Genomic DNA, 135,409 nt, shown 5'->3' with positions numbered 1-135,409 from the left:
TCCCTCCCCCCACCCAGTCTCTGCTCCCTACCACTCCCTCCCTCTCCCTCCCCCCACCCAGTCTCTGCTCCCTACCACTCCCTCCCTCTCCCTCCCCCCCACCCAGTCTCTGCTCCCTACCACTCCCTCCCTCTCCCTCCCCCCCACCCAGTCTCTGCTCCCTACCACTCCCTCCCTCCCTCCCCCCACCCAGTCTCTGCTCCCTACCACTCCCTCCCTCTCCCTCCCCCCCACCCAGTCTCTGCTCCCTACCACTCCCTCCCTCTCCCTCCCCCCCACCCAGTCTCTGCTCCCTACCACTCCCTCCCTCTCCCTCCCCCCACCCAGTCTCTGCTCCCTACCACTCCCTCCCTCTCCCACCCCCACCCAGTCTCTGCTCCCTACCACTCCCTCCCTCTCCCTCCCCCCACCCAGTCTCTGCTCCCTACCACTCCCTCCCTCTCCCACTCCTCACCCAGTCTCTGCTCCCTACCACTCCCTCCCTCTCCCTCCCCCCCACCCAGTCTCTGCTCCCTCCCTCTCCCTCCCCGGCCGGCCGCAGCGATTGTCTGTGCGGAGCTGCCGGTGCCGCTGCCGGTGCAGTGCGGACGGACGGACGGGGTTTTGCGCAGCCTGGCTGCGGTTGTTGTGCCGCAGAGCCGCTCCCAGCCCCTGCGCTCGCTCCGCACCTGCACTGCGGAGGCCGCCTGCAGCGAAGCCCGTCCGGAGAAGGCCGCCGGCGGCAGGAGATCTTCCTGCATCCGTCCTCCGAGGAGCCCACCGACCAGAGCGGCAGCGGGGAGGGTGCCTGATAGTTACTGACACACTCGCCGGTTCACACCATCTCTCTCTCACACACACTGTGGAACAGACTTACATAGGCACACACCACCAACTAGACACTGTAACTCACTAACACACACGCACAGTACCTCACTTTAACACATATGATCTCTCTCTCTCTCTCACACACACACACACACACACAATACAGAAGTGGCGCACTTTTACCCGAACACTATTAGATAGATGCACTCGTGAACGCACATCACACTCGGTGCTCACGAGGACACACTTGCACGGGAGATCACCAAACACACACACATCCCATAATGCTCACTCTCTCCCGGAACGCTTGCACACTCGATCACCTGCTCCTTGCACTGCACACTAGTGTTCTTGCACACTCATGGAAGTCCCCCTCGCATTGGTATCCCTCAGACCTTTCCAAGCCATGTACCTGTCTAAATGTCTTTCAGGCGTTGGAATCGGACCCATCTCGACCACTCTAATATATTTCCCTGTACCATGAGAATTTCAGCTAATTCGCCTCTCTACAATCTGACCCCCTCACCTCCCTGTTTCACTTCATCCACCAGGCGATTGATATTCAATGGTTAGGGGAAGGAAACCCCACCCAGCACCTGGGAACTCTGTTCCTCTGGGACTGAAGGGGCAACCATGTTGTGGAGGCTGTTCTGCCCATCTGGTCTATGCTAGCTCATTGAGAAATCCCACTAATTTCCTAGTCAGGAAAGGAAGGATGTGGAAGCTTTAGAGAGCGAGCAGAGGAGATCCACTGGGACGAAAAAGCATGTCTTATAAGGATAGGTTGAGTGAGCTGGGGCTTCTCTCTTTGGAGCGAAGGAGGCTGAGAGCTGGATTGATAAGATGATAAGGGGTATAGATCGAGTGGAGAGCCAGAGACTTTCCCAGAGTGTAAATAGATGACAGGAGGGCCATGATTTCAGGAAAGTATAGGGGAACAAGAGAGGCAGGTTTGTATACAGAGAGTGGCAGCTGTGTGGAACACACTGCAAGTGTACATCAGGGGCATTGAATAGATGGGCACATACAGTAGAGAATGGTGGGCTGAGTGGGAGGGAAAGGTTGGACTGATCTTGAGTAGGTTAAAAGGTCGGCACAACATCGTGGGCCGAATGGCCTGTACTGTTCTGTCTTCCTGTACCTCCTCCGCCCCTCCCATTCTCCCCCTTCCCTATAAACATCATGGGGGCAACTCACAGCAGCCGATTAACCTACCAATGAACCCCACGTGGCTTCCTTTTTGGGGAGGTGGGAAGAAACGGGGGCACACAGGGTGACAGGGAGAATGTGTAAGGCGCACACAGGCAGGAGGTCACAATCAGATCCAGATCCCCAGAGGTTTAGGCCAGCGGCCCTACCCCACTGTGCCATTGAGCCAACCCCTCCTTCTCCATCTTAACATTAACTATAGATCTATATTATCTAACCTCCCAGACGAAAAGTTAATCAATTAAATTAATTGTTTATTAATTATAGACTATTTATTATTAACATACTATTAATTATAAATGAATGACTCCATAGTGATCAGAATACTCAGTCCCATTTGACAGCATTCGTCTGGGCTGGCAGAACAGACTCGATGGGCCAAATAGCCTAATTCTGCTCGATGGTCTAAACCTTCCCGATCCACGTCCCTGTCCAAATGTCTTTCCAGCGTTGTAATTGGACCTGCCTCAGCCACGCTAACATATTTCCCCATACCCTGGATTTTTCAGCTGTCATCTCTCCGCCTACATATCTGACCACAGAAAAATACACGTCTGACCTAGTTACTCTTAAAAAACAAATCTAATCAGAGCAGCTCCATTCTTTAATGTATGCACATATTTCCAGTACTGTCTAGCCCAATTTGTGCACCCCTTAAACTGGAGAATAGACCATATCTAAGCGGTCAACTTGTCTCCATTTCCAACACTGGCCTATTTTGTATCCTCCTTATTCTCCACAACAGATCACACCTACATGCTCAATATACAACCATTCCCTACCCAGAATTTCCAGGGATCCTCGCCGACCTTCGTCCACCACCTATACACCACAATACAGCGATCATAGCTCTATCATACCGGTGAAGGGTCACAGCCTGAAACGTCACCTGTTTACTCCCCTCCATAGATGCTGCCTGACCTGCTGAGTTCCTCCAGCATTTTGTGTGTGTTGTACAGGACCTGCAGTTTCTGCAGAATCTCTTGTGTGTATAATATATTCCCACTATATAACCATTCCCCAGCCGTAACATTTTCCGTTGGCTAGTCATAGGGAGCACCAGGGTGACTATGTGGTGAGACTACTCTATACAGACTCACAGTCACAGTGTGCCACAGCTTGGAAAGAGGCCATTTGGCCCAACTCATCACTGCTGTCCCATTTACTTGCACTTGGTTTTTATCCTTCCAAACCATTCCTGTCCAGGTTCAAGGAAAGCTTCTACCCCACTGTTAACGGAACAGTCCCCTGGTACAGTAAGATGGGCTCGTCACTTCACAATCTGCCCCGTGGTGGCCTTTGTACGTTACTGTCTGCCTGCATTTCACACCCTCTGTAACTAGAGCACTCTATTCCGCATTCTGTCATTGCTTTGCCTTCTTCTACCTCAACGTAACGTCGGGATCTGTCTGGACAGTATGTAGGACAAGTTTTCAATTGTCCCTCAGCACGTGTGACAATAGTAAACAAACGTGTTAATTATCCACGTACCCGTCCTTTAAATGCTAGAATTATAACTTCAGGTTCAGATTTATAAATTTATTTATCACATGTACATCAAAACACAGAGAGAAATGTTCCATTTGACCAGCTCCCACCTGTTCTTATTCCATAAACCCACCATCCTCTGTGTGAAAAAATGTCCCCTTTAACTCTTTCCCCTCTTATCTCTGCCTCACCCGTGCTTTAGACCCGATAACAGTGCGATCGAAACCGTCCTTGAACCACTATTAGCTGAGTTTTAGACCCCCCCCCCATCCTGGGGGAGAAAGACTGTGGCCTTATCTATTAGGGTTTTATAAACCCCTCAACCTCCTTTGCGCCGGGGAAACAGACGCAGCCTCTCCAGTCGCGGTAAGATCCTCGTGAATCTCGGAACAACCCATGCTGTTTAATTCCCCTGAATGGCACACACGCCGCTGTGCGCCTTCCATAACCATTCCACGTCCTGTACCCCTACATGTGGCGTGTTTAGCTCACAGCTCATGTTAACGCTGGAATACGCTGATGTCACGGCCAAGGAATGCTCACCAATGCCTCTAACTAGCTCGAGAGACTAAAGGAATTTGACCCTCGCCAATCTTTATCAATGCACCACAGAACGGATCCATCCGGATCCCTCACGGCTTGCTACGACAACTGCTCTGCCCGTGACCACGAGGAACCGCAGAGTTGCGGACACAGCTCAGCGCACCGCTGAAACCAGACTCCCCATTGTGAACTCTCGCTTCACTTCCCGCTCCCTCAGTAGTAACGCAGCCAGCATTATCAAAGACCCCACCTCCCCACGCCCCAACCCACGAGCATCCTCTCTTCTCCCTCCTCCCATCGGGCAGAAGGTACAAAAGCCTGAAAGAACGCACCACCCGGCTTAAGGACACTGTTATCAGACTCTTGTATGATCAGATGGACTCCTGGCCTCAAAATGTACCTTGTTATAATCCTCCACTTTATGGTTTACCTGCACTGCACTTTTCTGTAGCTGCAACACTTTACTCTGCACCCTGTTATTGTTTTACCTTGTTCTCTCAGTGCGCTGATCTGTATAAAGAAAATGCAAGACAAGCCTTTCACTGTTTCCCGGTATATGTGATCATTATAACCCAAACCAAAGGTAAGGCACAATATCTCGGAATGACTGCAGTTCCTGCTATTTGACTCTCTGCCAACACCACGCTGCATGATTAAACTCTTGTGTGGTGCAGCGTGTAGAAACACCACCTCACGGCTCCGGAGACGCGGGTTCGATCCAGGTCTCCGCCGCTGAACTTTACGCGCCCCCTGGGCTCTGCACCCCGAGAAAAGGAGATGTGATTACTTGGGTGGGCGGGAGGGGGGAGCGGTGTTGATGGGAATGTGGTGGCGGTGGGGAATAACCCCGCAGGTGAATGGTGAATTAGCGAAAGTTGATCAGGGTCAAATGGGATCGTCTCTTTGGAGCTGGCATGTGTACAATGGGCTGAACGATCTCCTCCTGAGCTGTTCTCTTTAACTGGAGACTATGATATTTGCCCAATTATATAAATTATTTTCTCCCCCCACCCACTTCCTCCTACTCGCTCTCCTCTCCTTTAGTCCTTCTTTCTCCCTATCTCATTTTCTCTATCCTTTCATCCCTTCTCCAATTCTGTCTCCCTCTCTTTCCCCTCTCTCCACCTCCCACTCTACCTCTCCCCTTCTTCTTCTCCCATCTTCCCTCTCCACCCCCCCCCCCGCTTTCTGTCACTCTCTCCTCTTCTCCCAAACTCACATTCTCTCTCTCTTCCATACTCCACCTCTCTCCTTTTCCCCTCTGTCTCCTCTTCATCCCCTCTCTTCTCCATTCTTCCCCTCTCCCTCTATCCCTCCCTCTCCCCTCTTTCCCCCTCTCATCCTCTCTCCATCTTCTCCCCTCCTTCCCCCTCTTCCCCTTCCTTCCTCCCCCTCTCGTTCCCTCCCTCTCCCTCCGTCTCGCTGTTCCCGCGTGAGCACTGCAGGAGAGATTGTGGGCAATTCCTCCGCACAGGTCCTCACACATTTTCCCAAAGAACGAGAAACACCGCGACTCTCCCTCGGGGGCTTTACCTGGTGCGATATTTCATAGCTCAGTAGGGGAGGGAAATAGCGAGAGCACGAGTGGGAATTCGCCGTGGAAGTCCACAGCGCTGTTTTGTCCCCCACACTTCAAAATTAAACCATTTTCAAGAAAAAAAAGATTTGCAACTTACTCTCAGTCTTGCTTACAGAATGTCCGGACATCTTGGCCGTGTGTGTGTGTTTCTCTCTCTTCTTCCGATTCTCTCTCTCTCTCTCTCTCTCTATCTGTCTTTCCTGGATCTCCCAGTTAACTTAAATGCCGCACCGCTCCGCTGACAGACTACAGGCTCCAGGAAACGAGAACGACTCAATCTGGAGAAGCCCGATAACACACACACGCGCGCACACGCACACGCACACGCACACACACACAGCGCTGTCACTGATGGGAACGCCCTCGATTGATTAGTGAAGATCGTGTAGCGGTTCTCAGCGGGACAGGGTCGTCCCCTGCGGTGAGTGAGACTTCCCACACTCCGCACACACAGCGCAGAGCGGGGTGCGCGGAGCAACGGGGACCCGCTTGTACCTGCACGCAGCTGATTTGTAAAACAACCACACGTCGCGACTGCGTTTACTACTGGGCGGTTTACACTGCATAATGTGGAATCTCAGAAAAGGCTGACACTTGCTCTGTGTCTGACCCCGGGAGTGTGAGATGGGATCGTGTAGTACTCTGAGTCTGAGCGTGCGATGGGACAGTGTGGAGGGAGATTCGCGCTACGTCTAACCCCGGGAGTGTGCATTGGGATAGTGTATAGAGAGCTTCATTCTGTCTCTCACCCAAGACCGTGACATAGGATGATGTAGGGGGAAATTCACTCGGTGTCTGACCCCGGGAGTGTGTAATGGATCAGTGTGGAGGGAGCTTCACTCTGTGTCTGACCCCGGAGTGTGTGATGGGACGGTGTGGAGGGAGCTTCACTCTGTGTCTGACCCTGGAGTGTGTGATGGGACGGTGTGGAGGGGATTCACTCTGTGTCTGACCCCGGGACTGTGCGATGGGACGGTGTGGAGGGAGCGTAACTCTGTGTCTGATTGTGTGATGGAACGGTGCGGAGGGAGCTTAACTCAGTGTCTGACCCCAGGGTGTCTGGAGAGACCGAGGAAGTACTCTATTGCGGGAAAGTAGCGGAGAGAGATTCGCACGGCGGGTGGGGCGGTGAGGAGGGAGCGCCAGTATATTACACTGACTCCTTCAGACTGCAGTGAACTCCGTCCTCCACCAGCAGATGGCGCTGTTGTACCGTCTCCGGTTTCCTGTGACTGTCTCCGGTTCTTCAGATACAGTATTCGGGGACAGCAAGATCCCACAGCCAGCCACTCACATCACCTTTGGTAAGTGGTAAACACCCGCTGGGTCTTTTGCTTGGACCCAAAAGGGCTTTTGGAGATATTTAGGGAAAGATAGGGTGTTTGAGAGTATGAGGGGAGAGGGATGGGGAAAGGAGAGAGTGTGATAAAGTGTGAATGGAGAGGGCGGGGCTTGAGAGTAGAGAGCGAAGAGAAATAAAGGGAAAGGTGGGAGAGGGAAGAGAATGGGATAGTCGGGAGTGAGGGAAAGGGAGGGGGAAGAGAATGGGTAGACAGTGGGATAGAAAAGTGGGGAGGAAGGGGAAGACAGGGAGGGAAGAGAAAGGGATGGGAGGAAGAGAGTGGGGAAAGGAGCAGTGAGTGAGGGAAAGGGAGGGAGAGTGGGGAGAAAGGGGAGGGGAAGAGATGGAGGGAGAGGGGAGATGAAGAGGGAGATAAGAGAGGGTAGGAGAGGAGGAGAGAGGGTAGGAGAGGTGGAGAGAGGGAGAGAGGAGATAGAGGGAGAGAGAAGAGGGAGGGTGGGAGAGAGGGAGGGAAGAGAGGAGAGATGTGACTGTGGAGAGGATAAGGTGAGAGAGGGAGTGGGAGGGAGAGGGTGGGAGAGAAGGAGGAGAGAGAGGAGATATGTGACAGTGAGGAGGATAGGGTGCAAGAGGGCGAAGGCTTGAAGAGAGGGCAATGAAGGGGGAGGGGGGAGGTGGGCCAGTTGGGAGATGAGGGAGAAAAAGAGAGAAAGCAGAGAGAGGGAAAGAGAACGAGTCAGAGCAGAGACAGCGTCCCATTGGTGTGAGGGAGCAACAACTCGTAGACACAGCCTTGCTTCAAGCTCATTCCTGGGATCCGAGTGCCTCTGGGTATCCCAGCTTCTCTCCCCTAGCTCCTGCTGGCCAGCCTGACCTGTTTTCTTGCCCGCGATCCCTACTCTGGGGGGAGAGCAGAGTCCCGTCCAGAAGGGAGAGACCTGAGACAGGACAGGGAAGACTAGGTGTTGGCATCAGGGTAACAGCTGTGTGGGACCCTGGTTCTCCTAATCCAGGGTGACAGATAGATAGAACCCTGACTCTCCTAATCCAGGGTGACAGATAGATAGAACCCTGACTTTCCTCATCCAGAGTGACAGATAGATAGAACCCTGGCTCTCCTAAACCAGAGTGACAGATAGATAGAACCCTGGCTCTCCTCATCCAGAGTGACAGATAGATAGAACCCTGACTCTCCTCATCCAGGGTGACAGATAGATAGAACCCTGACTCTCCTAATCCAGAGTGACAGATAGATAGAACCCTGGCTCTCCTCATCCAGAGTGACAGATAGATAAAACCCTGGCTCTCCTCATCCAGGGTGACAGATAGATAGAACCCTGACTCTCCTAATCCAGGGTGACAGATAGATAGAACCCTGGCTCTCCTCATCCAGGGTGACAGATAGATAGAACCCTGACTCTCCTCATCCAGGGTGACAGATAGATAGAACCCTGACTCTCCTAATCCAGAGTGACAGATAGATAGAACCCTGACTCTCCTCATCCAGGGTGACAGATAGATAGAACCCTGGCTCTCCTCATCCAGGGTGACAGATAGATAGAACCCTGGCTCTCCTAAATTTGTTTCTGTAGCACTGAATTGGGCCTTGTCATTGACCACCCGGTCTAACAGACACAATCAGAAGAAGACACGTCAGCATCTTTCTTCGGAAGTTGAGAAGGTTCGCCTTGTCATTGAACGCTCTAACAAACTTCTACAGATGTGCTGCTGAGAATGTCCTGACTCTCTGCACCACGGTCTGGTAGGCAATTCAAAAGTGCAGGAAAGTAACCAGCCGCAGAGAGTAATGGACTGAGCCCAATACATCACAGAACATCCTTCGACACCATTAATGGTATCTACAGGAGGTGCTGCTTCTGTAAGGCGGCGCCCATCACCAAAGATCCCCACCATCCAGGGCCATGCACTCTTCTCACAGGTCCCATTGGGCAGGAGATACAGAAGCCTGAACTCCCACAACACCAGCTTCAGGAACAGTTACTTTCTTTCAGCCAGTTGGTTCCTGAGCCAACCAGCACAACCCCAGTCACTGCCTATCCCAGCATGTGAAGACAGACTCCGGCAGACTGAGCGGGCGTGACCAATGGAAGGTCCAACGGTCAAGAAGGCGGTCTCTGCAAGCGTCGTGGAACGCGTGGAGCGGGACAAGACACAGAAGGCGTCCTGGTCGTCCACTGCGCCTAGTCCCATCTCCAGCCGTCTAGACTCCGTCTTGCCGCTGGATCCAGATGGGAATTGGGAAGAGAGAGTGAGGCAGACGCTGCGCAACTCTCCCTCACTTAAATCCAAATCACGCACTAGTCTCGACACATCAGTGGTCTGGAGGTCCTCATCGACGTCAATGATGGACGAACGTGGAATCATTGCCTCTGTAGAGCAGCACCGGGACGAGTCCTGAACAGCCCGTGAGCCGATTGGTCACGACCTCAGTACACTGACCACGTTACGCTAAAAGTTATTGACATTTATTTTGTTTTAATTGTGTTTCCTTATAAAATACCTTCTAATTTGTGCTTCTTGTGAATGTCGGGTCTCTGATACCGTGTGCCTGGGACGCTGCACCTGTGCACACACGGACTTGAGCGTCTGACAATGAACTTCAGTTCGACATTGGTGTTAACGCTTCCCCTCTCTCCCCCGTATCCTTGGGTCACGGGGCTATACTGCACAGGAGACCGGGTAAAGGGTCTCCAGCCAAGATATCGACTGTTGATTTCCCTCCACAGACGCCGGCTGGTCTGCTGGGTTGCTCCAGCGTCTCGTGTCTGGCTCCGGGATCAATGCTCACTGGAACACAGCACCCGAACATGGAACGATACTTGCTCCGCGAGAAACATCGCAGAAACCAAACTCCTCCCCCCCACCACCCCCGTGCGCTCCGTCTACAGCTCCCACTGTCTCAGTAGTAAAGCAGCCAGCGTAATCAAAGGCCCCACCCACCCCAGACGTTTCCTCGTCTTCCGTTTCCTACCAGCCAGAAGATACAAAAGCTTGAAAGCACGCCCCTCCCGGCTGAAGAATAGATTCCGCCTTGCTCTAGAACAGACCCCCAGTACAATGAAAAGTACTCTCGACCTCGATCTTCCTCAGTATGACCCTGTAACCTGCACTGCACTTTCTCAGTAATTGTTACACTTTATTCTGCATTCTGTTATTGTTCCCTTGCACTACCTCGATGGGCTGGTGTAATGAAATGAACCGTATAGTGGCGCTCGAAAAGAAAGTTTTTCACTGGACATCAGCACGTGTGAGGTTAATGAACCAATCCAATTTCGAATTTCCAAATCTGCAGTTTTTTTTATTTCTCTGTTTTGATATAATTACACTCCCATTCTAGGAACTGGTCTAAAAGAACCTTCTCCGAACTTCTCCCAGCATGCTAACACAATTCCTTCAATAAGGAGACCAAGACTGTACACACTAGGGTCACAGAAAGAGATCCATCAGCCGAACTCGTCCACGTCGAGTGTACCTGACAAAAACTGCATAAACACCGGTACAGTACTCTGTATGTCAGGTACTCTGTGTCAGGCGCACTGTGCGTCGGGTACTCTGTGTGTCGGGCACTCTGTGTGTCGGGCACTCTGTGTGTCGGGTACTCACTGTGTGTCGGGCACTCTCTGTCAGGTACTATGTGTCGGGTACATTGTGTGTCGGGTACTCACTGTGTCGGGTACTCTATGTTGGGTACTCTGTGTCAGATACTCTGCGTGTCGGGTACTCTGTGTGTCGGGTACTCTGCGTGTCGGGTACTCTCTGTCAGGTACTATGTGTCGGGTGCTCTATGTTGGGTACTCTGTGTCAGATAGTCTGTGTGTCGGGTACATTGTGTATTGGGTACTCTGCGTGTCGGGTACGCTGCGTGTTGGGTACTCTGTGTGTCAGGTACATTGTGCGTCGGGTACTCACTGTGTCGGGTGCTCTGCGTGTCGGGTACTCACTGTGTCGGGTGCTCTGCGTGTCGGGTACTCACTGTGTCGGGTACTGTGTGTCGGGCTCTCTCTGTCAGGTACTATGTGTCGGGTGCTCCATGTTGGGTACTCTGTGTCAGATACTCTGTGTGTCGGGTACGCTGCGTGTCGGGTATGCTGCGTGTCTGATACTCTGCATGTTGGGTACACTCAGACTCCCAGACTCCATGTACATATGGCACACGCTCCCTTCCAGCCCACAGAAGCGACAAGCGGCTGAGAGATCTACGTCCAGTCTGGTGGGTGTGGCTGCTGGATATAGTTTACACTGCCAGGAAACAGGCCCTTCAGCCCAACTGATCCATACTGACCAAAATGCCCATCCGAGCCGGTCCGATTTGCCTGCATTGGGTCGATATCGCTCCTATCCATGCACCTGTCTTTTGAATGTTGTTCATGTAGAGTATCCGTCTCGGCCACTGCCTCTGGCAGCTCTTTCCACATATGAACCACCTTCTGGGTGAAGAATGTTGCCCCTTTTAATCTGTACCCTCTGACCTTTAACCTGTGCCCTCGAGCTTCGGACTCCCTTACCCTGGGGATAAAGTCTGTGACCATCCACCTTATCTTTGCCCCTCATGGTTTTATAAACCTCTATAAGGTCACCCCTCGGCCCCGTTCACTCCAGGAAAAACAGTCCCAGCCTAGTCAGCCTCTCCTGATAACTCAATCCCTCCAATCCTGATAACATCCTCGTGAATCTTCCCTGCACCCTCTCCAGCTTCATGACGCCAGTCCATAATCCTTTCCATCCGTCTACCTGTCCAAGTGTCTCATAAATGTTGGAACTGTACCCGCACTCCCCTCGCTTTTCCCAATAGGACTTTAGGATGATGTAGGGATGGCTCCTAGCCTGGCAGCTTGTTCCACTCCTCAATCCCCGCCAAGCGCTCCCCCTGGAACGCAGAGGAGCCGAGCACGGAGGCAGGCCATTCGACCCGTCATGGTGCTGCCTGTGCGTCGTCCCTCTCTGTCTGTTCATGAACCTATCTGTCAGGCTCCAAAACTTTCTCAGACTCTGAGCCCCTTGGGTTTTTCACACAGAGAGTCGTGAGGTGCTGCCAAAGGCGGGTACCTTTAAGAAGCTTTTAGATAGGCACATGGATGGAAGGAAAATGACAGGTTGTGCGGGAGAGAAGGGTTAGATTGGTCATGGAGTCGGCACAAAACTACTGGCTGAAGGGTCTCTACAGTTCTATGTTCTAAGCATCTTTACCATTTCTGCCTCCATCACTCCTCTCTGTGTGAAAAAAACACTTCTGAAACCCACGCGCTCGGGACGAGGGTACCAGAGACTTCGGGACCCAAAACCACAAGGTTCAGTAACAGTTATTGCCCCTCGAAAAATCTGGCTCTTGAACCAGAGGGGATAACTTCACTCACCCCATCACTGAACTGTTCCCACAACCTATGGGCTCACTTTCAAGGACTCTTCGTCTCACAGTTCTCGATTGTTTTTTTTTGTCTTTTGCATTTGCAGTTTGCTGTCCTTTGCACATTGGCTGTCTGCCCAGTTGGCTGTGGCCTTTCATCAATTCTGTTGTTCCCTGGATTTGCTGTGAATGCCCACAAGGAAACAAATCTCAGGGTTATAAATGGGGAGATATATACACACACATACCCTGATGGACCTCTTCCTCACTCTCTCCAAAGCCCGCACAGCCTTCCTGAAATGCCAGCGGTACTCAAGCATGGCCTGTCCAAAGTTTCACCCAATCCACTTGCCTGCAGCAGTTCCATCTCCCTCCTCATCGCCAGTGCATCAAGCGTTGTGAGAGTTCATGCCTCCACCAGATCCCCCGGCAACCAATTCCAGACCCCATGTGATGTCTCTGTGATGTCTCAGATTCGGTAAATCTCCTCCCTCTCCCGTTGAAACTGTGCCAGTTAGTTTTGCTCACCGCCACTGTGTAAAAAAACAGGATGCCCTGCATATCTCCCCCCCCCCCCCACCAACCCCCTTTAAATTTTTGTCCTCTATTAATCAATACTTCCACCCTGGGATAAAGATTCTCGTTGCCTACCCAATCTATCCTGTTAGCTTCCTCTCCCCCTTTCTCCTCTCTCCACAGAAACAGGCCCTTCTGTCCACTTACTCCATGCTGACCCTCTGACACCAATGACATTTCATTCCCCATACACCCCCCACCCCCATCTGACTGAGGAGTAGAGGTTGAGGGATCCTGACAGAGGTTTATAAAGTAAGGAGAGGCACGGACAGAGTAGACAGCCAGTATATTTTACCCAGGGTTGAGTTGTCTAATACTGTACCAAACAGAATCTATTGGGACGGGGGAGGAGGAGGAGGAGCGGGAGAAGGGGAGAAAGGCAGAGGGGAAAGGGGAGGAGGAGGGAGAGGAGGAGTGAAAGAGGGGAAAGTGGGGAAAGCGGAGGAGGAGGCAGAGGGAGAATGCGAATTGCTCCTCAGAACTGGACCACAAGAGGTGACGTGTACTTTCCTGTTTTGTGTCTCAGTAATTATAACCTTGTCTCCATAATCTTCCAAAACTGTAATCAGTCTGTTTCTTTTACAAGAGACTGTCTGGCTTGTTGGTGCCTTCACTTACATTGGCAGGTTCCAACTCTGGCAAACACTTTCAGGGGAAGCGAGGGATCCCTGCTGATTTGGCCACAGGGTTTCACAATTGTCCACAGAGGACAGAAGTTTGTGATCAATGGGACTGATTCCTCCCAAAGTCTGAGACCAGGGGCGTTCCACAGGGTTCTGTACTGGGACCTCTGCTGTTTTTATTAAATGACTTGAATGAGGTGGTGTCTGGTTGGGTTAGTAAGGTCGCAGACAGGACAAAGATTACTGGTGCTGGTCAGTCAGTCAGTGGGTGCCGTCCCGAATCCGGGGTTGGCGGCTATGCACCTCCATCTTCCTCGATCTTGCGCTCTTTTTCTGGCCTCAATGTAACTCACCCCAGTCCATTGCCTCACATTATCGTACCAAGTGGTTCGCTGCCTTCCTCTTTCCCTCTTTCCTTCTATCATTCCTTCCAATAACAATTTCTGCAGTCCACCACCTCTTAACAAGTGCCCGGCATATTCCAGCTTCCTTTTCTGCACATTCTTCAGCAACTCCTTTTCTCTCCTCGCTCTCTTCAACTCTTCCATATTACTGACCTTCATCACCCATCTAATTTCCTGCATTCTCCTTGCTGGTCAGTTACAGCTTTATAAAGCTTAGGTTGAGCATTGTTTACAGATCTGGTTGTCCCTTTATAGGAGAGGATGCAGAAGAGGTCACCAGGATGCTGGCTGGATTAGAGAGCGTGAGTTAGGAGGGACTGGACAAACGTGGGTTGTTTTCTCTGGAGCAGCGGAGGCTGAGGGGAGACCTGAAGAAAGTTTGACTATTTATGACAAGCTCAGATACAGTAGAAACAATGACTTCCTCGGGATGGAAATGGCCAATGCTAGAAAGCGTGCACTTAACATGAGGAGGGGAGCGTTCAAAAGAGATATGAGAGTAACACACACAAAACTCAGCAGGCTAGGCAGCATCTACAGAAAGGGGTAAGCAGTTGGTGTTTTGGGCTGAGACCCTTCACCAGGACTGGGAATAAATAGGAGAAGTGAGACTAAAAAGCATGTCAGGACTTCAGCATGCATGGTGAGTTGACGGTCCCTGTTCCAGTACTGTACTGTACTGGAATCTATGTTGCACAAGTAACCGTGAAGACACTATTGTTTTAATCCCTCAGCTCACCAGAGTGTGTGAGATTCACCGGGACAAGGGAGTGCAGATCTGTAATGTTCTGTCAACCCAGAGCAAAACTTCAAAACACCAAGAACTCCATGCACAAGAGGTGCACAATCTCCATATTCCTGGGTCAGACCCACACCAGGAACGCCGCGCACAGTTCCCGTCTCACATTTGAGAGCATTTTTGTAGAATGTTATTCATAATTAATGAAAAACTTGGAAACTATTAGCCAATCCCCATTTATTTGGTTAAATACAAGTGCATCACTTATTATAAATCATAAAACATTTAAGATTATTTTGTTAATTCACTATTACAGGAATTAAACATTGGGTACAGCAATTTAAAATGTGATAGAGATCAGTACAAAGTTTCTGCAAATCCCTGTCCTCACCACCATATATAACCTGTCCTCCCACATTCAATCCCAGCCACGTCAAACCATCAGCGCTGTTACAGTGGGCACACTGCAATTACACTCTTCCACCACTTGGGGGTGTTTTGGAAGGCAGAGTGGATGAGACAGGTTATAACAAGAGTTGACGAGTAACAGTACATAGATAGACAAAGGCACACCAATTTTCACGTTTATGCCATCACCATTTTTACTGAGGGACTATGCTTGCTGTTATTGATGGGCTAAGCCTGCTGTTAGCGGGAGAATTTGCTGGTGCTCCTTTAGGTGCCCCAGCCTGTTTAAATTGGTGCAAGACTACTTGCTACAGGCCACAAACAGTTGAAATTGACTCTGTAGACATCAGAAAGCTGATACATCTAGTAGTTTCTGTAGATATACATCATATAAGGCATTGTACGCAGTAGATTATAGCAAAGTTGACCGTCTCCACGGTACTGTACCAAAGACTAGAGTGGACTCTGGACTGTTGTAACATACAACAGATCTGTCGCCTGCTTTCTCTCATACATACACACACACACACACACACACACACAGAGTCACTCACTCTCTCACATACACTCTCATACACACACTCCCTCACTCTCTCTCTCACACACACTCTCTCACACACACACTCACTCTCTCACACTCACACACACACACACTCTCACACTCTCTCTCTCTCACACACTTTCTCACACACACACCCTCTCACACACACTTTCTCACACACTCTCACACACACACTCACACTCTCTCACACACTCTTTCTCACACACACTCTCTCACACTCTCTCACACACACACACTCACACACTAACACCTCTCTCAGATACATAGCTTACTTTTATTTCCTCTCTCATAGTCTGGACTCTGCTCTTGTGCTCTCTGTCCCTGACTCCCTCATCGTCTCACTCTTTCTCTTCACACACACGTACGCTGACCATCAAGCAGGTTGGGACCCCCCACCACACTGACACAAACAAATGCGCGTGCAATAAAGAAACAACATTCACAGTTCTAGTCCACTAGAAAAGGGAGGAGGACAGTGCATGAGGCTAACAACCCCATCCCATAAAATCCCAGAGCTAACCACCCAGAATCACCAACCAAAGACCCAGGGGCTTCATCCCTGTGAGAGGAAGGACCATGACTAGAAGTCATGTGGTGAAAGCCATGGGGACGATCAACCTTCTGCCATCCGGACCACCGCCTCTGGGACACGGAATGTAAAAGCCCCAGGGAGCCCGGCCAGAGACCACCTGCTGATGCAACTTTGAAGCTGACCCCAAGAAGCTGGATTGCACTTGGGGACAACCTCAAAGACTGGCCCAGGACAGAGGACCGTGCTGAGCTGCCGTCAGCGGCCTGAGCCCCAGAAGGGGTGATGAGCCGAACCAACTAACTACTACTTCACAGTGCTGTACGGAGAGAAACACCACCAACCTTAACAACATCAGGAGAGACAAGCTGAAACAGATTTACAGTCTTTAATCACGATTATTAAAATAAGAAATGTCCACAGTGCAAATAGGAAATTGTACAGACAGCTTCTAAACAGTGATTACAACACACGCGTGCAGGGACACTACACACCAGGGCAGTCCCGTGCAACACAGGGTCACACATTTCTGCCCACCCCTAGGAAGACTGATTAGATACTTTGACAGGCACGGCACTTGGGAGCTGAACTGATTTTAAACAGATAACACACACAGAACGTGTACACACTGGGAAAGTGCTTCTGGTCCTCTCTGTGGGAGATACAGGGTGGCTCTAACACTCAGTTGCGTCTCCTGTGAGGACAGAAATTCAAAAATTAGATGCGTGGCTTAGGGTCCAGTGGCATAGTGTCACCATAACCTCTCCCTCAAGAGAGTTGGCCATTGACTTCAGGAATGGGGACAGTGCACACGTTCCCGTCTGTAACAACGGTGCTGGGATCAAGAGGGACAAGGGCTTCGAGTCCCTAGGTGTTACCAATAGGCCCAACCATGTGGAAGAACGCTCACCAATTACATTTCCTCAGTGGATGAAGGAAATAGGCACTTCCCCATTGACCCTCACCAATTTTTACAGAAGCACCACAGGAAACATCCCATCTGGGTACATCATGGCTTGATATGTGACCGCAAGGAACTGTAGAGAGTTCGGAAACCAGCTTCCCCTCCATGGACTCTGTTTAGACCTCTCGGTAAGGCAACCAAAGACCCCAACCAACCCCGGACATTCTCTCTTCTCCCCACTTCCATCGGGCAGAAGATAGCGCATACCACCAGGACAGCTTCAACCCGGCTGTTATAGGATTGATTGAGACACAGTCTTGACCTCACAATCTATCTTGCACCTTATTGTCTGCCTGCATTGCACTCTGTCTGTAACTGCGACACTTTATTCCACATTCAGCTTTCCTCTCTACTACCTCGACGTACTGAATAATCTGTCTGGATGGCACACAGACGAAAGGGCTTCACTGTAGCTCAGCCCGTGTGCCAACAATAAACAGATTATGAGTAGACGTCACTGGGTAGCCGAGACTCTTGCTGACAGACAAACCCATCCATGTGCCAGTGTCCAGGGCTGGCAAGGGCCCAATGGTACCCAAGCATGGCGTACCCTCTCTCCCATCTCCAGCCTGCAGGACACTCCCACCCCCTCGCCCAGTGGTACCCAAGTACGGCGTACCCTCTGTCTGATCCCCTGTCTACAGCACACCCCCACCCCCTTGCCCAATGGTACCCAAGCACAGCGTACCCTCTGTCTGATCCCCTGTCTACAGGACACCCCCACCCCCTCGCCCAGAGTTACCCAAGCACGGCGTACCCTCTGTCTGATCCCCTGTCTACAGGACACCCCCACCCCCTCGCCCAGAGTTACCCAAGCACAGCGTACCCTCTGTCTGATCCCCTGTCTACAGGACACCCCCACCCCCTCGCCCAGAGTTACCCAAGCACAGCGTACCCTCTGTCTGATCCCCTGTCTATAGCACACCCCCACCCCCTTGCCCAGTGGTACCCAAGCACAGCGTACCCTCTGTCTGATCCCCTGTCTATAGCACACCCCCACCCCCTTGCCCAATGGTACCCAAGCACAGCGTACCCTCTGTCTGATCCCCTGTCTACAGGACACCCCCACCCCCTCGCCCAGAGTTACCCAAGCACAGCGTACCCTCTGTCTGATCCCCTGTCTATAGCACACCCCCACCCCCTTGCCCAGTGGTACCCAAGCACAGCGTACCCTCTGTCTGATCCCCTGTCTATAGCACACCCCCACCCCCTTGCCCAATGGTACCCAAGCACAGCGTACCCTCTCTCAGATCCCCTGTCTACAGGACACTCCCACCCCCTCACCCAGTGGTACCCAAGCACGGCGTACCTTCTCTCAGATCCCCTGTCTACAGGACACCCCCACCCCCTTGCCCAATGGTACCCAAGCACAGCGTACCCTCTGTCTGATCCCCTGTCTACAGCACACCCCCACCCCCTCGCCCAGAGTTACCCAAGCACGGCGTACCCTCTGTCTGATCCCCTGTCTACAGGACACCCCCACCCCCTCGCCCAGAGTTACCCAAGCACGGCGTACCCTCTGTCTGATCCCCTGTCTACAGGACACCCCCACCCCCTCGCCCAATGGTACCCAAGCACAGCGTACCCTCTGTCTGATCCCCTGTCTACAGGACACCCCCACCCCCTCGCCCAGAGTTACCCAAGCACAGCGTACCCTCTGTCTGATCCCCTGTCTACAGGACACCCCCACCCCCTCGCCCAATGGTACCCAAGCACAGCGTACCCTCTGTCTGATCCCCTGTCTACAGCACACCCCCACCCCCTCGCCCAGAGTTACCCAAGCACGGCGTACCCTCTGTCTGATTCCCTGTCTACAGCACACCCCCACCCCCTTGCCCAATGGTACCCAAGCACAGCGTACCCTCTCTCAGATCCCCTGTCTACAGGACACTCCCACCCCCTCACCCAGTGGTACCCAAGCACGGCGTACCTTCTCTCAGATCCCCTGTCTACAGGACACCCCCACCCCCTTGCCCAATGGTACCCAAGCACAGCGTACCCTCTGTCTGATCCCCTGTCTACAGCACACCCCCACCCCCTCGCCCAGAGTTACCCAAGCACGGCGTACCCTCTGTCTGATCCCCTGTCTACAGGACACCCCCACCCCCTCGCCCAGAGTTACCCAAGCACGGCGTACCCTCTGTCTGATCCCCTGTCTACAGGACACCCCCACCCCCTCGCCCAATGGTACCCAAGCACAGCGTACCCTCTGTCTGATCCCCTGTCTACAGGACACCCCCACCCCCTCGCCCAATGGTACCCAAGCACAGCGTACCCTCTCTCAGATCCCCTGTCTACAGGACACTCCCACCCCCTCACCCAGAGTTACCCAAGCACGGCGTACCCTCTGTCTGATCCCCTGTCTACAGGACACCCCCACCCCCTTGCCCAATGGTACCCAAGCACAGCGTACCCTCTCTCAGATCCCCTGTCTACAGGACACTCCCACCCCCTCACCCAGAGTTACCCAAGCACGGCGTACCCTCTGTCTGATCCCCTGTCTACAGCACACCCCCACCCCCTTGCCCAATGGTACCCAAGCATGGCGTACCCTCTCTCAGATCCCCTGTCTACAGGACACCCCCACCCCCTCGCCCAGAGTTACCCAAGCACGGCGTACCCTCTGTCTGATCCCCTGTCTACAGGACACCCCCACCCCCTCGCCCAGAGTTACCCAAGCACGGCGTACCCTCTGTCTGATCCCCTGTCTACAGGACACCCCCACCCCCTCGCCCAGAGTTACCCAAGCACGGCATACCCTCTGTCTGATCCCCTGTCTACAGGACACCCCCACCCCCTCGCCCAGAGTTACCCAAGCACGGCGTACCCTCTGTCTGATCCCCTGTCTACAGCACACCCCCACCCCCTCGCCCAGAGTTACCCAAGCACGGCGTACCCTCTGTCTGATCCCCTGTCTACAGGACACTCCCACCCCCTCACCCAGAGTTACCCAAGCACGGCGTACCCTCTGTCTGATCCCCTGTCTACAGCACACCCCCACCCCCTCGCCCAGAGTTACCCAAGCACGGCGTACCCTCTGTCTGATCCCCTGTCTACAGCACACCCCCACCCCCTCGCCCAGAGTTACCCAAGCACAGCGTACCCTCTCTCAGATCCCCTGTCTACAGGACACTCCCACCCCCTCACCCAGTGGTACCCAAGCACGGCGTACCCTCTGTCTGATCCCCTGTCTACAGGACACCCCCACCCCCTTGCCCAGAGTTACCCAAGCACGGCGTACCCTCTGTCTGATCCCCTGTCTACAGGACACCCCCACCCCCTCGCCCAGTGCAGCCCCCTACCTGACTGAAGGAGGTGCTGTGCCGTTGGAACTCCACTGTTTGAGCGGCTCCTGGAGAGAGGCAGTGGGGTGGGGGGGCACAGATGGTGTGAGGTTGGCAGGGGAGGGGGGCAGGGAGGAGAGGGAACACGGAGGGAGGGAGGGCAGGGGAGGAGAGTTGGGGGAGACAATGTGAGTTACTATCCCGGGCACGATAATACTTGGAACACAGGACAGGACAGTACACCACAGAAACAGACCCTACACACACACACACACACAGAAACACACACACATACACACAGAAACACACACACAAAAACACAAAAACACACACACATACACACAGAAACACATACACATACACACAGAAACACACACACAAAAACACACACACATACACACAGAAACACACACACAAAAACACACACACATACACACAGAAACACATACACATATACACACACAAAAACACACACACATACACACAAAAACACACAGAAACACACACACACACAGAAACACACACACATACACACAAAAACACACAGAAACACACACACAGAAACACATACACATACACACAGAAACACATACACATACACACAGAAACACACACACAAAAACACAAAAACACACACACATACACACAGAAACACATACACATATACACACACAAAAACACACACACATACACACAAAAACACACAGAAACACACACACACACACACACAGAAACACACACACATACACACAAAAACACACAGAAACACACACACAGAAACACACACACATACACACACACAAAAACACACACACATACACACACACAAAAACACACAGAAACACACACACATACACACACACAAAAACACACACACATACACACACACAAAAACACACACACATACACACACACAAAAACACAAAAACACACACACATACACACAGAAACACATACACATATACACACACAAAAACACACACACATACACACAAAAACACACAGAAACACACACACACACACACACAGAAACACACACACATACACACAAAAACACACAGAAACACACACACACACACACACACACAGAAACACACACACATACACACAAAAACACACAGAAACACACACACATACACACACACAAAAACACACACACATACACACACACAAAAACACACACACATACACACAAAAACACACAGAAACACACACACACACACACACAGAAACACACACACATACACACAAAAACACACATAAACTCACACAGAGACACACATACACACACACAGAAACACACACAGAAACTCACACAGAGACACACACAGTAGACACACACACAAACACGCACATACACACACAGAGAAACACTCGTACACACACACATATACAGAAACACATAAGCACACATAAACTCACACACACAGAAACACACATAAATACACAAAAACACGCACAAACACAGAGAAACACATAAACACAAAAACACAGACGGAGAAAAAAACACACTCGTACACACACACAGAGAAACAGACATAAACACACAAAAACACACACAACACAGAGAAACACACAAACACACACACCACGCAGAGAGAAACAAACACACACTCGTGCACACACAGAGAAACACACATAAACACACACACTGGGGGCAAGGAGTCTCTCACACAGATAAACACACTTACCTTTTCTTCTGGTTGAACTTGCATCTACACTTGCCAGCTATATAACAAAGATAAAATTGTTATCAGATCAAGATAACATGTCAGGGGCAAAGTTAACTGAGCAAACTCAACTCAGTCTAAATCACTGCAGTGTTTCAAAGAAGAAAAACACTCCCTCCATACTGTCCCATCACACACTCCCGGTGTCAGACACAGAGTGAAGCTCCCTCCACACCGTCCCATCACACACTCCCGGGGTCAGACACAGAGTGAAGCTCCCTCCACACCGTCCCATCACACACTCCCGGGGTCAGACACAGAGTGAAGCTCCCACCACACCGTCCCATCACACACTCCCGGTGTCAGACACAGAGTGAAGCTCCCTCCACACCGTCCCATCACACACTCCCGGTGTCAGACACAGAGTGAAGCTCCCTCCACACCGTCCCATCACACACTCCCGGGGTCAGACACAGAGTGAAGCTCCCTCCACACCGTCCCATCACACACTCCCGGGGTCAGACACAGAGTGAAGCTCCCTCCACACCGTCCCATCATACACTCCCGGTGTCAGACACAGAGTGAAGCTCCCTCCACACCGTCCCATCACACACTCCCGGGGTCAGACACAGAGTGAAGCTCCCTCCACACCGTCCCATCACACACTCCCGGGGTCAGACACAGAGTGAAGCTCCCTCCACACCGTCCCATCACACACTCCCGGGGTCAGACACAGAGTGAAGCTCCCTCCACACCGTCCCATCACACACTCCCGGGGTCAGACACAGAGTGAAGCTCCCTCCACACCGTCCCATCACACACTCCCGGGGTCAGACACAGAGTGAAGCTCCCTCCACACCGTCCCATCACACACTCCCGGTGTCAGACACAGAGTGAAGCTCCCTCCACACCGTCCCATCACACACTCCCGGTGTCAGACACAGAGTGAAGCTCCCTCCACACCGTCCCATCACACACTCCCGGTGTCAGACACAGAGTGAAGCTCCCTCCACACCGTCCCATCACACACTGCCGGTGTCTGACAGTGAGTGAAGCTCCTGCCCCACCGTCCCATTACACACTCACCGGGTCATACAGAGTGAAGCTCCCACCACACCGTCCCATCACACACTCCCGGTGTCAGACACAGAGTGAAGCTCCCTCCACACCGTCCCATCACACACTCCCGGTGTCAGACACAGAGTGAAGCTCCCTCCACACCGTCCCATCACACACTCCCGGTGTCAGACACAGAGTGAAGCTCCCTCCACACCGTCCCATCACACACTCCCGGGGTCAGACACAGAGTGAAGCTCCCTCCACACCGTCCCATCACACACTCCCGGTGTCAGACACAGAGTGAAGCTCCCTCCATACTGTCCCATCACACACTCCCGGGGTCAGACACAGAGTGAAGCTCCCTCCACACCATCCTATAACACAATCCCGGGGTCAGGCACAGAGTGAAGCCCCCTCCCCTCCATCCCATCACTCGCTCCCAGGGTTAGAACAGACTGAAGCTCCCCCGACACCATCCCATCACACACTCCCGGGGTCAGACACAGAGTGAAGTTCCCCCCACACCGTCCCATCACACACTTCTGACATTGTTGGGGTAACCCTCTCCATCTGTGACACCCTCCTGCCCCTACAACCTCCCTGTCTCTGTGAATATTCCTGCCCCTACACCCCTCCCTGTCTCTGTGAACATTCCTGCCCCTACACCCCTCCCTGTCTCTGTGAACATTCCTGCCCCTACACCCCTCCGTCTGTGAATATTCCTGCCCCTACACCCCTCCCCGACTCTGTGAATATTCCTGCCCCTACATCCCTCCTTCTCTCTGTGAATATTCCTGCCCCTACACCCCTCCCTGTCTCTGTGAACATTCCTGCCCCTACACCCCTCCCTGTCTCTGTGAATATTCCTGCCCCTACACCCCTCCCTGTCTCTGTGAACATTCCTGCCCCTACATCCCTCCCTGTCTCTGTGAACATTCCTGCCCCTACACCCCTCCCTGTCTCTGTGAACATTCCTGCCCCTACATCCCTCCCTGTCTCTGTGAACATTCCTGCCCCTACACCCCTCCCTGTCTCTGTACACATTCCTGCCCCTACACCCCCCCAGTCTCTGTGAACATTCCTGCCCCTACACCCCTCCCTGTCTCTGTGAACATTCCTGCCCCTACATCCCTCCCTGTCTCTGTGAACATTCCTGCCCCTACACCCCTCCCTGTCTCTGTGAATATTCCTGCCCCTACACCCCTCCCTGTCTCTGTACACATTCCTGCCCCTACACCCCTCCCTGTCTCTGTGAATATTCCTGCCCCTGCACCTCTCCCTGTCTCTGTGAACATTCCTGCCCCTACACCCCTCCCTGTCTCTGTGAACATTCCTGCCCCTACACCCCTCCCTGTCTCTGTGAATATTCCTGCCCCTACACTCCTCCCTGACTCTGTGAATATTCCTGCCCCTACACCTCTCCCCGACTCTGTGAATATTCCTGCCCCTACACCCCTCCCTGTCTGTGAATATTCCTGCCCCTACACCCCCCCAGTCTCTGTGAATATTCCTGCCCCTACACCCCTTCCTGTCTCTGTGAATATTCCTGCCCCTACACCCCTCCCTGTCTCTGTGAATATTCCTGCCCCTGCACCTCTCCCTGTCTCTGTGAACATTCCTGCCCCTACACCCATCCCTGTCTGTGAACATTCCTGCCCCTACACCCCTCCCTGACTCTGTGAATATTCCTGCCCCTACAGCCCTCCCTGTCTCTGTGAATATTCCTGCCCCTACACCCCTCCCTGTCTGTGAATATTCCTGCCCCTACACCCCCCCAGTCTCTGTGAATATTCCTGCCCCTACACCCCTTCCTGTCTCTGTGAATATTCCTGCCCCTACACCCCTCACTGTCTCTGTGAATATTCCTGCCCCTACACCCCTCCCCGGCTCTGTGAATATTCCTGCCCCTACACCCCTCCCTGTCTCTGTGAATATTCCTGCCCCTACACCCCTCCCTATCTCTGTACACATTCCTGCCCCTACACCCCTCCCTGTCTCTGTGAATATTCCTGCCCCTACACCCCTCCCTGTCTCTGTACACATTCCTGCCCCTACACCCCTCCCTGTCTCTGTGAATATTCCTGCCCCTACACCCCTCCCCGACTCTGTGAATATTCCTGCCCCTACAGCCCTCCCTGTCTCTGTGAATATTCCTGCCCGTACACCCCTCCCTGTCTCTGTGAATATTCCTGCCCGTACACCCCCTTTTCATCTGTAACCCGCTCTGATCCCTTCACCCTTCTGCCCCTCTGTGATCATTCCATCCCCTAACCCCCTCATCATGTCTGTATGCCCTGAGCCCCGGCCCGCAGCTGTCTGAGCCTGCCATAAGGCGAGGCCTTCACCATTGTTTCACATCAGATGTGAACAAGGAGTTATTGTTGAGGAGGCTCGTCTCGGAGAAAACAGACGCTCCGGAATTTACAACTGATTGTGTTTCACCCATGTCTGTTTCTGTGTGACAGTGACGAAGGGTGTCAGGATCTCTGCAGTGAGGGGTGTGGGGTGGGGAGGAAGATTGCGGATGAGGTGAAGAAAGGCTGGGACCGTGAATAAGGAGGATAAGATAGGCCTGCTCCAGTTACAGGGTCGAGTGAAAGTCTCTTTCCCCCCAGCCCAGCGACATACTCCCCCCCCACCCCCAAGGCAAAGCCTGCCAGGGAACGCACTGGCCAGCAGGTTAGTGCGCAAGAGGGCTGGGCATGTGCAGACCCCCGCTCCAGCCTGCCCCTCCGACCCTAGGGGGATGGCCCCAACCGTTCCAGCGGCCTTACCCAGCAGTATGACGATGCCGATGGCGCAGAGCACAGCGGCGGCCACCAGCCCGATCACCCGCAGCTGGTAGTAATCTGTGGGTGCAGAGCGAAAAGTCAGCGGCAACAGTGACATTCACCCCTCCTCTCCGTCCTGGGGTGGGAGGAAGGGCCCCACGGGCGGGGGGGGGGGAGAGGGGGGAGGGGAGGGGAGGGGAGAGGGGAGGAGGGAGAGCAGGAAGAGGGGGGATGGGGAGAAGGTGGGTGGGGGTGGGGGAAGGTGGGAAAGGGCAGAGGGGAAGGAGGGAGAGGGTGAAGGGAGGGGGGAAGGAGAGGGGGAAGGAGGGAGGGGGGAAGAAGGGATTGGAGAGGGGGTAAAAGGGGGGCTGGGGGTTAGAGGGGGAGTGAAAGGGATGCAGAGCCAGGGGGAAGCGGGGAGGGGAAGTTGTGAGATGAGAACCCCCCCCATCACCCCATCCATGACTGCAACGTCACCACCCCTCCCACGGTGTATGGCCCGCCGATCCCTTCCCCCACACCCAGCCCACTCGCCTCGAGTTTGATCCGACCCACCCACAGCCCATTCCCACAGAGACGGAGACTCACCGTAAGTGAAGCGATCATCGTTGTGCAAGGGGTCTGCAGAGGCAATGGAAGAGGTCAGTACATGTTCAACCTGACCCACCCCCACTGACACTGGGTTGCCCCAATCCCCCCCCTTCTCAGTCCACCTCTCCCCCCTTCCTTTGCCTCACCCCCTCGGACCCTCCCTCCCCCCCCCACCCCATGCGAGGAGGACAGCCCACATCCCTTGGGGGCAGCCCACACTCCAAAATCGACGTGGACTCCGGTTGTCCATGGGACCAGGGTGTATTCCCGGCAGATGAGTATTCCGGTCGGGACGCACGGGAGTAACTCACCTAATTCCGTGGCGTGCACTCCAAGGGTGGCTGAGGATGGAAACGAAGAGCGTTAAACAGACCCAGAATGCTGGAGGACAAGTGTGAGAACCTCGGCTCCCACCACTCCTACCAACACCCTCGGACTCCAGAACACAGCTCCACACAGTGACCAACGTTCCCAAATCTTTCACCGTAACACCGGGGTAGAGAACCAGTGTGGATGGGTCTGTAACACCAGTGTAAGGTACCAATGGGGACGGGTCCGTCACTGTATAACACTGGGGTACGGTACCGGTGTGTCCGGACTGTCACTGTATAACACCAGTGTAAGGTACCAGTGGGGACGGGTCCGTCACTGTATAACACTGGGGTACGGTACCGGTGTGTCCGGACTGTCACTGTATAACACCAGTGTAAGGTACCAGTGGGGACGGGTCCGTCACTGTATAACACCGGGGTACGGTACCGGTGGGGATGGGTCCGTCACTGTATAACACCGGGGTACGGTACCAGTGGGGATAGGTTTGTCACTGTATAACACTGGGGTACAGTACCGGTAGGGACGGGTCTGTCATTGTATAACACTGGGGTACAGTACCAGTGGGGATGGGTTTGTCACTGTGTAACACTGGGGTACAGTACCGGTAGGGACGGGTCTGTCACTGTATAGCACTGGGGTACAGTACCAGTGGGGATGGGTCTGTCACTGTATAACACTGGGGTACAATACCAGTGGGGATGGGTTTGTCACTGTATAGCACCGGGGTACAGTACCGATGGGGATGTGTCTGTCACTATACAACACTGGGGTACAGTACCGGTGGGGACAGGTCTGTCACTGTAACACCAGGGCACAGTACTGGTGGGGATGGGTCTGTCTATGTAACTCTGTGATACTGTCTCAAACCCGTGGGAATATACCGGAGCTCATGGTGTTTCATGTTCCCTGTTTGCCACTATCACTCTTTGGGAAGATTTGTGATATTTCTACCATTCTGTGCTTCGGAGCCTTGAACCAAAGCAAGGTTTACCCCAGAGCTGGCGGGTGTCCGAGCCACAGTCTGTCGACAGACAGGATTTCACAGCCTGCCCGCAGGCCGGGATCCTCCCCCGACTGTCTGCTGATGCTCTGTGGCATCCAGTTGCTGTTTCTCATGCTCGTCCTTGGCCAGCATTCAAGGTCAAAACCCGAGCTTAGCTCTGTTTCTGAATGTTTCCCTCCCTCTCTCCTGGATCAGTCCTTCTCCGCAACCACCCTATAAATCTTTGTCAGTCCATTACGTAATCCTTCTTGTATCTGATTTTGGTGTGAGAAACCTTTTCCTTGGGTCCCTTTTAAATCATCGAGCCCTCACCTGAGGCCGGTCCATCACTGGCGGAACCCTTCCCACCAACGAGCACACTTACAAAACGCGCTGTTGTAGGAGAGTAGTATCCATCATGGAAGACCACCCCCCAGGCCTCTCTTCACACTACTCCCATCAGGCAGGAGCTACAAAAGCCTTAGGTCCCACCCCACCAGATACATGAACAGTTATTACCATAATACAACCATCAGGTTCCTAAACCGGCTGGTTAACTTCAATCAGTGCTACTCTGAACTGTTCTACAACTTACACGCACTTTGAAGGACTTTACAACTTCGGTTCCCAGTATCATTGTCTATTTCCAGTCTGCCTTTTGCACATTGGTTGTTCACAGTCTTTGTTTTTGGACAGCTTTTCGTAAGATTCTACTGCATTAATTCCTGCTTCTTCTGAGGACAGATTTACCTTGATCTTTGGCTCCCTACCAGAGGAGACAAGACTGACGACCTATCCTATCTACTCCTCTTATCAGTAAGCCTCTCAGGCTCCTTCGCTCCAGGGAAAGCGTATCCGATCTCTCCCCATAACTAGAGTCCTCCAGTCCGGGCAGCATCCGGTGGGAGTCTTCCCTCACTCCCTGCATTGCGATCGCATTCTTGGCAGGAAAGTGGTTGGTTGTGTTGTAACAATGACAATATCTACTGCGAGGTAATGTTGCAGCTTTATAAAACTGTGGACAGACCCACCCAGAGTATTGTGTGCAGTTCTGGTCACCTCATTATAGGAAGGGTTTGGGAACTTTAGAGGGAGTGCAGAGGAGAGTTACCAGGATGCTGCCTGGATTTGAGAGCGTGCCTTATGAGGATAGGTTGAGGGAGTAAGGCCTTTTCTCACTGAGGGGTGAGAGATGACTTCATAAGGGTGTACACGATGATGAGAGGCATCAATTGAGTAAACAGCCAGAAAATTTGTTTTCCCCAAGGTGGGAATGGCTAATAAAGAGGGGCATAATTTTAAGGTGATTGTAAGGAAGTACAAGGAAATGTCAGAAGGAAGTTGTTTTTAAATTCTACACAGAGAGCGGTGGGTGTGTGGATCACACTACCAGGGGTGCTGGCAGAGGCCGATACGTTAGGGACGTTTCGGAGACTTTCAGATAAGCACATGGGTGGAAGAGAACTGGAAGTCTATGTGCGAGGGAAGTGCTACATTAATCTTAGAGTGGGTTAAAAGGTCAGTATGACACAGAGAGCCAAGGGACTGTGCTGTCTGTTCTGCATTCTGAATGGACATAGATAGACGATGCAAACCTATTCTCATTGTGGTTCGGGTTTGGTTCCAACCTGTCCCCTTCATCAAAGAGTGCTGAAGAGATTTCCAACGACACTGCCAGGGACTGAGCTACGGAGAGGTTGGGACTTTATTCACTGAAGTGCGACCTGAGGGCTGATCTTACAGAGGAATGTGAAATCATGAGGGGCAGGGACAGGTTGAGTGCATAGCCCATTAACTTCCAGAGGGCACAGGTTTAAGGTGGGAAGGGAGTCATTTAGTAGGAATCTGATGGAGCAACTCTTTCACCCAGAGGATGGCCTGTAGGTGGAATGAGTTGGCAGAGGAACTAGTTGAAGCAGGTATGTTAATAACATTGAAAAGACTTGGATTGGAAAAGTTTATAGAGATAAGAGTCAAACATGGCAACTGGGGTGAGCTTCAATGGGTATCATTATTGCCATGGACGAGGTGGACCAGGGACCCGTTTCCTTGTTATATCACTCCTCCACTCTGACCCACTTCCCCACTCCCCCTCCACACTGTCCCATCACACACTCCCCCTTCACACCATCCCATCACACACTCCCCCTCCACACCGTCCCATCACACACTCCCCCTCCACACTGTCCCATCACACACTCCCCCTCCACACCGTCCCATCACACACTCCCCCTCCACACCGTCCCATCACACACTTCCGGAGTGAGACACAGAGTGAATCTCCCTCCACACCGTCCCATCACACACTCCCCCTCCACACCATCCCATCACACACTCCCCCTCCACACCATCCCATCACACACTTCCGGAGTGAGACACAGAGTGAACTTCCCTCCACACCAACCCCTCACACACTCGCCCTCCACACCGTCCCATCACACACTCCCCCTCCACACCATCCCATCACACACTCGCCCTCCACACCGTCCCATCACACACTCCCCCTCCACACCGTCCCATCACACACTCCCCCTCCACACCGTCCCATCACACACTCCCCCTCCACACCATCCCATCACACACTCGCCCTCCACACCGTCCCATCACACACTCGCCCTCCACACCATCCCATCACACACTCGCCCTCCACACCGTCCCATCACACACTCCCCCTCCACACCGTCCCATCACACACTCCCCCTCCACACCATCCCATCACACACTCGCCCTCCACACCGTCCCATCACACACTCCCCGTCCACACCGTCCCATCACACACTCCCCGTCCACACCGTCCCATCACACACTCCCCCTCCACACCATCCCATCACACACTCCCCCTCCACACCATCCCATCACACACTCCCCCTCCACACTGTCCCATCACACACTCCCCCTCCACACCGTCACATCACACACTCCCCCTTCACACCATCCCATCACACACTCCCCCTCCACACCATCCCATCACACACTTCCGGAGTGAGACACAGAGTGAATCTCCCTCCACACCGTCCCATCACACACTCGCCCTCCACACCGTCCCATCACACACTCCCGTTCCACACCGTCCCATCACACACTCCCAGAGTGAACTTCCCTCCACACCATCCCATCACACACTCCCCCTTCACACCATTCCATCACACACTCCCCCTCCACACTGTCCCATCACACACTCCCAGAGTGAACTCCCTTCCACACCATCTCATCACACAGTCCCGGGGTCAGACACAGAGTGAAGTTCCCTCCACACCGTCTCATCACACACTCCCAGGATCAGACACAGAGTGAAGCTCCCTCCACACTGTCCCATCACACACTCCCAGGGTCTGACACAGAGTGAAACTCACTCACACTGTCCCATCAGACACTCCTGAGGTCAGACACAGAGTGAGGCTCCCTCCACACTGTCCCATCACACACTCCTGGAGTCAGACACAGAGTGAAACTCCCTCCACGCTGTCCCATCACACACTCCCGGGGTCAGACACAGAGTGAAGCTCCCTCCACACCATCCCATCACACACTCCCAGGGTCTGACACAGAGTGAAACTCACTCACACTGTCCCATCAGACACTCCTGAGGTCAGACACAGAGTGAGGCTCCCTCCACACTGTCCCATCACACACTCCTGGAGTCAGACACAGACGGATGTGTTCACATACTCTCCTTCACCTGCTCTCTCATCAACTCCTGGTTCAACTGTTGAAGACATCTGTGCTCCTGACCTCGAAACCTCTTGCAGAGAAAACCAAATCCACACGCTCTCTGTTACTCACAGGCTACAATTAACTGTCTGCTCTTTTACAATTGCAACTGTGAAGTCCAAAATTACACAGTGGTTCAAATTGAACGGAAGGTAAATTCTTTCTCAATGAACAAACAGTTTTGTCTGGTCTCCTTCAATCTCGGGTTCAGAGTCTCTGCTGAGCATCGAAGCCCGATGGCCAGTCAGAAGCCGGTGGCTGAAATCAGACTGGAGGTCTGGATGCCTGTCCTGGGGCTAGAGAACTGGCCACATCAGTGGGGGGGGGGGGGGGGCGTGGGGGGAAGGTTCTTGTCTGTTATGTTTTGTTTTCTTGAGTTCTGCTGAACACTTTTGTGGGCACAGTACGTTGGCACTGGAATGCAGTAACACTTGCAAGCTACCCACCCCAGTACATCCTCATGTTGTGTTGGTTATGAATGCAGGCAACATGGTGCTTTGCAAGCTTCCATGTACGTGTGACAAATAACTCAATCTCAATCTCTCAATTCACAGACTGAACATAATTTGGGAGAAGTATGGCTCTGGGAGTGGGACACAGAAAAGAAAGGCAAGGATCAGGGCAAGCGCAAGGCAGATGCAGATTGACGGACTTTTCACTGTTAGATGCCCTACCTTTTATCTTCCACTGGACAAGAGTCCCACAGACCCACAATCAACGAAATTCCACCTGTCCATCGCCTTCTTCCACGTCCCTACTCTCCAGGGGCTGGACGTAACAATCTCTCCCCCACCCCCACAAGTCAATCCCTCCCAGAACCTCGGATCACTTCCCGATCTCTCCACCCTGAGGAAGGTTGGGTAATCTTCCTCATGCCCTTGGATTAAAGATGCGGGGGTGGGGCGGGGAAGGAGGAGCTGGGATTGGGGAGGGGAGGAAGAGCTGGGATTGGGGAGGGGCGGAGGAGCTGGGATTGGGGAGGGGAGGAGGAGCTGGATTTGGGGAGGGGAGGAGGAGCTGGGATGGGGGAAGGAGAAACTGGGATGGGGGAAGGAGAAACTGGGATTGGGGTGGAGGAGGAGCTGGGATGGGGAAGGAGGAGCTGGGATTGGGGGAAGGAGGAGCTCAGATTGGGGGGGAAGGAGGAGCTCAGATTGGGGGGGAAGGAGGAGCTCAGATTGGGGGGGAAGGAGGAGCTGGGCTTGTGGAGAAGGAGGAGCTGCGATTGGAGGGGATGAGTAGCTGGGAATGGGTGGAAGGAGGAGCTGGGATTGGGGGAAAGAGGAGCTGGGATTGAGGGGAAGGAGGAGCTGGGATTGCGGGGAAGGAGGAGCTGGGATTGGGGGGAAGGAGGAGCTGGGTTTGCGGGGAAGGAGGAGCTGGGATTGGGTGGAAGGAGGAGCTGGGATTGGGGTAAGGAGGAGATGGGATTGGGGGGATGAGTAGATGGGATTGGGGGAGGAGTAGATGGGATTGGGGGAGGAGTAGATGGGATTGGGGCGTAAAGAGGAGCTGGGATTGGGGCGTAAAGAGGAGCTGGGATTGGGGCGGAAGGAGGAGCTGGGATTGGGGGAAGGAGGAGATGAGATTGGGGGAGGAGTAGATGGGACTGGGGAGGAGTAGATGGGATTGGGGCATAAGGAGGAGGATCTGGGATTGGGGGGGAGAGGAGGAAAGACAAGAATTTCTGTGTGACACTTTAAAGGAAGTTTGGTTCCTCCCTGTGGATGTAAAACTCGGTACGGGGGAGGAGGTGACTGCACTGGAGAGGATGCAGAGGAGATTCCCCAGGACAAGGAGACGGGAGAGGCCGGGTTTGCTCTCGGTGGTGTGGAGAGGGCTGAGGGGGACAAAACCATGAGAGGCATAGACGAGGGCAGACAGATGCAACGTTTACCCAGGAGCAGCTTGGTATGGTGACCGTTCTGTTGGTGTGATGGAAACAAGACTGCAGAGAGGTGTGGACACAGCTCAGCACAGCACATCACAGAAACCTCCGTCCTCACTCTCAGTGCCTCGGTACAGCAGCCAGCATCATCAAAGACCCCACCCACCCCGGACATTCTCTCTTCTCTCCCCTCCCATCAGACAGAAAATACAAACGCCTGAAAGCACATCCCACCAGGCTCAAACCCAGTTCCTACTCCGCTGTTATACGACCATTAAACGGTTCCCAAGTACGATAAATTGGACTCTTGACCTCACAATCTACCTCGTTATGATCTTGCACCTTATCATTTTCCTGCACTGCACTTTCTCTGTAACTGTGACACTTTATTCTGCATTCTGTGGACTCTCTAATCCTCCCATCGCCTTGGTAAGGCAGCCCAGACGTTCTCTCTTCTCCCCTCTCCCGTCGGCTATGCAGGCACAAACCACCAGTCTCAAGGACAGATTCTACCCCGTACATGGAAGTGGGTGGCACAATTATAATGTTTAGAAGAGACTTGGGACAGGTGCATGGATAAGAAAGGCTTAGCGGGACATAAACCAAATATCAGCAAATGGGACCGGCTCAGGTAGGGACGTACTAGTTGGGCCAAAGAGCCTCTTTACGTGCAATCCAGCTCGAATGCTGGACGAACCTTTGCAGGGAACAGACATAGCTTCGACCCCACTGCCCCCTCTCCCCACCTCCAGTATTTCCCATTCCCCAAACTCCACCCACCCCTCAGCTCTCTCACGTCAATGGGCACAGGTTCTGGTTTTAAACCAGAAAAGTGATGACCGTAATGGGACAGGTGTGCACAGCAAGATCCCACCACCCAACGTCAGTGTGAGTGATGGCAGGTGGGGAGGGAGGATGTTGAAGTTCCTCCCTGCCTTGGAAGGGGGTTCTGGATGGGGCGCCCCCTCCTTCCCTGCCTGCCTCCTCTCTGTCTGTACGACACTGGTGCTGTGCCTCAGCTGCCAAGTCCCCGAGCTCCGAAATCTCCCGACTTCACAACCTCCGTCATAACCTCCACCCACTCTCCCTACACAGAACAAACCGTGACATGGGATCAGAACAAGGCCGTTCAGCCCATCTAGCCTGCTCCACCATTCCACCTGATATATATTATCCATCTCAACCCCATTCTCCTGACTGCCCTGAACTGATCAAGAACCTATCAAACCCTGGCTCAAATACACCCAATGACTTGGCCTTCTCATCCGTCTGCAGCGACAAATTCCACAGCCTCTCTAAACCAATCGAGTCACTGAGGCCCCAAGAGGCAGTCCGCATTTCCCCAACTTAACGCCGCAGGCCATTCTACCCAGAAAGTGCATACTAGACCTCGGACCAGCCCCACAGTGCAGATCTTGTCTTTGACCTTTCCTCCTGTACAAGGTGAACAGCCCCATAAAGCCTATGGTGGGTTGTACATTTATCAGGAGCACTTCCTCGCCGTGGAAGAGATCGCCTGACTTCCTTAGGGGCCTCATTAAATCGTAAAAGGCATCAGGTGCACTCAGTGTTTCTTTTGACCATAAAACCAGGGCCCAGAGCCAAGTGTTTTTCAACAAGTCCCAAGGTCAACATTCCTCAGAGCACTAACGTCTGCCGAGCCCAGCCCAGCCTGACAACCGGCCTCCAGGTGCTGGGTCAGGGTGTCCCAGGACTGTTGCGGGAGCGGGGGGGAGGGAGGTTCTAGGGTTAGAGAGGGACAGGTGTAGTTTAGGGCCTGGATGGCCAAAGAGAGGTTTGGGGGGGGGGGGTCACAGAGAGTATGTCGGGACCAGAGGGTGTCACAGAGGCGGAGAGGGGTGAAAGGGCCGGTGGGGGTCACAGAGATGAGGGTGGGGGAGGGAGTGAGAGACAGGAACGGAGGGGGGGGCAAGATGGGGGCGGGGGGGGAGACGGGGAAACGTGATGTTTGCGGAGGGAGTGAGGGGGAAGAGAGTCGCTCACATCAACAGACAAACAGCGCAAAGGAAGAAGGATAAAGTCGGTCTCTCACCAGCCACGAGAACCACGATGCCGGCCGGCGCTCCCAACATGGTGTCCTGCGTCCAACAAGGAGAGGTATCACCGAGACGGAAACTTTCCCCCTCCGACCGTGACCCGGCTCAGGTCACTCACCGCCCTCGCCCTCCCAACACCCCCAGATCCAGCAAAGTTTCGCAACTTTCCCCGCGCCCTCCCACCCTCCAAAACTCTCACCGCATCGCCCCCACCCCAACAAAAACACATTCTAGGAGTGAATTGAATTGTAAGAAGCGCCTAATCCTACTCCCAAGAGGCAGCGATCGGGCGAGTACTGTGGTGGCTTGTAAACTTAAAATATTCCAGGCATTTTCCATTGGGAAAACACACAGACACGCACGCACACGCACCCTCTCTCACACTCACACTCAATCACACTCATTGTAGCACCGATCCGGTTAATAGTTACTCTGAAATCCCTCGGAAATGGGATTATGAACTAATTTTCACATTTCACTGTTCTACACACCCGAAAAATATTCAAAACAGTCCACGGATCCCCCCCCAAAAAACAGGACGTAAAGAAAATGGTTCCCTTATAAAATATAGGCCCCAGACGGGAAAAACAAGACGCAAAAAATCAGACTCGATTCCAGATGTAGGCGCAACAGGGTTTAAAACTTACGAAAATATGTTTGCTCCGGCCAACGCGGGAGGGGGAAGCAGCAAGATTTTAAACTCGCAGGAAGAGAGGGAGAGGACAGAGTGATCAACAGTTCTGCTCGACAAACGCTCTCACCCACACCCAAAGCGGAGAGGCGGGGACGAGGGACAGAGAGAGAGAGAGAGAGAGAGGGAGGGAGGGAGGGAGGGAGGGAGATTAACCCTTTGTATGTACAACGTTAGCAACGCCTTCATTCCAGCTACGCTGCCATCCTCTCGAACGGAGGGATTTCCGCAGTTCCCCTCGCTTTTCACCGCTGGATGTGGTTTTGGATAAATTATAACATTGGCAGTGGGGAAGGCCACTTGGCCCATTAAATTTGTCCTGCTGTGCAAGAGGAGAGGGAACCCAGCGCCGATATACTTGCTGTCCCGCAGCGCGGCGCTCCCCCCTCGCCAGCCCCTCCCGCTGAGGAGTGCGCTCTCCTCCGCCCTTCCCACAGCGCGGGGCTCCCTCTTTACCGCCCCTCCCACAGGATTCAAAAGCAAAGCACATCTGTAGTTTCCAGGGTCCGCGGATATCCAGTTCTCACCCTCTTCCCTGACTTCCTTCACCTGTTGAAATGAATACTCCGAATGACAAGATTTATGTTGTGATCTCTACACCCCTCGCCGCCTCCTTTTCATCGCAAATCCGACTCCATTCTCCGGAATACCACCGGAATTAGAAAGCACATAACAGATCCCCGGGAGTGGGTTACAGGCCAGGATCTCATCCAGCGGTTCAGGGGGTTTATATATAGAGTAACAGATCCTCAGGAGTGGGTAGGTTACAGGATGGGATTTAATTCAGCGGGTCAGAGTTAAGTATAGAATATCAGATCGTCGAGAGTGAGTTACAGGCCGGGATCTAATCCAGGGGTTCGGTGGGGGGCCAGTTATATACAGAATGACAAGTGTCTGAGAGTGGGTTACAGGCTGGGATCTAATCCAGGGGTTCGGGGTGGGGGGGGTTATATACAGAATGACAAGTGTCTGAGAGTGGGTTACAGGCTGGGATCTAATCCAGGGGTTCGGGGTGGGAGGGGGTTATATACAGAATGACAAGTGTCTGAGAGTGGGTTACTGGCCGGGATCTAATGCAGGGGTTCGGGGGGGGGGGTTATATATAGAATAACAGATCCCTGGGAGTGGGTTACAGACTGGGATTTAATCCAGGGGTTGGCGGGGGAGGGGTTCTATACAGAATGACAGGTGCCTGGGATTGGGTTACAGACTGGGATTTAATCCAGGGGTTGGCGGGGGAGGGGTTATATACAGAATGACAGGTGCCTGGGATTGGGTTACAGGCTGGGATTTAATCCAGGGGTTGGCGGGGGAGGGGTTCTATACAGAATGACAGGTGCCTGGGATTGGGTTACAGGCTGGGATTTAATCCAGGGGTTGGCGGGGGAGGGGTTATATACAGAATGACAGGTGCCTGGGATTGGGTTACAGGCTGGGATTTAATCCAGGGGTTGGCGGGGGAGGGGTTCTATACAGAATGACAGGTGCCTGGGATTGGGTTACAGGCTGGGATTTAATCCAGGGGTTGGCGGGGGAGGGGTTCTATACAGAATGACAGGTGCCTGGGATTGGGTTACAGGCTGGGATTTAATCCAGGGGTTGGCGGGGGAGGGGTTATATACAGAATGACAGGTGCCTGGGATTGGGTTACAGGCTGGGATTTAATCCAGGGGTTGGCGGGGGAGGGGTTCTATACAGAATGACAGGTGCCTGGGATTGGGTTACAGGCTGGGATTTAATCCAGGGGTTGGCGGGGGAGGGGTTCTATACAGAATGACAGGTGCCTGGGATTGGGTTACAGGCTGGGATTTAATCCAGGGGTTGGAGGGGGAGGGGTTCTATACAGAATGACAGGTGCCTGGGATTGGGTTACAGGCTGGGATTTAATCCAGGGGTTGGCGGGGGAGGGGTTATATACAGAATGACAGGTGCCTGGGATTGGGTTACAGGCTGGGATTTAATCCAGGGGTTGGCGGGGGAGGGGTTCTATACAGAATGACAGGTGCCTGGGATTGGGTTACAGGCTGGGATTTAATCCAGGGGTTGGCGGGGGAGGGGTTCTATACAGAATGACAGGTGCCTGGGATTGGGTTACAGGCTGGGATTTAATCCAGGGGTTGGAGGGGGAGGGGTTCTATACAGAATGACAGGTGCCTGGGATTGGGTTACAGGCTGGGATTATATATAGAATAACAGGTGCCTGGAATGGGTTACAGGCCGGGATCTCATGCAAGGGTCTAAAGTTTATATGTAGAATAACAGATCTCCGAGGTGGTCTAATCCAGGTGTTGGGGTGTGGCGGGGGTGGGGGCATTATATATAGAATAACAGATTCCCCGAGGAGAGTTACAGGCCGGGTTTACTTTCAGTATTTAACGTCCGTCTAAAGCTGTGTCACTGTAATTGAAGATTGTTTAATTATCAGTTACACTTGCCAGGTACGAGATGCCTCTAACATTTGATGTCCTTACTAATCAAGAGCTGATAAACATACCCATTGACTCTGCCCGCGTGTTCAGTGTCCTGGAGCATTGGGAGAATCACTGAGGATACGGTGAGGAAGAGAGATTGATTGTGAAGACACTCGTTAATTTAGTATTTATTGAGATACGGCGCCTAATGACGGGACAATTTACAATGACCTACTAACACCCGTAGGGAACCTACACATTCTGGGAGGTGGGGGGGGGGGGACGTACATCGGAGGAATTGAACTCTGAACTCGGGCGCCCGAGCTGTAATAGCGCCGCTCCAACCGCTGTGCTACAGGGGCGCCCCAAACAACATTAGCAATGCTAACAGTTCAGTCTACACTCCGCTGAGCTGTAGTAGTGGGCAGCTTTCCCCTTCCCCTTCCCTTTCCTGCTTCCATCGCCGGTTTCCCAGGCCGGCTGTACGGGCGGCGGGTAGGAACAGGGAGACAGACCTATCAAGGAGCCGACACTGCGTCCCCTTGTTGGACCCCCATCTGCCCCTTGTATCCGACAGAGGGGAACCCGGAAAACATTACAATATAGTATTGTGAATAATACAGAGAACAGCAGTGGGGAGGCAGTGTATCACAGGGAACGTGTGTGTAACCTTCAGAATCACGGGCATGTCGTGAAATTTGCTGTTTGGTGGCAGCAGTACAGCGCAATACTTAAAGAACGACTGTACTTTGTAATTTTAAATTGATCGATTCAGGTTTATTTAACACCTAAGAGTGAAATGCGTCACTTGCGTTTACATCCAGCACAGCCCCGGATATTCTGCGAATGTGTTGTAACACAGTCTGATGTCAACACATCACGTCCACCCTCATCGTTCACTGAACAGATTTAGTCAAGACACCCGGAGCGGAATCAGAGATCGGAAAGATGAAAGTGGAGGAGCCGAATTGGGGCCATTTGACCTCTAACTCAGCTCCGCCATTCCATCATGACTGATTTATTAACCCTCTCAACCCATCCTCTGTAACATTTGGCACCCTTACTCATCAAAAACTTAACCTCCGTTTTAAATGTACCCACTGAGTCGGCCTCCACAGCCGTCTGTGGCACTAAACTACAAGACCCGACAAAGGGTTATCGGGGTCTCTCTTTCACCCATCAGGAACGCTGCATTCACACGGGCCTTTAGCATTATCACAGATTCCCGCCGCCCCCCCCCCCACCCCCAGACCGTTCAACAATCTCTTTGACGCCCCCTTCCCCACCACCATTAAGCGGGAGACTCCGTAGCGTTAGGACAAGGACCAGGGGACCGCCGAACTCCCTGGTTCGCCCAGGTCTCCGCACGTGTGGAGCGCCACAAGCGTTATACTACGTATTCACTTTTTAAAGTTGTGCCGTAAATTTTGGACAGGGAGGGCAAGTGGTTTGAAAGCGGGGTTAAAGAGGTCACCTTTGTCAAACTGGAAAACCCAGCCCCGAACAGAGGGGGTGAGGTACGACACCACCCATCAGTTTACGTTACAGTCCTAACCTCTCTCCCTCAGCGTCTCCACAACAGTTCGTATCCTCCATTCATGTAGAGAAAAGACTAATGACCCTCTCATTACCTCTGCGACTCTTACCGACCCTCATTTGATTGCTTTTACTTTAAACAACTCAGAGTTTACAAGCCGGAAAGCCACCCGTCATGGATCAGAGCTGAAGAAGGCTCTCGGATGAGTGGTGAAACGCCGGCGAGACAGCACAGAAAGTCCAGTGGCCTTGATTTACTACTGCTTAATCACAATGACCTGGCTGACTGAGAACTTTCATAGACGTACACCTTATTATTTCTTAATTTATTTGTGCACAGTGTGGGGATTACATGTACTGTGCAGTGTGTGGGGGGTACATGTACTGTGCAGTGTGGGGATTACATGTACTGTGCAGTGTGTGGGGGGTACATGTACTGTGCAGTGTGGGGATTACATGTACTGTGCAGTGTGGGGGGTACATGTACTGTGCAGTGTGTGGGGGGTACATGTACTGTGCAGTGTGGGGATTACATGTACTGTGCAGTGTGTGGGGGGTACATGTACTGTGCAGTGTGGGGATTACATGTACTGTGCAGTGTGGGGGGTACATGTACTGTGCAGTGTGTGGGGGGTACATGTACTGTGCAGTGTGGGGATTACATGTACTGTGCAGTGTGGGGGTACACGTACTGTGCAGTGTGGGGGGTACATGTACTGTGCAGTGTGGGGGGTACATGTACTGTGCAGTGTGTGGGGTTACATGTACTGTGCAGTGTGGGGGGTACATGTACTGTGCAGTGTGGGGATTACATGTACTGTGCAGTGTGGGGGTTACATGTACTGTGCAGTGTGGGGGTACACGTACTGTGCTGTGTGGGGTTACATGTACTGTGCAGTGTGGGGATTACATGTACTGTGCAGTGTGGGGGTTACATGTACTGTGCAGTGTGGGGGTACACGTACTGTGCTGTGTGGGGGGTACATGTACTGTGCAGTGTGGGGGTTACATGTACTGTGCAGTGTGTGGGGTTACATGTACTGTGCAGTGTGGGGGTTACATGTACTGTGCAGTGTGGGGGTACACGTACTGTGCTGTGTGGGGGTACACGTACTGTGCTGTGTGGGGGTTACATGTACTGTGCAGTGTGGGGATTACATGTACTGTGCAGTGTGGGGGTTACATGTACTGTGCAGTGTGGGGGGTACATGTACTGTGCAGTGTGGGGGTACACGTACTGTGCTGTGTGGGGGTACATGTACTGTGCAGTGTGGGGGTACATGTACTGTGCTGTGTGGGGGTACACGTACTGTGCAGTGTGGGGGTACACGTACTGTGCAGTGTGGGGGTACATGTACTGTGCTGTGTGGGGGTACACGTACTGTGCAGTGTGGGGGTTACATGTACTGTGCAGTGTGGGGGTACATGTACTGTGCTGTGTGGGGGTACACGTACTGTGCAGTGTGGGGGTACACGTACTGTGCAGTGTGGGGGTACATGTACTGTGCTGTGTGGGGGTACACGTACTGTGCTGTGTGGGGGTACACGTACTGTGCAGTGTGGGGGTACACGTACTGTGCAGTGTGGGGGTACACGTACTGTGCTGTGTGGGGGTACATGTACTGTGCAGTGTGGGGATTACATGTACTGAGCTGTGTGGGGGTACACGTACTGTGCAGTGTGGGGGTACACGTACTGTGCTGTGTGGGGGTACACGTACTGTGCAGTGTGGGGGTACACGTACTGTGCTGTGTGGGGGTACACGTACTGTGCAGTGTGGGGGTACATGTACTGTGCAGTGTGGGGGTACATGTACTGTGCTGTGTGGGGGTACACGTACTGTGCAGTGTGGGGGTACACGTACTGTGCAGTGTGGGGGTACATGTACTGTGCTGTGTGGGGGTACATGTACTGTGCAGTGTGGGGGTACATGTACTGTGCTGTGTGGGGTACACGTACTGTGCAGTGTGGGGGTACATGTACTGTGCTGTGTGGGGGTACATGTACTGTGCAGTGTGGGGGTTACACGTACTGAGCTGTGTGGGGGTTACACGTACTGTGCAGTGTGGGGGTTACATGTACTGTGCAGTGTGGGGGTACATGTACTGTGCTGTGTGGGGGTACATGTACTGTGCTGTGTGGGGGTTACATGTACTGTGCTGTGTGGGAGTTTCATTTGTCAGTATACATGTCTACAGTCCAATGACAACAAACTTCAACTTGATCTGAAAACAGATTCACCACCCTCTGGCTAAAGAAATTTCACGTCTCCGTTGCAAAGGGACATCTTTGTATTCGGAGAAATTCTGCCCCACTATTAGAAACATCTTCTCCACATACACTCCATCTCGGTGGGCGGGTGAATGGATGGATGAATGGAGCAAAAAGAGGGAAGGTATCACATGGATAGGTAGATACGGATAGGTAGTAGTCATGGGTTCAGAAATCTGACAGCGGAGGGGAAGCACAGCTGTTCCTGAATCATTGGGTGTGGGTCTTCAGCCTCCTGCACCTCTTCTCTGATGGCAGTAATGGAGGCCAGATGCCTCCTACTTGAGGAAGCATGCCTTGAAGATGTCCGTGATGATGGGGAGGGTTGTGTCCACTGTGGAGCCTGTGAGTCTACGACCCTCTGCAGCCTCACGTGTTCCTGAGCATTGGAGCCTCCATTCTGGGCAGTGATGCAACCAGTCAGAGTGGTCTGCACCGTACATCTGTAGAAAATTTACTAGAGTCTTTGGTGACATACCAAATCTCCTCCTACTCTTCATGTGCAGCCTCTGGCATCCCCCACATGTGTATTTTCAGTAGTGTTGTTCACATACTTATTATTGGGTGTAGGGGACCTGCATATTCATTACTGGGAGTGGCATTGCCCACGTGTTTTTCCTTGGGAGTGGTGAATGGGATTGAATGCGGGACAGTCAGCAGCGAACATCTCCAGTCTGACCTTGACATGAGGAACGTCACCAATGATACAGCTGAAGATGTTGGGGCCCAGGACACCGCCACAAGGATCTCCTCTAGTGACGTTCTGGGACTGCGATGACTGACCATACCACCCCACCCCCAATCTTTGTGCGAGGGCCAACTCCAACTCACTGACCACTGACCATTGGCCTCAACTCTGCGAGGGCTCCGTGATGCCACACTCGATCACACACTGCCCCAATGCTGGGGGCAGTCTCTGCCCTCTCCTCTGGAGCCTGGCTCTCTGGTCCGTGTTGACACCAAGGCTGTGACGGGCTCTGGAGGAGAAGGGGCTAATGAGACTCAGACCAGGATTGGAACACGGACAGAGATCTAGTGAAAAGTTTGTCTTTTACTATTCATACAGATCATATCATCACACAATACACTGGGGTGGGACAAGATAAAACAGTGACAGAATGCAGGACAGTGTTATAGTGGCAGAGAAAGTGTAGTGCAGGTCATCAATAAGGAGCAAGATGACAATGAGGTAGATTTAAGGTCTTGAATCATACAGTGTATTTTATTGAATAATCTGGGGTAGAAACTGTCGTTGAGCCTGGGGTACGTGATTTCAGGCACCCTGATGGAGGAATTGGGTGGGGGGTGGGGGGTCTTTGATCAGATTGGCTGCTTTACCAAGGGGGTTGAGTCACGCTCTCAAGTGCAGACAGCCCACGGCAGGGAGGATGGTTTCCGACACGGGCTGAGCTGCGGCCACAGCTCTGCAGTTTCTTTTGGTTATGGGTGGAGCAGCTGCCGCGGCAAGCCGTAATGCATCCGGGCGGAATGTTTTATGTGGGGCAGGGGCTCGCAGAATTTATTCAGCCTCCTGCGGAAGTGGAGGTGTTGTGAGCCCCCTTGGCTGTGGTGCCTACGTAATATTGAGGAGCAGGTTAGAGGCGAGGAGGTGCCTTGTATCAGCAGAGTCACAGACACATTCACACGTGATTGGACACTCCTGGGCCATTCGCCACATTCCCACACGGATCCCAGCTGGAGTGGAACCATTTGGAAAGAGGACAGGCCATCCACCAACACCGGGTACGGGAAAACCTCAGCAGGTCGGCTGGGAAATAGCGAGCCCCAGTCACTGGAGGAACATCGACGGGGAGATGGGGAGGGAGGGGATCACAGACAGGGGAGCAGCCAGGAGGGAGGGGATCACTGAGGGGGGGACGTAGGGGAGTGAGAGGATCACTGAGGAGGGACGTAGGGGAGTGAGGGGATCACTGAGGAGGGACGTAGGGGAGTGAGGGGATCACTGAGGAGGGAGTGGTGAGGAGGGAGGGGATCACTGAGGGGATATGTAGGGGAGGGAAGGGAATAACAAGGGGCATAGGGGGAAGGAGGGAATCACAGATTGGGAGGGGATGGGGGAGATAGAGGAGGGGTTTAGAGGTGGGGGGAATTATAGAGGTGGGAAGGTTCACCCCACACCACTGAGTGACCGCCCCCCCCCCCCACCAGTGATCAGAGAGTCTGGGGTCACAGGGAATAAATATATCCCAGTAAACGGTCCCATTCTAAGAAACACCGTGGCAGGAACTAAACAAGATGTTCCCTCCCAACAGCACCACACACAGACAAACAGTTTAATACTAAAATCTCTTCTTTTTAAACAATGACATTTTTTAAAAATCAGACTGAGAAATATACAGTTCACAGACAGTGCAATTCCCAGTGAATTACTGAGGTCTCGTTCAGAGACAAGACAGTAACATGTGCAAATAAAATCATCACCTAATTCATATCAGACACTTGTGCACGAGAAATACTAATGAATAAATGTGCTGCAATAGTTATAGAGAAAGCTGTGCAAAAAAAATCTTCTCCATAATTAATTCCAAACCTGTGGATTTTGGGTGCTGGATAAAAAAACTAGCCTGTGCGTGACTACAAAGAGTCGCGTGTGACGGTGTGTACAGACTAGTCTGTCTCTGTCACACTCACACCCATCAAAGATCCCCATCAGCAGGAGGTAGAGAACTACCACATCCAGGAACAGCTCCTTCCCTTCAACCATTCAGTTCCTCGGTGTAGTGACCACCTCATACTACAAAGGATATTCGTTCTAATTGTGTCCTTGTAAAAACTGTGTATAATGTACGTTTATGATTACCTTGTGGATGTTGTGTCTCTGACACTCTGATGCTGCTGCAAGGGTTTCATTGCACCTGTACGAACGTGGGCTTGTACGCTTGACATTTCAAACTGTTGAACGGTCAGCACCCCAAAACATCCACGATGTTCCTCCCCCTCAAGATGCTACCTGACCAGCCGAGCATTTTCAGCACTGTATCGTGTTATAATTCTGATTAGTTTAATACTTTAGGTTGTACCCATTACCAGAAGAATTGGTTCTCCCCCCCCAAAACACACACAACCCCTCACTAGGGGACAGATCATATATACACACTAGGAGACAGGTCACACACACACACACAATCACTAGGGTATGCGTCTCTCTCTCACACCCACCCACACCCATCTCTGAGTGACAAACCGCTCGTGCTCTCTCTCTCACACACACACACCCCCCATCTCTGAGGGACAAGTCTGTCTGTGTATCTCTCTCTCTCTCACACACACACACACACACACACACTGCCCCCCCCCCATCACTGGGGGGAATCGGTCTCTCTCTCAGACACACCCCCATCACTGGAGTCGGGTCAGTCACACACACACCCCCTCACTGGGGAATGGGTCCCTCAGACACAAGATTACACAGTCACGGCTGGGGGGCAGGTCACGTACACACACTGGCCCACAATGAGGAGGGATCACACACAGAGATGGGGATGGGAGGCATGCAGATATTCTAACTGCGAGAGACATTCCACCTCCCCGCAAAGCGCACACACCCATCACTGGGGTTGGGTCAGTATCATACACACATCACTGGAGGGGTCACTCTTTCTCACACACACACACCCCCCCCCATCATTCACAATCTCACACACATATACAGACACACACAGATGCCAAGGTCACTGACGCAGTGTGTGACAGCTCGAATCAATCCGGTGGGTTAATTATCTCATGTCGGTTGCCTGAGGCCGAAGGCATGTTCCAAATAGGAATCAGAAGGGGAGTGGACGGAGCAGGGTGAATGGCGAGGACAGGCTGAACCGCCTGTACTGTTGTACATCGACACTACACCCAGCGTCAGGCTATCCAGGGACTCCCCAGCCTGGTGCAACTCTGGTTCCAGGCCCAAGGGCGAACAGGGACGGCAGCCAGGCCTCACCTGGAGCTGTGCGTGCAACGCCAGTCACTGTGTCACAGGAGGTGTGCGGAGGCTCTGGAGAAGGTGTGGGAACGGCAACCAGGATCCTGCCTGGATGACCTGTTAGAAAGGGCTGGACAAACCTGGATTGGCTCTGAGGAGTCCTGCTCGAGGTTTATAACATTATAGGAGGCAAAGGTAGAGTGGATAGCCAGCATCTTTACCTTGGGGCTGATCTTGGGGGAGGGGGAACGCTTGGAGGAGAGGTGAGGGACTGGATTTACAGTGATGAAGTGCAGCCAGGGGTGTCGGTGGAGGCAGATACCAAGGGGGTGTTTGAGAGTTCTTGGACACATGAATGCACAGAGAATGGAGGGATATGCATGTCGCATAGGCAGAAGGAATTAGTTTCGTTAGGCAGTTAATTGCCAGTTTAAATAGTACAGCATAACTGTGCGCTGAAGGGCCTGATCTTGTTCCCGTGCAAAACCGTTTCACATTTTTTGCTTTACAGAGATTTCCTTCGCAAGTAGTTTGGATCTGAGCTGTAGTTTATGGGGGTGACTGTGTTCCCAGCGGCAGCCAGAATCAAGGTTCCAGTTAAACACACTGTTAAACATCATTTGTCCCAACTCCAGTAATATGAGGCGGGGGGGGTGGATTAACCCCCTCCTTCCTATTATGTTAAACTAGGCAGGAGGTCAGTGGATAAGACAGCAAATTTGTTAACTGGTTAAACGTACATTTGTGAGTATGAAATTATGTTTTGTATAAGAAGTTAAAGATATGGATTTCTGATTTAGTAAGCAGTGTGCCTCCTACAAATAGATACACCCCTTTGCCACATTGTTACTTCAGAAATCACTGTCTCCAAGTAAGGAGGAAAATCTGTGGCTCCCTCCTACGTCCCGAACAGGCCAGGATTTCACACACAGTTTGAACTATCCCGGGACTAAAATAAAACATGGGTGCAGGATCGAGAAATGGCAAGCAAAGTTATTCTGGGATCAAATGGGTCAACACTGGAAGCCTCTACTCAAGACTATCCCATGGACGACAAGGCGAAGGAACGCTCCCATTCATGATGTTCCCAAATCCCTCTGCTGCACGGTTGGAAGAATTTACAAAATACCATCTAGCCTCATCCCAACTCCCAAGAGCAACCATCAGGAAACAGCTTACCTAGTCGTTTATTAAAACCAGAAAGACCGTCATCACTCCTACCCCCATCCTAACAATGACAATACCCTCACCATGCAGGACACAGATGTCAGGAGATTTTCAAAAAATTGGAGCCCCATTAACCAACACAAAACTTCCAACACCAACCCAAAATATTTCGGAAAGTCGTGACATTCAGTGGGATTGGCAGAGGAGGTCTTTTTTGTAAATTTCAGACCAGATTCCAAGTAACCCTGAACACAAGGGATGATTTAGAATATAGAAAAGCTTGTTTGATTCAATATACAAAACATATAAATACAAACTTTGTATAGCTCAGGAGATGATATTCATAGTGAAAGATCATAATTCCAATAATTAACAATAAAGTCTTTAATTCATCGAGTATATCCCTCTTAGTTCACCGTACATCTGTAAATGTAAGATAATAAAAGTCAATACTCACAATAGACACTGTACAGACTGTCACCACACAGAACTATCCACCAAAATCTGCTTCCTTGGGTTCATAATCGATTATTAATTTACTCCATTTCACTGGGTTCAGTCCCCAGAAACATTTCCTAATGCTCAAACTTTGAACTAACCTTTGTTCCCTGCCTTGGCAGTGAGTGATGGGACTGTGTGGAGGGAGCTTCACTCTGTGTCTGACACGGGAGTGTGTGATGGGACGGTGTGGAGGGAGCTTCACTCTGTGTCTGACCCCGGGAGTGTGTGATGGGACAATGTGAGGGGAGCTTCACTCTGTGTCTGACCCCGGGAGTGTGTGATGGGACAATGTGAGGGGAGCTTCACTCTGTGTCTGACCCCGGGAGTGTGTGATGGGATGGTGTGGAGGGAGCTTCACTCTGTGTCTGTCCCTGGGAGTGTGTGATGGGACAGTGTGGAGGGAGCTTCACTCTGTGTCTGTCCCTGGGAGTGTGTGATGGGACTGTGTGGAGGGAGCTTCACAGTGTGTCTGACCCCGGGAGTGTGTGACGGGACAGAGGGGAGGGAGCTTCACTCTGTGTCTGACCCCGGGAGTGTGTGATGGTACAGTGTGGAGGGAGCTTCACTCTGTGTCTGACCCCGGGAGTGTGTGATGGGACAGTGTGGAGGGAGCTTCACTCCGTGTCTGACCCTGAGAGTGTGTGATGGGACAGTGTGGAGGGAGCTTCACTCTGCGTCTGACCCCGGGAGTGTGTGATGGGACAGTGTGGAGGGAGCTTCACTCTGTGTCTGACCCCGGGAGTGTGTGATGGGATGGTGCGGAGGGAGTTTCACTCTGTTTGGGAGTATCCACTACCCCGTGGCTCATACCTTCATTGCCCGATACACCCACGACTGGTACTCCGTCACCCTGCAGTAGACGCCAGGTTTAGTTGCCATCGCACAGCCCGTTCCCCAGCTGACAACGCCACTTAGGCGCCATCGGGATCTGTTTGAGAGGGTATCCTGACAGACCAGGGGTCCTCCGCTGTCACCCTGGGGATACAGACCATGGTCAAAGTGTTTGTGTATGTACCTGCACATCAGTGTCTGCGTCCACCTTCAGTAAGGGTGTGTTTGTGTGTATCTGTGTAAGTCTGGGTCTGTACAAGTGTGTAAGTATATTTGTGAGTGTGTGTGTGTGCGTGTGCGTGTGCGTGTGCGTGTGCGTGTGGGAAGGGGAAGAACCTGCCACTCCGTGAGCATCTGCGTGCCTCTGCTTGTCTGTCCGTGTGCACCCCTCCCCGGAGAGGCCGGGACCCCACTCACCTGGCAAGCGTCGACACCGCCCTCACTGTAGCCAGCGCAGAACATCTTGGGAGTGATCTGCCCGTTGTAGAACTCCGGACTGTTACACTGGGCGTTGCTGACGATGGGCACCTCCGCTTCCCGGAGCTCGTCCGACTGATGGCCTGTTCCCAAACACCAGACTGTCACTGTCACGGGAATACATCACACAAAATCTGGCCCACACATCTTCGGCTGTGCCCTCTTCACCGGGGGCACATCCCTCCCCACCATCCAGGCCACGCCATCTTCTCAAAGCTCCCATTGGGCAGGAGGTACAGTGACCTGAAGTCCCACACCACCGGATTCCCTTTAACCATTTGGCTCCTGAACCAACCAGTACAACCCTAATCGCTCCCTCACTACAGCAACACCAGGACCATTTTGTCCACAATAGACTCTTTCTAGTTTTTGTACTCATTGGGTCCTTTCTTGTGAAAGGAGCCTATAATTTACATTGTTATTGTGAATGTTGTAGATGGACAGCGCAGAGCATTCTGACCAGCTGCGACACTGCCCGATCTGAAGGCTCCGATCCAGGATCTCAAGAGGCCACAGAGGGCTGTGGGCCCAGGCAGAGAACAACCCTCCCCAGCAACGAGAACTTCAAGAGTTGCTGCCTTAAGGCGATGGCATCCATCGTCAAGGAGCCTCGCCCTTGGGGACCTGCCCTCTTCTCGTTACTACCGTCAGGGAGGAGACACAGAATACCCACACTCAACGTTTTAGGGACAGCTTCTTCCCCTCCGCCATCAGATTTCTGAGTGGTCCGTGAGTCCTCGAGCACTACCTGCACAATTGTGTTTTGTAACGTGCAGGAATTAGTGATGCACGGAACTGTACTGCTGCCATAAAAAAACATATTCCATCAGTGCTGGGACCGCAGCTGTTTACAATATACATTAATGATTTAGATGAGGGAATTAAAAGTATCATTAGCAAATTTGCCAATGACACAAAGCTGGGTGGCAGTGTGAAATGTGAGGAGGTTGTTATGAGAATGCAGGGTGACTTGGACAGGCTGGGTGATTGGGCAGATGCATGGCAGATGCAGTTTAATGTGGATAAATGTAGGTCATCCACTTTGGTGGTAAGAACAGGAAGGCAGATTATTATCTAAATGGAGTCAAGTTAGGAAAAGGGGAAGTACAGCAAGATCTAAGTGTTCTTGTACATCAGTCACTGAAAGCAAGCATGCAAGTACAGCAGGCAGTGAAGAAAGCTAATGGAATGCTGGCCTTCATAACAAGGGGAATTGAGTATAAGAGCAAAGAGGTCCTTCTGCAGTTGTACAGGGCCCTGGTGAGACCACACCTGGAGTACTGTGTGCAGTTTTGGTCTCCAAGTTTGAGGAAGGACATTCTTGCTATTGAGGGAGTGCAGCGTAGGTTCACAAGGTTAATTCCCGGGATGGCGGGACTGTCATACGTTGAAAGATTGGAGCGACTGGGCTTGTATACTCTGGAATTTAGAAGGCTGAGAGGGGATCTTATTGAAACATATAAGATTATTAAGGGATTGGACACGCTGCAGGCAGGAAGCATGTTCCCGCTGATGGGTGAGTCCAGAACCAGAGGCCACAGCTTAAGAATAAGGGGTAGGCCATTTAGAACGGAGTTGAGGAAAAACTTTTTCACCCAGAGAGTGGTGGATATATGGAATGCTCTGCCCCAGAAGGCAGTGGAGGCCAAGTCTCTGGATGCTTTCAAGAAAGAGATGGATAGAGCTCTTAAAGATAATGGAATCAAAGGTTATGGGGATAAGGCAGGAACTGGATACTGATAGTGGATGATCAGTCATGATCACAGTGAATGGCGGTGCTGGCTCGAAGGGCTGAATGGCCTACTCCTGCACCTATTGTCTATTGTCAGATAGGCCAGTAATAACAACCCCGATTCAGATTTGAATGTTGTGTCTCCGGCGCTGCGTGCCTGCGATGCTGCTGTAAGGAAGGTTTTCATTGCACCTCGAGTGTGTGATAATAGCCTTGACTTTGACCTTCGCTTGCACTTCCAAGAGGGTGAGAACACGGATAGTCTATCAAAATGTGTGGCCTCTGAAGGCAGAGTCAACTTTTAATTTTGGTAAGGAAGGCGCTCGGCAAGCTGGCCTTCATCAGCTCAGCTCAAGAGTCAGGAAGTCACGTTGGAGATCTATAAAACTCTGGACAGGCTGCACTTGGAGTATTGCGTGTAGTTCTGTTTGCCCTAGTACAGGAACGCTGTGCAGGCTTTGGAGAAGCTGCAGAAGAGGTTCACCTGGATTAGAGGGCATGAGTTTGCCCAAACCTGGGCTGCTTTCTTTAGAACAGTGTGGTGCATGGCCAAGTGGTTAGGGCGTTGGGCTCACGATCTGAAGGTCGTGGGTTCGAGTCTCGGCCAGGGCAGCGTGTTGTGTCTTTGAGCAAGGCACTTGACCACACACTGCTCCAATCCACCCAGCTGAAAATGGGTACTGGCAAATGCTGGAGGTTAACCTCACGATAGACTGGCGTCCTATCCGGGGGGAAGTCTCGTACTCTCAGTCGCTTCACGCCACGGAAACCGGCATCAGCACCGGCCTGATGGGCCACAAGGCTCGGGACAGACTTTAACTTTTTCTTTAGAACAGCAACTGCTGAGCAGGGGTGCGGGGGGGGGGGCGGGCGGGGGGGAACCTGACAAACGTTCATGAGTTAAGGTTATAGTTAGGGTCTGTCATCTCCCCCCAACCCCCCTGGTGGAAATGGCAAACATCAGATAAATCTTTGGATATGTGAGGTGTGATAGAGAGGTTGGGGGGGGGGGGTGGACAATAGGGCAGAAGATGATATAAAACCACTCAACTTTAGATCAGAGTGTATTCGTTCAAGGACGAATGCCCCACCCCCATCCTGGGCTGATAATAAATGGAGCTTTTTCCAAAAGGGAGTCCCTGGGCACACTGTGAATTTTTTCTCCCACACCAACTTGCTGGGATGTCCCAAACACACTCTCAGACAAAGCAGTGGCGTGGTCTCACCCCGCCACAGATATTCCCTCCTCTTTCTCTCCCTCCACCTTCTCCACCATTCCGCACTTCCTCACTTTTCCCTGTTCTTCCCTGGTTCTGGTGAAGAGTCCCAGACCGTAAAACACAATCTGCTCCCGCCTCTCCAGGTGCTGACTGACCGGCTGACTGTTTGCAGAATTGTACAATTCTATCAAATCTCATTGAGGTGTGGACAGAGTAGATTAAGGGACATAGGGCATTCAGCATAGATACAGGACCTTCTGCACACAGCATCATGCCAAACCAATAAAGCTGGTGACACCTAATCCCTCTACCACCACGCGGTCCATATCCCTCCATTCCCTACAGATTCATGTCTCTAAGAGCCTCAAACACCTCTTTCATATCTGCCTTTACCACCACACCTGGCAGCACATTCCCGTAAAAAAAAAACACCCCACATATCTCCTTTGAACTTCTACTACTACTGCTACATCGACTCAGGCCTAGGGGGCCGGCGTCGGGCACGATGACGGACTCTCCACTTCTCCCTCTCCCTCATCAGTGTGTTCAGTTCATCTACATTAGCCGCACTGCTGTCTTCCAGGAGCGTGTTGACCATAGTCTTGGGAGGGCGCCCAGGGTTCATCCTCCCATGCTTGGGCTCCCATATGATGACTAGGCTGGCAGGTAGCTCGGGGTGGTGTAGACAGTTCCCCGCTAGTTGCAGTCTTCTCACCTCGATTTTAGTGGAGAGCATCAGTAGGTTATTATAGAGCTTGACGTTCGTCATGTGCTGTTGCCAACTCACGCCAAGAGCCATCCGGAGCATTCGTGTATAGCAACCATCCAGAGACTTTCACATTGTCTTGGTGAGTGTCCACGTCTCGCATCCGTACGTGAGAATGGACTCTATGACTGCTATGAACCCCCCCCCCACCTAAAATGCCTGAAAACCCACTCAGCATATTACTAACAGCTTCTTCCTCTCAGCCATCAGGTTTTAGAATGGCCCATGAACTCTACCTAGCACAAAAGGTGAATCACTATGTATTTATTTCTGTAACTTGTAGCAATTTTATGTTTTACACTGTACAACAAATTTCACATGTCAGGGGTAATAAAAGTGATTCTGATTCTGCCCTTCAGTATTAAATATTCCTAACTTGGCAAAAAGATACCATCTGCCTACTCCACGTCTCTCACAATCTCATCCATTTCCATCAGATCTCCCCTCAGCCTCCACTGCTCCAGAGAAAACATCCCAAGTTTGTCCAACCTCCGTTTACAGTTCATGCTCTCTAATCCAGGAAACATCCTGGTGAACCTCCTCTGCACCCTTTCCAAAGCCTCCACATCCTTCCTGTAACGGGGCAACCAGAACTGAATCCATTACTCCAGATGTGGCCTAGCCAGAGTTTGCAACATAACTTCCTGGCTCTTAACCCTTTCTAGGATGAGAGGCCACGACTTCAGGATTGAAGAACGTCCTTTTAGAACTGAGATGCGGAGAAATTACTTTAGTCAGAGGGTGGTAAATCTGTGGAATTTGTTGCCACAAGTGGCTGTGGAGGCCAAGTCATTGGGTGTATTTAAGCAGAGATAGATAGGTTCTTGATTAGCCAGGGCATCAAAGGGTATGGGGTGAAAGCAGGGGAGTGGGGATGACTGGAAGAATTGGATCACCCCTTGATTGAATGGCAGAACAGACTCATTGGGCTGAATGGCCTACTTCTCCTATATCTTATGGAGTAATAAAGCCACGCCTTCTTTACAATGCCATTACCTTATGTGGCGTCGTTCACGGAACTGTGGACGTGAACCCCAAGATCCCTCTACACGTCAACTGTTAACTGTCTACTCCCCCCTTGCATTTGACCTACAAAATTGCAACACCTCATACTTACCTGGATCAAACTGCATCTGCCATTCCTCTGCCCAGATCTAAACTGCTCTATACCTTACCACATCCCCCATGTGTTATATCCACAACATCACCGACTTGTGTGTCACTAACCCACCTACTCACCTTTTCCTCCAAGTAATATGCCCTGAGGGAGTTTGGTTATGTTGCCAAATCTCCTCTTCAGTCCCACAGGACAGAGGCAGACTCTTCAGCCCAACAAGCTGTGCTGGCCCTCAACCCCACACTCACACTGATCCCGTTTGAGACCCCCAGACTCCCACCAGGGACAGCCCGAGCGGCCAATTAACCCACCTCCCTCCACCGCACCTGAGAAAGTCAATCACATTGACCCACTCACCATAATATTCAGTGTTACCCCATCCAGTGACAGTACACAGAGTGCCTTCAACGAGACCTTGTCCAAGAGCTGGAAGGCAAACTGGCTGGATGTGATCTAGAGAAAGAAACGAGCGCCTCACCATCAGCAAAAGGTCAATGTGGAGCACGTAGATAAACTAACACTAAAGGCTCTACAAGGAAGATGCCCCAGAGCATGGGGCATTACACACGCCAAATTCAGCAGGGGTCACGTCAGACCTGACCCTCAACACTTTTCACCAATGCACCATAGAAATCCGGATGCGTCACAGTTAGTACAGCAACTGCTCTGCCCATAAACGCAGAGAGTTGTGCATGCAGCTCAGCACTTGACAGGAACCAGTCTCCCCTCCATACACTGTCTACACATCTCGCTGTCTCACCCACCCCAGATATCCGCTCTTCTCCCCCTCCCAACAGGCAGAACGTAGAACAGTACAGCACAGTACAGGCCCTTCAGTCCACAATATTGTGCCAACCCGTTAACCTACTCGGGAATCAATCTGACCCTGCCCTCCTGCACAGTTCTCCATTTTTCTTTCATTGTGCTCATCCAAGAGTCTCTTAAATGTCCCGAATGTATCTGACTCTAGCACCGCCCCTGGCAGGACGCTTCAAGTATCCACCACCATGTGATAGGGTGCCTTAGACGTTTGCAGAGTACCATAGTAATTTTATGTATTGCATTCTACTGCCGCCGTAAAAAAAATAAAACATATTTCGTGACATGTGATGATAAAGCTGATTCTGATATGGGCTGAGAGTGGGAAGGGGACAGGGAGAGGGGAATCATGGTTGGGGAAAATTTGGAAGGGAGAGGGGAGGGAGTGGGAAGCACCAGAGAGACGTTCTGTAATGATCAATAAACCGATTGCTTGGAGTCAAGCGACCTTGCCTGGTGTCTCAGGTCTGGATGTTTCCGTGCCTGCACCAGCTCCCACCCTGGCACTCGTCTGCCAACTGTCCCACATCCTTCCTGCCATTCCCAAATCCCTTTGCTCCTGCCACCTTTACAAACTCGCTCTCTGCTCCACATTTTCAAACACAGTACTGTGCAGAAGTCTTGGGCGCCCTAGCCACAGGCATGTGCCTAAAACTTCCACACAATACTATTCCAACAGCACAATTACAGCTTCTATCCCACTGATCTCGAACAACAAGATGGACTTGTGACCTCACGATCGAACTCACTGACCCTCACACCTTACTGTCTGCCTGCACTGCACTTCTCCTGTACCTGGGAACACCACCACTTGGACATCCCCCTCCATGTCACTCGCCATCCTGCCGTTCCCTCACTGTCGCTGGGCCAAAATCATGGAATCCCCTGCCGAACAGCACTGTGGGTGTACCTACACCTCAGCGACTGCAGCGGTTCAAAAAGGCAGCTCATCACCACCTCCTCAAGGGCAGCTAGGGGTGGGCAACAAATGGTGGCTTAGCTGACAACGCCCACATCCCATGAATGAATAAATTTTTAAAAATATGCAACACCATAGCCTGCATTCTGTTCTCCTGTGCCCTCCCTCGAAGTGCTGACATATCGAATTATCTGTCTGGGTGGCACACAAACAAAATGCTGGAGGAACTCAGCAGGCCAGGCGTGTAGGGACCGGAACGGGGCACAGGGACGGGGAGGCGTGTAGGGACCGGAGCGGGGCACAGGGACGGGGAGGCGTGTAGGGACCGGAGCGGGGCACAGGGACGGGGAGGCGTGTAGGGACCAGAGCGGGGCACAGCGACGGGGAGGCGTGTAGGGACCGGAGCGGGGCACAGCGACGGGGAGGCGTGTAGGGACCGGAGCGGGGCACAGCGACGGGGAGGCGTGTAGGGACCGGAGCGGGGCACAGCGACGGGGAGGCGTGTAGGGACCGGAGCGGGGCACAGCGACGGGGAGGCGTGTAGGGACCGGAGCGGGGCACAGCGACGGGGAGGCGTGTAGGGACCGGAGCGGGGCACAGCGACGGGGAGGCGTGTAGGGACCGGAGCGGGGCACAGCGACGGGGAGGCGTGTAGGGACCGGAGCGGGGCACAGCGACGGGGAGGCGTGTAGGGACCGGAGCGGGGCACAGCGACGGGGAGGTTTTGGGACCAGAAGGGGGCACAGAGACGGGTAAGGGTGTGGGGACCAGAAGGGGGCACAGAGACAGGGAGGGGTCAACAACGAGGGAGACCCTCTGCAGTTCACGCTCCCTACCCGAGAAGTTGAGAGATCTTCTCAGACGCAAGACGGCGATGTCGTTGCTGTTGTCCTCCGAGTTGTAGTCGATAAAAGGCTGGTAGCCTGCATGGTAGATGACCGTCTGCACTGGTGTCTGGATGTCTGGTGACAGCCGGCTGACTGACCCACTCAGCACCGCCCAGCGGTTGGCAAAACGGTTCTTCCTGAAAGGGTGTGAGCGGTGGGTGCGGGGGGGGGAGGTGTTTACAGGATAAACAACAGCGATCAGTCCATCCCACGTTACCACCCGACACCCCACCATCCCAAGTCTGCACCCCGAACAAAACGGCTGGCACCCACTGGGAGGGGCTGGAAGGGTCTGCGATTGGCAAAACCATCAATCAGTGGTTGACGGTGGTTGGACAGGAGCAGGCAAGGTGAGGGTGGTGGGGGTGAGGGCGGTGGGAAGGAGGGGTACGAGAGAATGAGGGAAGCGTTGAAGTGCAGGATCCAGAGCTGGTTCCAGGGTAGGTAGGGGAGTGGGGTGGAGGGGCAATGGGAGGTTTGTGCAGATTGCCCCAGGAATTGGGATTCATTTGAGGTTTGTGGGTGGGGAAACCAGGGAAGATTAAGCTGTAAATAGTCAAGTTTGTGAGGACGGGATAGAGGCATCTGGATAAGCTGAATGGCAGCTGTACCCCCTACCACAGGAAGGAGAGGCGGTGGAGGGGAAAGGGAGGGAGAAGACGCGGCTGACTCACTGGGGGAAACAGTGGGCGGCGGTAACCACCCAGTCATCGGCGATCAACGACCCCCCGCAGAGGGGGGAGCCGTCAAACAGGAGGGCAACCTGCCACGGCCAGCGGCCGAGCTCAGCCAGTCGACCACCCACGATCCGGTCCGCCTGCAGCTTCCGACGGCCACAGTCTGCAGGAGACAGGGACAGACAGACAGAGATCAGAGAGAGTATCATGTGCATGTGCCTGCGCATGTGCGATCCGTCGCCCGGAGTCTGTGTACAGGAGTGAGCAGCGAGCGCCAGTGAGTGGTGTGCACGTGTGTCAGTGTTTGGGAGTGAGCAGTGTGCACGTGTGTCGGTGTTTGGGAGTGAGCAGCGAGCGCCAGTGAGCAGTGTGCACGTGTGTCGGTGTTTGGGAGTGAGCAGTGTGCACGTGTGTCGGTGTTTGGGAGTGAGCAGCGAGCGCCAGTGAGCAGTGTGCGCATGTGTCGGTGTTTGGGAGTGAGCAGTGAGAACCAGTGAGCAGTGTGCACGTGTGTCGGTGTTTGTGAGTGAGCAGCGAGCGCCAGTGAGCAGTGTGCGCGTGTGTCGGTGTTTGGGAGTGAGCAGCGAGCGCCAGTGAGCAGTGTGCGCGTGTGTCGGTGTTTGGGAGTGAGCAGCGAGCGCCAGTGAGCAGTGTGCACGTGTGTCGGTGTTTGGGAGTGAGCAGCGAGCAGTGGGCACGTGTGTCGGTGTTTCGGAGTGAGCAGTGAGAACCAGTGAGCAGTGTGCGCATGTGTCGGTGTTTGGGAGTGAGCAGCGAGCGCCAGTGAGCAGTGTGCACGTGTGTCGGTGTTTGGGAGTGAGCAGCGAGCGCCAGTGAGCAGTGTGCACGTGTGTCGGTGTTTGGGAGTGAGCAGTGTGCACGTGTGTCGGTGTTTGGGTGTGAGCAGCGAGTGCCAGTGAGTGGTGTGCACGTGTGTCGGTGTTTGGGAGTGAGCAGTGTGCACGTGTGTCGGTGTTTGAGAGTGAGCAGCGAGCGCCAGTGAGCAGTGTGCGCGTGTGTCGGTGTTTGTGAGTGAGCAGCGAGCGCCAGTGAGCAGTGTGCGCGTGTGTCGGTGTTTGGGAGTGAGCAGCGAGCGCCAGTGAGCAGTGTGCACGTGTGTCGGTGCTTGGGAGTGAGCAGCGAGCAGTGGGCACGTGTGTCGGTGTTTCGGAGTGAGCAGTGAGAACCAGTGAGCAGTGTGCGCGTGTGTCGGTGTTTGGGAGTGAGCAGCGAGCGCCAGTGAGCAGTGTGCACGTGTGTCGGTGTTTGGGAGTGAGCAGCGAACGCCAGTGAGCAGTGTGCACGTGTGTCGGTGTTTGGGAGTGCGCAGCGAGCGCCAGTGAGCAGTGTGCACGTGTGTCGGTGTTTGGGAGTGAGCAGTGTGCGCGTGTGTCGGTGTTTGGGTGTGAGCAGCGAGCGCCAGTGAGTGGTGTGCACGTGTGTCGGTGTTTGGGAGTGAGCAGTGTGCACGTGTGTCGGTGTTTGGGAGTGAGCAGCGAGCGCCAGTGAGCAGTGTGCACGTGTGTCGGTGTTTGGGAGTGAGCAGCGAACGCCAGTGAGCAGTGTGCACGTGTGTCGGTGTTTGGGAGTGCGCAGCGAGCGCCAGTGAGCAGTGTGCACGTGTGTCGGTGTTTGGGAGTGAGCAGTGTGCGCGTGTGTCGGTGTTTGGGTGTGAGCAGCGAGCGCCAGTGAGTGGTGTGCACGTGTGTCGGTGTTTGGGAGTGAGCAGTGTGCACGTGTGTCGGTGTTTGGGAGTGAGCAGCGAACGCCAGTGAGCAGTGTGCACGTGTGTCGGTGTTTGGGAGTGCGCAGCGAGCGCCAGTGAGCAGTGTGCACGTGTGTCGGTGTTTGGGAGTGAGCAGTGTGCGCGTGTGTCGGTGTTTGGGTGTGAGCAGCGAGCGCCAGTGAGTGGTGTGCACGTGTGTCGGTGTTTGGGAGTGAGCAGTGTGCACGTGTGTCGGTGTCTGTGAGTGAGCAGCGAGCGCCAGTGAGCAGTGTGCGCATGTGTCGGTGTTTGGGAGTGAGCAGCGAGCGCCAGTGAGCAGTGTGCACGTGTGTCGGTGTTTGGGAGTGAGCAGCGAGCGCCAGTGAGCAGTGTGCACGTATGTCGGTGTTTGGGAGTGAGCAGCGAGCAGTGGGCACGTGTGTCGGTGTTTCGGAGTGAGCAGTGAGAACCAGTGAGCAGTGTGCGCATGTGTCGGTGTTTGGGAGTGAGCAACGAGCGCCAGTGAGCAGTGTGCACGTGTGTCCGTGTTTGGGAGTGAGCAGCGAGCGCCAGTGAGCAGTGTGCACGTGTGTCGGTGTTTGGGAGTGAGCAGTGTGCGCATGTGTCGGTGTTTGGGTGTGAGCAGCGAGCGCCAGTGAGTGGTGTGCACGTGTGTCGGTGTTTGGGAGTGAGCAGTGTGCGCGTGTGTCGGTGTTTGGGTGTGAGCAGTGTGCACGTGTGTCGGTGTTTGGGAGTGAGCAGCGAGCGCCAGTGAGCAGTGTGCGCGTGTGTCGGTGTTTGTGAGTGAGCAGCGAGCGCCAGTGAGCAGTGTGCGCATGTGTCGGTGTTTAGGAGTGAGCAGCGAGCGCCAGTGAGCAGTGTGCACGTGTGTCGGTGTTTGGGAGTGAGCAGCGAGCGCCAGTGAGGGGTGTGCGTGTGTGTCGGTGTTTGGGAGTGAGCAGCGAGCAGTGGGCACGTGTGTCGGTGTTTGGTAGTGAGCAGCGAGCACCAGTGAGCAGTGTGCACGTGTGTCGGTGTTTGGAAGTGAGCAGCGAGCACCAGTGAGCAGTGTGCACGTGTGTCGGTGTTTGGGAGTGAGCAGCGAGCGCCAGTGAGCAGTGTGCACGTGTGTCGGTGTTTGGGAGTGAGCAGTGAGAACCAGTGAGCAATGTGCGCGTGTGTCAGTGTTTGGAAGTGAGCAGCGAGCACCAGTGAGCGGTGTGCGCGTGTGTCGGTGTTTGGGAGTGAGCAGTGAGAACCAGTGAGCAGTGTGCGCGTGTGTCGGTGTTTGGGAGTGAGCAGCGAGCGCCAGTGAGCGGTGTGCGCGTGTGTCGGTGTTTGGGAGTGAGCAGTGAGAACCAGTGAGCGGTGTGCGCGTGTGTCGGTGTTTATGAGTGAGCAGCGAGCGCCAGTGAGCAGTGTGCGCGTGTGTCGGTGTTTGGGAGTGAGCAGTGAGAACCAGTGAGCAATGTGCGCGTGTGTCAGTGTTTGGAAGTGAGCAGCGAGCGCCAGTGAGCGGTGTGCGCGTGTGTCAGTGTTTGGGAGTGAGCAGTGAGAACCAGTGAGCAGTGTGCGCGTGTGTCAGTGTTTGGGAGTGAGCAGCGAGCGCCAGTGAGCGGTGTGCGCGTGTGTCGGTGTTTGGGAGTGAGCAGTGAGAACCAGTGAGCGGTGTGCGCGTGTGTCGGTGTTTGTGAGTGAGCAGCGAGCGCCAGTGAGCAGTGTGCGCGTGTGTCGGTGTTTGGGAGTGAGCAGTGAGAACCAGTGAGAAGTGTGCACGTGTGTCGGAGTTTGGGAGTGAGCAGCGAGCAGTGTGCACGTGTGTCGGTGTTTGGGAGTGAGCAGCGAGCGCCAGTGAGCAGTGTGCGCGTGTGTCGGTGTTTGGGAGTGAGCAGTGAGAACCAGTGAGCAATGTGCGCGTGTGTCAGTGTTTGGAAGTGAGCAGCGAGCGCCATTGAGCGGTGTGCGCGTGTGTCGGTGTTTGGGAGTGAGCAGTGAGAACCAGTGAGCAGTGTGCGCGTGTGTCAGTGTTTGGGAGTGAGCAGCGAGCGCCAGTGAGCGGTGTGCGCGTGTGTCGGTGTTTGGGAGTGAGCAGTGAGAACCAGTGAGCGGTGTGCGCGTGTGTCGGTGTTTGTGAGTGAGCAGCGAGCGCCAGTGAGCAGTGTGCGCGTGTGTCGGTGTTTGGGAGTGAGCAGTGAGAACCAGTGAGAAGTGTGCACGTGTGTCGGAGTTTGGGAGTGAGCAGCGAGCAGTGTGCACGTGTGTCGGTGTTTGGGAGTGAGCAGCGAGCGCCAGTGAGCAGTGTGCGCGTGTGTCGGTGTTTGGGAGTGAGCAGCGAGCGCCAGTGAGCAGCGTGCGCGTGTGTCGTTGCTTGGGAGTGAGCAGTGAGAACCAGTGAGCAGTGTGCACGTGTGTCGGTGTTTGGGAGTGAGCAGCGAACAGTGTGCGCGTGTGTCGGTGTCTGGGAGTGAGCAGCGAGCAGTGTGCACGAGTGTCGGTGTTTGGGAGTGAGCAGCGAGCAGTGTGCACATGTGTCAGTGTTTGGGAGTGAGCAGCGAGCGCCAGTGAGCAGTGTGCATGTGTGTCGTTGTTTCGGAGTGAGCAGCGAGCGCCAGTGAGCAGTGTGCGCGTGTGTCGGTGTTTGGGAATGAGCAGCAAGTGCCAGTGAGCAGTGTGCACGTGTGTCGGTGTTTGGGAGTGAGCAGCGAGAACCAGTGAGCAGTGTGCACGTGTGTCGGTGTTTGGGAGTGAGCAGCGAGTGCCAGTGAGCAGTGTGCACGTGTGTCGGTGTTTGGGAGTGAGCAACGAGCGCCAGTGAGCAGTGTGCACGTGTGTCGTTGTTTCGGAGTGAGCAGTGAGAACCAGTGAGCAGTGTGCGTGTGTGTCGGTGTTTGGGAGTGAGCAGTGAGAACCAGTGAGCAGTGTGCACGTGTGTCGGTGTTTGGGAGTGAGCAGTGAGAACCAGTGAGCAGTGTGCGCATATGTCGGTGTTTGGGAGTGAGCAGCGAGCGCCAGTGAGCTGTGTGCACATGTGTCGGTGTTTGGGAGTGAGCAGCGAGCGCCAGTGAGCTGTGTGCACGTGTGTCGGTGTTTGGGAGTGAGCAGTGAGAACCAGTGAGCAGTGTGCACGTGTGTCGGTGTTTGGGAGTGAGCAGTGAGCAGTGTGCACATGTGTCGGTGTTTGGGAGTGAGCAGCGAGCAGTGTGCACGTGTGTCGGTGTTTGGGAGTGAGCAGCGAGCAGTGTGCACGTGTGTCGGTGTTTGGGAGTGAGCAGTGAGAACCAGTGAGCAGTATGCGCATGTGTCGGTGTTTGTGAGTGAGCAGCGAGCGCCAGTGAGCAGTGTGCGCGTGTGTCGGTGTGTGGGAGTGAGCAGCGAGCGCCAGTGAGCAGCAAGCGCCAGTGAGCAGTGTGCACGTGTGTCGGTGTTTGGGAGTGAGCAGTGAGCAGTGTGCACGTGTGTCGGTGTTTGGGAGGGAGCAGCGAGCAGTGTGCACGTGTGTCGGTGTTTGGGAGTGAACAGCGAGCAGTGTGCACGTGTGTCGGTGTTTGGGAGTGAGCAGCGAGCGCCAGTGAGCAGTGTGCACGTGTGTCGGTGTTTGGGAGTGAGCAGTGAGAACCAGTGAGCAGTATGCGCGTGTGTCGGTGTTTGTGAGTGAGCAGCGAGCGCCAGTGAGCAGTGTGCGCGTGTGTCGGTGTGTGGGAGTGAGCAGCGAGAGCCAGTGAGCAGTGTGCATGTGTGTCGGTGTTTGGGAGTGAGCAGCGAGCGCCAGTGAGCAGTGTGCATGTGTGTCAGTGTTTGGGAGTGAGCAGCGAGCAGTGTGCACGTGTGTCGGTGTTTGGGTGTGAGCAGCGAGCACCAGTGAGCAGTGTGCACGTGTGTCGGTGTTTGGGAGTGAGCAGCGAGCGCCAGTGAGCAGTGTGCGCGTGTGTCGGTGTTTGGGAGTGAGCAGCGAGAACCAGTGAGCAGTGTGCGCATGTGTCAGTGTTTGGGAGTGAGCATTGTGCACGTGTGTCGGTGTTTGTGAGTGAGCAGCGAGCAGTGTGCACGTGTGTCGGTGTTTGTGAGTGAGCAGCGAGCAGTGTGCACGTGTGTCGGTGTTTGGGAGTGAGCAGCGAGCGCCAGTGAGCAGTGTGCACGTGTGTCAGTGTTTGGGAGTGAGCAGCGAGCAGTGTGCACGTGTGTCGGTGTTTGGGTGTGAGCAGCGAGCGCCAGTGAGCAGTGTGCACGTGTGTCGGTGTTTGGGAGTGAGCAGCGAGCGCCAGTGAGCAGTGTGCGCGTGTGTCGGTGTTTGGGAGTGAGCAGCGAGCGCCAGTGAGCAGTGTGCGCGTGTGTCGGTGTTTGGGAGTGAGCAGTGAGAACCAGTGAGCAGTGTGCACGTGTGTCGGTGTTTGGGAGTGAGCAGCGAGCGCCAGTGAGCAGTGTGCATGTGTGTCGGTGTTTGGGAGTGAGCAGTGTGCACGTGTGTCGGTGTTTGGGAGTGAGCAGCGAGCGCCAGTGAGGGGTGTGCGCGTGTGTCGGTGTTTGGGAGTGAGCAGCAAGCGCCAGCGAGCAGTGTGCGCATGTGTCAGTGTTTGGGAGTGAGCAGTGAGAACCAGTGAGCAGTGTGCGCGTGTGTCGGTGTTTGTGAGTGAGCAACGAGCAGTGTGCGCGTGTGTCAGTGTTTGGGAGTGAGCAGTGAGAACCAGTGAGCAGTGTGCACGTGTGTCGGTGTTTGGGAGTGAGCAGCGAGCGCCAGTTAGCAGTGTGCGCGTGTGTCGGTGTTTGGGAGTGAGCAGCGAGCGCCAGTGAGCGGTGTGCACATGTGTCGGTGTTTGGGAGTGAGCAGCGAGCGCCAGTGAGCAGTGTGCACGTGTGTCGGTGTTTGGGAGTGAGCAGTGTGCACGTGTGTCGGTGTTTGGGAGTGAGCAGCGAGCAGTGTGCGCGTGTGTCGGTGTTTGGTAGTGAGCAGCGAGCGTCAGTGAGCAGTGTGCACGTTGGTCGGTGGTTGGGAGTGAGCAGTGTGCACGTGTGTCGGTGTTTGGGAGTGAGCAGCGAGCAGTGTGCGCGTGTGTCAGTGTTTGGGAGTGAGCAGTGTGCACGTGTGTCGGTGTTTGGGAGTGAGCAGCGAGAACCAGTGAGCAGTGTGCACGTGTGTCGGTGTTTGGGAGTGAACAGCGAGCAGTGTGCGCGTGTGTCAGTGTTTGGGAGTGAGCAGTGAGTGCCAGTGAGCAGTGTGCACGTGTGTCGGTGTTTGGGAGTGAGCAGTGTGCGCCAGTGAGCAGTGTGCACGTGTGTCAGTGTTTGGGAGTGAGCAGTGAGCGCCAGTGAGCAGTGTGCACGTGTGTCGGTGTTTGGGAGTGAGCAGCGAGCGCCAGTGATTGGTGTGCACGTGTGTCGGTGTTTGGGAGTGAGCAGCGAGCAGTGTGCACGTGTGTCGGTGTTTGGGAGTGAGCAGCGAGCAGTGTGCACGTGTGTCGGTGTTTGGGAGTGAGCAGCGAGCTGTGTGCGCGTGTGTCGGTGTTTGGGAGTGAACAGTGAGCAGTGTGCACGTGTGTCAGTGTTTGGGAGTGAGTGAGTGATGCAAGTTTGGGCCGTGCCCTGGTGAGGGAAAGTGTGTTGCATGTTGGGCAGACACTGACAACAGTATCCATGATTGATCAGATGTAATCACAGGATAACGATGGCTCACCTTGACACTGAACGGACAGAGCGATCCGGGATGGACAGGAACTGTCAATGAAAGCAGAATGGTTACCGACCAATCAGCCAGGAAACACACTCACCCCAATGCACCATATTCGGTGACAGACCCGTCCCCACCGGTCTAAACCACGGTGTTACACACTGACATACCCCTCCCCACCAGCACTGCATCCCGGTAACAGACGCAGCCCCACTGGTACTCTAGCCAGTGTACCCCAGTGTTATACAGTGACAGACCAGTTCCCGCCGGTACTGTACTCCAGTGTTATACAGTGACAGACCAGTTCCCACCGGTACTGTACCCCAGTGTTATACAGTGACAGACCAGTTCCCACCGGTACTGTACCCCAGTGTTATACAGTGACAGACCAGTTCCCACCAGTACTGTACCCCAGTGTTATACAGTGACAGATCCATCCCCACCAGTACCGTACCCCAGTGTTATACAATGACAAACCCATCCCCACTGGTACCGTACCCCAGTGTTATACAGTGACAAACCCATCCCCACCAGTACCGTACCCCAGTGTTATACAGTGACAAACCCATCCCCACCGGTACGGTACCCATGTTATACAGTGACAAACCCATCCCCACCGGTACCGTAACCCAGTGTTATACAGTGACAAACCCATCCCCACAAGTACCGTACCCCAGTGTTATACAGTGACAAACCCACCCCCACCGGTACCGTACCCCAGTGTTATACAGTGACAAACCCATCCCCACCAGTACCGTACCCCAGTGTTATACAGTGACAAACCCATCCCCACCGGTACCGTACCCCAGTGTTATACAGTGACAAACCCATCCCCACCAGTACCATACCCCAGTGTTATACAGTGACAAACCCATCCCCACCAGTACCGTACCCCAGTGTTATACAGTGACAAACCCATCCCCACCGGTACCGTACCCATGTTATACAGTGACAAACCCATCCCCACCGGTACCGTAACCCAGTGTTATACAGTGACAAACCCATCCCCACCGGTACCGTACCCCAGTGTTATACAGTGACAAACCCATCCCCACCGGTACCGTACCCCAGTGTTATACAGTGACAAACCCATCCCCACCAGTACCGTACCCCAGTGTTATACAGTGACAAACCCATCCCCACCAGTACCGTACCCCAGTGTTATACAGTGACAAACCCATCCCCACCAGTACCGTACCCATGTTATACAGTGACAGACCCGTCCCCACTGGTACCACTCATACATTTAACCCAGTATTAAGTATTTTAGGAAATGCGGCTTCATTTAGTTACCATGGGAACAGGACCTCCTGCAGTTTACCAGCTCCCGAGTGCCGTGGTATGTTCACACAGTAGAACTGGGCTGTCCGATTCAATCTGGGGTCTTCGATACGACTCTCAGAAACTGATAACATTCTGCAGACAGAATTGAGTTTTAAACTCAGCTGCACACACTGGGTCAGTAACAGTAATCAGAACTGATCCGGTGGGTGGGTGGGTGAGAGAGAGAGAGCGAGAGAGCGAAAGGAAAATTGTGGGGGGCAATTAGCCAGGGTCCCTGCTCGCTGTCACTGTCCAGTGACTGGTTGTCATGGAGACGGGATGGGTTGTAGGCTAAAGAGGTAGAGGAGGACAAGGAAGTGGACGACAATCTCAATAAGATTTTTTGATTCAGCCTTCGCTATGGAAGAATGGCAGAAATTGAAGAGTGTCAGGGGGCAGAAGTGAACGCAGTTTTCATTATTAGGGAGGTGGGTGCTTGGGAAGCAGGAAGGTCTGAAGATAGACAAGTCACCTGGACCAGATGAACTTCACCCCAGGGGTCTGAGAGAGGTGACTGAAGAGACTATGGTGACTATGGTATAATCATCTTTTAAGTATCACTGAATTCAGGAAAAGTTCCTGGAGACTGGAAAACTGCAAATGTCACTGCACTCTTTATGAAGGGAGGGAGGCAGAAGAAAGGAAATTATAGGCCAATTAGCCTGGCTTCAGTGAAGATGTTGGAGTCCATTATTAAGGATGAGGTTTCAGGGTACTTGGAGGCACATGATAAAATAGGCCAAAATATGGGAAACCTTGACTGACAAACCTGTTGGAATTCTTTAAGGAAATAAGCAGGACAGACAAACGAGAGTTGGCTGATGTTGTTTACTTGGATTTTCAGAAGGCCTTTGACAAAATGCACAAATTAGGCTGCTAAACGAGTTAAGAGCCCATGGTATTACAGGAAAGATTCTAACATGGGTAGAGCATTAGCTGAGAACACTGGGGGTGACGGGGTAGGGGGAGACCACTGGGGAGCATTGGCTGATTGACAGGAGGCAAAGAGTGGGAATAAGAGTGGGCTTGGCTGCCAGTGACTAGTGGTGTTCTGTAGGGATCAGTGTTGGGACCACTTTGTTTCACGTTATTTGTAAATGGCTTGGATACGGAATTGATGGCTTTGTGGCCGTTTGCAGATGATACAAAGATAGGTGGAGGGTGATAGTGTTGAGGAAACTGAGTCTGCAGAAGGGCTTAGACAGATTAGAAGAGAAAGCTCAGGAAGGGCAGATGGAAGACAGTGTATGATCATGCACTTTGGAAGAAGGAATAAAGCTGTAGACTATTTTCAAAGTGGGGAGAAAGTTCAGAAATCAGATGTGCAAAGGCACTTGGGAGATCTGTGCAGGTTTCCCTAAAGGTTAACTTACAGGTCGATTCGGTGGTGAGGAAGACAAATACAATGTTAACATTCATTTCTTGAGGACGAGAAGGTTGTGATGTGCTCAGGCTGCAACTGGAGTACTTTGAGCAGTTTTAAGCTCCAGAGATAAGGAAGCATATGCTAGCATCGGAGGGTCACGAAGAGAGGGTCACAGAGATGGGGAGGGGTGTAGGGGCCAGAGGGGGTCACAGGGAGGGGTGTAGGGGCCAGAGGGGGTCACAGGGAGGGGTGTAGGGGCCTGAGGGGGCCACAGAGAGGAGAGGGGTGTAGGGGCCAGAGGGTGTCACAGAGACCGGGAGGGGTGTAAGGGCCTGAGGGGGTCATAGAGAGGGGAGGGGTGTAGGGGCCAGAGGGGGTCACAGAGACCGGGAGGGGTGTAGGGGCCGGTAAGGGTCACAGAGAGGGGAGGGGTGTAGGGGCCGGTAAGGGTCACAGAGAGGGGAGGGGTGTAGGGGCCGGTAGGGGTCACAGAGAGGGGAGGGGTGTAGGGGCCAGAGGGGGTCACAGAGACAGGGAGGGGGGTAAGGGCCTGAGGGGATCACAGAGACAGGGAGGGGTGTAGGGGCCAGAGGGGGTCACAGAGAGGGGAGGGGTGTAGGGGCCAGAGGGGGTCACAGAGACCGGGAGGGGTGTAGGGGCCAGAGAGGGTCACAGAGACGGGGAGGGGTGTAGGGGCCAGATGGGGTCACAGGGAGGGGTGTAGGGGCCTGAGGGGGCCACAGAGAGGAGAGGGGTGTAGGGGCCAGAGGGTGTCACAGAGACCGGGAGGGGTGTAGGGGCCGGTAGGGGTCACAGAGACCGGGAGGGGTGTAGGGGCCGGTAGGGGTCACAGAGAGGGGAGGGGTGTAGGGGCCGGTAGGGGTCACAGAGAGGGGAGGGGTGTAGGGGCCAGAGGGGGTCACTGAGAGGGGAGGGGTGTAGGGGCCGGTAGGGGTCACAGAGAGGGGAGGGGTGTAGGGGCCAGAGAGGATCACAGAGACGGGGAGGGGTGTAGGGGCCAGAGAGGGTCACAGAGAGGGGAAGGGTGTCGGGGCCAGAGGGGGTCACAGGGAGGGGTGTAGGGGCCTGAAGGGGCCACAGAGAGGAGAGGGGTGTAGGGGCCAGAGGGTGTCACAGAGACCGGGAGGGGTGTAGGGGCCAGAGGGGGTGACAGAGAGGGGAGGGGTGTAGGGGCCGGTAGGGGTCACAGAGAGGGGAGGGGTGTAGGGGCCAGAGGGGGTCACAGGGAGGGGAGGGGTGTAGTGGCCGGTGGAGGTCACAGAGAGGGGAGGGGTGTAGGGGTCACAGAGAGGGGAGGAGTGAAAGGGCTGAAGAGATTATAGAGACACATCACTGCACCCACCTTACAAACCCCATCTGCTCACAGCCCAGACGAGCCACATCATTGTTGCCTGGTGAGGAGCAGATGAACCTCCAGATACCCCTCTCAGAGTCGTAGATAGTCAGATGTTCGCCTCCGCTGACCTGTACTGTAGACAGATTGGTACATACGACCGCCTGAGTCTCGGACTTCAAATCCATCACCCCCACCACTTGCCAATCTCCCCCTACTCTGTCACCCCTAGAGTTCACCATTCTCCCCCTGCCCCCTCACCCCCAGTGTTCACCAACCTCCCCTACCCCATCACCCCCAGTGTTCACCAACCTCCCCCTACCCGTCACCCCCAGAGTTCACCAGTCTCCCCTACCCCATCACTCCCAGTGTTCACCAGTCTCCCCTACCCCATCACCCCCAGTGTTCACCAACCTCCCCCTACCCATCACCCCGTGTTCACCATTCTCCCCTACCCCATCACCCCCAGAGTTCACCATTCTCCCCCACCCCTTCACCCCCAGTGTTCACCAGTCATCCCCCTACCCCATCACCCCCAGTGTTCACCAGTCATCCCCCTACTCCATCACCTCCAGTGTTCACCCGTCAATAGACAATAGGTGCAGGAGTAGGCCATTCAGCCCTTCGAGCCAACACCACCATTCACTGTGATCATGGCTGATCATCCACAATCAGTATCCAGTTCCTGCCTTCTCCCCATATCCCTTCACTCTGCTATCTTTAAGAGCTCTACCTAACTCTTTCTTGAAAGAATCCAGAGAATTGGCCTCCACTGCCTTCTGAGGCACAGCATTCCACAGAACCACAACCCTCTGTGTGAAAAAGTTTTTCCTCAACTCCGTTCTAAATTGTCTACCCTTTATTCTTAAACTGTGGCCTCTGGTTCTGGACTCCCCCAACATCGGGAACATGTTTCCTGCGTCTAGCGTGTCCAATCCCTTAATAATCTTACATGTTTCAATCAGATCCCCTCTCATCCTTCTACATTCCAGTGTATACAAGCCCAGTCGCTCCAGTCTTTCAACATATGACATTCCTGCCATCTCTGAAATTAACCTTGTGAACCTACGCTGCACTCCCTCAATAGCAAGAATGTCCTTCCTCAAATTTGGAGACCAAAACTGCACCCAATATTCCAGGTGGGGCCTCACCAGGGCCCTGTACAGCTGCAGAAGGACCTCTTTGCTCCTATACTCAAATCCCCTTGTTATGAAGGCCAACATGTCATTAGCTTTCTTCACTGCCTGCTGTACCTGTATGCTTATTTTCAGTGACTGATGAACAAGGACACCTAGATCTCATTGTACTTCCCCTTTTCCTAACTTGACACCATTCAGATAGTAATCTGCCTTCCTGTTCTTGCCAGCAAAGTGGATAACCTCACATTTATCCGCATTAAACCGCATCTGCCCACTCACCCAACCTGTCCAAGTCATCCTGCATTATCCCAACATCCTCCTCACATTTCACACTGCCACCCAGCTTTGTGTCATCTGCAAATTTGCTAATGTTACTTTTAATCCCTTCATCTAAATCATTAATGTATATTGTAAATAGCTGTGGTCCCAGCACCGAGCCTTGCGGTACCCCACTAGTCACTGCCTGCCATTCTGAAAGGGACCCGTTAATCCCTCCTCGTTGTTTCCTGTCTGCCAACCAATTTTCTATCCTTATCAGTACCCTACCCCCAATACCATGTGCTCTAATTTTGCACCCTGACCTCCTATGTGGGACCTTATCAAAGGCTTTCTGAAAGTCCAGGTACACTACATCCACTGGCTTTCCCATCTCCATTTTCATAGTCACATTCTCAAAAAATTCCAGAAGATTGGTCAAGCATGATTTCCCCTTCGTAAATCCATGCTGACTCGGACCTATCCTGCCACTGCTATCCAAATATGCCACTATTACATCTTTTATAATTGATTCCAGCATATTCCCCACCACTGATGTCAGACTAACTGGTCTATAATTGCCTGTTTTCTCTCTCCCTCCTTTCTTATTTTTTCTAAACTCCACGTATCCATCCAGGAGTCTCTTTAAAGACCCTATCATTTCCGCCACTGGCAGCCCATTCCACGAACTCACCACTCTCTGCATAAAAAACCTACCCCTGACGTCTCTTCTGTACCCACTTCCAAGCACCGTAAGACTATGCCCTCTCATGCTAGCCATTTCAGCCCAGGGAAAAAGCCTCTGACTATTCACACAATCAATGCCTCTCATTATCTTCTACACCTCTATCAGGTCACCTCTCATCCTCCATCACTCTCCAAGGAGAAAAGGCCGCATTCACTCAACCCGTTTTCATAAGGCATGCTCCCCAATCCAGGCAACATCCTTGTAAATCTCTGCACCCTTTCTATAGTTTACACATCCTTCCTGTAGCACTTCCTCTGGCAGCCCGTTGCATACACACACAACCACTGGGTGGAAAAGTCTCCCCTCAGGTCCCTATTAAATCTTTTCCCTCATCTTAAACCTGTGCAACTCCCCTACCCTGGGGGAAAAGACCGTAACCATCCACCTTATCAACACCCCTCATGGTTTTATAAACTTCCATAAGGTCCTCAGCCTCCAGTCCAGGGAAGATAGATCCAGCCTCTCCTTCTAACGCACCCCCTGCAGACCCGGGAACATCTCCGTAAATCTTTCCTGGTCTAACCACGTAGATGTCACGGCCAAGAAAGCTCACAAATGCCTCCACTTCCTCAGGAGGCCAAAGAAATTCAGCACCACCCCATGGACACGCCATAGAGAGCACCCTATGCGGGTGATGCATGGCTGGGGACAGCAACCGCTCTGCCTGGGACCACGACAAACTGCAAAGCTGTGGACACAGCTGAGCACATCACAGGAACCAGCCTCCCCTCCATGGACTCTGTCTACTCATCTCACTGCGTCAGTAAAGTCACCAGCATAATCAAAACCCCGACCTGCCCCGGACATTCTCCCTTCTCCCCTCTCCCATCAGGCAGACGATGCCAAAGCCTGAAACTGCAAGGCTCAAGGAGAGCTTCTACCCCCCTGTTATGAGACTATTAAACAGTCCCTTAGTGCAATGAGATGGACTCCAGACTTCACAATCTACCTTGTTATGACCTTGTACATCACCGTTTCCCTGCACTTTACTGTTACTGTTTTACCTCGTGCTACTTCAACACACTGTGTATGATTTGATCTGTATGAACAAACTTATCTCTGTATCTCAGCACTTGTGGCAACAATAAATCAATTGCAGTACACCCTCTCCATCTTAATGACATCCTTCCTATCGCTGGGAGACCAGAACTACACACAATACTCCAAGTGCGGTCTCACCAACGTCCTGCACAGCTGTAACGTGACGTCCCAGCTCCTGTACTCAGTGCCCTGACTGTTAAAGCAAGACCCTCAACAGTATTGATGAACTGAAGGTCCTTGGGATCCAAGGTCATAGCTCTCTGGTTGACAGGGGTGGTCAAGAAGGCATATGGCATACTTCCAGCTATTAGTCGAGGCATTGTGTTCTAAAGTCAGGAAGTTGTGTTGCAGCTTTATAAAACTCGAGGTAAGCTGCATCTGGAGTGTTGCATGTCGTTCCGGTTGCCCCATTATAGGAAGGATACAGAGGCTTGGAAAGGGTGGAGAAGAGGTTACCGAGATACCGCCTGGATTGAAGGGAATGTGCTGTAACCTTGGGCTGTTTTTTCCCTGGAGCGGCAGAGACTGAGGGGAGATCTGATAGCGGTTTATATGATTATGAGACAAAGAGAGAGTGGACAGGCAGTATCTTGTTCTCAGGGTTGAAAGGTCTAATTCCAGAGGGCATACATTTAAGGTGAGGAGCCAATTTCAAAGTTGAGGGGCAATTTTTTTTTTAAAATACAGTGCAGTAGGTGCCTGGAATGCACTGGCTGGGACAGTAGCAGAGGCAGACACACATTTAGACAGACACATGACTGAGGAAAAGTTGGGTATGGACGTTGTGTAAGGAGATGGGATTAGTTTAGTTGGCCATTTTATTACTAATTTAATTGGTTCAGCACAATACAGTGAGCTGATGGGACTGCTCCTGAGCTGTACTGCTCTAGGCTTTCTTCACCACCCGTCTCCCTGTGTCGTTACCTTCAGGGAACCATGTACCTTGTGCCCCTGGTTTACAACACTCCCCAGGATCCTGTCGTTCACTGACTGAGTCCCACCCTGGTTTAACTTCCCAAAATGAAACACCTCACACTCGTTAGTTCTGTTAATGGTAGGTTAACCTTAAAGAATTCACAAGTCATTGCTCAAAAGACAAGCTGAGAAAGGGGATAAAATTCTCTCACACAGAATTTTTATATCTTCAACTGGCATTTCTTGATACAAGTGCAGAAGACATGGTTTTGCAGTTGGTGGGTTGGTGGGGGTGGGGGGAGGAATATATTATGATATGGGTGGGTGCGGAGACCAGCGGAGATGAAGGACAATGTGAAAGGTGCAAGGGGACTTGAGGACAGACTGCAAATCAAAAGATTGGTGGCAATCCAAAATGAAATTCACAGAGACAGGTGGTGTCCAAGACATTTACTTTCAATCTGTACAACCAGTAACAAACTTCATACCTTTTCTCTCCTATGATAACAGACAATGCTTAAAAACTCACTTGCTCATTCAGCGTCAGTGTTCCTGGTGTGGGTTTGACCCAGGGATACGGAGACTGGAACTGTGCACGGTGCTCCCGGTGTGGGTCTGACCCAGGAATACGGAGACTGGAACTGTGCACGGTGCTCCCGGTGTGGGTCTGACTCAGGGATATGGAGACTGGAACTGTGCACGGTGTTCCCGGTGTGGGTCTGACCCGGGGATATGGAGACTGGAACTGTGCGCGTTGTTCCCGGTGTGGGTCTGACTCAGGGATATGGAGATGGGAACTGTCCATGGTGCTCCCGGTGTGGGTCTGACTCAGGGATATGGAGATGGGAACTGTACATGGTGCTCTAAAGTTTGTTACACATACCACCACTCATCTTGAGCAACCACCAACACTTACCATCGTAAAGATCGGTATTGGATTTCCGGACATAAAATACTGGAAAGAGACACAGAGATTCGATTATTTTGAATTCAACTCACAACCACCTGCATGTTAACAGTAACTTTTTAATGTTACAAAATACTATTTTGCCTACACCAAACAGAAAAGGAACTTTATCACATATCGTTCAGGGAGAATCTGCCTCTCACCAGGGTTTGATCACGACCACCATGTCCCTGCCGAAAAGTTAAATTGCAGATTGAGTTGGTGGTGGGGAAGGCAAGTGCAATGTTAGTGTTAATTTCGAAAGGACTAGAATACAAAAACAAGGATGTAAAGCTGAGGCTTTATAAGGCACTGGTGAGGCCTCACTTGGAGTATCAGGAGCAGACTTGGGCCTCTTATCCAAGAAAGGATGTGCTGACATTGGAGGGGGTTCAAAGGAGGTTCAAGAAAATGATTCTGGGAATTCAGGGCTCATCATACTAGGGGTATTTGATGGCTCTGGGCCTAGAGTGACTGGAATTCAGAAGAATGAGGGGGGAATCTCACTGAAACGTAACAAATGTTGAAAGGTCTAGGTAGAATAGACATGGAGAAGATGCTTCCAACAGTGGGGGATTCTAGGATGCGAGGACACAACCTCAGAAAAGAGGGGTGTCCATTTAGAACAGAGAAGAAAAGGAATTTCTATAGTCAGGGTGGTGACTCTCTGGAATTCATTGCCACAGACAGCTGTGGAGGCCAGATCATTGAGTGTATTTAAGGCAGAGGTTGATAGATTCTCGACAAGTCTGGGCATGGAAGGTTATCAGGAGAATGGGGTTGAGGGGGAAATGGATCAGCCATGATCAAATGACGGAGCAGACTCGATGGGCTGAATGGCCTCATTCCCAATGTCTTATGGTCCTGCCTGCCTGTCAGTGTGGACGCCCACCAGCCTGTCTCTCAGCAGGTGCCCGTCTAGCATCCCTGTAAAAGTAATGTGAAAAATGAAACAGACACACTGAAATGTTCACACATCAATCACTTTATGGACCAAGTACAGCATGTACTGCCCCACTCCAGCATGAGCAGTCAATCACGTGCTGGAGGTTGAATGGAAACCAATGGCAGATTCAATACTCAATACAATAAAAGAGTACCTTGCATACTGATTCTCAGAATTTTCAATTAACACATTTGCATGTTTTTCAAATAATATCCCTTTTCTTTTCTCAAGATGAAATGATATTCATAATTATATTAACTCTTTTTGAAAATTACTTGAACAATTATTTATAACTAAATTGAACAGATTTCAACCTTGTCACACACTCCCCCCAAAAAAGAGGTGTTGTCCTGACACCTTCTCCAGGTGTTAAACTTGAATCACTACTTTTCTCGTATGAAACACTCCTTTGGTAGCTGATCTAGGAACTGAGGCACAGATCATTGATGTTACATAATTACAAGGCAAGGCCTGATACTGATGTGGCCTACAGTCTGTATGTTGTGTCATGTGGGGTTACCAACCTCATTTTGGTGGTCGTGGCTCTCTCCGAGGAAACGAGTTCTCTTGTCTTTGCTCCATCTGGTTGTCTGGCTCATCATTCGCAGGGGACAATACAGGAACTGGTATTGGTTCACACGCAGGAAAATCACTTGGGTCACTTGGTTTGGATGAAGGTCTGGGGTTCACATGCGGACAAGCTGAACAACTGTTCCTTCTCAGGCGTTTGTCGCTGGAAGCATTGTGAATCCTCAGCCCTCAGTAGCTGCTCAGCAGGTTGTATTGGCTCTACTTCAAAACCACTGCAGTCCTTGCTACTGTGAGGTTGGGACATTCGACTTGGTGGTAATATTCATGCTCAGTGTCGCTGGCTGGTTCACTCACTTCCCTTCCTGTAGGTGGAGGAGCCCCGCTACTCCATTTGGCAGACAGCCTCGCTTTGTTGTGGTTCCTATTTGTGGTTCAGCATCCAAAGGCAGATGTTCACGTGGCATGAGAAGATTGCGATGTAGTACGCTGGATCTTCCCCTTCCTTGTTCAGGGTTAACCTCATAGATTGGCACATCCACCCCAACCTTCCATACAACAATATGGATGCAGACCTCCCAATAGCTTCCACACTTCGCAGACATCTGAGGGGTGTCAGATTCTTCACTAGGACACCGACCCCAGGTTGTTAGCTCTGTAAATCTCACTCTGCCATCATCATTTCTCTTGGCTCTCCCCGGAACCCTTTGCGTATACTTCTTGGCAATCTGATGGGCTTCTTGCATCCCTCTTTTCCATCTTTCCAAGTATTCACTGTGGGTTGTAGGTCAGTGTTTGACAATCTCCCGAAGATAAGGCAGAATGCACCCTGTTACTCCCAACCTTGGACAGTTTTAAGCATAACCCATTTCATTCAATGACTTGTCCCAATTTTCTTTTTGTCCTTCTGCAGAAGGGTCTGGTTGATCCTCTCAACTTGCCCGTTTCCCTGAGCACAGTATGGTGTGGCTCCCGCCCGTCTCTCCGGGGTGGGGAGGGTTGGTATGGTGTGGCCCCTGCCTGCTCCCCCGGGAGGGGGGGGTACAGTGTGGCCCCCGCCTGTCTCCTGGTGGGGGGAGATATGGTTTGGCTCCCGCCCGCTCCCCCCATCGGGATGCGTTACGGTGTAGTTCTCAATCCTGCCACACCGCTATGTTTTTTCTCAGTTGCACGAACAGTTGGTTCCCCTTGGTCATTGCTTATCCGTGATGGGAACCCAAACTTCAGGGCAAAATCATCGAAAAGATGGCCAGCAAGTTTCTCCTGACTTCGATGTTGTGGCGTATGCCTGTGCAAATTGTGTAAAATCGTCAGTAATCATCAAAATGTACTCGTACTCACCCTTGAACTTGTCCCAGTGAAGGAAGTCCACTGACACAAGCTCAAACAGCTGCATTGTCGCGATGCTCGAGTGGTGCCCTTGTCGAGACAGGTACAGACTCACAGCACATGGTGCTGAATGCCCCTCTGCAGGCGAGGCACTGGACACTGGTGGAGCTGGCATCTTGGCAAGTTGACGTTTTCTACCTCTAACTACACAGAGACTGCCATGGAACAGGGTACGTCTGCACTTCAATGGCATGGACTTTGGCCCCACTGAATTGAATGAGATTTCTTCCGTGCACTCACTCACAGTTGTTTCCATGGCTACTGGCATTCGAGACACCTCCTTTTCCCGGGTGGTAACAGGTAGTAGGAATCTGTCAGTTCAGCAACACACCTACAGCTGGTTGCATTCAGCTTTGCTGAAGACAGCACATACGCGAGGGGCTGTTGTCACTGTGAACGTTGGGACATAGTACAGGTAATCCCTAAATTTCTCAGTATTTGCCCACTTCACGTCAAGGAATTCCAATTTCCCGCTGGTAGTTTTTTTCTGCATTCTTCAACGTCCGTGAACCATAGGTCATGACTCTCAATTTGCCATCTTGCTTTTGATTGTAGACTGCTCCCAACCCCTGACTGGAGGCACCAATGTGGAAACTGAACGGCTGTGCACAGGCTGGGAACCCCAGCCCAGGCCGCTGTACTAGGCTGTCAACCAACTGCTCCAAAGTTTCTTCATGTCTCTCTGTCCAAGTGATCGGTTTGTAAGAGGGCACACAGTTCCTCTTCTTGTTTGTCTTTCTAATGCTACCCTGAGCTGATTTTTGGTCACTGTCATCTCTGCTTTTTAACAGGTCACAGAGGGAAGTCACGATTCAAGAGAAATCCTTAGTGTACAGCTGATAGTAGCTTAATAGACCCAGACTCTTGCTCAGCTCTCCCACTGTGTCTGGTCTCTCCTCTTTCAGTGCTGTTGCTGCCGCGGTGTCTGCAGGATCCATCTGACTTACCCCTGTCGACACTATCCTGCCCAGGTAGTGAACTCACACTTGCTGGGTGTTAGTTTCACTCCATGGGTGGGAGGAGAAGATGGCGGTGCGACGCAGTGCGCGCAGCTCTCTGGTGAAGTGATATCGTATTTGTTAAGTAGGGACCGTGCACAATTCTGATTTGATGGAGACAAACGTGAGAAGGCACAGAGGAACATCTGGAGAAATGTCTGAAATGCCCGGTTCGCTGCCGCTGCTACTGTGCGATCGAGAATCTCCGGAGGGAAGGCCCCAAAATCCCCGGCTTTGCCTGCTGCTGGCAACCGAGGCTGGGGTCAAAGCATTCGGCAGAGATGGTGCTCGGTACTCGGTGTCAGGGGGCTGATCGGAGCTCAAAGTTTTCGGACGACTCAGAGTCGGACTGTGGTCGGGCATGGCAGGGAGAGTTTTCTTTCTTCTCCCGTCTGTGTGAGATGTGGGACTTTTGAGAGAATTTGAACTTTTTTTTACTGTGCCCATGGCCTGTTCTTCATCAAGTTATGGTATTGTTGCACTGTTGTAACTATATGTTATCATTATGTGGTTTTTGTTAGTTTTTCAGTCTTGGTCTGTCCTGTGTTTCTGTGATATCACACTGGAGGAATATTGTATCATTTCTTAATGCATGCATTACTAAATGACAATAAAAGAGGACTGCGTGTCCTTATGGTCTAATCTAATCTAATCTGCCTGCATTCGCTGTGCCTCTCTTCTCATCACATCAACATGCTCATCAAAGGTCTTAGTGAACACTGGCATGTCATCCAGGTGTGATACACAGACTTCATCTCTTAATCCTTCAAGGCACTCCTCCATGAATCATTGGAAAGGCTCTGGGTGCATTCATAAGTCCAAAGTGGATCCGAACCCACTCATACAAGCCCCAGGGGGTTATGAAGGCTGATAGTGGCCTGCTTTTCTTCATCATAAATCCTTGGTGGTATGCTTCGCCTTGGTCATGTAACAAGAACCAAGCCTTACCCCCAAGCTGCCCATAATGTCCGGCACTGGTGGAAGGGACTGGGCATCAGGGGAGCGGGACTGGGCACTGACCACGTTACTGCCTGCGACAGGTGGGCTTCGGAGTTGGTGTGTGAAGGCAGCATGCAGTGTAACCATGGGTGATTATCTTGGATGTTTCTCTTGCGATTGTAGGACCCATAAGACCACAAGACCCTAAGACTTAAGAACAGAATTAGGCCATTCGGCCCGTCTAGCCTGCTCCGCGATTCAATCACAGCTGGTCCTTTTTTGCCCTCCTCAGCCCCACTCCCCACCCATCTCCCTGTAACCTTTGATGCCTTGGCCAATCAAGAGCCTATCAATCTCTGCTTTAAATACACCCAAATGACCTGGCCTCCACTGCTACCTGTGGTAACAAATTCCACAAATTCACCAGATGCAAATTTCTCCACATCTGTTTTAAATGGACGTCCCTCTATCCTGAGGCTGTGCCCTCTTGTCCTAGACTCCCTCACCATGGGAAACATTCTTCCCACATCTACTCTGTCTAGGCCTTTCAACATTCGAAAGGTTTCTATGAGATCTCCCCTCATCTTTCTGAATTCCAGCGAGTACAGTCCCAGAGCCATCAAATGTTCCTCGTACGATAACCCTTTCATTCCCAGAATCATCCTTGCGAACCTCCTCTGGACCCTCTCCAATGCCAGCACATCTTTTCTAAGATGAGAAGCCCAAACCTGTTCACAATACTAAGGTGAAGCCTCACCAGTGCCTTATAAAGCCTCAGCTTCACATCCCTACTCTTGTATTCTAGACCTCTCGAAATGAATGCTAACATTGCATTTGTCTTCCTCACCACCAACTCAACCTGCAGTTAACCTTTACGGACATTGATATTGTAAGATGCCGCAGTTCAGTGGCGCGACAGATGGTGAGGATCTTGCGTTGCCTTGGTTGTAGTGAGAACCAAGCCAGTTGCTGCGGTTCAGGAGAGGAGACGCCCGAGGGTGTAATGAGACATCCGTGCTCAGTTGGGAACTGGCCTCTCCGGTCGGTGCTGCCCTCCAGTGTTCAATCGGCAGAATGACAGGCTTGATAGCAGTGGCTGCACACTGACAAGAACTGCACCCGCAATTCACAGGACAAGTCCTTCAGGGACTTGGGCTATATATTTTTTTTTCTGTGTGACGATTTCTTTTGCTTGCTATTTTGAAAGTGCTGTGTATGGCTTAGCACGAGAGGAATGCTGTTTTATTTGCCTGTATTCATGTGGGGTTGAATGACAATTAAACTTGAATTTGAATTTGAAATAGGGGATTGTGGGCCAGCATAGATTAAGTGGGCCGATGGGCCTGTTTTTGTGGTATAGCACTTGATCCTGTAGTTTCACACAAGCATTAAAAGCAACACACGATTTTTATATCATCAAATTCTTGGTGACAGTCTTATCATACAGTATTGAGACATCATCCAGAGCAGCGAGTCTTTACTGAAAGGATGTTTACTCCTTTCCTTCGGAGCAGATCAGGGGTTTACGAGACTAGTTTTTTTTTCTCCTAGGTGGCACTGATTTGTGGTCTCCATCAAGATTGTGGTTCAAATTTAGCTCACAGGAATAGTTTTGGGAACAGAGGGGAGAGTCAGAGGTCAGGTTAGGGTTTTAGAGACGGTGAAGTGGGGGAGTTAGGTCTCCAGTTAAAGTCCAGGAACAGGGACGCAGAGGAGTTAGAGATTAGGGCTCTGCTCTGTGCTGAAAGTCCGGTGAAGTGGAGGGGTGATGAAGGACATCTGCAGTCCAACCTCCGCTTGAAGACAATTCAAGCGGGGGCATGAGGGCCGGTCAGTCAGCACACCCGGAGGTCGGGGTCCTGTCATCATCTAGTCAGAGAGTCAATGCTGACGATCAGAGCCCAAAGACTAATCAGAAGTCCAGATGTCGAAAACCAATGGCCGAAGCCTGGAGACTGGAGGTCGGGTGGTAGAGACTGGATGTCTGTCCGTGTGTTTCGGTGGGGGGGAGGGGGTGGAGACCGCGTTTCAGTGGGGGGGGAGGGGGAGACCGCGTTTCAGTGGGGGGGAGGGGGAGACCGCGTTTCAGTGGGGGGGGAGGGGGAGACCGCGTTTCACTGGGGGGGAGACCGCGTTTCACTGAGGGGGGGTGGAAACTGGATACCTGTCTGTGTGTTTTGGTGGGAGGGAGAGTGGAAAGGACTTGTTTTGCCGTTGTGCTCTCTGTTCCTTGGCTGAGCATCGCAGGCGGGCTACGTTGGTGCCGGAATGTGTGGTGACACTCGCGGGCTGCCCCCAGCACAGCCTTAGGTTGCACTGGTGGTAAACTCAACGACATTTCACTGTATGCTTCGACATGCGTGGCAAACAAACATGAATCTGACTCCAAACCCCTGGAGCAGGAGGGTCGACTCAAGGAGAAAGGTTGGCTCATATGTGTGGAGTGTAGAGGAGGGACAGGGAGGCTGGATTAAGATGAGGGGTCGTATGGAGAGGGTGTTACTCTTCAAGGGTGAATCTAGACCCAGGGATTCATTGTTTTAAAAAGATAAGCTGCACTCTGTCACGACAGAGATGTGGTGACATGTATTCTCACCCACATTTTGGAACTCTGAACATACAAAATCACGACAGGCTTATAGAAGATGACAGCACACAATCTGTTCCCTAGGAATGGAGAACTGAAAAACAAGAGAACACATTTTAAGGAGAGAGGCAAGGGATTTAAAGGGCACCTGAGAGGGCAGGTTGTTCACACAAGGACTAGAGGGCATTAAGTTTAAGGAGAGAAGGGAAAGATTTAATAGAGACCCCGGGGTCAACTTTGCACCCAGAGGGAATGAACTACTGGTGGATGTGATTGAGTCAGGCACGTTAACAAAATTTGAAAGACATTTGGACAGGTACATGGATAGGAAAGGTTTAGAGGGTTATGGGCCAAAGCGGGCACATGGGACTAGCTCAGGTGGGACTCTTGGTCGGCATAGACTATTTGGGCCGAATGGCCTGTTTCTGAACTGTGTGTCCCTTGACAGGAGGGTAGAGTGTCTTCCGTTGCATTTGAGGCAGTCATAGAATACGACAGCACATAAACATTCCCAGTCCATGCCCGTTCAATCTTCTGTCTAGTCCCACTTATCTGTACCCAGGCTATATCCCTCCATACCTCCCTCATCCACACCTATCCCGACTTTTCCCTCTTCCACACTTGCACTCAGAGTGAAGAAGTTCCCACTCAGATTCCCCTGAAATATTTCACCTTTCACTCACGCTTACAACCTCCAGTTCTCATCTCACCAAACCCACCCATCTTCGGAAAGGTAGGTGGTATTGAGGAAGCAGAAGGGCTTGGACACATTAGGAGGATGGGCAAAGAAGTGGCAGGTGGAATACCGTGTACAGTCATGCCCTTTGGTAGAAGGAACAAAGGCATAGACTATTTTCTAAATGGGCAGCGAATTCGGAAACCAGAGGTGCAAAAGGACTAGGGAGTCTTCATGCAGGATTCCCTAAAGATTAACTTGCAGGTTGAGATGGTGGAAAGGAAGCCAAATGCAATGTTAGCGTTCATCTTCAGAGGGCGGAATATAAAAGCAAGGATGTAACGCTGAGGATTTAAGGCACTGGTCGGACCACAGTTGGAAAATTGCACTGGGGACTGGCATTGTCTGGCATTGGGGACAGTCCAGTGGAGGTTCACAAGAATGATTCTGGGAAGTAATGAGGAGCACTTGATGGCTCTGGGCCTGTACACACTGGAGTTTAGCAGAATGAGGGGGGATCTCGCTGGAATCTACTGAATGTTGAAAGGCCAAGATAGTGTAGATGTAGAGAAGTTTCCAAGAGTGAGAGGATCTATGTCCAGAGGGCACAACCTCAGAATAAAAGGACATGCCTTTAGAACAGAGATGAGGGGAAACTTCTTTAGCCAGAGGGTGGTGAATCTGTGGAATTCATTGCCACAGATGGCTGTGGAGGCCAAGTCATTGGGTATATTTAAAGTGACGTTGGTAAGTTCTTGATTAGTAAGAGTGTCAAAGGTTATACAGGCAGAAGGCAGGAGAATGAAAATGAGAGGGAAAATAAATTGAATGATAGAGCAGACTCAATGGGCCGAATGACCTAGTTCTGCTCCTATGTCTTATGGTCTTACCCTGTCTACAGCCCTAATAATGCATGGATGTGAGAGTCAGATACATCACCGTCTCCATAAGACATGGGAGAGTTGGACCATTTGTCCCATTGAGTCTGCCGCACAATCTCACTGATTAATGATTCATGGAGAGGACAGAGTGATGCCAAGGGGAATGTTTTCCCCTGGAGAGTAGGAGCTAGAACACAGTCCCTGACAAGGGGTGGGGACGACAGAGAGACCCTCACCACACTGAACTAGTAACACCAGGTGCAAGAGAAGGGTGAGCGTAGATGGGTCAGCAGGGACACGATGGGCCAAAGGGACGCCTTGAGGTTGCTGCTCTGGGACAGCCGAAATCTCGAGCCCCACACTTCTAATCCTCCCAGCCTCCCGTTACTCACCGACAACTAAACAAGTCACTGCAGCTGCGGCAGCCAGGAGACAGACGGTTGTCACAGCGACGATGATTGCCTTCTTGGCCGGATGGGAAGGGCCCTGCTGTTTCTTGGGTCCTGACTGGACACCATCTGGGGACAAGATAAGGGACTCCTGGTTAAACTGTTAGTCCATTCCCTCCCCAACTCACAGACTCAACGTGCGACCCTTCCCAATTCCCCTCCCTCCACTCCCAAATCGGTTAACCCTAACCCTGACGGACGTTCCAGACGGGGAGGCCACCAGGAACCATGGTTTGCCCACCCTCTTCCTGCAACAGACAGATGCAGAACAGGCTGAGAACAGTCCTGTACAGCAAACAATCCCTTCCACATCCCAATACATCACGGCTTGGTACGGAAACTGCTCTGTCTGTGACCGCAAGAAACTGCAGGGAGTTGTAGACATCACAGAAATCAGCCTCCCCTCCATGGACTCTGTAGAACAGCTGGCTAATCAAATACACCTCCCATCAATAGACAATAGGTGCAGGAGTAGACCATTCGGCCCTTCGAGCCAGCACCGCCATTCACTGTGATCATGGCTGATCATCCACAATCAGTACCCCCTTCCTGCCTTCTCCCCATATCCCTTAACTCCACTATCATTAAGAGCTCCATCTAACTCTTCCTTGAAACATCCAGAGAATTGGCCTCCACTGCCTTCTGAGGCAAGGCATTCCACAGATCCACAACTCTCTGGGTGAAAAAGTTTTTCCTCAACTCCATTCTAAATGGCCTACCCCTTATTCTCAAACTGTGGCCTCTGGTTCTGGACTCCCCCAACATCGTGAACATGTTTCCTGTCTCTAGCATTTCCAATCCCTTAATAATCTCATATGTTTCAATCAGATCCCCTCTCATCCTTCTAAATTCCAGTGTATACAAGCCCAGTCGCTCCAATCTTTCAAGATATGACAGTCCCGCCATCCCGGGAATTAACCTCGTGAATAGCAAGAATGTCCTTCCTCAAATTTGGAGACCAAAACTGCACACAGTACTCCAGGTGTGGTCTCACCAGGGCCCTGTACAGCTGCAGAAGGACCTCTTTGCTCTTATACTCAATTCCCCTTGTTATGAAGGCCAGCATGCCATTAGCTTTCTTCACTGCCTGCTGTACCTGCATGCTTACTTTCAGTGACTGATGAACAAGGACACCTAGATCTCGTTGTACTCCCCTTTTCCTAACTTGACACCATTCAGATAGTAACCTGCCTTCCTGTTCTTGCCACCAAAGTGGATAACCTCACACTTATCCACATTAAACTGCATCTGCCCACTCACACAGCCTGTCCAAGTCATCTTGCATTCTCATAACATCCTCCTCACATTTCACATTGCCACCCAGCTTTGTGTCATCTGCAAATTTACTAATGTTACTTCTAATCCCTTCATCTAAATCATTAATGTATACAGGTGTCCCCCATTTTTCGAACGTTCGCTTTATGAAACCTCACTGTTATGAAAGGCTTACATTAGTTACCTGTTTTCGCTAACAGAAGGTGTTTTCACTGTTACGAAAAAAGCAGCGCGTGAAAAAAGGCAGCCGCGATAAAAGGCAGCGCGCACCCCGGGCAGCCGCTCTCCTCCCCCGGAACGGCATTCTCGCCGCCATTGCTTAAACACGTGCCTGTGAGCAGCCGTTTGCAAGATGAGTTCAAAGGTATCGGAAAAGCCTGAAAGAGCTCGTAAGGGTGTTACACAGCGTAAAACTAGACATAATTAAGCATTTCGATCGTGGTGAACCAAGTAAGAATAAAGTGAGTTTGGCTTGTGGAAGTTGATGAAGATGATGTTGAAGAGGTTTTGGCATCCCATGACCAAGAACTGATAGATGAAGAGCTGATGCAATTGGAAGAGGAAGGGATAACAATCAAAACCGAATGCAGTAGCGAACAGACCGAAAGTGAAGTCGTCCAGGAACTGAACGTAAAGCAACTGCGTGAGATTTTCGCTGCAATGATAAAGTACGACTTTAATTTTGAAAGGGTACGTCAGTTTAGGGCATATTTGCAAGATGGTTTATAAAGAACTGTATGATAGAAAAATGCACGAGTCTAGCAGTCAAGCATACTGTCGTTTTTCAAGCCTTCCACATCAGCCACAGCAGACAATGAACCTCGACCTTCGACATCGAGGCAGGCAGACATAGAAGATGACCTGCCTGCCCTGATCGACGATAAGATGACACCCCCGTGGTCCCGACCTCCGGGCCGCCGACAGATACCGATTCGCAGAGAATGCAGCGGTAGCCAGGAGGCACCCAGCATGTCTTTAAGAAAAAAGCTGAAATAAACAAGTTAATTAATTAGGTGCCGCCCAGCACGTAAATGTCAGCCCAGATCAGAAGCAATTACCGATTTCACTTGCTCTGTGTAATCAGCAATTGCCTCTGATGTGGGCCGACATTTACATGCCAGGCGGCACCTAATTAACTAGCTTGTTTATTTTGGCTTTTTTCTTAAAGATGTGCTGGGTGCGTCCCGGCTACCGCTGTACCCCTGCGTGCTTCGCGGATCGGTATCAGTTCGCTGCCTGGAGGGTGGGGGCCACTGCACCACCCCAACCTCCAATGACTCAACCTAACATACCATCATCAGTGTGCTCTGCACTGACTTCTCGATTCCGGTAAGTGATACTACACTGTACATACATTATTTCTACTTTATATCGGCTATATGACTACAGACTGGTGGCATTGACCTCCCACATCATGAAGACCCTGGCATTGTTCTGCAGTTGCTCTGGCCTATGGTCAGGCCACACTTAGATCCCCTCCAGTTCGCCTACCAGCCCTGACTAGGAGTTGAGGATGCCATCATCTACCTGCTGAACTGTGTCTACACCCACCTGGACAAGCCAGCGAGCACTGTGAGGGTCATGTTTTTTGACTTCTCCAGTGCGTTCAACACCATCCGCCCTGCTCTGCTGGGGGAGAAGCTGACAGCGATGCAGGTGGATGCGTCCCTGGTATCATGGATTCTTGATTACCTGACTGGCAGACCACAGTACGTGTGCTTGCAACACTGTGTGTCCGACAGAGTAATCAGTAGCACTGGGGCTCCACAGGGGACTGTCTTGTCTCCCTTTCTCTTCACCATTTACACCTCGGACTTCAACTACTGCACAGAGTCTTGTCATCTTCAGAAGTTTTCAGATGACTCTGCCATAGTTGGATGCATCAGCAAGGGAGATGAGGCTGAGTACAGGGCTATGGTAGGAAACTTTGTCACATGGTGTGAGCAGAATTGTCTGCAGCTTAATGTGAAAAAGACTAAGGAGCTGGTGGTAGACCTGAGGAGAGCTAAGGTACCAGTGACCCCTGTTTCCATCCAGGGGGTCAGTGTGGACATGGTGGAGGATTACAAATACTTGGGGATACGAATTGACAATAAACTGGACTGGTCTAAGAACACTGAGGCTGTCTATAAGAAGGGTCAGAGCCGTCTCTATTTCCTGAGGAGACTGAGGTCCTTTAACATCTGCTGGACGATGTTCTACGAGTCTGTGGTGGCCAGTGCTATCATGTTTGCTGTTGTGTGCTGGGGCAGCAGGCTGAGGGTAGCAGACACCAACAGAATCAACAAACTCATTCGTAAGGCCAGTGATGTTGTAGGGATGGATCTGGACTCTCTCACAGTGGTGTCTGAAAAGAGGATGCTGTCCAAGTTGCATGCCATCTTGGACAATGTCTCCCATCCACTGCATAATGTACTGGGTGGGCACAGGAGTACATTCAGCCAGAGACTCATTCCACCGAGATGTAACACAGAGCGTCATAGGAAGTCATTCCTGCCTGTGGCCATCAAACTTTACAACTCCTCCCTTGGAGGGTCAGACACCCTGAGCCAATAGGCTGGTCCTGGACTTATTTCATAATTTACTGGCATAATTTACATATTACTATTTAACTATTTATGGTTCTATTACTATTATTTATGGTGCAACTGTAACAAAAACCAATTTCCCCCGGGATCAATAAAGTATGACTATGACTATGTATTTTCACGTGTTATTTGGTATGATTTGGCAGCTTCATAGCTTAAACGTTACTGGAGAGAGTGTTTCTGCCAACAGCACTTGCGTGAGATTTTTGCTACGGAGAACAGTGCAGACAATCGTGGTAAGAAGTATTTCTAATTTATATAAGCTGTGTACTTATCATATTATTCCTGCTTTCACTATATGTTACTGTTATTTTAGGTTTAATGTGTTATTTGGCATGGTTTGGTAGGTCATTTTTGGGTCTGCGAACGCTCACAAATTTTTCCCATATAAATAAATGGTAATTGCTTCTTCGCTTTACGATGTTCTGGCTTACGAATCGTTTCATAGGAACGCTCTACCTTCGGATGGCAGGGGAAACCTGTATTGTAAACAGCTGCGGTCCCAGCACCAAGCCTTGCAGTACCCCACTAGTCACTGCCTACCATTCCGAAAGGGACCCGTTAATCCCCACTCTTTGTTTCCTGTCTGCCAACCAATTTTCAATCCATGTCAGTACCCTACCCCCAATACCATGTGCTCTAATTTTGCCCACTAATCTCCTACGTGGGACCTTATCAAAGGCTTTCTGAAAGTCCAGGTACACTACATCCACTGGCTCTCCCTTGTCCATTTTCATAGTTACATCCTCAAAAAATTCCAAAAGATTAGTCAAGCATGATTTCCCCTTCATAAATCCATCCCAAACATTCTCTCTTCTTCAGTCTCCCATCGGGCAGAAAATACAAAAGCCCGAAAGCACGTAGGACCAGGCTCAAGGACAGTTCCAGCCCACAGTTACAGGACTACTGAACTGTTCCCTGGTACAATAACATGGGCTCTTGACCTCACAATCTACCTCATTGTGGCTCTGACACATTATTCCCCTGCACTGCACTCCCTCTGTAACTGCGACACTTTATTCTGCATCCTGTTATTGTTTTCCCCCTTGTACGACCTCAGTGTTCTGTTATGATGAAATAATCTGTGTGGACAACATGCAAAAGTTCTTCCCTGTACCTCGGTACGTGTTACAATAATAAATGAATGCAAGTCACTGTGCTGAACGCATTGCCAAATTAAACAAACCCCTTCTCGCTGCTCATGGTCCACCTCCCTGCACACTCAAACAGCCTCTTAAACACCTCTATTGTATCTGCCTCCACCACCACAACCCTGCACATTCCAGCCACCACCACTCTCCACGTAAAACAAACTTGCCCTGCACATCTTTGAACTTCCCCCCTCACCTAAAACCGTGCCCCGGGGAGAAAGATACCGACCGACTATTCTGTCTGTGACTCTAATCATCGTGCAGACTGGGAGGTGATAGGTGGCAGAGGAAAAGGGCTGAAGGAGGAATCGGACAGGAGAGGACAGTGGATCACGGGAGAAAGGGAAGGAGGAGGGGAACCGGAGGGAGGGGAGAGGCAGATGAGGAGAAGGGGCAAGTGGGGAACCAGAGCGGGGAATGGAAGGGGAGAGAAAAGGGAGAGGGGACAAACTACCAGAAGAGAAATCAGGTTAGAGGCTACCCAGATAGAATAGAATACCGTGCATTGCTCCTCCAGCCTGCGTCTGGTCTCACTGTGGTAGAAGAGGAGGGCCATCAACGGGATGGGAATGGCAAGCTGATTCTGGGAAATCCCGTCTTTTCTGGCAGACGGAGTGAAAGGTACTTCATAAAGCTGACCCCCGCCCCTCCTCCCCAGTCTACGTCAGGTCTCACCGATGTGGGGAGGGGGAGGTTCGCAGACTCACAGGTGAAGGGTCACCTCACCTGGAAGGACTGCTTGGGGCTCTGAATGGTGGTGAGGGAGGAGGTGTAGGGGCAGATGTAGCACTTGTTCCGCTCGCAAGGATGAGTGCCAGGAGGGAGATCAGTGGGGAGGGACGAGTGGACGAGGGAGTCATGTGGAGACCGATCCCTGTGGAAACCGGGGGAGGGAAGGGAGGGGAAGCAGGAGGGAACAATGTGCTTAGTGGTAGGATTTCGTTACAGATGATGAAATTTACAGAGAATAATGTGCTGGATATTCTGTACTAGCTTTATACTCCCCTAATGCTGGGGATAAAGACTGTGACCATGTCTACACCCCTCATGGTTTTATCAAAGTTCAAAGCAAATTTATTATCAAAGTACATACATGTCACCTTATACAACCCAGAGATTCATTTTCTTGTGGGCGTACTAAATAAATCCATAATAGAGTAACAGGATCAATGACAGACCGCACCAACATGTGCAAAAGACAACAAACTGCAAACACAGAAAGAAATAATAAGCAATAAATGTTGGGAACATGAGATAAAGGGTCTTTGAAAGTGAGTTCTTAGGTTGTGTGAGCATTTCAATGATGGAGCGAGTGAAGTTACCCCCTTTGGTTCGGGAGTTTGATGGTTGAGGGGTGGTAACTGCTCTTGAACCTGGTGGTGTGAGTCCTGAGGCTCCTGTACCTTCTTCCTGATGGCAGCAGTGAGAAGAGAGCACGGCCTGGGTGGTGGGGGTCCCTGATCATGGATCTGCTTTCCTGCAGCAACATTTTGTGTAGGTGTGCTCAACGGCAAGGAGGACTTTATCTGTGATGGACTGGGCCAAATCTACTGGTTTTTGTGGGATCTTCTGTTCAAGGGCATTAGTGTTCCCATACCAGGCTGTGACGCAGCCAGTCAACTGCAAAGTTTTAGATGTCACGCTGTAACTCCAAAGGAAGTAGAGGCGCTGCCGTGCTTTCTTTGTAACTTCACCTCTGTGTTGGACCCAGGACAGGTCCCCCAAAATGATAACACCGAGGAACTCACCCTCTCCACCTCCGATCTTCTGACGAGGAATGGCTCATGGACTTCTGGTTTTTCTCCTGCAGAAGTCAATAATCAACTCCAAGGTCTCGCTGACATTGAGTGAAGTTGCTATGATACCACTCGGCCAGATTTTCAATCTCCCTCCTATACGCTGATCCGTCACCACTTTTGACTCGGCCAACAGCAGTAATGGTGCCAGAAAACCTAAATATGGCATTGGAGTTGTGCCGAGTCTTACAGTCATAAGTATGAAGCAGGGGCTAAGCACCCCGCCTTGTGGCGTACCTGGGCGGGTGGAGTTTGTGGAGATGTGGTTGCCAAACCGAACGGACTGGGGTCTGCAGGTGGGGAAATCGAGATTCCAATTACACAAGGTGGCATTCAGGCCAAGGTTGCAGAGCAGACCTGATGGGCCAAATGGCCTAATTCTGCTCCTATATCTCATGGTCTTGGCTTATTGATTAGTTTTGAGGGGATGATGGCATTAAACGCTGAGTTGTAGTCAATAAAGAGCATCCTAATGTCTACATCTTTGCTGCCCAGATGTTCCAGGGTTGAATGAAGAGCCATTGAGATGGCACCTGCTGTGGACCTGTTGCTTTGCAGGGCAAACTGGAGTGATTCAGGTTGTTTCTCTGGTTGGAGTTGATATGTTTCATCACCAACCTCTCAAAACACGTCATCACTGTGAATGCAAATGCTACTGGACGATAGTCATTGTGGCTGTAAGACTCTATCAGGTGTCCCTTTGCTCCAGGGGAAACTGTCCCAGCCTGTACAGTTTCAAGCCCTCCAGTCCTAGTAACATCCTGGTGAATCTCCCCTGCACCCTCTCCAGTTTAGCGACACCCTTACTGTAGCTGGGCGACTGGAACTGCACACAGTACTCCAAGTGCGGTCTCACCATTGTCTTGTACAGCTGTAAGCTGACGTCCCAACCCCTGTACTCAGTGTCCTAACTGATGAAGGCCAGCATACCAGACACCTTCATCACAGCCCTAACTATCTGTGTCCACTTTCAGTGAACCATGTAGCTGTACCCCAAGGTCCCTCTGTTCCGCAACACTCCACAGGGCCCTGTCGTTTACTGTGTACATCCTGCCCTGGTTTAACTTCCTAGTAACATCCTCATAAACTTTTCTTGCCCCCTCTGACCTTAAAGACAGGGTGGGGGTGTCTGCAAGCCCCCAGATCAGAGGGCTTGAACACATAAAACCCTTGCACCTGTGTGCTTGAAAAGATGGATGGACAGGGGGGTACTCAAATCATTTACCCCTTTGAGCCCCCTACCCTGTTCAACCTCAGCACCACTCCGTCACCCGCTCCCCGCTAAAGTTAACTCCGGAAAATGCCTGTCCAGAACTGCTCATCCCTCATTCTGAGGCCATCCCCCACCCCAAAGAAACACCCTCCCCACTTCAAATCCGGGAAGAAGTTGGCACGTTTCAGGGTTTATGAGGATGTCGCCGGGAAGTTAAACCAGAAAGGGGACTTTCCAGTGAACTGTACGGTCCTGGGGAGTGCTGTAAAACAGAGGGATCTCAGAGTACAGGAACACGGTTCTCTGAAAGAGGGACCATAGGTAGACAGAGCATTTGACAGGCTGGCCTTCATCAGTCAGGGCACTGAGTACAGGAGCTGGAACGTCATATTCTACCCTCTTGTCACGGGGCTCCATGTGGTTAGCACAAAGGTGATGGGCAGAATGGTTTCTTCCCATGTCAAGGAGCCACTCCCCAGTTCAAAATGTGCATAACGTTTTCCCTTACACACAGGACCCCTCTCCCCCCACCCACCCCAGTTCTAGATTCCACCTCAGTGGCCAGAGGTCCAGATAGAATTCAATCCAGTGACGCTCTCTGCCCACCCGCACAGCTCTCCCGAACCCCAGCAGGCACAAGCCCCATCATCCCACACGGATCAGAAGACCCCAGACAGTTCCTCTCTTCACGGACCTGCCCAGTATCGCCAGCAATTTCTGGTTTTATTTTGGATTTATCAGTGTCTGTGACTCTCTCATCTCCCCCTCCCCCAAACCTGATAGGACAATGCTCCCCATCGGCGATCCCTCTCCAAGACCTTCCCAGCACATTAACAACTTCTGTTTAATAAGGAGATTAGTGCTGAGACTGTAGTGGCACACAGTGTGAAGACAAGTCCTGCAGCCCATCCTGTCTCTGCCAGCTAATTGCATCTCTCTCTAAACCTTTCCTACCCACGTACCTGTCGAAGTGCCTTCTAAACTTTGTCAGTGTGTCTGCCTCAAACATAGCCTTTGGCAGCTCGTTCCATAGACCATCACCCTCTGGGTGGGAAAAAAAATCGCCCCTCTAAATTTCTCCCCTCTCCCCTTCAACCTCATGAAGACCCTAGCATCTTATCGTCCACCTGCACTGCACTCTCTCTACAACTGTAAGACATGATCTGTGTTCTGTTATTGCTTTCCCCTTGTCCCGTCTCAATGCTCCGGTGTAATCAAATGACTTGTATAGGTGTATGCAAATCAGATTTTCACTGTACATACACAACGATAATTAACCAATTTACCTAAACACTGCCATTTTAGACTCCCCTACCCTGTGACCATCCAGCTTGTCTGCACCCCTCATGGTTTTAAAACCTCTGTAAGGTCTCCCTCGGCCTCCTTCACTTCAGGGGAACAGTCCCAGCCTGCCCAGTCTCTCCTTGGAACTCAAGTCAATGATGCACCACAGGAAGCGTCCTACCCGGATACATCACGGCTTGGCACGGCAGCCGTTCCCACCGTGACCCCAAGAAACTGAGAGAGTCACGGTCACAGCTTGGCACATCACAGAAACCGGCCTCCGTCCATACTTCTTCCGGCTGCCAGCATAATCAAAGACCCCACCCACCCCAGACATTCTCTCTTCAATCCCCCCCCAATCAAGCAGAGGACACAAAGTTTGTATACATGTCCTACCAGACTCAAAAGGACAACTTTTATCCTTTGATCTGTTGTTTTGACTATTGAATGGTCCCCTAGTATGACAAATTGGACGCTTGACCTCACAATCTATTCGTTTTGATCTTGCCACTTATTGTCTACCTGCACTACACTTCCTCTGTTATCGTTTTATACTGCACTTCTTCCAAACACTAAGGAGTGAAATTATCTGCATAACTGGTATGCAAAACAATCCTTTCTACTGTACCTTGGTACATGTGACAATAAACTATTTTACCTAGTATTAGACACACACACCCCCAACCCTGGGAGGAAAAGAGTCTGAACATCCACCTTATCTGCACCCTTCATGAGGTTAAAAGCCTCATAAGGTCATCCCTTACCCTCCTTGGCTCGAGGAGAAAGCAGTCCCAAGCCTGTCCAGTTTCTCCGGTCCCGGTACCACCCCATGGGATAATTCTGTCACAGTGAACAAGCGTTGTCGCCATTGGCTCAACGGGCCTCTCTCCAGGAAAGGATGTGCCGTCCCCTCGAACCAGTCTCTCTCTGTCTCTCACACACAAATACCTGAGCCTCAGTCTACCCAGATGACGATGCAGGTATCTGTTGCACAATCTCGAACAAAGGAAGTCCTTCTTAGGGGGAAAAAAATGCCTGGAGGTTTGCGTATTCTCAATTAACACACACGATTTCGTAAAAATCCACTTTTACAGATATCCGAGTGAGTTTAAACGGGCAAGTTCTGTCCACGCTATCCTTTCCTTAGATAAAAACAGTACATCTACTTTTTTAAAAAAAAGTTTTTCAAAAACCTTATTGAAAACTTACTTTCCAAACTTGGCATTGCTCCTTTAACAATGAGCTGGTCTGATCTGCAAAAGAGACGGAAATGCTCAAGAATTCTGCTTTGGCGAAAGAGAAGGCTAAAATAAATTATTAGCCCGCTAACAGGGCGGTTTACAAAGAACAACAACAGCAGCATTTTTTTCGAACTCCAACGTGTTTAGTTCACAGGAGAAAATAGAGGAGAGAAGTACTCTACCTTAATCCCAGGTTAGCGCAAAACTTTCCCCCCAAACTTCTTAGTTGAGCTGGCAAATTTCTTTCAAAAATATCTAAGCTGTTTTGAGACGAATGCCAAGAGAAAATTCACCTGAATGTGCCAAGCTAATTCACATCGCAACCCTCCATCACTCACCTGCCTCGCACAGAGCCGCACTTGGGAAAGTCGAGCGACCAACCAAAAGTCAAGCTCCACACACCTCACCACACGCAAGGCCGCTCTTAAAGGAGCCACGCACCCTGCTTTCTTGCGGGTCTTCTCTCGCCGGAAGATAGAGTGTTCAGACTGTGAACGTGAAGGACACTAACTCTTCCGTGTTTGAACTTTGGATTTAATAAAGCATAGAGCCCAGTATATAGGAGGGCCTGCTGGTGGTGTGGTGGCGTCAGCACTGGCCTTCTAGGTGGATGTTCCCAAGTTCAAAACCAGCCAGGTCCCAAACTGGGCAACTCCAGTATCTGCCTGGAAGAAAGGACCATGAGGTCACGAAGGACTTGACTAAATAACTCAAGAACATCAACACAACTTTCTCCCCACCCAACTCTTTTACCTCTTTTAAAGGTGCTGACCTTTTAACCTACTCCAGAAATTCAAAGTACATTTGTTATCAAAGTATGAATATGTTACCACATTAACTTTCTTGTGGGCATTCACAGTAGAAGCAGAACCAATGAAACCCTTTACACAAAGGCTGACAACCAACCAATGTGCAAAAGATGACAAACTGAAAATACAAGAAATAAATGTGCCGGTCGTGCATGCAGCCTGGTACAGCCGTTCTGATCTATTCTTATTTTCTTCTTCTTACTTTCTAATTTACGTTATTTTTGTATTTTTTTCTCACAGTAACACATTGAAGCTGCACCCTCTCTAACATGCTGGTAGAGAGAGTTTTATTTGGGTTTTCTTTAGGGCTGGAAATGGTTACATCCCGATACGTGGGACAGAAGCAAGGTCGCATTGTGTATTCCACGGACCAGCAAATACTGGCCGGTTTAGCGAACAGAACGGCGGACACCCCGGCTGAAATCCGGAGGAAAACACACGGAGGATGCAGAGGGGGATCACAAAGCTGAGGAAAGAGGACCGGGTTGAGACAACAGAGACTTTTGGAGAAGAGGAGATCAGTGGGTAATACCGTTCCGGCTGACTGGAAGTGCACTGAGAGCGATAAGCGTAAAGGAGTTGGGTGCTTAATGCTCTGCTTAACAACGGATGGTGCAATCCGGGGCATATTACGATCGAGGAACATGTTTGCAGACTGGATATTGAACTTTTTACTGTTGGACTTCGGCCACATTCCACCGTGATACAACACTTGGCGGCACGGGAGGTCGTTCCTGCCTGTGGCCATCGAACGTGCAGCTCCTCCCTTGGAGGGTCAGACACCCTGAGCCAATAGACTGGTCCTGGACTGATTTTCCATCTGGCATAGTTTGCATTTTGTTGTTTGATTGTTGGGGGTTTTTGTGTTGCTATATTTATGCTCTATTCTTGGTTGGTGTGGCTGTAACGAAACCAAATTTCCCTCGGGATTAATAAAGTATATCTATCTATCTACCTATCTATCTATCTATATTGAGAACATGAGATGGAGGGTCCTTGAAAGTGAATCCATGGGTTGTGGATTCAGTTCAGTATTTTGAGAGAGTGAAGTTATCCATGATGGTTCAGGAACCTGGTGGTGGTAGGGTCATATTCTGGTGGTGTGGGACCTAAGGCTTCCTGGTGGTAGCAATGAGAGGAGAGCATGGTCTAACTGGTGGGGCTCCTTGATGATGGCTGCTGCTTTCCTGTGAGAGCTCTGGTAAAAAAAGGAAATCAAATCATTAGTAAGAGGTGGCGTAGGGTCAGAAAGTGTTGAATCATTGTGGATAGAGCTAAGGAATTGCAAAGGTAAACAGACCTCCAAACAGTAGTAAGGATGTAGCCTACAAATTACAATGGGAGATAGGAAATGCACGCCAAAAGGGCAATGTTATAATAGTCATGGAGGACTTCAATATGCAGGTAGATTGGGAAAATTGGGTTGATACTGGATCACAGGACGGGGAATTACTAGAGTGCCTACGAAATGGCTTTTTAGAGCAGCTGCCGGTTGGGCCCTCCAGAGGATCAGCTGTTCTGGATTGGGTGTGGTGTGATGAACCAGAATTGATTAGAGACCTTAAAGTAAAAGAACCCTAAGGGGCAAGTGACCATAATATGATCAAATTCGCCCTGAAATTCGAGAAGGAGAAGCTAAAGTCAGGTATGTTGGTATTAAAGTGAAGAAAAGGGAATTACAGAGACACGAAAGAGGAGCTGGCAAGAATTGATTGGAAAAGAACACTGGCAGGGATGATGGCAGAGCAGAAATGGATGGAATTTATGGAAACAATTCGGAAGACACAGGATTTATACATCCCAAAAGGGAAGAAGTATCCTAAAGGCAAGATGACATAACTGTGACTAGCAAGAGAAGTCAAAGCCAACATGAAAGCCAAAGAGAGGGCATATAATAGAGCAAAAGTTAGTGGACAGTTGGAGTTTTGGGAAACTTTTAAAAGCTAACAGAAGGCAACTAAAAAAGTCATTAAGAAGGTAAAGATGGAATACAAAAGTAAGCTAGACAATAGCATACCAGGTACATAAAGTGTAAAAGAGGTGAGTGGATATCGGACAGCAGAAAATGTTGCTGGAGAGGTAGTAATGGGGGACAATGAAATGGCGAATAAACTGAATAAGTATTTTGCATCAATCTTCACAGTGGAAGACACTAGCAGTATGGTGAAAGTTCCAGGTGTCAGGGGCCATGAGGTGTGTGAAGTTACCATAACAAGAGAGAAGTTTCTTGGGAAACTGAAAGGTCTGAAGGTGGATGAATCACATGGATCAGATGGTGTACACTCCAGGGTTCTGAAAGAAATGGCTAAAGAAATTGTGGGGGCATCAGTTTTCAAGAATCACTGGATTCTGGAATGGTTCCAGAAGACTGGAAAATTGCAAATGTCACTCCAGTGATCTGAAGAAGTAGAGAGGCTACAGAAGGGCTTATACAGATTGGGAGAATGGGCAAAGAAATGGCAGATGGAATACAGTGTCAGGAAGTGTATGGTCATGCACTTTGGTAGAAGAAATGAAAGGGTTGAATATTTTCTAAATGGTCAGTTAGTCTGACTTTAGTGGTTGGGAAGATGTTGGAGTCGATTATTAAGGATGGGGTCTCCGGGTACTTGGAAACACATAATAAAATAGGCCTCATAGTTTTCTCAAGGGAACATTTTGTCTGACAAATCTGTTGGAATTCTTTGGAGAAATAACAAGCAGGATAGACAAAGGAGAATCATTTGATGTTGTGTACTTGGATTTTCAGAAAGCCTTTGACAAGGTGTCACACATGAGGCAGCTTAACAAGCTACTAGCCCACGGTAATACAGGAAAGATTCTAGCATAGATAAAGCAGCGGCTGATTGGCAGGAGGCAAAAAGTGGGAATAAAAGGAGCCTTTTCGAGCTGGGCACATGGCCAAGTGGTTAAGGCATTCGACTAGCGATCTGAAGGTCGTGAGTTCAAGCCCCAGCCAAGGCAACGTGTTGAGTCCTTGAGCAAGGCACTTAATCACACATTGCTCTGCGATGACACTGGTGCCAAGCTGTATGGATCCTAATGCCTTTCCCTTGGACAACATTGGTGTCGTGGAGAGGGGAGACTTGCAGCATGGGCAACTGCCAGTCTTCCATACAACCTTGCCCAGGCCTGCGCCCTGGAGAGTGAAGACTTTCCAGGTGCAGATCCATGGTCTCGCAAGACTAATGGATGCCTTTACTTTCTAGCTGGCTGGCAGTGACTATCAGTGTTCCACAGGGGTCTATGTTGGGACCAATTCTTTTTACATTATACATCAATGATTTGGATGTCGGAGTTGGTGGTTTTGTTGCAAAATTTGCAGATGATATGAAGGTAGGTGGAGGGTTAGATAGTTTTGTGGGAGTAGAGAGGTTACAGAAGGACTTAAACAGATTAGGAGAATGGACAAAGAAACAGAATATAGTGTCAGAAAGTGTATAGTCATGCACTTTGGTAGAAGAAATGAAAGGGTTGACTATTTTGTAAATGGAGAGAAAATACAAAAAAACTGAGGTGCAGAGGGACCTGGGAGTCCTTGTGCAGGATTCCCTAAAGGTTAATTTGCAGGTTGAGTCTGTGGTGAAGAAGGCAAATGCAATGTTTGCACTCATTTCAAGAGGACTAGAATATAAAAGCAAGGACATAATGTTGAGACTATGAAGTACTGGTGAGGCCTCACTTGGAGTATTGTGAGCAGTTTTGGGCCCTTTATCTTAGAAAACATGGAGAGGGATCAAAGGAGGGTCATGAAAATGATTCCAGGATCGAATGGCTTGTCATATGAAGAGCGTTTGATGACTTTGAGCCTGTATTTGCTGGAATTTGGAAGAACTGAAACCTACCTAATGGTGAAAGCCCTTTATAGAGCGGATGTGAAGAGGATGTTTCCTATGGTGGGAGAGTCTAAGACCAGAGGACACAGCCTCAGAATAGAGGTGCATCCTTTTAGGAGGGAGATGAGGAGGAATTTCTTTAGCCAGAGAGTGGTGAATCTGTGGAATTCTTTGCTACAGGCAGCTGTGGAGGTCTTTATTTAAGTCAGAGGTTGATAGATTCTTGGCTGGTCAGGGCATGAAGGGAGACGGGGAGAAGAGTGGAGAATGGAGCTGAGAGGAAAATTGGATCAGGCATGATGGAATGGTGGAGCAGACATGATGGGCCAAAGGGCCTAATTCTGCTCCTATCTCTTATAGTCTTATGTGCTCAACAGCGGGGTGGGCTTTACCTGTGATGGACTGGGCTTTATCTGTTACTTTTTGTAGGCTCTTCCTTCCAAGGGTATACCAGCCCCTGACACAATCCAAGAGCAATCTACTCTTTAATTTAAAATACTTTTGAAGAAAATTGTAAGAACAATCTCACTTCCCGTAAGATGGCAGCACATGTGAATGAAGCAGCCTCCCAGCAGCCAACCAAAGGTGCTGCTCTCTTTGTAAAATTAGTTATTTTATAATCCATAGACAATCCTTCTCCACAAACATCGGTTATTGCAGGGCTACTCCGTCAGTGAGCTGCTCGTTGGTCAGAGTAGCTGGACTGGTGTCGGCAGCAGAGCCGACCGAGGTGTGGAAGGCATCGGCCGAGGTTTCAAAGGAGCTGGTCAGGATATCGGGAAAGGAGCCCATTAGGATATCGGAGGAGCCAGTTTGGATTTGGAGCAGCTGGCCTGGCTGCAGACCGTGTTGCTGCCTGCTACTGGGCACTGGTGCAGTATAACCTTGGGAGATCATCTTGGACATTTCTCTTGCCATTGCGAGGCTCTGTTGGGCAGTGATAATGCAAGTTGCCGAAGGCCTGTTAGCTTCGCCTGGTGGAGGGACTGTCGACGTGGGAGCTGTGTAGCCTCAGTTGTAGTGAGACTCGGCCTCAAGCCCCCGGCTGGCCTGCTGTTGCACTCCAGGTGAGTAACACGGCGGTGCTATAGCGTGGCTGAGCTCAGCCAGTGCCAGGACTCACCCATTGGTGCTGCCCTCCCATGTTCGAGCAGTGGAATGACAGGCTGGATTGCATGCATCTGTACACTGCTGGACCTCTGTCCCATTGATTGCCGGACATTGTCGCTCAGGGTCCTGGACTATATATGTTTCTTTTTCAAGTGAATATGCTTCTTTGCTTGATATTTTGAATTATGTTACTCACTATTTTTGAACGTTTGCTTGCTATTTTGAACGCTTTGCACCTTGGCCGCAGAGAAACGTTGTCCTGAAACTCCTGTTTCATGCAGTATCTCTCAATAGATAGAAATGATTAAATAAATAAATACAAGCTGGGACATCATGTTGCATTAGATATACAATATTCCCAACTAAACTTCATCTAAACTAGAACAAACACAATTGGAACAAAATCAAACGCAAAACCCATTGTTGTGCAAGGAGATTGCAGTGTTGCTCTACTACGGTGATTGGGGTTGTGCCAGTTGGGTCAAGGACCGAACGGTTGAAGGGAAGTAGCTATTCCTGAACCTGGTGGTGTGGGACTTCAGGCTTCTGTACCCCCTGCCCGATGGGAGCTGTGAGAAGATGGCCTGGCCCAGATGGTGGAGATCTTTGATGGTGGATGTTGCTTTCTGGAGACAGCTCCTCCTGTCGATACTACCGATGGTGGGGAGGGATGTTGGGATGTTTTCGTGATGTATTGGTTGAATCCACTGCTCTCTGCAGCTTCTGACATTCCTGCACGTTCTAATTGCCGTACCAGACCGTGATGTAGACCGCCGTTGTCCTACACATCGGGGTACACTGAGACCTCATGCTCGGATGAAGTCACAGCCATCAGTGTACACAATAACAATAAACACAGAGAGGAGCACCAGAGACCACTTGAGTTCCACAATCCCTCCATTCCCTGTACACTCATGTCCCTATCTAAGAGCCTGTAGGTGATGGGTGGAATGAGGAGGGACGAAAGGTGAGAAGGAGATGGGGAGGGTGGAGTTCAGAGACAAGGTGATAGATGGACACACCCGGGACCTCAAGCCACAGAGCATCTGCTGAAGGAAGATGACAGGTCAAGCAGCATCTGTGGAGGGAGATGGACAGTTGACTCAAGGGACAGATGGAATAAAATCTGCCCTTTTTACACTTTCCTTAATGGCTCCTATTATCAATTTGCACTACAATGGACTGCCTCAACTAGGCAACGCCCACCAATAAAGATCCCACCATCAGGGCCGTGACATCTTCTCTAAGATCCCATCGGGCAGGAGGTACAGAAGCCTGAAGTCCCCCACCACCAGGTTCAGGAACAGCTACCTCCCTTCAACCATTCAGTAGAAAAGTTCAATGTTCAAAGTAAACTTATTATCAAAATGCCACCATGTAGTACCCTGAGATTCATTTTCTTGCAGGCATTCACAGCAGAACAAAGGAATACAACAGGGTCAATGACAAACTACACACAAAGACTGACGAACAACCAGTGTGCAAAAAAGACAAACCGCAAATACAAAAACAGTAAACAAATCAGCAGTTAATTAATTAATACAGAGAACATGAGCTGTAGGCCATTTGAAGTGAATCAGTTCACCTATTGAGGTGAACTGGTGAGGTGACATAGCCTTGAACGGGATGGTTCGCACAACCCTAATCACTGCTCAGTGTCACAATAGCAGGAACACTTGCATATGAATGACTTTTTGTTGTTCTAAGGATGGTGTGTTGGCTCCCTGGTGCCGTGATGTCCAGGACGTGACAGACCGATTGCAGGCCATCCTCAAGGGTGAAGGAGAACAGCCGGAGATGGTGGTGCATGTCGGCACAAACGATGTCGGGAGGATGAGGAAAGAAATTCTGCAGCGTGAGTTCAGAGAACTCGGAGGAAGGCTGCAAAAGCAGGATCTCCAGGGTGGCTATCTCCAGTTTGCTTCCAGTTCCTTGTGCTGGTGAGGGCAGGAACAGGGAGATAGGGGATCTGAATGTGTGGCTGAGGAGCTGGTGCGGGAAGCAGGGATTTAGATTCTTGGAAACAACAGGAATTCTGCAGATGCTGGAAATTCAAGCAACACACATCAAAGTTGCTGGTGAACGCAGCAGGCCAAGCAGCATCTATAGGAAGAGGCGCAGTCGACGTTTCAGGCCGAGACCCTTCGTCAGGACTAACTGAAGGAAGAGTGAGTAAGGGATTTGAAAGCTGGAGGGGGAGGGGGAGATGCAAAATGATAGGAGAAGACAGGAGGGGGAGGGATAGAGCCGAGAGCTGGACAGGTGATAGGCAAAAGGGGATACGAGACGATCATGGGACAGGAGGTCCGGGAAGAAAGACGGGGGGGGGTGACCCAGAGGATGGGCAAGAGGTATATTCAGAGGGACAGAGGGAGAAAAAGGAGAGTGAGAGAAAGAATGTGTGCATAAAAATGAGTAACAGATGGGGTACGAGGGGGAGGTGGGGCCTAGCGGAAGTTAGAGAAGTCAATGTTCATGCCATCAGGTTGGAGGCTACCCAGACGGAATATAAGGTGTTGTTCCTCCAACCTGAGTGTGGCTTCATCTTTACAGTAGAGGAGGCCGTGGATAGACATGTCAGAATGGGAATGGGATGTGGAATTAAAATGTGTGGCCACTGGGAGATCCTGCTTTCTCTGGCGGACAGAGCGTAGATGTTCAGCAAAGCGGTCTCCCAGTCTGCGTCGGGTCTCACCAATATATAAAAGGCCACATCGGGAGCACCGGACGCAGTATATCACCCCAGTCGACTCACAGGTGAAGTGATGCCTCACCTGGAAGGACTGTTTGGGGCCCTGAATGGTGGTAAGGGAGGAAGTGTAAGGGCATGTGTAGCACTTGTTCCGCTTACACGGATAAGTGCCAGGAGGGAGATCAGTGGGGAGGGATGGGAGGGACGAATGGACAAGGGAGTTGTGTAGGGAGCGATCCCTGCGGAATGCAGAGAGAGGGGGGGAGGGAGCGGAGGCGGGGACGAACTTTGCTGAACATCTATGCTCTGTCCGCCAGAGAAAGCAGGATCTCCCAGTGGCCACACATTTTAATTCCACATCCCATTCCCATTCTGACATGTCTATCCACGGCCTCCTCTACTGTAAAGATGAAGCCACACTCAGGTTGGAGGAACAACACCTTATATTCCGTCTGGGTAGCCTCCAACCTGATGGCATGAACATTGACTTCTCTAACTTCTGCTAATGCCCCACCTCCCCCTTGTACCCCATCTGTTACTCATTTTTATGCACACATTCTTTCTCTCACTCTCCTTTTTCTCCCTCTGTCCCTCTGAATATACCTCTTGCCCATCCTCTGGGTCACCCCCCCCCGTCTTTCTTCCCGGACCTCCTGTCCCATGGTCGTCTCGTATCCCCTTTTGCCTATCACCTGTCCAGCTCTCGGCTCTATCCCTCCCCCTCCTGTCTTCTCCTATCATTTTGCATCTCCCCCTCCCCCTCCAGCTTTCAAATCCCTTACTCACTCTTCCTTCAGTTAGTCCTGACGAAGGGTCTCGGCCTGAAACGTCGACTGCGCCTCTTCCTATAGATGCTGCTTGGCCTGCTGCGTTCACCAGCAACTTTGATGTGTGTTATTTAGATTCTTGGACCGCTGGGATCTGTTTTGGGGTAAGGATGAATTGTACAGAAGGGATGGGTTGCATCTTAACAGGTGGGGACCAGCATTCTGGCAGGCAGGTTTGCCACTGCTACACGGGTGTGTTTAAACTAAGTAGTGGGGGGCGGGGGCGGGGACGAACTAGAAAGATAAGGATGGAGTTAAAGGGAAAAGAGAAAATAAGAGAAGTTAAGAAAGACAACAGAATTGAAGGGGCAGAAAGATCAGGAAGGGATCGGAGAGTATGGGCAAGTGCAATAGGAATCGATGTGAAAGGTGAGGGGAGTGAAAGTATTACTTTAAAAGGATTAAAAGTATTATATATGAATGCATGGAGTATAAGAAATAAAGTGGATGAGCTTGAGGCTCAGTTGGAAATTGGCAAGTATGATGTGGAAATAACAGAGACATGGCTTCAAGTGGACAGGGCCTGGGAAATGAATATTCAGGGTATACGTCCTATCGAAAGGACAGACTGATGGGCAGAGGGGGTGGGGTGGTTCTGTTGGTGAGCAATGAAATTCAGTCACTTGCGAGGGGGGACATAGAATCAGGAGATGAAGAGTCAGTGTGGATAGAACTGAGAAACTGTAAGGGTAGAAAGACCCTAATGGGAGTTATCTACAGGCCCCCAAACAGTAACCTGGATGTAGGGTGTAAGTTGAATCAAGAGTTAAAATTGGCATGTCGCAAAGGTAATGCTACGGTTGTTATGGGGGACTTCAACATGCAGGTAGACTGGGAAAATCAGGTTGGTACTGGACCCCAAGGAAGGGAGTTTGTGGAGTGCCTCTGAGATGGATTCTTAGAACAGCTTGTACTGGAGCCTACCAGGGAGAAGGCGATTCTAGATTCAGTGTTGTGTAATGAGCCAGATTTGATAAGGGAACTCAGCGTAAAGGAGCCATTAGGAGGTAGTGACCATAATATGATAAGTTTTAATCTACAATTTGAGAGGGAGAAGGGAAAATCAGAAGTGTCAGTATTACAGTTGAACAAAGGGAACTATGGACCTATGAGGGAGGAGCTGGCCAAAGTTGACTGGAAATATACCCTAGCAGGGATGACAGTGGAACAACAATGGCAGGTATTTCTGGGAATAATACAGAAGGTGCAGGATCAGTTCATTCCAAAGAGCAAGAAAGATTCTAAGGGGAGTAAGGGGTGACCGTGGCAGACAAGGGAGGTCAAGGACAGTATAAAAATAAAAGAGAGGAAGTATAACATAAACACAAGGAATTCTGCAGATGCTGGAAATTCAAGCAACACACATCAAAGTTGCTGGTGAACACAGCAGGCCAGGCAGCATCTCTAGGAAGGTCCTGACGAAGGGTCTCGGCCCGAAACGTAGACTGTACCTCTTCCTAGAGAAGTATAACATAGCAAGGATGAGTGGGAAGCCAGAGGATTGGGAGACTTTTAAGGAGCAACAGAAGATAACCAGAAAGGCAATACGGGGGGAAAAGATGAGGTACGAAGGTAAGCTAGCCCAGAATATAAAGAAGGACAGTAAAAGCTTCTTTAGGTATGTGAAGAGGAAAAAATTAGTTAAGACCAAAGTTTGGCCCTTGAGACAGAAACGGGTGAGATTATTATGGGGAACAAGGAAATGGCAGACGAGCTGAACAGGTACTTTGGATCTGTCTTCACTAGGGAAGACACAAACAATCTCCCAGATGTAATAGTGGCCAGAGGACATAGGGTAAAGGAGGAAGTGAAGGTAATTTGCATTAGGCAGAAAATGATGTTGGGTAAACTGATGGGACTGAAGGTTGGTAAATCCTCAGGGCCTGATGGTCTGCATCCCAGGATACTTAAGGAGATGGCTCTAGAAATCGTGGACGCATTGGTAATCATTTTCCAATGTTCTATAGATTCAGGATCAGTTCCTGTGGATTGGAGGGTAGCTAATGTTATCCCACTTTTTAAGAAAGGAGGGAGAGAGAAAACGGGCAATTATAGACCAGTTAGTCTGACATCAGTGGTGGGGAAGATGCTCGAGTCAATTATAAAAGGTGAAATAGCGGCACATTTGGATAGCAGTAGCAGGATAGGTCCGAGTCAGCATGGATTTAAGAAGGGGATTCTGGAATTTTTTGAGGATGTAACTATGAAAATGGACATGGGAAAGCCAGTGGATGTAGTGTACCTGGACTTTCAGAAAGCCTTTGATAAGGTCCCACATAGGAGGTTAGTGGGCAAAATTAGAGCAAATGGTATTGGGGGTAGGGTACTGATATGGATAGAAAATTGGTTGGCAGACAGGAAACAAAGAGTAGGGATTAATGGGTCCCTTTCGGAATGGCAGGCAGTGACTAGTGGGGTACCGCAAGGCTCGGTGCTGGGACCACAGCTATTTACAATATACATTAATGAGTTAGATGAGGGGATTAAATGTAACATTAGCAAATTTGCAGATGACACAAAGCTGGATGACAGTGTGAAATGTGAGGAGGATGTTATGAGAATGTAGGGTGACTTGGACAGGTTGGGTGAGTGGGCAGATGTATGGCAGATGCAGTTTAATGTGGATAAATGTGAGGTTATCCACTTTGGTGGCAAGAACAGGGAGGCAGATTACTATCTGAATGGTGTCAAGTTAGGAAAAGGGGAAGTACAACGAGATCTAGGTGTCCTTGTTCATCAGTCACTGAAAGTAAGCATGCAGGTACAGCAGGCAGTGAAGAAGGCTAATGGCATGTTGGCCTTCATAACAAGGGGAGTTGATTATAGGAGCAAAGAGGTCCTTCTGCAGTTGTACAAGGCCCTGGTGAGGCCCCACCTGGAGTATTGTGTGCAGTTTTGATCTCCAAATTTGAGGAAGGATATTCTTGTTATGGAGGGAGTGCAGCGTAGGTTCACTGGGTTAATTCCAGGGATGGCGGGAATGTCATATGTTGAAAGATTGGAGCAATTGGGCTTGTATATTAGAAGGATGAGAGGGGATCTGATTGAAACATATAAGATTATTAAGGGATTGGACAGGCTAAAGGCAGGAAACATGTTCCTGATATTGGGCGAGTCCAGAACCAGAGGCCACAGTTTAAGAATAAGGGGTAGACAATTTAGAATGGAGTTGAGGAAAAGCTTTTTCACACAGAGGGTTGTGGTTCTGTGGAATGCTGTGCCTCAGAAGGCAGTGGAGGCCAATTCTCTGGATTCTTTCAAGAAAGAGTTAGATAGAGCTCTTAAAAATAGCGGAGTCAAGGGATATGGGGAGAAGGCAGGAACGGGGTACTGATTGTGGATGATCAGCCATGATCACAGTGAATGGCGGTGCTGGCTTGAAGGGCTGAATGGCCTACTCCTGCACCTATTGTCTATTGTCTAATTGTCTAATTGTGCTCTTTCTTGTAAATTGGTACATAGATTGTACTTAAGTTTTCCTTGTAAACATTGTGTCTCCGATGCTCTGTGCCTGGGATGCTGCTGCAAGTGAGCTTTTCATTGTACCTGTGCACACAGGGAATCGGAATCAGATTTAATATCATTGGCATACAATATGCCATGAAATAGGGTTGTCTTTGTAGCAGCAGTACATTGCAAAACCTATTAATAAAGAAAGAAAACTGAATTACAGTAAGTATATATCTGCATATGACAGTAGTGCAAAAATAAAAATTAAAAAGTAGTGAGGTAGTGTTCATGGTTCACTGCCCATTCAGAAATCCGATGGCAGAGGGGAAGCAGCTGTTCCTGAATCATCGAGTGTGTGTCTTCAGGCTCCTGTACCTCCTTGTTCATGAGAACAGGGCATGTCCTGGGTGGTGGGGATCCTTAATGATGGATGCTGCCTTTTTGAGGCATCACTCCTTGAAGATGTCCTTGATGCTACGAAGGCTTGTGCTCATAAGGGAGCAAATTGTTTACAGCTTGCTGCAGCTCATTTCAATCATCTGCGGTAGCCCCCACCCCACCCCATACCAAACAGTGATGACACCAGTTAGAATGCTCTCCGCAGTGTATCTGTAGAAATTTGCAAGAGTCTGTGGTGACATACCAAATCTCCTCAAACTCCTAATGAAATATAGCTGCTGTCCTCTCTTCTTTGTAGCTGCGTCGATATGTTGGGTGCAGGATAGATCCTCAGAGATCTTGACACCCAGGAACTTGAAGTTGCCCATTCTTTCCGCTTCTGATCCCTGTATGAGGACTGGAGTGTGATCCCTCGTCTACCCTTTCTGATGTCCATAATCAGTTCTTTAGTCTTAATGACACAGAGTGCAAGGTTGTTGTTGTGACACCACTTCTCCAGCTGATCTATCTCGCTCCTGAATCCCTCCTGGTCACCATCTGATATTCTGCCAATAGTTGTGTCATCAGCAAATTTATGGCTGGCATTTGAGCTGTGCCTAGCCACACAGACATGGGTGTAGAGACAGCAGAGCAGTGGGCTAAGCACACACCCCTGAGGGGTGCCAGTGTTGGTTGTCAATGAGGTAGAGATGTTCTCTCTGATCCACACTGACTGCGGTGTCTCGGTGAGGGAGTCGAGGCTCCAGTTGCAGAGGGAGGTACAGAGGCCCTGGTTATGGAGCTTTTTGATCAGAACTGGAGGAATGATTATGTTAAATGCTGAACTGTGGTCAATAAACAGCATCCTGACATCAGTATTTGTATTGTCCATGTTTTCCAAGTCTGTGTGAAGAGCCAATGAGGTCACATCCACTGTAGACTAATTGTGACGATAGGCAAATTGCAGTAGGTCCAGGTCCTTGCTGAGACAGGAGTTAATTCCAGATAATAACCAACCCTACAGTTATTACCCTTCAACCATCCGTTTCCTAAACCAGTGTGCATAGCTTCACTCACTTCAGCAATGCCCTGATTTCACAGTCTATGAACTCTGTAATTCATAGACATAGAGTCCGAGAGAATTACAGCTCAGAAACAGGCCCTTTGGCCCATCTAGTCTGTGCTGAACTGTTAAACTGCCTAATCTCATCGAACTGCACCTGGACCATAGCCCTCCATTCCCTTCTCATCAGTGTATCTATCCAAATTTCTCTTAAATGTTGAAATTGAACCTGCGTCCACCATTTCCACTAGTTATCTCATTCCACACTCTCACCACCCTTTGACTGAAGGAGCTCCCCTTCAGGTTCCCCTTAAATACTTGACCTTTCACCCTTAACCCATGACCTCTAGTTCTAGTCTCACCCAACCTCAGTGGAAAATGCCTGCTTGCACTAACCTTATCTGTACTCCTCATAGTTTTGTAGAGCTCTATCAAATCTCCCCTCAGTCTCCTACGCTTTAGAGAATAAAGTCCTCACCTTTTCAATCTTTCCCTATAACTCTGGTCCTCAAGTCCTGGCCACGGCCTTGTAGTTTTTCTCAGCATTCTTTCAACCTTATTGATATCTTTCCTGTAAGTAGGTGACCAGAAATGCACACAATATTCCAAATGAGGCCTCACCAATGTCTTATACAACTTCAACATAACATCCTGTCACCTGCAGTCAGTACAATGCCTTATGAAAGTCAATGTGCCAAAAGCTCTCTTTATGACTCTATCTACTTGTAAAGCCACTTTCAATGAATTATAGACCTGTATTCCCAGAACCCTCGGTTCTACCGCACTCCTCAGTGCCCTATTTTTCACTGCGTCGTCCCACCCTGGTTGGTCCTGCCGAAGTGAAAGACCTCACACTTTTTCTGCATTAACTTCCATCTGCCATTTTTCCAGCTGGCCCAGATTCTGCTGCAAGCTCTGTTAGTCTGCCTCTCTGCACTACGCCCTCAATCTTGGCATCATCTGCAAATTTAGTTAACCTCACTATCATCCAGATCGTTGATAGAGATGAAAACAACAAAGGGCACAGCACCTGCAGCCCTCGACTAGTCAGGCTTCGAGGCTTCGAGGCAGAGAGGCAGAGAGGCAACCAATTACTACCACTCTCTGGCTGCTCCCGTGAAGCTGACGTCTACTCCAATTTACAACATCATCCTGAATGCTAAGCAACTGAACCTTCTTGACCAACGTCCTTCGCGGGACCTTGTCAAAGGCCTTACTAAAGTCCACGCAGACAACATCCACTGCATTGCCCTCATCAACTTTGCTGGTAACTTCCTCGAAAAACTCTATAACATTTGTTAGCCAAGACCGACCACACACAAAGCCGTGTTGACTATCCTTAATCAGCCCTATCTATCCAAATAATTGTATCCCTGGTCCCTCAGGATACTTTCCAGTAACATCAGAATCAGATTTATCATCCCCCGCTTGTGATGTGAAATTTGTTTACTTTGCAGCAGCAGTTCAATGTATTACATAATATAGAAAAACAACAATGATAATAAAAATTAAATACATAAATCTTATTCGGTATACTTTATACAATATATGTATATTGAATAGATTAAAATCGTGCAAAAATCAGAAATACTATATATTTAAAAAAAGTGAGGGAGTGTCCAAGGGTTCAATGTCCATTATGAATCAGATGGCAGAGGGGAAGAAGCTGTTCCTGAATTGCTGAGTGTGTGCCTTCAGGCTTCTGTACCTCCTACCTGATGGTAAAAGGGCATGCCCTGGGTGCTGGAGGTCCTTAATAATGGACGCTGCCTTTCTGAGACACCGCTCCCTAAAGATGTCCTGGGTACTTTGTAGGCTAGTACCCAAGATGGAGCTGATTAGATTTACAACCCTCTGCAGCTTCTTTCGGTCCTGTGCAGTAGCCCTTCCATACCAGACAGTGATGCAGCCTGTCAGAATGCTCTCCATAGCACAACTATAGAAGTTTTTGAGTGTATTTGCTGACATGCCAAATCTCTTCAAACTCCCAATGAAGTATAGTCGCTGTCTTGCCTTCTTTATAACTGCATTGGTATGTTGGGACCAGGTTAAGTCCTCAGAGATCTTGACACCCAGGAACTTGAAACTGCTCACTCTCTCCACTTCTGATCCATCTATGAGGATTGATATGTTTTCCTTCGTCTTACCCTTCCTGAAGTCCACAATCAGCTCTTTCGTCTTACTGACATTGAGTGCCAGGTTGTTGCTGCGACACCACTCCACTAGTTGGCATATCTCACTCCTGTATGCCCTCTCGTCACCACCTGAGATTCTACCAACAATGGTTGTATCGTCAGCAAATTTACAGATGGTATTTGAGCTATGCCTAGCCACACAGTCATGTGTATATAGAGAATAGAGCAGTGTGCTAAGCACACACCCCTTTGGGCACCAGTTTTGATCGTCAGCGAGGAGGAGATATTATTACCAATCCGCACAGATTGTGGTCTTCCAGTTAGGAAATCGAGGATCCAATTGCGGAGGGAGGGATAGAGGCCCAGGTTCTGTAACTTCTCAGAATCGGAATCCTTTGTTATCGCCAAGTATGTGGACACATACAGGGAATTTGATGCCGGTTTCCCTGAGCTCTCGCTGTACAGAATCAAAAAGCAAACGAAGCAATAGTGCAAATAATCGTGAACTATATACAATGAGGTATACCTGTGTATGTTCAGGTTGACTTGGTTTATAATAGACTAAAATTCACGTGTTCATAAGACTGATGGCATACGGAAAGAAACTGTTCTTGTACCTATTTGTCCTGGCATACAATGATCTAAAGCGCCTACCAGAAGGAAGGAATTGGAACAGGTGATGTCCAGGGTGTGATGGGTCTACAATGTTGCTGCTTGCTCGCTTCCTGACTCTAGATGCATATAAGTACTGGATCGAGGGCAGCTTCACACCAATAATCCTTTCCGCAGCCCTGACGGTTCTTTGGAGTCTATTCTTGTCTTGTTTGGTAGCTGATCCAAACCAGACAGTGATGGACGAACAGAGAACAGACTGGATTATTCCTGAATAGAATTGAATCAGCAGCTCCTGAGGCAGGTTGTACTTCCTGAGTTGACGTAGGAAATACAACCTCTGCTGAGCCTTTTTGATAAGAGTGTCTGCGTTGGGCGTCCACTTCAGGTCCTGGGAGCTTGTGACACCCAGAAACCTGAAGGTCTCCCCAGCAGACGCAATACTGTTGAGTATAGTGAATGGGGGGAGTATTGGGGGGCTCCTCCTGAAGTCCACTGTCATCTCCACAGTATTGAGCGTATTTAGCTCCAGATTGTTCTGAACACAGCAGAGGGCAATCAGGATTGTGGCAATGATGACATTAAATGCTGAGCTATAGTTGATGAACAGCATGCTGACATAGGTGTTTGTGTTGTCCAGGTGGTCTAAAGCTATGTGAAGAGCCATTGAGATAGCATCTGCCATTGACCTATTGTGGCAATAAGCAAATTGCAATGGGTCCAGGTCCTTGCTGAGGCAGGAGTTCAGTCTAGTCATGACCAACCTCTCAAAAGTATTTCATCACTGTAGATGTGAGTGCTACTGGGTGATAGTCATTAAGGCAGCTCACATTATTCTTCTTAAGCACTGGTATAATTGTTGCCTTTTTGAAGCAAGTGGGAACTTCCGCCCGTAGCAGTGAGAGGTTGAAATTGTCCTTGAATACTCCCGCTAGGTGGTTGGCACAGGTTTTCAGGGTCTTACCAGGTACTCCATCTGGACCTTGCACCTTGCGAGGGTTCACTCGCTTTAAAGACAGCCTAACATCAGCCTCTGAGACAGAGATCACAGGGTCATCAGGTGCAGCAGGGATCATCACAGCTGTGGTTGTGTTTTCCCTTTCACAGTGGGCATAGAAGGCGTTGAGTTCATCTGGTAGTGAGGCAGCGCTGACATTCATGCTAGTGGGTTTCGCAGGAGGTAGTGTCTTGCAAACACTGCCAGAGTTGTTGTACATCTAATGCTGCCTCCAACCTCATTCGAAATTGTCTCTTCACCCTTGAAATAGCCCTCTGCAAATCATACCTGGTTTTCTGGAACAGGCCTGGGTCGCCAGACTTGAGTGCTACAGATCTAGCCTTCAGCAGACGACGTACCTCCTGGTTCATCCACGGCTTTTGGTTTGGGAACCTACTCATTACTGAAGTCAGACTTAGTCTTTGAGCCTTTCTTTAAACAGGTTATTGCTGTTTCGTATGGCATTCACACTTCTAATTGAAGTGTGACCCAGGAGGGCTGGACGCGCATCTGTCCGTTCGGGAGTGAGGGTTGGATCGATCTTTGTCCGGCATCTCATCCACAGCTGTTCCAACATGGGTGGGCCTGAGGTCACATCACCTGATGGAGTCTTTGAAGCATGCAAGCCTCCACCCGACGTCAACGTGGTGATCCAGGTAGTAGAGGACAGGAGAACAACATTAGCTATCCTCCACTCCTCCGGTACCTTGCCTGTTGCTAAGGACATTTTAAATATCTCTGCTGGGCCCATGTTCTCAATATTATTTGTTTATTTTTATTATTGTTTGTGTTTTTTCTTTGGATTTGCAGTTTGTCTTCTTTTGCACATTGTTTGTCTGACTTTACTATCCGTAGTTTTTCATTGATTCTGATGCACCTGCTGTGAATGACTGCAAGAAAAATGAGTCTCGGGGTAGTATATGGTGACATACTGTAAAATGAGTCTCGGGGTAGTATATGGTGACATATTGTAAAATGAGTCTCGGGGTAGTATATGGTGACATATTGTAAAATGAGTCTCGGGGTAGTATATGGTGACATACTATAAAATGAGTCTCGGGGTAGTATATGGTGACATATTGTAAAATGAGTCTCGGGGTAGTATATGGTGACATATTGTAAAATGAGTCTCGGGGTACTATATGGTGAGATACTGTAAAATGAGTCTCGGAGTAGTATATGGTGACATATTGTAAAATGAGTCTCGGGGTAGTATATGGTGACATTGTAAAATGAGTCTCGGGGTAGTATATGGTGAGATACTGTAAAATGAGTCTCGGGGTAGTATATGGTGACGTATTGTAAAATAAGTCTCGGGGTAGAATATGGTGACATATTGTAAAATGAGTCTCGGGGTAGTATACGATGACATATTGTAAAATGAGTCTCGCGGTAGTATACGGTGACATATTGTAAAATGAGTCTCGGGGTAGTATATGGTGACATATTGTAAAATGAGTCTCGGGGTAGTATATGGTGACATATTGTAAAATGAGTCTCGGGGTAGTATATGGTGACATATTGTAAAATGAGTCTCGGGGTAGTATAAGGTGACATATTGTAAAATGAGTCTCGGGGTAGTATATGGTGACGTATTGTAAAATGAGTCTCGGGGTAGTATATGGTGACGTATTGTAAAATGAGTCTCGGGGTAGAATATGGTGACGTATTGTAAAATGAGTCTCGGGGTAGTATACGATGACATATTGTAAAATGAGTCTCGGGGTAGTATATGCTGACATATTGTAAAATGAGTCTCGAGGTAGTATACGATGACATATTGTAAAATGAGTCTCGCGGTAGTATACGGTGACGTATTGTAAAATGAGTCTCGGGGTAGTATATGGTGACGTATTGTAAAATGAGTCTGGGGGTAGTATATGGTGACGTATTGTAAAATGAGTCTCGGGGTAGAATATGGTGACGTATTGTAAAATGAGTCTCGGGGTAGTATACGATGACATATTGTAAAATGAGTCTCGGGGTAGTATATGATGACATATTGTAAAATGAGTCTCGAGGTAGTATATGGTGACATATTGTAAAATGAGTCTTGGGATAGTATATGGTGAGATACTGTAAAATGAGTCTCGGGGTAGTATATGGTGACATATTGTAAAATGAGTCTCGGGGTAGTGTATGGTGACATATTGTAAAATGAGTCTCGGGGTAGTATAAGGTGACATATTGTAAAATGAGTCTCGGGGTAGAATATGGTGACATATTGTAAAATGAGTCTCGGGGTAGTATACGATGACATATTGTAAAATGAGTCTCGGGGTAGTATATGCTGACATATTGTAAAATGAGTCTCGAGGTAGTATACGATGACATATTGTAAAATGAGTCTCGGGGTAGTATATGGTGACATATTGTAAAATGAGTCTCGGGGTAGTATATGGTGACGTATTGTAAAATGAGTCTCGGGGTAGTATATGGTGACGTATTGTAAAATGAGTCTTGGGGTAGTATATGGTGACGTATTGTAAAATGAGTCTCGGGGTAGAATATGGTGACGTATTGTAAAATGAGTCTCAGGGTAGTATACGATGACATATTGTAAAATGAGTCTCGGGGTAGTATATGATGACATATTGTAAAATGAGTCTCGAGGTAGTATATGGTGACATATTGTAAAATGAGTCTTGGGATAGTATATGGTGAGATACTGTAAAATGAGTCTCGGGGTAGTATATGGTGAGATACTGTAAAATGAGTCTCGGGGTAGTACATGGTGAGATACTGTAAAATGAGTCTCGGGGTAGTATATGGTGAGATACTGTAAAATGAGTCTCGGGGTAGTATATGGTGACATATTGTAAAATGAGTCTCGGGGTAGTATATGGTGACATATTGTAAAATGAGTCTCGGGGTAGTATAAGGTGACATATTGTAAAATGAGTCTCGGGGTAGAATATGGTGACATATTGTAAAATGAGTCTCGGGGTAGTATACGATGACATATTGTAAAATGAGTCTCGGGGTAGTATATGCTGACATATTGTAAAATGAGTCTCGAGGTAGTATACGATGACATATTGTAAAATGAGTCTCGCGGTAGTATATGGTGACATATTGTAAAATGAGTCTCGGGGTAGTATATGGTGACATATTGTAAAATGAGTCTCGCGGTAGTATATGGTGACATATTGTAAAATGAGTCTCGGGGTAGTATATGGTGACATATTGTAAAATGAGTCTCGGGGTAGTATATGGTGACATATTGTAAAATGAGTCTCGGGGTAGTATATGGTGACATATTGTAAAATGAGTCTCGGGGTAGTATATGGTGACATATTGTAAAATGAGTCTCGGGGTAGAATATGGTGACATATTGTAAAATGAGTCTCGGGGTAGTTTACGATGACATATTGTAAAATGAGTCTCGGGGTAGTATACGATGACATATTGTAAAATGAGTCTCAAGGTAGTATATGGTGACATATTGTAAAATGAGTCTTGGGATAGTATATGGTGAGATACTGTAAAATGAGTCTCGGGGTAGTATATGGTGAGATACTGTAAAATGAGTCTCGGGGTAGTACATGGTGAGATACTGTAAAATGAGTCTCGGGGTAGTATATGGTGAGATACTGTAAAATGAGTCTCGGGGTAGTATATGGTGAGACATTATAAAATGAGTCTCGGGGTAGTATATGGTGACATATTGTAAAATGAGTCTCGGGGTAGAATATGGTGACATATTGTAAAATGAGTCTCGGGTTAGTATAAGGTGACATATCGTAAAATGAGTCTCGGGGTAGAATATGGTGACATATTGTAAAATGAGTCTCAGGGTAGTATACGATGACATATTGTAAAATGAGTCTCGAGGTAGTATATGGTGACATATTGTAAAATGAGTCTCGGGGTAGTATATGGTGAGATATGTAAAATGAGTCTCGGGGTAGTACATGGTGAGATACTGTAAAATGAGTCTCGGGGTAGTATATGGTGAGATATTGTAAAATGAGTCTCGGGGTAGTATATGGGGAGATACTGTAAAATGAGTCTCGGGGTAGTATATGGTGAGATACTGTAAAATGAGTCTCGGGGTAGTATACGATGACATATTGTAAAATGAGTCTCGCGGTAGTATATGGTGACATATTGTAAAATGAGTCTCGGGGTAGTATATGGTAACATATTGTAAAATGAGTCTCGGGGTAGTATATGGTGACATATTGTAAAATGAGTCTCGGGGTAGTATATGGTAACATATTGTAAAATGAGTCTCGGGGTAGTATATGGTGACATATTATAAAATGAGTCTTGGGATAGTATATGGTGAGATACTGTAAAATGAGTCTCGGGGTAGTATATGGTGACATATTGTAAAATGAGTCTCGGGGTAGTGTATGGTGACATATTGTAAAATGAGTGTCGGGGTAGTATATGGTGACATATTGTAAAATGAGTCTCGGGTTAGTATATGGTGACATATTGTAAAATGAGTCTTGGGGTAGTATACGGTGACATATTGTAAAATGAGTCTCGGGGTAGTACATGGTGACATATTGTAAAATGAGTCTTGGGGTAGTATATGGTAACATATTGTAAAATGAGTCTCGGGGTAGTATATGGTGACATATTGTAAAATGAGTCTCGGGGTAGTATATGGTGACATACTGTAAAATGAGTCTCGGGGTAGTATATGGTGACATATTATAAAATGAGTCTCGGGGTAGAATATGGTAACATATTGTAAAATGAGTATCGGGGTAGTATATGGTGACATATTGTAAAATGAGTCTCGGGTTAGTATATGGTGACATATTGTAAAATGAGTCTCGGGGTAGTATATGGTGACATATTGTAAAATGAGTCTCGGGGTAGTATATGGTGACATATTGTAAAATGAGTCTCGGGGTAGTATATGGTGACATTGTAAAATGAGTCTCGGGGTAGTATATGGTGAGATACTGTAAAATGAGTCTCGGGGTAGTACATGGTGACATATTGTAAAATGAGTCTCGGGGTAGTATATGGTGACTGTAAAATGAGTCTCGGGGTAGTACATGGTGACATATGTAAAATGAGTCTCGGGGTAGTATATGGTGACTGTAAAATGAGTCTCGGGGTAGTACATGGTGACATACTGCATCCGTACTTTGATAATAAATCTGCTCTGAAATCTGAAAACAGCCTTAGCCTGCTCAACCTCTTTCCATAACTCGAGTCCTGATGACATCCTTGTGAATATCCCCTGCATTCTTCCCAGCCTAATGTTTTTCGTATATCAGGGTGAGCCAAAATGAACTCAATAGTCAAAGCCCTCATCGGAGCAACCTCTCACAACAACTCTTTTACTCACTGGGTCCGAGGAGGTGCTTATTGAAGTTGCTCTGTTGCTGATTTCAAGGAACAGACATGAACAAGAAGAGGTCAGGCATCTCAAGACCGGACACAACCCCCTCTCTAAGATCCTAGCTGGCAGGACCCACTTTGAAACCAGACCCTTTATCCCTGAAGACCAAGTGACCCCCCCCACCCCTTCTCCTCTCTGTGGGAAATGGGCTGCCTCTAATTCTCAAGTTCGTTTATATGTTATTTAACCATGGACCAGTATACAGCTAAATGAAACAGCATTTCTCCAGAACCAAGGTGGAAAATACACAAACAGAGCACATAGGGTCACTGAGAAATACTTTCTCAAGTCCCTGAGTGTCATGGCCTGTAGATTAATGGTGCATGGGATGTTGTCCTGGAGCCATGTTTCTGCAAGAACAAGTACAGAGCAGTATACCATCACGTGCTAGTGCAGCCACAGACTGTGCATACAATCCCTGGTTTCAGATACTCTGAGACTGAGGGCAATGAATGTATTGTCGGGGCATTTGGGAGGGGCATCTCTCCTCCCACAGTGCAATGCTTCCCCCTCCATCCTCATCACCACTCCCACAGCACTCCTTCCACACTGCCCCTCCCTCAGTTCTCCCTCCTCACCTCCCCTCCCACAGCTCTCCCTCCTCACCACTCATCCCACAGCGTTCCCTCCTCATGTCCCCTCCCTCAGTTCTCTATCCTCACCACCACTCCCACAGCGATCTCCCCCTCACCATCCCTTCCACAGCTCTCCCTCCACACTGCCGCTCCCACCCTCCCAACAGCGTTCCCTCCTCACATCCCTTCCCACAGCTCTCTCTCTCCACACTGACCTTCCCATAGCTCTTCCTCCTCACTGCTCCAACCACAGTGATCCCTCCTCACACCCCCTCGCACAGCTCTCCCTCTTCACCCCCTCCTGCAGCGTTCTCTCCTCACTGCCCCTCCCACAGCACTCTCTCCTCATGTCCCCATCCCACAGTGCTCCCTCCTCACACCCCCTCCCACAACTCTCTCCTCACACCCCCTCCCACAGCTCTCCCCCTGCCACCCTCATGTCTGGGAGCCTGTTGTCAGTAGGATTAAATGAAGGCTTACAGAATCATATTTGCAAAACCAGGTGAGTCTGTGTAATGAGCCTATGGCTTTGTTCTCAGGGTAACTAACCTGGTTAATTTTTAAAATTCCCACTTTCATTCAAGGTGCACATTTTAAATTCCACACAGCTCACGTTGTGTTTAAACCTTTGTACCTGCAGTGAGACCCTGAACTCGGCAGCAGAGAGCGTATCTGGTCCCTGGGCTAAGGGAGACGTAGACCCTTCTCTCTGTGTCAGGCTGTCCAGCTGACCACAGGGCACTGACACTCAGGTGGGATTTTACCTCGGAATTACACCTTGTGCACTTAGCTGTGAACTCCAGTGCAAAGTTCATGTTAACAGGCACATCACCACATGCAAACCCAGGCGGTTATGTTAATGGCTTCATCACAGCCCGAGTTGGTTTCAACTGACTCCGCAGGAGTCGAAGTCAAGTTCATTGTCAGACACACAAGTGCATGCGTGCACAGGTGCAATGAAAAACTGACCCACAACAGCATTGCAGAGCATCAGAGACACGACATTCACAAGGAAAATATAAAAATTAAACACAAATTATACACAGTCTTTATAAGAAAGAACAGAAGTGGGACAAAAGTCCATTGTAGTGCAAAGTAAACACAAAATACTCTGCAGATGCTGGGGTCAAAGCAACACTCACAACACGCTGGAGGAACTCAGCAGGTCGAGCAGCATCCGTGGAAACGATCAGTCAACGTTTCGGGCCGGAACCCTTCATCAGGACTGAAGAGGGAAGGGGCAGTCTATACCTCTTCCCACCCCACCACATGCAAAAATGCCCTTCCCTATTCCCAGTTCCTCTGTCTCCACCGCATCTGCTCCCAGGATGAGGCTTTCTGTTCCAGGATATCCCAAATGTCCTCTTTCTTTAAGGATCGTGGTTTCCCTTCTGCCATCACCAATGATGCCCTCACCCGCATCTCCTCCATTTCCCGCACTTCGGCCCGCACCCCATCCTCCCACCACCACAACAGGGACAGAGTTCCCCTTGTCCTCACCTACCACCCCACCAGCCTCCGGATCCAGCACATTCTCCTCCACAACTTCCGCCACCTTCAACAGGACACCACCACTAAGCACATCTTTCCCTCTCCATCCCTCTCCGCTTTCCACAGGGATCGGTCCCTCCGCGACTCCCTGGTCCACACGTCCCTCCCCACGGATCTCCCACCTGGCACTTATCCCTGTAAGCGCAAATGCTACACCTGTCACTACACCTCCTCTGTTGCCACCATTCAGGGCCCCAAACAGTCCTTCCAGGTGAGGCAACACTTCACTTGTGAGTCTGTTGGGGTCATCTATTGCATCCGGTGCTCCCGGTGCGGCCTCCTCTACATCGGTGAAACCCGACGCAGATTAGGGGACCAATTCGTCGAGCACCTCTGCTCCATCCGCCAAAACAGACAGGATCTCCCAGTAGCCACCCACTTCAACTCTGCTTCCCATTCCCATTCGGATATGTCCATACATGGCCTCCTCTACTGCCATGATGAGGCTAAACTCAGGTTGGAGGAACAACACCTCATATACCGTCTAGGTAGTCTCCAGCCCCTTGGTATGAACATAGAATTCTCCAACTTCCAGTAATTCCCTTCCCCTCCCTTCCCCTATCCCTATTTCACTCTGCCCCCTCCCCCAGTGGCCTATCATGTCCCTCATAGTTCCGCATCCTTCTACTACCCATTGTGTTTTCCCCTATTCCTTCTTCACCTTTCCTGCCTATCACCTCCCTGCCTCCCCTCCCCCACCCCTTTATCTGTCCCCTTACTGGTTTTTCACCTGGAACCGACCAGCCTTCTCCTTCCCACCCTCCCCCCACCTTCTTTATAGGGCCTCTGCCCCTTCCCCTTCCCCCTACAGTCCTGACGAAGAGTTCCGGCCCGAAACGTCGACTGATCGTTTCCACGGATGCTGCCCGACCTGCTGAGTTCCTCCAGCATGTTATGAATGTTTATTCCTCTCCACAGATGTTGCCTGACCTTCTGAGTTCCTCCAATGTGTTGTGAGTAGTGCAAAGTGGTGTCGTTGGCCGATATGAGAGTCATAACTTACCGTGAACGGTCCCAAGCCCAGCTGTGAAAGGAGGAGGGTTGGGGCACGAGTCCAGCAACCCCATTCCATAAAAAACCCAGAGCCTCAGAAAAACGAATGGAATCTCCAAATACCTCACCCCTGAGAGAGGAAGGTTCTTCGCCTGGAAGATTTATGAAGTCGTGTGGTGAAAGCGAAGCCGCAGGGCCAAACAACTTTCGGCCCAGGACAGAGGACTCTGGCCAGCTGCTGTCGGCGGCCTGGGTCCGAGTGGGGGTGAAGGGCATAACTCACGAACTGTGTGAAATCGGCCCTCAGCGCAGGATCCATGCGGACCAAGTTGTCCATTTGAGCTAGTCCCTTTGCCCGCATCCCTCGAAACCACTCCTATCCCTGTACTATTAAATGTACTGATTTTATTTATTGAGATGGAACGGAATGGGCCATTCCAGCCCTTCGAGCTGCGCCACCCAGCAACTCCCAATTTAACACTCGCCTAATCACGGGACAATTTACAATGACAATTTACTTACCAACCGGTACATTTCTGGACAGTGGGAGGACACCGGAGCACCTGGAGGAAACCCATGAGGTTATGGGTAGAATGTACAAACTCCTTACAGGTAGTTGAGGGAATTGAACCCAGTTTGCCTGAACTGCCTCCCCAAATGTTGTAATTGTACCCACTTCCTCTGGCAGCTCGTTCCCTATTGGCATTTGGTTTATTATTGTCACAGCTACCAAGATACGGTGAAAAGTTTGCCTTGTATACTGTTCATTCAGATCAGATCATTCCGTAGTGCATTGAGGTAGAACAGGTTAAAACAATAACAATGCAGAATCAAGTGTAACAGCCACAGGGAAAGTGCAACGCTGGTGGACAATAAAGTGCAAGATCATAACAAGGTAGATTGTGAGGTCAAGATCCATTTCATCATACCAGACAACTTATAACAGCAAGGTAGAAGTTGTCCTTGAGTCTGGTGGTACGTGCTTTCAGGCTTTTGTACCTCCTGCCTGATGGAAGAGGGGAGAAGAGTGAATGTCCAGGATGGGTGGGGTCTTTGATTACGCTGGCTGTTCTACTGAGACAGTGAGAGTTGTAGACAGAGTCCATGGAGGGGAGGCTGGTTTCTGTGATGTGCTGAGCTGTGTCCACAACTCTCTGCAGTTTCTTGTGGTTATAGGCAGAGCAGTTGCCGTACCAGGCCGTGATCTTTCTAAGTGTGTCAATAAAAATATACGCACTACCCTCTGAGTGAAAAGCTTGCCCCTTTAAATCTCTTCCCTCTCACTCCAAACTCATGCCCTCTAATTTTAGATAGATACTTTATTGATCCCAAAGGAAATTAGTGCCACAGTTGCATTACGAGTGCACAGATACACAATTAGAAGTAAGAAAGAATTTTTAAAAAGTTACCTTAAAAATAAGATGTACAAGATTTACAAGTCAAAGATTGCAAGATTTCTAAATTCACACTGATAAGATAGTGGTGCAAGAATTACTGCAGTATTATATAGTAACGGGAGCACATTCACACCGTCCAGATAAGAAGTGATGGTAGTATTTTGCAGTGTTTCACAGGGAATCTACGATAGCAGGGTGTGGTAAACAGAGCAAAACAGAGCTCTGGTAAACAGAGGTTAATAACAGTCTAACAGGAGGGGGTCATCACTTCCTTGACGATAGGTTGACTCATTATAGAGCCTAATGGCTGAGGATAAGAATGGCCTCATGTAATGTTTTTTGGAGAACCACAGTTATCTTAGTCTATTACTAAAAGTGCTTCTCTGTTCAGCTAAGGTGGCATGCAGAGAGTGAGAAACATTGTCCAGATTTGCCAGGATTTCCCGTAGGGTCCTTTGTTCGACCACAACCTCTAGTGTGTCCAGTTTGACTCGTATATCAGAGCCAGCCTTTCTAATCAGTTTTTAATCACGCATGTTGATGCCATTGCCCCAGCACACCACCCCATAGAAGTCTGTACTGGTAGAACATGTGAAGGAGAGGCCTGCACACCCCAAAGGTCCGCAGTCTCCTCAGGAAGTAGAGGCGACTCTGGCCCTTCTTGTACACAGCCTCTGTGTTGGTGCTCCACTCAAATCTGTCATCCAGGAGCACCCCCAGGTACTTGTAGGTCCCCGCCACATCCACATCCACATCCACGTCGTCACCATCAATAGTAACAGGGAGCAATGCAGACTTAGTCCTCCTAAAGTCCATCACCATCTCCTTTCTCTTACTGATGTTGAGCTGCAGATGATTCAGCTTGCACCATTTGACAAAGTCCTCCACCAGAGCCCTGTATTCATCCTCCCGTCCTCCCTTTACACACCCAACAATTCAGAGAATTTCCGCAGATGACATGACTGAGTCTGGCATCTAAAGTCTGAGGTATATAGAGTAAACAGAAAGGGAGACAATACAGTCCCCTGTGGGGCCCCATTGCTGCTTATAGCCATGTGTGTCACACAGCTCTGAAGCCTCACAAACTGTGGTCTGCCAGTCAGGTAGTCTATTATCCAGGATATAATGGAAGTGCCAGCCTGCATTGAATGGAGCTTTTCTTCCAACAATAAGGGCTGTATGGTATTGAAAGCACTAGAAAAATCAAAAAACATGACCCTCACAGTGCTGTCCTGCCCCACAGAACTACCATAGCCTGGGACAAAAGACCATGGCCACCCACTCTACCTCTGCCCCCAGTGACCTGATACACCTCTGTAGTTCACCCCTCAGTCTCCTACACTCCAAGGGGAGAAACACCAGCCCGTCCAGTCTCTCCCCATAGCTCAGTCCCTTAGGATGCAAACCCAACCCGTCCCACTTTCCCTCTGGGATAACCCTCCAGTTCCGGGGATTGTTCCAACAAACCTCCTCTGTAGTGCTCCCGACACTTTAAAATATATTTGGGGCTGGTATCGGATTTGCCATGATGAAATGGCAGAGCAGGCTCGATGGGCCAAATGGCCTAATTCTGCTCCTACATCTTATGGTCTTATAACTTCATTGCTAAGATTGATACAGTACTTGGTCTCTTCACCGCAGAGATCACTGAGGTAGGTAAGTTGGTGAATAAGGAAGTCGAGATACTTGCCTTCATTGGAAGTTCAAAGCAAATTTATTATCAAAGTACATGTGTACCATAAACTATTTTGAAATGCATTTTCAAGAAAATAAAGGAAAACAAAATAACTTAATGAAAAACTGTACATAAAAAGACAAAGACCGAGAAGCAACAGTGTGCAAGAGACGAACTACAATAAAAAGTACCGAGAGCACGCCTCGTAAAGAATCCTGGAAGGTGGAATCAGTTCATTGCTGAGGTGGGTGAAGTTAACCACGCTGCAGCAGGAGCCTGATGGTCAAAGGGTTAACAACTGGTGGCATGGGACGGATGGTAGAAGCAAGAAGGGAGCGTGGCCTGGTTGGTGGGGGTTGTTGATGATGAATGCTGTGTTAAAGAAGTAACGCTCCGTGTGAATGTGCTCATTGGAGGGGAGGATGGGGATGGACTAGGCTGTATCTGCCCTCTCTGTAGAATTTTCTCTTCCGGGGCATTGGTGCTTCCATACCAGGCTTTGATGCAACCAATTAGGATACTCTCTCTGTGCATCTGTAGAAGTTTGTCATTGGCTGGGGCATAGAATACATGAACAGAGAGGTTATGGTACAAATTTACACTCAGTGACCAATTTATTAGGTACTTCTGGTACCTAAAAATGTGGCCAGAGTGTATGCTTGTGGTCTTCTGGTGCTGTAACCCACTCACTTCAAGATTCAATATGTTGTGTGTTCAGAGATCGGTCAGGGCATCAAAGGTTATGGCAGGTGTATGGGGTTGAGTGGGGTGGAACGGCGGAGAAGACTTGATGGGCTGAATGGCCTAATTCTGCTCCTATGTCTTAATGGTCCTCTGCACACCACTGTCGTAAAGTGCGGTTATCTGAGTTAATGTTGCCTTCCTATCAGCTTGAACTAGGCTTACCATACTTCTCTGACATCCCTCAGTAATAAGGTGTTTCTACCTACAGAACTGACACTCACTGGATATTCTCTACAAACTCTGGAGACTGTCGGGCATTAAAATCCCATGAGATCAGCGGTTTCTGAGATACTCAAACCACCCCGTCTGGCACCGACAACCATTCAATGGTCAAAGTCACTTAGATCAAATTTCTTCCTTCATTCTGATGTTCGGTCTGAACAACAACTGAACCTCTTGACCGTGTCTACATGCTTTTATGCATTGAGTTGCTGCCACATGATTGGCTGATTAGATATTTGCATTAACAAGTAGAAGTACAAGTGTACCCAATAAAGTGGCCACTGAGTGTATGAAACAGGAGTCAGTCCACAGCTGAAGATGGAGAGCCTGGTCACCACAGTTTACGAAGGGGGTGGCTGCATTGGAGAAGATCCCCCAGAATACTGAGTATTCCAATGGTGAGCAGAGAGGAGGGCTGGGTCCGTTCTCCCTGGAGCAGATGTGTGGGGGGGTTCCTGGTAGAGGCGGACAGGGAGAGAAAGGGTTGAGAGAAAGGGTTATGAGGGAGAGAAAGGGTTGAGAGTAGGAAACTTAGCTCATTCTCTGAGTGCTGAGGGGAAATGTTTCACCCAGTGGACTGGGGGAGCAAACACAATGCCTGAAGGAGTGGGGGAGGCAGAGACTCTCACCACACTGACCGGGTATCTGGCCGGGCACTTGCACAGCAGAGGTACGTGTGGTGAGGCTCAGTGCATTGAGAGGTCTGTTTCTGATATATACAATGTGCCACCTTGCGACGTCAATCTCCCTTTCAATAAATGAGAGGGATTGGGCCAGTCTAACCTCCCTCCCAGCTCTGTGCCCACATGGGTGTCAGGATTTATGGAGGGATCTTGATCAGCTGGGAAAATGAGCCATAAAACGGCATTTTGGATGAGTGTGGGGTGTTGCACTTTGGGAAGAGAAATGAGGGGAGGACTTCCACAACAAACATTAGGGCCCTGGGGAGTGTTGTAGAACAGAGAGAACTAAGACGACAGGCACATGGTTCCCTGTAAGTGGGAACACAGGTAGACAGGGTGGCAAGGATGGTGTTTAACACGTTGGCCTTTATGAGTACAGGAGTTAGAATATTATACTTTATACTTTATTGTCGCCAAACAATTGATACTAGAACATACAATCATCACAGTGATATTTGATTCTGCGCTTCCCGCTCCCTAGATTACAAATCAATAGTAAATATTAAAAATTTAAATTATAAATCATAAATAGAAAATAGAAAAATGGAAAGTAAGGTAGTGTAAAAAAACTGAGAGGCAGGTCCGGATATTTGGAGGGCACATTACAGCTGTACAAGACATTGGTGAGGTCACATTAGGAACTGTGTACCATTTTAGTCACCCTGTTTAGGAAAGATGCCATTAAGCTGGGGAAGAGTATAGGAGGTTTACGAGGATGCTGCCGGGACTCTCAAGTTATGGAGAGAGACAGAACCTTGGAACATGGGAGACTGGGGCGCAATCTTCCAGAGGTGTGTACAAGACCACAAGGGGCACTGATAGGATGAAGGTGTACAGTCTTTTTTCCCCCACAAGGTTAAGGAATCAAGGTTTAAGAGGGTAGAAGGGAGAGAATTAATAGAAAACAGGGGAAAATTCTCCACCTAGAGAGTGGTGGGTATATGGAACAAAGTGCTGGAATTAAAGACCCTTGGACAGGTACATGGATAGGGAAGGTTTAGTGGGATAGGGGCCAAATGCAGGCAAATGCAACAAGCTTAGACCATAAGACACTGGAAGAGAACTAGGCCAATACCTAAAAGTTGCTTAGAGAGGTAAATGGATTAGAAAAGTTTAGAGAGGTGTGTGCTAAACATGGGCAAATGAGACCAACTCAGACTGGAATCTTAGTCAGCTTGGATGAGTTTGTGCTGTCTGACAATATCAGTTCTATTTACTGTGGCTCCTTTATTGGCCTGATATGATGGGGCTTTGGGTGAATGACCCGAGGGCATTTTGGTGCCCCCTGGTGCCGTTGTTGAGCACCAAGCACCATGAAGAGCTCGGACAGGAGATGGAAGAGATTTACCAAGATCTTGATCTTTCTCCCTCTAAGCAGTGGAAGGAGCAGAGTCCTTGATTATTTCTAAGACAGTGGGAGATCTCTTCTCACTAAGCGAGGCAGTGAATGGTCAGCAGGTTTAGGTGGAATCAAGGTTACAGCAGGAACAACCAATTCGAATGTACAGGATTGTAAGTAGCCGCAGAGAGCAATGGACTCAGCCTCACACATTATGGGGCACATTTCTCCCCACCATCAGTAGTATCCACAGGAGGCGCTGCATCAAGAAGGCAATGTCAAAGATTCCCACCATCTGGGCCATGCCATCTTCTCACAGCAACCATTGGGTAGGAGGTACAGAAGCCTGAAGTCCCACATCAGTAAGTTCAGAAACAGCTGCTTCCCTTCAACCATTTGATCTGGAACCAACCAGCACAACCCTAATCAGTGCCTCAGTTTAGCAACACCATGATCACTTTGCACTACAATGGACTTTGTTTTTTGCTTTAATTATGTTCTTTCTTGTAAAAAAAAGTGTATAATTTATGTTTCATTTATGCTTTTGTTTTGAACGGCGTTTACTCTGATGTTCTGTGGCTGTGATGTTGTAAGTTTGCAGGGCACTTGTGCATCTGATAATAAATTTGACTTTGAATGGAACATAGAAGAGTACAACACAGGAACACGCCCTTCAGCCCACAAAGTTGTACCAAACTAGTTAAACTAGTAATCAAATGCCCAAACTAAACTAAATTAAACCCTTCAGCCATGGTCCATGTCCCTCTGCTCACAATCATGTACCTATCTAAGAATCTCTTACACACCTCCACCAAATTTGCCTCCACCACCACCTCTGCAAGTATATTCCAGGCACCCAGCACTCTGTGCTGCCCCCACCCCCCCAACATTAAATGTCTTCTGGTATTTGATATTTTGACACTGGGAAGAGATACCATCTGTAGCTTTGCTTCTCAGAATTTTATAAACCTCAAACATATCTCTCCTCAGCTCCCACCACTCTGGAGAAAACAACCGAAGTTTGTCCAACCTCTCGTTAAACTCATTCCCTCTAATCCAGGCACCATCCTGGTGAACAACTTCTGCACCCTTTCCAAAGCCTCCACATTCTTTACATTAGGTCTTTATTCTTTGGAGCATAGAAGTTTGAGGGGGGACTTGATAGAGGTGTTTAAAATTATGAGGGGGATTGATAGAGTTGACGTGGATAGGCTTTTTCCATTGAGAGTGGGGGAGATTCAAACAAGAGGACATGAGTTGAGAGTTAAAGGGCAAAAATTTAGGGGTAACATGAGGGGGAACTTCTTTACTCAGAGAGTGGTAGCTGTGTGGAACGAGCTTCCAGCAGAAGTGGTTGAGGCAGGTTCGATATTGTCATTATAAAGTTAAATTGGATAGATATATGGACAGGAAAGGAATGGAGGGTTATGTGCTGAGTGCAGGTCTGTGGGACTAGGTGAGAGTAAGAGTTCGGCACGGACTAGAAGGGCTGAGATGGCCTGTTTCCATGCTGTAATTGTTATATAATTATATTCTTCCTGAGACGAGGCGACCAGAACTATATGCAAGACTCCAGATCCAGCCGAACCAGAGTTTTATAAAGCTGCAACATAACTGGCCTGCTAATGCAAGGTCCTGCAATTCTGGTGATCCTGTTTCGATCCTGATCTATGCCTGTGTATTTGCACATCTGCACACGTCTATGAAGTTTGTGTTTTCTCCCTGCAGAGCCCCAGGGTTTCTCCTGGATTTACCCACACACCCCACAATGGTGTGTGACGTGAGTGGGTTGATCGGCCGCTGTGAATCTTTCCCGGGTGGGGGGGGAGAAGGATGAATGGGGATCAGTGTAAATGGTGGTTCCTTAAGGCTGTTATAGCCAGGGGTGGTAATGGGGAAAAGCTCCACTACCCATTAAAGGCAAGCGTCTCAAATAGACTCTGACAACCAAGTCCAACTCCTTCCTGACCATGTGTGGTTTAGCTACTAAACCCGGCAGAACCGTTCCTACTGACAGGAGGGGGTGGGGGGAGAGGTGGGTTTACTGGCACCTTAAAACCTGTTGTTTTGGCAGATGGGGCTTGCCAGCTCATCGAGAAGAAAAGCTCTGATCTCAAATCTCCGCTGTCTTGCAGCAAAATCCACTCACGGGGAAGGCTTTGGGAGGAAAAAAAATCCACAGCTAGTTCCCTAAGGCAAGTCTTGTGTTGAGTTCATCACTGACTGACAACTCCTGCAATGCCGCTGGTGCCAAACCTCTGGATTCAGCTGCTACATGGAGAATGGGAGCCTACTGTACGGGGAGCAGCTTGCTCTCCATATTGTACTGCCCTGCCCTGGGTATCATATAGGCACCTAGGACGCTGCATTCATGGTCGACCCTGACCTCAATGTAGTTGTTGTTGGAGGGTCAGTATCAACTCAGTGGGGCGAATGGCCTATTCTTGTACGGTACTGCTAAGCGCTGATAATATCTACTAGCATGGGTAAGTTCTTGCGGGTTAGTGTTGCACTGTGGGCTGAATGGCCTGTTTCCAAGATGTCTCTCTCTCTCTCTCTGACTACAACTGGAGACAAATAAACACCAGGACTGAACAATGGTGGCCATTGTGCACAGGGAGTGAAGGGGAAAGGTTGCTATATGGGCACTGGAGACAGTCTAAACTTCTTAATCCCATCCAACACAACACATGACATAGAGATGGGTGAGGCACAAGTTTCTTTCCTTCCTGAATCAGTAGGGCCATTTGTTCCCCAGTTTGGATGTAGAATTCAATAATTCAATCGATTAAATAAATAGACCACCCAGTAACAGTGTTCCATGAAGTTACAGCAGAGGGTAGCTCGAGGGGGTGGGGAGAGAATAGGAAGCGAGTCAGATCGGAGTGGGTGCAGAATGATCTGAAGGTTCCTGTCCACACTATACCCCGATTTCTCAGGACAAACAGTGGAGACAAGAGAGACTGAGATTAGGATGGGGCTGTGGGATCGGTTTGGTCTGTGGGGAGAGAGCAGGGCTGTGGGGATAGAGCGGGACAGTCAGATTAGTTTGGTATTGATATAGGGCTGTGGGGAGAGAGTGGGGCAGTGGGATTAGTTTTGGGACTGACGCAGGGCTGTGGGGAGATAATCTATCTGCTGTTGCTCTGTCCACTTTTTGCAGCTGTTATAACCTTAGACAACCTTCTTCACCACACATCAATTCTGGTTCACCTTCAAATTTACTAACCATGCCAAATCGTTAATACAGCCGTGAACCCAGCACCAATCCCTGCAGCACACCACTGGTCACTGCCTCCGGTCGAAAACAAATCCTTCACTCTCTGTCCCGACAAAGGGTCTTGGCCTGTAGCGACGGCTGTTCATTCCCCTCCACATACAGTATGCTGTCAGCAATTTGTGTGTGCTGTTCCTCCATTCCCACCAAGCCAATTGTGCATGCAATTTGCCATCTCACTCTGGAGCCTTCTCAAAACCAGGCTCCCATGCAAGACCTTGTCAAACACTGCTGATGACCACACAAACAACATCTACCACCCTCAAGTTCAAAGTAATTTTTATTATCAAAGTTCTTGCTTCATGTTTCATCTTTAATTTTATGACTTTTGGAGATCAGTTCATCTTCTACTCACTTAACTATTCACAGTAACAGAAATTTTGACCGGGGTGCCCAAACTTTTGCATGCCAGTGTATATGTCACCAATACAACTAAGAGATTTATTTCCTTGTGGGCATGCACAACAAATCTATAGAGTAATAACCATAACAGAATCAATGAAAGACTGCCCAACTTGGGCATTCCACCAGAGTGCAAAAGGCAACACGCCACAAACACGAACAGAAAGAACTAATATTAATGTATAAATAAGTATTGAGAACATGAGATGAAGAGTCCTTCAAAGTGAGTCCATTGGTTGTGGGAGCATTTCAATGATGGGGCTATCTCTTTTGGGTCAAGTTGAGGGGTAGTAACTGTTTCTGAACTGTCTGATGAGAATCCTGAGGCTTCTGTATCTTCTTCATGATGGCAGCAGTGAGAGAGCGTGACCTGGGTGGGGGTCCCTGATGATGGATGCTGCTTTCCTGCAGCGCTCCATATAGAAGTGCTCAGTGGTGGAGAGGGCTTTACACATGACGGACTGAGCCGTATCCACTATTTTTGGTAGGATTTTCTGCTCAAGGACAATGGTGTTTCCATACCAGGCTGTGATGCAGCCAGTCAATATACTCTCCACTACAAATTTATAAAACTTTGACAAAGTTTTAGATGTCATGCCTCATCTCCGCAAGCTCCTCAGGAGGTAGAGGTGTTTTCTTCGTAATAATCCGATCAATCTTCTTGATCACCTCTTCAAATATACTCAGGATTTCCTGAGACCCGATTTCCCATTGCTCCGAATCAGACTGTCCTTTCCAAATGCTGGCAGACCCTGTCTCTCAGAATCATCCCCTCCAGTAACTTTCCCACTACTGATGACTGGCAATCATTCTTAAATGAAAGCACATTATTTATTTTAGAGAGTGTGTGGAACAGGTCCTACTGGCGCTTCGAGCTGCACCACCCAGCAATCCACATATTTAACCCTAGTCCAACCACAGGACTATTTACAATGACCAATTAACCTATTGACTGGTCCATCTTTTGACAGTGGGAGGAAACCGGAGAACTCAGAGGAAATCCACGAGCACACGGGAAGAACTGCGCAAACTTGCTTACAGACAGTCCCAGAACTGAATGCTGACACTCCCAGCGTCGCACCTACCCCTATGTTACCGTGGAGCCCTAAATCCACTCTCGAGACATTCGGTACCTCACCAGTTGCTAAAGACAGAAATATCTCTGCCAGAGTACCAGCAATCTCTCACATTGCTTCCATCGTGTCCTCGGATAAATGGTCAAGCCCTGAGGATTTATCTACCCTCACAACACTTAAACCCATGTCTCTTATAAACATTGATGTAACTACTCTTGCTGGAATTCCATGTGCTTCTCCAATGTAAATACAGATGAGAAGAGTAGTTTTAAAAACTCTTTCCTGTGACCACACACACAGACTGATCTTTAATAGGATTGCCCTTCTCTGAAAAAATTTATAGATTCCCCTCTAACTTACCCAACAGAGAGAGGGAGCGAGTTGGGGGGGGGGTGCAGGAGGGAGGGAACAAGAGAGAGCGACACGAGGGGAGGGCGGAGGGCAACTAGAGAGGGGCTGTGGGGACGTCAGAGGGCGGAGGGACGTGAGAGCGTGGGGGGAGGAGGAAGGGGTGCAACAGAGCAAGGGGGGGTATGCAATGGAAAATGGTGGGGGGGAGAGGAGAACAGGACAGTGGCAAAACAAAATTAGTGCAATTTTATGATATAGGCCACACAAGAAACGCGGTTGAGATCCGGCACATTAGCACAAGACTGCACGTGGTCCAGAAGTGGGATGTGGCATCCACTTGTATTCCTTGGTCCAGCCTCACCATGGGCTGGGAACGGGAAGCAGCCTTCCCAAGCCCTCCTCCTCACACAGGGCCCTACACTCCTCCCCATCTCTGTGAATACCTCTGGCCCCTACACCCCTCCCCATTTCTCTGACCCCTTTCGGCCCCTACACCCATTCCCATCTCTGTGACCCACACAAGCCCCTACACCCCTCCCCATCTCTCTGACCCCACCTACCCCAACACCCATTCCAGTCTCTGTGACCCATACCAGACCCTACAACTCCTCTCCGCCTGTGACCCACTCATGCCCCTACACCCCCTCCCAATCTCTGTGACCACCTCCACCCCCTACCCCCTTCCCCATCTCTGTGACCCCCACCCATCTGGCCCCCAAACCCCTCCCAGTTCTGTAAACACCTGCAAGCCCTGCACCCAGCTTGCTGTCTGCCACCCAGCCATGGATCACTGGATTTTGTAGCTACTGATGTGTGCGAGGGGATTTGATTCAATTGTCGAGGAACAGAGCTGGTGAGGGGTATGTGCTGCTGATGCCTGGCTCCCGGCAACGGTACTAGAATCACTACAGCGCGACTCCTTTGTAACTGTGAACAACTTAACATCTTTATTAAGGAAACAATTTCTTAAATAAAAAAGTGCATAGAAAAGAAGGGAGTTTTAGAAATATCTGTACAGGTATGTACAACTTAGAGGATTTTTTTTTACACAAAGTTAGAGCAGGTTATTTTCTCCCCCCCCCCACCCCGATTCTTAAACTAGAGGGAATTAAACGGTTGGGACACTGGGGCAGATGAGGTCTCCCATCGAACCTGGGTCCGGTCACACACAGGGTTTGGTCTGACGCCCCGGGCCCCCTTGTGTGAACGCCCATGACTGCTGCCAAAGTGGGGAGGGGGCGATGTTTGGGAGTATGAGGGACAGGCTGAGGTTTGGAAGCGTGTGGGAAGGGCCGATGTGCTCTCTCCCCAACTCTGCGGGATGGTGGGGCACTGGAGCGCAGCTATCCAGATTACAGAGACCCCAGGAGGGGTTATCAACAGTTTGCTGAGCAAAGGGAATGGTGGGGAGCCCCTTAGTGTGTGGAGGGGGGAGGGTGCAGAGGAGGATATGCCCAGCATTGGTTACAAAGTGGAGGTTATGTCCCCTGTCCCTTCAACTTAGAGGAAAGAAAGGGGTAAGGGAGGGAACAGGGAATGAGGGGGCATGGGAGGAGGAGGGTGAGGAGATGGCAAGATAGAGAAGGATGAAGTGATGGGGAGGGAAAGAGAGGGAAGAGGAGGGGAGAGAGGGAGGGAAGAATGAACGAGAAAGAGGAAGGAGGGGAGAGAGGGAGGGAAGAATGAACGAGAAAGAGGAAGGAGGACGAGGGAGAGGGTGGAAGTAAACATGAGGGACAGGAGTTAATGAGAGGGCAGTAGGGAGTGAAAGGGATGGAGAACGAGAAGGGAGAGGGGAGCAGAAAACCCTGAGGAAAGGGAGGGGGCTGATCTGGCGTCATGGGGAACTTAGAACCGGCGCTCCCTCTGCCTCTGTGAGGGTGTATGGAGGGGAGGGGTGCACCCCCCCCTTGCCCCTGGTCCCATGGCAGATCCCCACCCTGGCCCCACTCCCTCAGTTGAGGAAGCGGCGACATTTGCGGGCCCCGCAGTTGCAGGGCAGCTTGTTACTGGCGTCCTCGATGGGGAACTTGTAGTCGTAGGTGAGCTCCTCGCCCTGGTAGATCCTGCGCATAGCGAAGATGACGATGTGTTTCTGGCCCTCCACGTTGATCACACGCGAATAGCAGTTGGGCTCGCACGAGTGGTTGATGAAGCGGGCGGCGTTTCCGTGCATGGTGGCGTCCACTACCTCGAAGTCGTCGATGCGGAACATGTAACAGCCAATCCCCTGAGGGAGAGGGACACAGGCAGAGTGGGTGGGGCACAGAAGGAGCGATGGAGGGAGGGTGGGAGAGTGCGAGGGAACAAACGAGAAAGTGGAGAAACACGAAGGGGGAGAAGGCGAGCAAGAACGAAGTAGGAAAGAATGAGAGGTGGGGAGGAATAGAATGATAGGGGAGAGGGAGAGAGAGAGAGAAAATATTGGGGAGGGATGAAGCAAGCGAGACAGAGGGAAGGAACAAGATAGGAGTAACAGGTAGGGAGGGAACAGAAAAGAGAAGGAACGGGAGGGGTGAAGGGAGGAAAGATTTGAGTGACAGGTGGAGAAACAGGAGAAAGGTGAGAGAAGCGGGGAGTGGGGAGAAGAGGGAGGAGAAATTAAAGAGGGTGGGGGTATATGGCATGAAAACAGAGCATGGTACGGTACAGGAATAAAAGTAAACAGGAACTAGGCTGTCTGTTAAATAACTTCTTAAACATCTCTAATGATAGAGACTGGAACTGTGCACGGTGCTCCCGGTGTGGTCTGACCCAGGGATATGGAGACTGGAACTGTGCACAGTGCTCCCGGAGTGGGTGTAACCCAGGGATATGGAGACTGGAACTGTGCACAGTGCTCTTGGTGTGGGTCTGACACAGGGATACGGAGACTGGAACTGTGCACAGTGCTCTTGGTGTGGGTCTGACACAGGGATACGGAGACTGGAACTGGGCATGGTGCTCCCGGTGTGGGTCTGACCCAGGGATACGGAGACTGGAACTGTGCACAGTGCTCCCGGTGTGGGTCTGACCCAGGGATACGGAGACTGGAACTGTGCACAGTGCTCTTGGTGTGGGTCTGACACAGGGATACGGAGACTGGAACTGTGCACGGTGCTCCCGGTGTGGGTCTGACACAGGGATACGGAGACTGGAACTGTGCACGGTGCTCCTGATGTGGGTCTGACCCAGGGATACGGAGACTGGAACTGTGCACGGGGCTCCCGGTGTGGGTCTGACCCAGGGATACGGAGACTGGAACTGTGCACGGTGCTCCCGGTGTGGGTCAGACCCAGGTATATGGAGACTGGAACTGTGCACGGTGCTCCTGATGTGGGTCTGACCCAGGGATACGGAGACTGGAACTGTGCACGGGGCTCCCGGTGTGGGTCTGACCCAGGGATACGGAGACTGGAACTGTGCACTGTGCTCCCAGTGTGGGTCTGACCCAGGGATACAGAGACTGGAACTGTGCACGGTGCTCCCGGTGTGGGTCTGACACAGGGATACGGAGACTGGAACTGTGCACGGTGCTCCCGGTGTGGGTCTGACCCAGGGACACGGAGACTGGAACTGTGCACGGTGCTCCCAGCGTGGGTCTGACCCAGGGACATGAAGACTGGAACTGTGTACGGTGCTCCCAGTGTGGGTCTGACCCAGGGATACGGAGACTGGAACTGTGCACCGTGATTCTGATGTGTTCTGACCCAGGGATACAGAGACAGGAAATGCGCAGGATACCCAGTGCTATGAGATGTCTGATGACCTCCAAATTAGTGATTTCTCTGTCTAGGAGCAGATGAAGTACCCAGCAGGCTAAAACCAGACACGCTCCCCACTACAAACCCTCAGGTTCAGTTACCTTACTGTCGTAGTATTTCTCCCGCTTGTCCGTTAACACCGATCGAATAACAATTCCGGAATATTCTATCACCATCTCGCCTGCATCAATGTTTCTCTTACAGAAGAGACCACGACCATGAATTGCAGACCTGTAAACAGAAGGGTGTTGTTCAGAGGGTGGGAGGCTGGGAGAGAGTTGGTTGGTGTGGCGGAGGGTGGGTGACGG

At 50.4% G+C, this 135,409-nt stretch overlaps 2 protein-coding genes across 6 annotated transcripts in view; both read right to left on the bottom strand.

Annotated features, from left to right (window-relative positions):
- Positions 1–14,853: 14,853 nt before the first annotated feature.
- hpn (hepsin) lies at positions 14,854–94,257 on the bottom strand. Of its 5 annotated transcripts, XM_063038945.1 has the most exons (18): positions 93,320–93,401; positions 83,192–83,317; positions 73,826–73,864; positions 68,821–68,947; positions 66,062–66,184; positions 64,775–64,815; positions 57,399–57,564; positions 56,674–56,861; positions 54,457–54,552; positions 49,205–49,347; positions 48,767–48,931; positions 35,442–35,487; positions 26,786–26,815; positions 26,472–26,504; positions 25,887–25,961; positions 22,075–22,111; positions 20,402–20,451; positions 14,854–16,829 (listed from the first exon to the last, which is right to left on the bottom strand). In XM_063038945.1, the coding sequence occupies exons 1-18, from the start codon at positions 93,384–93,386 to the stop codon at positions 16,810–16,812; spliced, it is 1,572 nt and encodes a 523-aa protein (XP_062895015.1). In that variant the 5' UTR covers positions 93,387–93,401; the 3' UTR covers positions 14,854–16,809. The 5 variants fall into 5 exon arrangements, with proteins under 5 accessions (XP_062895015.1, XP_062895013.1, XP_062895012.1 ...); XM_063038943.1 differs by lacking the exons at positions 14,854–16,829; positions 20,402–20,451; positions 22,075–22,111; ... (3 more) ...; positions 35,442–35,487; positions 93,320–93,401 and adding exons at positions 44,580–47,878; positions 93,765–93,808; positions 94,135–94,257; XM_063038942.1 differs by lacking the exons at positions 14,854–16,829; positions 20,402–20,451; positions 22,075–22,111; ... (3 more) ...; positions 35,442–35,487; positions 93,320–93,401 and adding exons at positions 44,580–47,878; positions 93,765–93,808; positions 93,979–94,118.
- A 37,898-nt stretch (positions 94,258–132,155) lies between these two features.
- LOC134341157 (histone-lysine N-methyltransferase 2B-like) overlaps positions 132,156–135,409 on the bottom strand; it is a 3,668-nt gene continuing 414 nt past the window's right edge. The window contains exons 2-3 of the mRNA XM_063038949.1: positions 135,203–135,332; positions 132,156–133,588 (exon numbers count right to left, since the gene is read on the bottom strand). Coding sequence (XP_062895019.1) covers positions 133,313–133,588; positions 135,203–135,332 — 406 coding nt within the window. The 3' untranslated portion in view covers positions 132,156–133,312. The remainder of the gene's footprint in view (positions 133,589–135,202; positions 135,333–135,409) is intronic.

The sequence above is a fragment of the Mobula hypostoma genome (assembly GCF_963921235.1).
Source record: "Mobula hypostoma chromosome 8 unlocalized genomic scaffold, sMobHyp1.1 SUPER_8_unloc_1, whole genome shotgun sequence".
In the NCBI taxonomy this organism is placed as follows: Eukaryota; Metazoa; Chordata; class Chondrichthyes; order Myliobatiformes; family Myliobatidae; genus Mobula; species Mobula hypostoma.
The sequence above is the reverse complement of the archived record's forward strand: the minus strand, read 5'-3'. Positions and strand labels throughout refer to the sequence as shown.

Bases quoted from the DNA above. Each gene is read 5' to 3' on its own strand.
- hpn (XM_063038945.1), bottom strand. From the start codon at position 93,386: ATGGGGTGGTACCGGGACCGGAGAAACTGGACAGGCTTGGGACTGCTT. The intron at 48,932-49,204 runs GTGAGTGGGGTC...CTGTATCCCCAG, and splicing joins GCGGTGTCGACGCTTGCCAG to GGTGACAGCGGAGGACCCCT. The intron at 25,962-26,471 runs GTGAGTCTCCGT...CTGCACCCACAG, and splicing joins CGATGATCGCTTCACTTACG to ATTACTACCAGCTGCGGGTG.